Source organism: Hyla sarda, chromosome 4, assembly GCF_029499605.1.
Source record: "Hyla sarda isolate aHylSar1 chromosome 4, aHylSar1.hap1, whole genome shotgun sequence".
Taxonomy (NCBI): domain Eukaryota; kingdom Metazoa; phylum Chordata; class Amphibia; order Anura; family Hylidae; genus Hyla; species Hyla sarda.
Window position 1 is genome coordinate 81,203,213 of NC_079192.1, and position 144,179 is coordinate 81,347,391.

At 43.1% G+C, this 144,179-nt stretch overlaps 1 protein-coding gene, 1 long non-coding RNA gene and 1 other non-coding gene across 9 annotated transcripts; 2 read left to right on the forward strand and 1 right to left on the reverse strand.

Annotated features, from left to right (window-relative positions):
• Positions 1-5,541: 5,541 nt before the first annotated feature.
• TET3 (tet methylcytosine dioxygenase 3) lies at positions 5,542-103,436 on the reverse strand. Of its 7 annotated transcripts, none has more exons than XM_056571501.1 (12): positions 93,864-94,561; positions 92,058-92,777; positions 75,735-75,785; positions 55,576-58,039; positions 32,637-32,727; positions 31,169-31,262; positions 22,331-22,539; positions 22,008-22,158; positions 21,191-21,280; positions 14,274-14,411; positions 12,462-12,798; positions 5,542-10,510 (listed from the first exon to the last, which is right to left on the reverse strand). In XM_056571501.1, exons 2-12 carry the CDS (start codon positions 92,391-92,393, stop codon positions 8,850-8,852), a joined length of 5,622 nt encoding a protein of 1,873 aa, XP_056427476.1. In that variant the 5' UTR covers positions 92,394-92,777; positions 93,864-94,561; the 3' UTR covers positions 5,542-8,849. The 7 variants fall into 7 exon arrangements, with proteins under 7 accessions (XP_056427476.1, XP_056427475.1, XP_056427478.1 ...); XM_056571500.1 differs by having other exon boundaries at positions 93,178-94,561; XM_056571503.1 differs by lacking the exons at positions 75,735-75,785; positions 92,058-92,777; positions 93,864-94,561 and adding exons at positions 98,025-98,091; positions 103,391-103,436.
• Positions 54,101-60,718, forward strand: LOC130368149 (uncharacterized). The gene is made up of 3 exons (XR_008892298.1): positions 54,101-54,249; positions 58,419-58,602; positions 60,615-60,718. It is a non-coding gene; the product is annotated as an uncharacterized LOC130368149 (long non-coding RNA).
• Positions 91,772-91,843, forward strand: TRNAE-UUC (transfer RNA glutamic acid (anticodon UUC)). The gene has a single exon. It is a non-coding gene; the product is annotated as a tRNA-Glu (tRNA).
• Positions 103,437-144,179: the final 40,743 nt, after the last annotated feature.

The window sequence follows — 144,179 nt, forward strand, 5'->3', positions numbered from 1 at the left end:
CAAAAATCTCTGTTCAAACTATCCCTGATAAGGTCATTGGAAGTAAAAAAAAATAAAAAATAAAATGCACTCTGCATGCTACCAAGTAATACCCCAGTGTATGGTTTTGCATCCCACCAACTAAAACATATTGGAAAGTAGACTTTCCAATTCTTATTAAAGCACCATGAGCACGCCAAAAAGACTTTCAAAGTGTTCGTCTAAAAATTACAGAAACAGGATCATCTTTTTTCCCCAAAAAAACAGCGCCACCATAATCCATGGCTATGACTGGAATTGCAGCTCAGCTTCATTCAGATAAACAGTGATACATACACTGCATGGTCAGACACAGCCCATAGACAAGAGTAGAGTAGATTAAAGGAACCAATAGTGGAACCTTTTTTCTGATATTGAACAACCCCCTTTAAAAACTTTGTGACCATATCTGTTATATAACATATATAAAACCTGTTTATCATCTTAGTTTATGGTTGAATACGTAAAAAGCAGTTGTAGGGAATTAAGTAAAGAGACAAGGGACGAAAAACCAGGAAACCTTCTCAGATTGCAAATTTCAGACTAAAAGTTTGTAGGTCTATTGCAGGCAACTATGGTGTGGAAACTGACATTGTACATGCAGCTATCGAAGCCCTACTTGTATCTGCTCACGAACAAATTGCAGTGATGTATTCTTGAGGTATATTTCGGAAAAGAAAGGTGTGTTATAGTAATGGAAGTGAAAAGATGTGGGGAAAATGGTTCTAACAAATAAATTATGTGCACCATTTTTTCCCCTCCCAAAAATAAACAAAATAGCACCATATATATATATATATATATATATATATATATATATATATATATATATATATATATATATATATAAAGTTTAACACGAGGTACAAAGCTTATATATTTGTTTAGTATAATATCTAAATAAAGAAACGTCAGAAAGAAGAACATTATATGGTAAAGACATAAAAACAGAAAATGTATGATATTCAGATCACAACAGTAAAAAATAATACAATAAAAAAATGAATCAATGTCACTGTGTGTGTACTGTACCTGAAATTACTGACCTAGCTTATTCACCAGTATAAATCTATGGAGATGCGATACACAGACTGCATCACTGTCATCTACACTTCAAACTAAAGAAGGACTGAGTATGTTGTATTTTAACCTGCCTAATCCTCTCTTCCAACATGAGATAAGCCACTGCCAAGGTGTCAGGCATCAGCTTCTTTCCTTCTCTCTATAGAAAGAAACATGTATCAGCCAAGCATGCGTCTCCTTCAAGGGAATCTGTCAGCTGTATTTGCTGTTAAGAGCTGAAGACATGATTAGATAGCTTTTAGGATATAAAAGCAAACAGCATCTTTCCTTGAGCTGATGATGGTGGCTAAACTTATAAAGTTGCAATTTGTTTTCTCAGCGAAGTGTCAAGGAGGTGGAGAAAACAGCTCAAGTGTCACAGCCTGGCACAGCATTTTGCTCCTTCTCACTTCTCAGCCCCTCCTTGACGGACATACAGAGCCCTGTACATTAAGCAAGGAGGGGCTGGAAGGTGATGATGAATGAGGAGGCGTGCCAGACTGTGACACTTGAGCAGTTCAGCTTCACCTGCTTAACACTTGGCTGTGAGAGAAGTTTGGAAACCACCATAATCTCCAGGAAAGGTACAGTTTGCTCTTATACCCTGACAACTATCTAATGGTGTCTACAACTCTTAACAACAAATACAGATTCCTTTTAAAAACACTCCTTAAAATCTGAGCATTTCAGTTTTTTAAAAGATTGAATGGCGAATGCAAACATCTGCCACCATATGTCTATGGCCATCTTTAGATAGTAACTAAACCATCTGATATCACTGGTAACTTTTTGGGTGAAGAACAATCTTACTACATCTAGAATCCCAAAGACTCTTGACAAAAGACCTAAGGCGTTGTTCACTCATTACTTAAACAGAGTAAAACTCTATACAAAAGACTTTTAATGGATCAAACTCCCTTTTGGATTAAAACAAGGCCTAAATCTGTTATTATATTTGGCTTATAGTGGTTTTTCCATCTTGTAAAATGATGGCCTATTGCTAGGATATGCCAATGCTTTCTGGTCGCTCATGGTATGATCTTTAGGATGCCCCAAATTCTTAAGAATGAAGAAATTGCAGCGCTGTTGAAGGGCAATGTGTGCATTCTTTCCCCACCAATCAAACACTGTATGAGATGGGAATACACCCTAGTCTATTACTGTCATTAACATAGTCCCTGCAATACTGATGTCCATCATGAGAGTTACAAACCTAGAACTTCAAACGACTGTTCTAAAATATGGAACTTGACAAGTCTCTCCAGTGGTTGGTTGCATTAGACCTTTGAGATTACATTGTTTCAGTCATCAAAGGGGCTAGTGTGGTATATGTGGGATTAACATATACTGCCTGATAATTGTATGATTTTATTCTGAATACAGAAGAAAGCTAAAACCTAAACATATTTGCGAAAAAATGGCCTGATGATAAATATATTGGATACACTTACTAAGGAAAGCTATTACCAGAGGCGTAACTTGAAGCTTTTGGACCTTGATGCAAAACCTGGTAAGGACAGCCAAATATCAATTATATATAGTACAGGTCGTCTCATATTGGTGAGAGAGACCTTTTGGGATTCCCTTTGGCACCAAGGTCTGGGTGCGTCTGCATCCCCTGTAGTTACACCCCTGGCTTTAACCAGAAGTAATGTTCTAAAAGGAACACTGACAGATGGATCAACCCCACTTAACTGAATATACAGTTGGTTAGTGTGGGTCATCCTGAGTAAAACGATGTATTCCTTACCTCAATCTGTTCAGCCATTTCCAATATATAGCACAATATTGCAATATGTAAATTAACCCTTAACTGCACCAAAGGGTGAGTTGAAGACTCTCGTCCCCTCTGATGCCATATCTGGGTCCTGTTCCTGTAGCACTGCTCGTAAATAATCATCTCCTATATGAGCAGCACAAAAAGGACCCAGGGATGGCCTCAGAGGTGCAGATAGTCTTCAACCCTACGTTTGGTGCAGTTAAGGGTTAATTTACATACTGCAATATTGTACTATATCTTAAAGAATATGTTGTTTTACTCAGAGTCATCCACACTAACCGCCTGTATATTCAGGTTAGTGGGGTTGATTCATCTGTCAGTTTCCCTTTAAGTGTGTATAACAGAGAAAGTTTCCCTTCTAAGTTCTGTTGGGTCCTACATAAATGGAGAACACCAATGGATACCATTCCTTACCCAATTGAGACATATATATATTACCATATCACCTGCATTAGTAGATGTATACTTACTGTTTTATTCAGATTAATTTGAGGGTTTCAAACATTTCTATACCGAGGGCAACACGCAACTAGAGGCTTGACCAAGGAATAATAGCAACCAGATCAGTGCAACCACCACCAACAATTGAATGCACAGCTTCAGAAAGAATACAGACACAAACCATGTCTAAATAGGTAAAGATTTAATACCATGACACCAGTGAAAGCAAAACTTCCAGCAGTTTCTCTCCAGACATATTATTACAGTTACAGAAACCAACCTTAAATCATTACACTCATACAAAATGGATATCTATATTCAACACAATAAGGGGTAATTCATGTATATATCATATACATTGTTGCATGCAAACAGTAGTTTGCCAGTGCCTTGAATTGGTATTGGGTGGGGATTGGGTGACATACATTATACTCAGAAGTGATAACACTATAGAAGTCCATCAAAAGTTTTTGAAGAATAGGGAAAATGGTGATTATTAAAGAGTATTCAAAAAAGTTGAGCTGCCAAGTTATGCATAGCACAGAGTATGATGCAGGCAGAATCAACCCCCAACCATGTCCAGAACTATGGTCCTTCACTGGTAGGAGAGGGTTAAAGCAAGGAGTCTGAGGTAGGACAGATGTAGTGTAAAACACAGCCACAATATCTTTATATTTTTGATCCAAAAATACGCACAATCTCAGTTTGTTCAAGTCTCTTGTGTCACTATGCATTAAAATCATCAATGTTTGCTAGTAACAAAAATCACAAATTTAAATCCTATGATATTTTTTCAGGTTTTGACTCGACTCACTTAAGCACCACTGGAAATTAGGGGGGAAAAATACAGAGCTATATTTAGTAAAATAGGGCAAAAATACATCATAGACATATACAAGTGCATTACAGCACTAATCCGGCATCTTCCAACACAGAAGGTTGAAGCCTACATCTGTCAAGACCCATAGCTAGCCACTTCATCGACCCGTTATGATCAAGTCATATACATATACTTAAGGCTGATCACACAGATGAGGTGTACAGTAGTACGGTTGGGTATTTATATATATAAATTTCTAATCCTTACATTAGGTGGTCATAAATTCTTTTCATCCTAGAATAGTACTAAGCAGTCCTAGAAGAACAGAGGCAAACCAGTTTCTTCTATTTTGTCAATTTCATCAGGGGAAATATATATGTGCTTGAAAAAAACATGAGCTTTGGTGTAATGTTTTGCTATTATATATTTAAGATACAGTTAACCTATATACAGTTTATTGTCTCCTCTAAGATAGACTGCATTCAAATAACAGATTGGTCATTGCACAGCCGGAGCAAAAATAATAATAATTTTATTTTTTACAAAATGTCCATTTCATGGATAAATATGTTTACATTCCAGATGAAAAAGCCCAGTAGTTTAAAAAAACAAACAAACAAAAAAAAAATATTTTGGCTACTTTCATTCGCACTATTTTAGTCAGTATTTTACATCTGTTTTTGTAATCCAGATTATGGAGTGGAACCTATTCAGAAAAAAACACATCTTCTGTGTTTTGGACCCACTTCTGGTTTAGTTTACCAGTTCTGGTTATAAATACTGACCTAAATAGTGCTATGTGACATTGGCCTTAAAGTGGATTTGTTAAGTCCCTATGTTGAGACCAGCATTGGAAAAAGGGGGAAATGCTTAATTCGTAGATATATAGTTTTATATTATTTTAATCAGTATTTTAGGTTTAAAAAAACTTACATTCTGTCTGGATAGAAATAGCCTGTAAGTCCTGCTGACCCCACCCACACACTGATTGCTCTGCCTGCCCACCATGGGGGCGGAGAAAACAAGACTCACAGGCTTTTTCTATGAGTCCTGACAGCTTTTTACCTAAAAATAATGAATCATCTCATAGAAAACTATATATCACCAAGCTCCTTTGCTGCTTTCAAATAGTTGACTTGACAGATCCCCTTTAAGGCAAGCCTTATGGAGATTTTTTTGATTAATAGTAGCTCTTTCACAATTGTTGGTAAAACTAGTGCACAAGCAGATGAGCAAAGTTACAGTAATTCGATTCGTCACGAACTTCTTGGCTCTGCGTTTGCTGACTTTAGCTTGCATAAATTAGTTCAGCCTTCAGGTGCTCCGGTGGGCTGGAAAATGTGGATACAGTCCTAGGAGAGAGTCTTTTAGGACTGTATCCACCTTTTCCAGCCCACCGGAGCACCTGAAAGCTGAACTCATTTATACAGGCTAAAGTCAGCAAACGCTGAGCCGCGAGGTTCGTGATGAATCGAATCACTGTAAGTTCGCTCATCTCTACTCAGCCTCATTTCTAGGTCCACATTTGATGTGGACACATTTTGGTATAAAATATTTAGTACTACATTGGACAATTGTGCACACTGTGGGTTTAGACTTGGGTCTTTCCATATAACTCTCAGTATATGGTTTCCCTATTTATCTCAACATGGTCATTGCCTCCTGCCATGTCAGCATGTCCATTCAAAAATCACAATGCAATTTCCCATGCAAAAAGAGTGACTGCCAATATGTTATAATCAAGATTCAAGGGGCCTCCAAGTCAAGAGAGGAGATATAGCGATGGTCACTTATTATTGGTAGGTGGTAACCTGAAAAAGGTCTATTCTTTTTTTTCTCCCCATAAACAGTGCCACTTATATGCATGTATTGAGTTTTGAAATTGCAGCTCATTTCCATTTTAAATAAATAGGGCTAAGCTGCAATAATAGGCACAAACTGTCATCAAAATATAGCGCCATTTTACTAATACGCAACAAATGGTACCCAACAAATGGCCAATCTAACAAAACATTGTGTTAATGTATAGGAATGACTAGACATTGGCAAAAAAATATTTCAACTACTGAACTCATCTTAAATGTCCTATTTTATTCTGTAACAATCTGTATTAACTATTCCAAAAATGAAAACTCAATTATAATTTTATATGTTTATTCTATCAGGTGAAGATGTTGTCAATTTCTGTCCTTGCAAGGGGTCTAAGCCCAATTTCTGGTTACCATTTTTCCATATATATATATATATATATATATATATATATATATATATATATAGTTACTGATTTTTTTTTTTTTTTTTTGTAAGGAACTAACTTTTTTTTCATCAAAAAACACGAATGAATGATTTATCTATTCAGATGAAGGGTGAAGAGTTTATTTTATACTGCAGATGTCAAAGGCAATTTTTATACAAGGTAAAAATTCTATGTAAATTTCACGGAGCCGATAGGTTGCTTTTTTTTTTTTTTTTTTTGGTCTTCCTTAGCAAAAACGCCACACAAAAGTCTTATGACGTCAACTTGTGCCAATGGTCTTGACCTATGTTCCCAGCCTGTGAGAAATGTACAATTACTCAATAACATTTATACAGAGCCGCACGGTATATTGTGGGGGTGGAGTGGCATTATATTATTCTTCTAATGGTTGCTCTAGACTGTACAATAGCAACAATTCTGTAGCTTACAAATTACAACTAAAAAAATTATATATATATTTTTTATATATATATATAAAAGCAGATATAGTAGTTGGTAGGACGGCCACATTGCGTTAAATATTCTACCTCTATATACATTTCTCCCATTATCTATGTATTTGCAGCAGGATAAAAAGTGCTTTAAATTCAAATTATGGAAACAGGCAAAAAAAGAAAAGAAAAAAGAAATGGAAAAAATAAAGCTATTTACAGACTGATGGTTCCAAATGCGTTATAAACCTAAATGCAACAAAAACAATTTATAATATTAAAAATTGAGTTAGAATTGGATTTACATTCGGTATTAAACAAACCACCCAATAGTTGGGACAGTCAATTATTATAGGTGCAATGTTTTTTTTTCTTAATTTTTTCACACGCTTGCAACCTTTACCCAATCTAAAGACTGATACATTTACCTGCTAAAAATCTAAATAGTCTTAATTCCACTACTTTCATAAAAATACTTTTATTTAATTCTTCTTTGTAGCACCTGCAATCTTTAGGCCAAAAAAATAGGTCTTGCTGTCATAGATATTTTATGTTGCAATAATTGTCTGGTTTCTAAGGAGATTAAGCACCAAACTCCTTTTACTCACCCCCTCCCACCAGAAAAAAAACAAAACACAAATATATATAAACAAAACCATAAAAATTAAATTACAAAAACGGGTTCAACACATTTACAGTAAAAAATAAAATAAAAATTGGTGGAAATTTTTCTAAAACATAATTAAAGGATACTGTGGTCCGCATGGCAGTGTTAATGATATAAATCAAACAGAGAATGCCCCAGTGCCTACCAGCCCCACGTATGCTATCCATCAGATACAGACAACAATGGCATAATATTCACAGTTTTCATTGGATGCAAGATACAGCAGCCCTTTTGTCTACAATTTAAAAAATAAAATATATTCCACTACTGCAGTAGTAGTTAAGTTGTTTTTAATATGTATAAGAAGCTCTAAAAAGGAGAACAAAAACAGATGTGCATTGAAAATGACAAAAAAAATTCCAATCATTAATTTCACTTAGGTGCAAAAAGTAGCAGCAAAAAGATTGTTAAAAGGATACTTTACAAACACAGGCTTTGTCTCCCACATGGTAAAAATAATTATATTAAATTATTACTTTTAATATTTCATTAAATACAGTTTTACATACATCACGACTGGAGGGTGGAGCCTGTGTTTTAGGTGATGAATAAAATGATTAGATTTTTTTTATAAATATATTTTAAATGTTTAAAAAATGCCACTTTAAATAATATATGGATTTCATCTATAGATTTTAGGCAGTCATATTCTCAAAGACATCTATCTCACAGGATGGTCATGATCGTTATGACAAATCCATTTTTAGATCCGTCAAAAATAGCGGAAAGCCCAAATGGACCCCCATTAATACTAGTGTAAACAAAAAATTCTGGTGGTCCAGCATAAGTTATGTTTGGGTGCCAATAATTTACAAGATCCAAATTGTTTATAAAAGGGCTACTGTATCTGTGGTATAGCCCGCTGCCATAGATCCATCATTACAATCGTCTACGAGAGTACTAGACCGACAAATAATGTACTTGCGAGCATACTTTTTGGTGGCAAAACAGCTATGATTTTGAGTAGCTTAGAAAACCTTTGCAGATGTGATTCAGCTATAAATTTTGCACCATTATTGTTCTATAAAATCCAATAAATATATGTTTGAATGTGATTAAAAATCTTTTTTTTTCTTTTTTTAATGTGTGTGTGTCTTGTAAAAGGACGCCAAGATATTCCTGTCATTGGTTGTACAACAGTAGGTTTAAAAAAAATGCAGATATAAATCTTCTTTTTGTTTTTTTTTAGATTAATTGAAAAAAAAAATATACAGTAATAGTTCTCTTGTGGATCATGTCCTGGGAGATGTGTACAGATACAGGATCCCCCTGTGGTACACAGGAGAAAAGAAAAGCACCAAAAATAGCACCATATTTTACAGTGCCGTCAAATAGCTTGAGGTACAATGGCCACAACGGTAGCTGTTTTAATCTCATATCCAGCGACTGTATGGTCCCGTAACCTTGGTATAGGCATAGGAAGATGAAGTGGTAAAAGAGTTTGTCAACATAGGAGCTGCTTGTCGAGTTGGAATACTGTCCTTCTTTTCGACAGGTGGGGTCTCTGTAGTAGCAGCACCACCCCACTTTCTCTTTTTGCCTTTAACTTCCTGTTTGATCCCCAATCTAGCAGCTTCCTCCTGCCTTAATCGTGCTCTTTCTGCCAATTGCTTCATTTTGGCTTCCCAAAGTGCCAGTCCATGGTTAGGCTGATTCAAGTTTTTGTGTTGATAGAACACCAAGGAAATGCGGGTTGGATGACAGCGATTGGGCTTCTTTAGAGGTGTGGTGGCATGAAGTTCTCTACGTGCACACTCTATAAGGATGGAGCCATGGGCCGGCGCTACAGCAACTCCTCCAATATTTTCATCAAGGAAATTGTGCTCACTGTCAGACCAGACTTCTTCATCCTCCTCCTCCTCTTTCTTGACCGGTGTCTCGTTCATGTTATCATCTAAACTAAATGGATCCCAAGTATCTGCTTTTAAAGGGGTTGATGGAGTGGCTGGAGAAGCAAACATATTCCATGACCTATCCTGCATACTGGCACTAGGTGTCACACTGCACCTATCATTACCAGCAACTGAATTCCAGAGCTTTTCTTGAAACATTTGGGTCTCCTTCATCGCACGCCCACTATTCCAGTTCTCTTGAGCATTTGCAGAATTTTCACTGAGCTTGCACGAACTCCAGACCTTTCCTGGAGTGTTCGAATCACGCTGACCAGTCTGGGTATCCATCCCATATATACCCCATTGCTTATTTGGTCCATGTATGTTCTTCAAACCCATGCCATTTGATTGGACACCATAATAATCTCTCTTATCCAGACCATTTGTTAAACTGGTTTTATCAGTGTTCATAACCATATTCTGGGGACCTGATGAATTTGGCCTTTCAGAAGAGGACAATGCCCCATTTGCTTTATAGGGAATGGCCTGATCATTTTTCGGTAATGAAAGATTCAAAGCAGGACTTTGAGAAAGAGAATGGACACTTGGGGATCTCTGGAATGCATCATGCAAGAATTCATTCATAGGTTCCTTCTTGATTACTTTGTTGAAACAGGATGAATAAGGAGTGTTATCCATTGGAGCCGGTGTAGTCCGGTGGGGGGTACTTGCAGATTTTTGTCTGTTTGCATCATGGAGGTTGTACTGCTGCATTATGTCTCCAGACCGCCCATAATTTTGCTCAGAGGACTCATTGCCATAACCATGGTTTAAACTTTCTGCTGCTGGTTGCATTTCAGACTTTTTGTCAAATGCGTTGCTCATCCATCCACCAGTCCTTGTGTCATTGGAACCATAATTCATAAACTGAGAAGGGACCACAGGATTGTTGGATAAGCCATAATATCCAAAGGGAGGAAGAGCAAATTTTGTGTGATAGCCATTTATAGAAGGCAGGTTAGGTGCTTGTGCATAGAAAGAATGGTAGGAGTAGACACTATTCATGCTGTATGGATCAGAAGGTCTGCAGCTGCCCAACACAGAGTAACTCTCAACAACTCCGTTTGCATTATACTTGTAGGTATTGTAGTGATTTGTAGGCTCCACTTTTATACAAGGCTTTACCTGTTGTGGCTGGGCACCTGTGGATAAACAGAGTACATTGGAGTTAGCAGATTTAAAACAGACAGTACTGTTCCTGAATGACTACGACTATACAGTATAGTTTACCAACAAGTCTACAGCCTTAAAAATCATGTACAAAGCAGTATTATAGTTCAGTACAAACTATGAAATGTTGGGGGCCATGCTGTTCCTCTGTGTGTTTCAGAGTATTCTTCTATTGGAACTATTGTATTTTGAATACACTAAAAGAATTGTCCTACTTTGTTTTGAGACAATCATTTAAAGGACATCTGCAGCGTTACAAACACTTATCCCCTATCCTCAAGATAGGGGATAAGTGTTTGATCGCGGGGGGTCCGAACGCTGGGGCCCCCGGCGATCTCCTGTACGGGGCCGCGGCTCTCCCGTGCAGGGGGGGCGTGCCAGCCGCAGCATGACGTTGCTGCCGGCACGCCTCCTCCATACATCTCTATGGGAGAGGCGGGGAGGCAGCATTCGTGCCTCCCCGCATCCTCCATAGAACTGTATGGGGACGGGGAGGAGACGGGGCGTCACCGTCGACCTCTAGGTCAATGCTACGCGCCTTAGCACTCACCATGAGCGCTTATGGCGGCGCCCCGTTAGGGAGATCGGGGGAGATAGGGGATAAGTGTAATGCCGCTGCAGTTGTCCTTTAAGACATTGCCATCTTATAAAGCAGGTTGAATCTGAGAAGAGATAAACAGCTTTAACCCAATCCATGAGCCCATAATGACATACTTAAAGGGGTATTCCAGGCAAAACCTTTTTTTATATATATCAACTGGCTCTGGAAAGTTAAACAGATTTGTAAGTTACTTCTATTAAAAAATCTTAATCCTTCCAATAGTTATTAGCTTCTGAAGTTTTCTGTCTAACTGCTCAATGATGATGATGTCACGTCCCGGGAGCTGTGCATGATGGGAGAATATCCCCATAGGAACTGCACAGCTCCCGGGACGTGAGTCATCAAGGAGCAGTTAGACAGAAAACAACAACTCAACTTAAGAAGCTAATAACTATTGGAAGGATTAAGATTTTTTAATAGAAGTAATTTACAAATCTGTTTAACTTTCCGGAGCCAGTTGAGATATAAAAAAAAGTTTTGGCCTGGAATACCCCCTTTAAAGTAGAAGGGATAATAGCCCATAGATAGGTGGACTGTTGTTTCACCCAGTGTTGGACTGGGGTGACCATGGTCCACCCCACAATTACTGTACATATTAATCGATCACTATTAGGTCATACATATAATGGCATGCTCTTACCACTGTTGATCAAATGGTAGGCCATTGTAGTACTGTTATGTCAAAGTGTAGTAAGAGATTTTTCCCATAAAGGATTAATCCAGGGAAAGTTTTTTTTTCCTGCACAGTCTGTCTATCTATTAAAAAAAAAAATATATATATATATTTACCCCCAGCTAGCTCTGCTATTGCTGCTCCTGATCCCCACTGTGCTCCACTTCCTGGTGCTGGGGGTCAATGCATAATATTACCACTCAACCAATCATTAACTGAGAAGGGACACCGCTGTGGCTCGTGATTGACTGAGTGCCAATATGATGTATTGGCCCCTCGCACCAGGAAGTAACGTGCAGCAGGGCTCGAGAGCAGCGATACTGAAGGAAGCAGGGAGAGTGCAAGAACTAAGTGTTTTTATTTTTTTATTTTATTTAGGCAGGCAGGCTGGATTAATTGATATTTGCCACTTGTACAGCCAATCAGCCACATAGACACAGTCAGTCACTGCGTCTATGTTAAATTTGGACACAAGAGGGGGCCTACTCTAGGTCAGAGGCCCACAAGAGGATTTACTTGCTTCCCTGTGTGCCAGTCCAACCCTTCCACCTAAGGAGCATATCTATCCCACATATACACTGATAATTAACAACATTGCCAATTTTTAAAAACATGGAGTCCTTTTTGAACAAGCTAAGTCATGACAAACCTTGGTTCTGCTGGTCTGTTGGCATCTCTGCTGGCTCCAGCTTGGTTTTATCCGGGGTGGTAAGTTTCTCTTTTAGAAGCTTTTTCTTCTCAGCTGCTAACCTCTTGGCTTCTAGCTGTCTCTGCCTACAAGACTTGGCGGGTTCAGAAAGCTTTCGGACTTCACGGGGGAAAGACGATAGCACCTGTAGTCCCCCTTTCCTCATCTTTTCTTGCTGACCTTCCTCACTCCCAAACTCATCTGTGTTGGAGACCTTGTAAAGCGGCAGCACATGGAGTTGCTCATCTTCAGCAATCTTACCAACCATCCTGTTGTCCTCCTTTGTCAGCGTGCATACCTTAAAAATACCCAAAATGTTAGTTTTTTTCTTTAAAACTGTAAAATTTTGTTTCGAACATTATATATCGCTGATCGGCTTCTCTACTGGTTCAGTATTTGACCAACACTAGCCTACTATGCAATGCATGTCCATTTCCTAAAAAAGTGCAAGTGCAAAGTTATATGGAAGCCACCACTAGGGGGAGCTAACTATATACCATTTTATTATTGAGTTTAAAGGGTTACTCCGCTCCCCAGGGTTCAAGAACTCCTGAACGCTGTGTGTGGGCTTCCGTGTTCACCCCCGCCCCCTCGATGAAAGTCTATGGGAAGGGGGCACAACAGCCGTCACGTCCCCTCCCGTAGACTTGCATTGAGGGGGCGGGACGTGACGTCACATGATGGGGCGTGACATCACGAGGGGGCGGGCGTGAACACGAAAGCCCGCACACAGCGTTCGGGAACTTAATGTTCCGGATGCTGGTGAGCGGAGTAACCCTTTAAGGTATAAAGCAGAGGTCTCCAACCTTTGGCTGTCCAGCTGTTGCAAAACTACAACTCCCAGCATGCCCGGACAGCCGTTTGCTGTCAGGGCATGCTGGGAGTTGTAGTTTTTCAACAGCTGGACAGCTAATAGTTGGAGATTACTCTTATATATAGCATATATATATATAAAGCAGCCAGCCAGAACTTTGTAACTAAATTCCATGACTGAGAGTTTTTGCGCTCTTTATTTTATTGGAAAAAGTAAGATTCAACCCCTATTAAATATGTTATCACCAAAGTTTTGTCTTATTTAGAAAATATTTGAATAACAAGAAAAGGTACTTGGGTAAACTTTAAAGGGGTTTTCCAGGAATCGAAAAACAGACCTATTTTCTTTCAAAGACGGCTCCATGTCGGTCTCCACTTTGGGTGTGGTATTACAACTTGGCTCCATTCACTTCAATGGAACTGAGCTGCAGAACCACACCCAACCTGGAGACAGACAGGGAGCAGTCTTTGAAAGAAATTATCTCTGTTTTTCAATTCCTGGATAACCCCTTTGAAGAGGTACGCAGAGGAACTGAACTTATAAGACACTTATCCACAATCCACAGGATAGGGGATATGTGTCTGATCATGGGGGGGGGGGGGGGAACCCCGAAATCTCCTGTATGAGGCCCAGTCTACTTACTTGTCCTCCGACCTCACCTTCCTGGCTAAGCGTAAGCGATAGCCCACTCAACCAATCACTGGCTGCAGTGATATCCTTGCTTAGCCTGTGATTGGCTGGCCTGTGATCCAGGAAGGTGGCGGCTGGAGCGCGCCAACGATGGGTAAGTAGACAAGCCCCATACAGGAGGGGGGGGGGGGTCCCAGTGGTTGCATGCCCACAATCAGATAAGTGTCTGATAAGTTCCTTTCCCCAGAGTACTCCCTTAAGTTTTTTTTTATTGTAAATTTTCCACTGTCCTTTTTTAGCTGATCTTATTTTGTAAATAGTGAACTTACCACAGTGCAGCCATTATAGAGATTGTGCTGGTCTTTGTGTGCATGGGCACAGAAATCCATACAGGCTGTAACACCGGAGAATGGACGCCCCTCTTCCAACCCAAGCCTGCAATCAATTGCTACTTCCTCATTGTTAACCTAAAGAAATAAGGACGAAGAAAATCAGTTCTAAGTGAATTCACCAAAATATTTTTTTAATACACATTCCATTGCAAATAATATACCAAACTATATAGACAAATGTGGTACTCCATAAAGGTAACAATCTGTGCAAACATATATATAGATCCTATGGAGAATTTGGTGTTCCATTTATACAAATATAAATTAAAAGAGGTATTCTGGCCATAGACATCTTATCCCCTATCTTATCTCCTATCTTATGACATCAAGTCTCCAGTCCCAGAAACACAGAGGTTTCCGAGACTGGAGCAGCAGCCCGGCAAAGAATGCGGGTGCTACACAGAGAACGCGCAGGGGGTCCCCCCACGATCAGATATCTTATCCGTTATCCTTTGGATAGGGGATAAGATGTCTATGGCCGGAATACCCCTTTAAATACACACACACACACACACACACACACATATATATATATATATATCAGTGCTGACAGATACAATTGTATCAAAAAATATGTGGAGGTTTCCCAAAATTAATAGAAAATTGTAGAAAACAAGGGAACCTTTAAAACTCGATTTTATTTCTATTCCTTAAAATTCCAACACCCTTCGTGTGATAAAAGTCCATATGACAGCCAGTGTTGAGTAGATGCAACTAGTCCGTCTATGTAGTTTCAGGCCACTTGTGTTGCACCCGGTGACTTGATTCCGCTCACTATAGATGCTCTGCTAGTGGTGCATATGGTTTTCTTTTTGTCACAGTGTATATGCTGTTGCTGTTTGCGCATAGATACAAATGCCGTCTTGCTGGTATTTATTGTTTTCTATTGTGTGCAAAAAGTAGCTATTTTCAAGATGCATACAAATAGCATTATATGATAAGCACATGCAGTCTCTTTTTTTTGTCTCAGTATGTGTATTAATGCTGGTATCATGTCCTGTCCCAGATCGCAGCTACAATATTGCACATATGCTCCCGCATGTATATTGCACAGTCCACTTAGATTAATATTATGAATCCCAAACAGCATATATATTAATGTCTTTCAAACAGAATATCTGTTCGCAAGTCGGCAATATTAATTCTGCTGTGACATATATTGTTCCATAACAGTTGCACTTAGCTTTATGATGTGTGGCCATGAGCTTGCATTTTGCATGTTGCAGGGACTCGTTCACATAGTGAGCTTGGCGATCTTGTCGATCCTTCTGCTGATCCTACGCGTTTCATCAAATATGATTCCTCAGGGATCTTTTGGCGTCCTTTGGCGTATCGTTACTGTTGTATCTGCAGCTTTGATGCCGGCTGTACATATTATGCTCGTTCGCGGTTGTTTGTCTATCTGTGACTCCTCCCTATGCTGCTTCATGTGACCCGCTTAGGCCAATCAGTAACCTTGCTGTCACTTACATCGCAAGGTATCTATCCTGATCAGGTCATCAATTTCAGATGAGCAGAGGTGAGACGTCTACCTGCGTCACTCAGGTGCACTTATTCCAAGTCTCGTTCTGAGCTCCGTAAGTCAAGTTGTTTTGTATCCGGCTTGCATTCCATCAAGGTGTGATGCCGTGGGAGGTAAAGTTAACTCTTGCAGTACTGATATCCATGTTTTCTCATAGGTAATGTATTTGTTGTTCCTGTTTCAAATTTAATTTGCAGTTTAGAATACTTTCATGATTTATCGGATGTTGCTGTTCTTATTCAACCTTATAAATATATTGTTACACATCAGTCAGCATACATTGTTTCATTTGCATCTTCTGGACTTACAAGTTTTGACTTTTTGCATAAAACAATAGATGTTATTGTATATTTTTCTGAGTTTATTATTTATATCTATTGAGATATTTATGTATTTAGTTTTTTCTTTTCTTTTTTCCTTTTTCTAGATCTTCTTCTCAGAGTGATTTTGTGTTTCCCACCTTTTATTCGGGGGTATTACACATATTTGAATTTTTTCTCATTTTTCTATGAAGCATGCATAGGAAATAAAAAGAACGCTTCTCTCTGGAGGAGCCGTTTGTCCCAGGCTCCTCCTCTATTAGACGGGGCAATGACCTCAATGATCTGAGCTTGAAGATCTTTTATGTCACTTTTATGATATGTTGAAAAATGAATTGCTACTGGCGTGTCTCTTCCGTGTACTATATCACTCACATGTTCCTGTAAACGTTTCTTGAAAGGTCTGTAGGTTTTACCTACATAATTGCAGGGACATGAGCAGGTTAGTAGATATACTGCACCTCGTGTATCACAGTTTGCAAATTGACGTATCCCATATTGTTTTTTAGTGATGGCACTTGTGAAATATTGTCCTTTCTTTATGTAACGACACATGGTGCATTTACTACATGGGAACATTCCTTTTGGTTTATCTGCAAGCCAATTGTGCTGTTTCAGTGGAGGAAAATAGCTATTGACAAGCTTGTCACGAAGGTTTCCACCACGTTTATATGTGATTTGAGGCATTTCAGGGATGACATCTTTTAATGTAGAGTCCATACTTAGTATGCTCCAATATTTTTGGATGATGCTACATATTTCTACTGCCTTATTGTCGTACGTTCCAATAATTTGTGACACATTCTTTGTTTGTTGTTCCTCATTTTTAGGAGCTAAGAGTTTCGACCTTGGTGTTGTCAGTGCCCTATGGTACGCTCACTTTAGTATTTTATTCGGGTACCCTCTATTTCTCAGCCTTGTTCTAAGTTCCCCAGCTTTAATTTGGAACTCCTCTACTGAGGAACAGTACTCGGAGGTATTGACCCATGGGTATTCCCTGCTTGAGTGGGTGCGGATGGCAGCTATCACATCAAAGCAGGGAATTGGTGGCAGTGTCCTTCCGGTGGACTGTTGTATGTACATTTCTGTCCTCTCCTATCCAAATCTTTAAATCCAAGAATTCCAACATATTAGAACTGATAGTGTTTGTGAACCTAAGTCCCAGGTCATTGTGGTTCAGTGCCCCAACAAACTCCTCAAACAATGCTTTAGTGGACCCCCAAATAATCAAGAAGTCGTCTATGAACCTAAGCCACATAATTATGTGGCTGATCCAAGACGACATCTCTGGATTGAAAGATTTGGAGAGGAGAGGACAGAAATGTACATACAACAGTCCACCAGAAGGACACTGCCACCAATTCCCTGCTTTGATGGGATAGCTGCCATCCGCGCCCACTCAAGCAGGGAATACCCACGGGTCAATTCCCCCCCGAGTATGGAGGAACTGTTCCTCAGTAGAGGAGTTCCAAATTAAAGCTGGGGAACTTAGAACAAGGCTGAGAAATAGAGGGTACCCGAATACAATACTAAAGTGAGCGTACCATAGAGCACTGACAACACCAAAGTCTAAACTCTTAGCCCCTAAAAATGAGGAACAACAAACAAAGAATGTGTCACAAATTATTGGAACGTACGACAATAAGGCAGTAGAAATATGTAGCATCATCCAAAAATATTGGAGCATACTAAGTATGGACTCTCCCCTTAAGGACCCGGCGTTTTTCGGTTTTTGCTCTTTCGTTTTTTCCTCCTTACCTTTAAAAAATCATAACTCTTTAAATTTTGCACCTACAAATCTGTATTAAGGCTTATTATTTGCGCCACCAATTCTACTTTGTAATGATGTCAGTCAATTTACCCAAAAATATTGGGGGCTTCCGTTTCTACGTAGTAAATTTTTCGGTAAAAATTACACCTTGTCTTTATTCTCTAGGTCCATACGGTTAAAATGATACCCTACTTATATAGGTTTGGTTTTGTATTACTTCAGAAAAAAATCATAACTACATGCAGGAAAATGTATACGTTTAAAATTGTCATCTTCTGACCCCTATAACTTTTTTATTTTTCCGTGTTCAGGGCGCTATGTGGGTTCATTTTTTGCGCCATGATCTGAAGTTTTTGTCGGTACCATTTTTGCATTGATCTGACTTTTTGATCGCTTTTTATTCATCTTTTCATGATATAAAAAGTGACCAAAAATACGCTATTTTGGACTTTGGAATTTTTTGGCGCGTACGCCATTGACCGTGCGGTTTAATTAGCGGTATATTTTTTTAATTCAGACATTTCCACACACGGCGATACCACATATGTTTATTTACACAGTTTTTTTTATTTATTATTATTGTAAATGCCGGGTGATTCAAACTTTTATTAGGGGAAGGGATAATTCAAAGGGTTAATGACTTTTTTTACACTTTTCTTTTGCAATATTATAGCCCCCATAGGAGGCTATAACATTGCATTTACTGATCTTTAACAGCGTTCAATGCATCTCCATAGGGATGCAATGATCAGTGTTTTCGGCGATTGATTGCTCAAGCCTGGATCTCAGGCTTAAAGCATTCGATCGGCGATCGGACTGCAGGAAGGAAGGTAAGAGACCTTCCTCCTGTAGTACAGCTGTTCGGGATGCCGCGATTTCACCGCGGCGATCCCGAACAGCTCCCTGAGCTAACCGGCACTTTTTGCTTTCACTTTTAGCCGCATGGCTCAGCTTTGAGCGCGCGGCTAAAGGGTTAATAGCGCGCGGCACTGCGATCAGTGCCGCACGCTATTAGCGTTGGGTCCCGGCTTCACTATGACACCGGGCCCGCCGTGATATGATGCGGGGTCACCGTGGGACCCCACGTTATATCACGGGAGCAGGACCAAGGACGTACTCATACGTCCTTGGTCCTTAAGGAGTTAAAAGATGTCATCCCTGAAATGCCTCAAATCATGTATAAACATGGTGGAAACCTTCGTGACAAGCTTGTCAATAGCTATTTTCCTCCACTGAAACAGCACAATTGGCTTGCAGATAAACCAAAAGGAATGTTCCCATGTAGTAAATGCACCATGTGTCGTTACATAAAGAAAGGACAATATTTCACAAGTGCCATCACTAAAAAACAATATGGGATACGTCAATTTGCAAACTGTGATACACGAGGTGCAGTATATCTACTAACCTGCTCATGTCCCTGCAATTATGTAGGTAAAACCTACAGACCTTTCAAGAAACGTTTACAGGAACATGTGAGTGATATAGTACACGGAAGAGACACGCCAGTAGCAATTCATTTTTCAACATATCATAAAAGTGACATAAAAGATCTTCAAGCTCAGATCATTGAGGTCATTGCCCCGTCTAATAGAGGAGGAGCCTGGGACAAACGGCTCCTCCAGAGAGAAGCGTTCTTGACTTAAACATTGCAAACAGTAAAACCATCTGGCATTAATGATTTTATCTCCTATGCATGCTTCATAGAAAAATGAGAATAAATTAAAATATGTGTAATACCCCTGAATAAAAGGTGGGAAACACAAAACCACTCTAAGTGAGAAGAAGATATAGAAAAAGGAAAAAAGAAAAGAAAAAATAGCTAAATATATAAATATGTCAATAGATATAAATAATAAACTCAGAAAAATATAAAATAACATCTATTGTTTTATGCAAAAAGTCAAAACTTGTAAGTCCAGAAGATGCAAATGAAACAATGTATGCTGACTGATGTGTAACAATATATTTATAAGGTTGAATAAGAACAGCAACATCCAATAAATCATGAAAGTATTCTAAACTGCAAATTAAATTTGAAACAGGAACAACAAATACATTACCTATGAGAAAACATGGAAATCAGTACTGCAAGAGTTAACTTTACCTCCCACGGCATCACACCTTGATGGAATGCAAGCCGGATACAAAACAACTTGACTTACGGAGCTCAGAACGAGACTTGGAATAAGCGCACCTGAGTGACTCAGGTAGACGTCTCACCTCTGCTCACCTGAAATTGATGACCTGATCAGGATAGATACCTTGCGATGTAGGTGACAGCAAGGTTACTGATTGGCCTAAGCGGGTCACATGAAGCAGCAGAGGGAGGAGTCACAGATAGAAAAACAACCGCGAACGAGCATAATATGTACAGCCGGCATCAAAGCTGCAAATGCAACAGTAACGATACGCCAAAGGATGCCAAGAGATCCCTGAGGAATCATATTTGATGAAACGCGTAGGATCGGCAGGAGGATCGACAAGATTGACAAGCTCACTATGTGAACGAGTCCCTACAACATGCAAAATGCAAGCTCACGGCCACACATCATTAAGCTAAGTGCAACTCTTATGGAACAATATATGTCACAGCAGAATTAATATTGCCGACTTACGAACAGATATTGTGTTTGAAAGACATTAATATATATGCTGTTTGGGATTCATAATATTAATCTAAGTGGACTGTGCAATATACATGCGGGAGCAGATGTGCAATATTGTAGCTGCGATCTGGGACAGGACATGATACCAGCATTAATACACATACTGAGACAAAAAAGAGACTGCATGTGCTTATCATATAATGCTATTTGTATGCATCTTGAAAATAGCTACTTTTTGCACATAATTTTCCATATATATATATATATATATATATATATATATATATATCTCAAACAGAACAGATGAACAAGCATTTGGCCAACAGATATCTAAAGTGCATAGCCAGCTGTAGAGCCCATGAACATAGAGCAGTACCACAGTCATATCTCATCTGAGACATTCACTTTTTTGCAGGGAGCCCACTATCTCTATAGTAAAATATAAAATGTGTGTTTGACGAGATACTACAAGGACACATGTTGTGGAAGCACTGTGGATGCTATGTAATAGGGGGACATTTATGGACAGTTTAACGAGGGCACTGTCATGTGGGCACCGTGGTTGGCTCTGTTATAGGGGTACTTGGTCATGGCAAACTATAGCTTAATTTGGGACTTCCCAATGGACCTACCTGATTTTCATAAGCCTGTGGGGCAAGCATCTTGTAAACTGGAGCAACCCTAGTAGCCAGATCTTGAAAGTTATCCTTAAGACAGTCCTCCTACAAAATATAAAATCAAAAACCATTTATGCAATACCTTATAAAAATAGCAAATGCTCCCTATACTCCATACATATAAGATGTCCAAATATTCATTATTCCTATTGTTACACAAGACACATGTAATTTTTACTAGAACACAGAACTATTGGGAAAATGTATCAGAAGAAGGACCTTCTTAAGACAACACTCAAGTTTGGTTTATTTTCTATGTACAATACTTTTATATAACACTGGGAAAAAGTAGTGCATAAGGTTTCAAGAGTATTCTTATCAGGTTCTGAATATATACACCTTCCACATACAGATCTAATTGTGTCCCATCATAGGAATGAAGGAGAATATATTCCAATATTTTTTATTTTTTTGGGGGGGAGGGGGGGTGGTTTTACTTTATTCTCAAGTAATAATTACTAATTACTATTCTTGCATTCAGATGAATGACCCATATCTAAGGCAAGTTTCATAAGTGTGTTTGGCATCCATTCAGAATAAATCTGTTCATGTAGATGAACGGATTCTGGTAAAAACTCCTCATAGACTTCAATGCAAACAATTTGGAACAGACATTTCAGTTCTGTTTATTGTCTATTTTTCGGAACAGAAAAAAATAGCTCATGCTATTCACAAAAATGGACTAAAGATAGGTAGGACGAAAACTGACATAAACTGATACTATAACTATAGTAAGGGAATGAAAACATGCCTATAGATGTTGACTACCTACCTCCTTGGGATTATCGCCAATTAGTCTAAATTTCCTTGGAGTTTTGCTTCGAGCATACTTGCAACCATTAAAGTACATGCTCCATGAACACCCAAAAGAGAAAGAAGCACCACAGGTGTTGGGGTCTTTGCCTTGGCACGCACAAGTCCGACTGAAAAGAGATGATACACGGTAATTCATATGAGACTTTCCACTAGTGTCATGTATAATTTACAATATACTATTACAGTTTTCATATGTAAAATGCTATAGGGATTATTCTAGATTTACTTAGGTGTCCTAAAATTGTTAGGGCCAGGCCTAGCTATGTATCAAAAACTCACTCATCATTCAGGCCACATCTTCTTGACGTTGGGTTTCCATATTTGGTGATGGTTTCAGAGATAGTATCATACAACTTATCACCAAAGGAACGAGGGATTCCCTCCCAAGCCATGATCAATATGATAATGACAGCATTCTCGCAATGGTGGCCAGCTCGGCGCCGGACCAAACACAACAGCTTCTCTTCCTCACTCTGACGGCGGATGACCTGAAAGGCAAAAGAAAAACTAGTCAATTTTTGAACTTTTCTGCTCATGAATGTTTGGTTTATTTTCAAACGTGGAAATTTACTGAAACCAATACATGTAAAGAGGTGTCTGACCTTGGTAAGCCCTTTCCATATACATTATTAACCCCTTAAGGACCCAGACCATTTTCACCTTAAATGGGCACTGTCACCAACTTTATTTTTTGATATGTTGTAGTACTTATGTACTACAACATATCTCTAATATACTTTTATTATTTTTTTTTTCATTAAAAAGGTTTAATTTACATTTAAAAACCGGAGTGGCAATCAGTCCTTTTTCAATTAGGCTGCACTCGCTCCCTGCCTGTCAATCAGACAGGCGGGAGCGAGCGCATTGGCTCCCCGGCCACTGGCTGGGAGGCCACTCCTCCTGCACATCACCGCCGCCGCCGCTGCCCCTGCACGCCCGCTGCCGGACTCTGCAGTAACTGCAAGTGTAATGAGGTATGCGGGGCGGGGGGGGGGGGGGGGGGGGATCAGGCTAGCAAAAAAAAAAAAAATAGGATGGTGGGAACTACCCTTTAAGGACCTGAGCATTTTTTGCACATCTGACCACTATCACATATACAATATGTCTACTTTATGTTTGCATCCTAAGTTGACATGTTTTACTTTTGGAAGACACCAGAGGGCTCCTGTCTATATAATATTTTCTTGAGCATTCACAGGAACCATTTTACCTGATTGCATTTTTTGATATACATGTATATCACCGTTCATAGATCTTAGCAGGTGGCTCCTTTGTTCTGACATAAGAGAGAAAATATTTTTCCATCTATAAACAGTGGTTGAGTTTTTTGAACTTTCCTCTATCTGTAGGTCATCCATCTATATATCCATATATATTTCTTGATTTTGAGTCATGGCATGTTGAATGTTTAATGGTTTTATATCATTGTGGTAAATCTATCTGAAGTCATTGATTCATTTCATTGCCTCAGGATAACGGCATTTGTTATAGATATATACTGGTAACTGTCAGGCATTGCATTAATACTCTCAGGTAGAATCAGACCTATAAAGAGTCATTACTCAGGATATCGTCGAGTCTTATTCAGACAACAAGAAATTATTGTGACCTTAGGTCAATTATTTTTTCCTTCTCTTATCCTTTATCAAGACAGCAACATTTAGTGAGACAGTCAGCCTCCTCTGTGTGTATATCTAGGGTGAGTGTAGGCGATTAGGGGTAGGTTCCTGTGCGGGGCCGTCCTTATCAGGACGTTCACTCCGCCTAGGGTTAGGGATAGCATCAGAGCCTCGAGCTATAGGGTCATCAGGTAGTGGCCGCACATCCATAGGCCAAGTGACCCCTAGGCCCATCCCCCCCCCGTCCCATCCCCTGTTCCCCCACCTTTCCCTTAGCTTTTGTATCTATATGATCCAAGACCTGGCAAGTCTCTATATCGGTTGGAGCAACTCTAAGCAAGTACAAGTTACTGCTTATAATTGAGTAAATATTTTATATCACGTTTGTTATATATTATTGGTTGTGGACAAACACACGTAACTTTTTGGGTGGGTTTCTTTGAGTTTGTTGTTTTAGTGAAAACAATAAAAGTAATATTTTAGTGTGATTCCTTTTACATTTGACACTTTGGCTTATAGTTTCTAGTTCTGTGATACTACTTTTGGCTTCAAAGTTTAGCAGCAATTTTCCAATTTTTCACAAAATTTTCAAAATCTGAATTTTTCAGGGGCCAGTTCAGTTTTGAAGTGGATTTGAGGGGCCTTCATATTAGAAATACCCCACAAATGACCCCATTATAAAAACTGCACCCCTCAAAGTATACAAAATGACATTCAAAAAGTTTGTTAACCCTTTAGGTGTTTCACAGGAATAGCATTTTTTCAATTTTTTACACTAACATGTTCTTGTAGACCCAGTTTTAGAATTTTTACAAGGGGTAAAAGAAGAAAAATCCCCCCCAAAATGTGTAACCCAATTTCTCTCAAGTAAGGAAATAACTCATATGTGAACGTAAAGTGCTCAGTGGGTGCACTAGAAGGCTCAGAAGGGAATGAGCGGCAATGGCATTTTGGAGTGAATTTTGCTGAAATGGTTTTTGGGAGGCATGTAGCATTTAGGAAGACCCGTATGATCATAACAGCAAAAAAAAAGAAAAACCATATGGCATACTATATTGGAAACTACACCCCCTCATGGCACGTAACAAGGGGTACAATGAGCCTTAACACCCCACAGGTGTTTGACGACTTTTCGGTAAAGTCAGATGTGTAAATTAATTTTTAAATTTTTTTCACAAAAATGCTGATTTTTCCCCAAATTTACAATTTTTACAAGAGATAATAGGAGAAAATGCCCCCCAAAAGCTGTAACCCCATTTCTTCTGAGTATGGAAGTATCCCATGTGTGGACATCAAGTGCTCTGCTGGTGCACTACAATGCCCAGAAGAGAAGGAGACACATTTGGCTTTTTGGAAGCAAATTTTGGGGTCATGTCGCATTTTGGAGGCCCCTATGGTGCCATAATAGCAAAAAAAAAAAAAAAAACACATGGCATACTATTTTGGAAACTACACCCCTCAAGGCACGTAACTAGGGGTACAGTGAGCCTTAATACCCCACAGGTGTTTAAAGACTTTTTGTTAAAATCGTATGTGTAAATGAACATTTTTTTTCACTAAAATGCTGGTGTTACCCCAACTTTTTCATTTTCACAAGGGGTAATAGGAGAAAAAGCCTTCCAAAATTTTTAACCCCATTTCTGAGTATGGAAATACCCCATATGAAGAAGGAGCGCCATTGGGCTTTTGGAGAGAGAATTTGTTTGGAATGGAAGTCGGGGGCCATGTGGGTTTACAAAGCCCCCATGGTGCCAGAACAATGGGGCCCCCACATGTGACCCTCTTTCAGAAAATACACCCCTCATGGAGTGTAATAAGGGGTGCAGTGAGCATTTAAACCCCACTGCCCTTTGACGGATCTTTGGAACAGTGGGCTGTGCAAATGAAAAATAAAATTTTTCATTTTCATGGACCACTGTTAAAAAAATCTGTCAGACACCTGTGGTGTGTAAATGCTCACTGTACCCCATATAACATTCCATGAGGGGTGTAGTTTCCAAAATGGGGTCACATGGGGGGGGGGGGGGGCACTGTTCTGGCACCATGGGGGCTTTGTAAACACACATAGCCTTCAATTCCAGACACAGTCTCTCTCCAAAAGCCCAATGGTGCTTCTTCTATTCTGAGCATTGTAGTGCGCCGCAGAGCACTTTACATCCACACATGGGGTATTTATATACTCAGAAGAAATGGGGTTACAGATTTTGTGGGGCTTTTTTCCTATTACCCCTTGTGAAAATAAAAAATTTGGGATAACACCAGAATTTTAGTGAAAAAATAAAAAAATGTCATTTTCACGTCCAACTTTAACAAAAATTCTTCAAACACCTGTGGTGTGTTAAGGTTCACTATACCCCTTGTTACGTTCCGTAAGGGGTGTCGTTTCCAAAATGGGGTCACATGTAGGTGTTTTTTTTGTTTAGTTTTTTTGGGTTTATGTCAGAACCGCTTTAACGATCAGCCATCCCGGTGCAAATCACCTCAAATGTACATGGTGCTCTCACTCCTGAACCTTGTTGTGCGCCAACAGAGCATTTTACATCTACATATGGGGTATTTCCATACTCAGGAGAAATTGCGTTACAAATTTTGGGGGTCTTTTTTCCTTTTACCTCTTGTGAAAATGAAAAATATGGGGAAACACCAGCATGTTAGTGTTAGAAAATAAAAAGTTTTACAATAACTTGCTGGAGTAGACCCCAACTTTACCTTTTCATAAGGAGTGAAAGGAGAAAAAGCCCCCCAAAATTTGTTAGGTAATTTCTCCCAAAAAAAACAGAAATACCCCATATGTGGCCCTAAACCGTTGCCTTGAAATACGACAGTGCTCCAAAGTGAGAGAGCGCCATGTGAGAGAGCGCCAATACAATTGGGATTTGCATAGGGACAGACGCAGATGCAAGAATTAGACTTGCCTCCGATATTAAAATTACCCTACGGCAGTGTTTCCCAAGCAGGGCGCCTCCAGCTGTTGCAAAACTCCCAGCATGCCTGGACAGTCAATAGCTGTCCGGCAATACTGGGAGTTGTTGTTTTGCAACAACTGGAAGCTTTGTTTTGGAAACTGTGCCGCACAAGACGTTTTTCATTTTTATTGGGGCAGGGGGTTAACTGTGTAGGGGTATATGTAGTGTTTTACCCTTTATTTTGTGTAGGTGTAGTGTAGTGTTTTTAGGATACATTCATACAGGTGGGGGGTTTACAACGAGTTTCCCGCTGGGAGTTTGAGCTGCAGCGGAAAATTTGCTGCATCTTAAACCTGCGGCGAGAAACTCACTGTAAACCCCTCCCCGTGTGAATGTACCCTGTACATTCACATAGGGGGGGGGACCTCCAGCTGTTGCAAAACTACAACTCCCAGCATGCTCTTTGGCTGTCTGTGCGGGGGTTGTAGTTATGCAACAGCTGGAGGCACACTGGTTGTAAAACACAGAGTTTGTTACTTAACTCAGTGTTTCGCAACCAGTGTGCCTCCAGCTGTTGCAAAACTACAACTCCCAGCATGTACGGTCTATCAATGCATGCTGGGAGTTGTAGTTTGAAACAGCTGGAGGTTGTGAAACACTAAGTTAGGTAACAAACTGTGTTTCACAACCAGTGTGCCTTCAGCTGTTGCAAAACTACAACTCTCAGCATGCACTTACAGCCGAAGGGCATGATGGGACTTGTAGTTATGCAACAGCTGGAGGCATACTACTACAACTACCAGCATGCCTGAAGAAAGGAAGGAAGTCCGGCATACGAAAATCCAACTTTATTAGGCAATATAAGTAGATACAAACACGAAGAAAGCATCAGCAGGATATCTGGATGCGTTTTGGATGGGCACACCACCCTTTATCACACACAGCATGCCCTCTGGTAGTTTGTGCATGCTGGGGGTTGTAGTTATGCAATTGCTGGAGGCACACTTTTTCATTTTAAAATGTGCCTCCAGCTGTTGCAGAACCACAACTCCCAGCATGCACAAACAGCCAAAGGGCATGCTGGGAGTTGTAGTTGTGCCTTCTGCTGTTGCATAACAACAACTCCCAGCATGCCCTTTTGTGCATGCTGGGAGTTTTTGCTAGGCAACAGCAGGAGGCACGGCCTTACCTCCTGCTGCTGTACAGGTCCTGCCTGTCATCCTGCCACCGCCGCTGTCTCTGCTCCGGGGGCCCCGATCCCGCTGCCGATGCCGGGGATCAGGGTACACACTCCCAACACCCGCTCTCGCCCTCCGGAGTAGGGGTGGAGCGGGTGTCGTTAGGGACACCCCCACAGCAGGCGTCCTGATTCGTTGGCCGGTAACGGACGATGAATCAGGGCGATTGTGAGGTGGCACCAGTGCCACCTCACTCCTGCTGCTAAAGGGTGATAGGTGCCAGTGTCGGACAGCACCTATCACCCTTTTTTACCGGGTCACCGAGAACCCTATTGACCCGGAATCACCACAAATCGCCGATCTGAATTGATTGCCGACATGGGGGGGGGGACCCCCATGGGTTTGCACGGCATGCCTGCTGAATGATTTCAGCAGGCATCCCATTCCGTTCCCTGCCCGGCGCGCGGCAGTGACCAGAATTCCCACGGGCGTTCAGGTACGCCCTGGGTCCTTAAAGGGGTACTCCCACCTTAGACATCTTATCCCCTATCCAAAGGATAGGGGATAAGATGTCTGATCGCGGGGGTCCCGCCGCTGGGGACCCCCGCATTATTGCATGCGGCACCCACCTGGTTTTTCACCGGAACCGCTGGAGGGTCTGAGTCGCGACTCTGGGAACGGAAGTCCGGGACGTCAGGACTCCGCCCCCGTGTGACATCACACCCGTCCCCTCAATGCAAGTCTATGGGAGGGGGAAGTGAAGGCCGCCTCCCATAGACTTGCATTGAGGGGACGGGTGTGACGTAAAGGGGGTATCCAGGAAAAAACTTTTTTTTATACATCAAAGTTAAACAGATTTGTAAATGACTTCAATTAAAAAATCTTAATCCTTTCAGTACTTATGAGCTTCTGAAGTTAAGGTTGTTCTTTTCTGTCTAAGTGCTCTCTGATGAGACGTGTCTCGGGAACCGCCCAGTTTAGAAGAGGTTTGCTATGGGGATTTGCTTCTAAACTGGGCGGTTCCCGAGACACGTGTCATCAGAGAGCACTTAGACAGAAAAGAACAACCTTAACTTCAGAAGTTCATAAGTACTGAAAGGATTAAGATTTTTTAATAGAAGTAATTTACAAATCTGTTTAACTTTCTGGAGCCAGTTGATATATATATAAAAAAAGATTATTTCCTGGATAACCCCTTTAACTCCCAGGACGTCAGGGCGTACCTGTATGCCCTGGGTCCTTAAGGGGTTGAAGGGGTACTCCGGTGGGAAAAAAAATGTTTTTCAAATCAACTGGTGCCAGAAAGTTAAATAGATTTATAAATTAGGTGATAAGATAAAAATAAACTGTCTGCGCGTATAGGGACTTTGCTAGAGAATTATCACACTTTAAACAATAGAGTTATTATTATGATACCTGGATGATCTGACTGTAATGGAGAAGTAGAGATGTCACTAGTTATTTGAGGCTTGATGGTTGATAATGTGTTGAATTCCACAAACTCCCCTGAAGGGTTTTCTAAAGATGGATATTGAGCAGCAGAGGTCCGGTGTCCAGGTCGATAAATGTCCTGGTGAGGTTTTTCAGGAGAACACCCCGGCCGGCGGCGTCTCAACCGTAATCACCTCAGTTCCCAACTCTTTCGATGGTGGTAAGTTCCGGTTTGTGACGTCACTATGGAACTAGCTACGGATGCAGCAGAGGACCAAATTTCCCCATTGCAACGCGCTTTTTTACTCTAATATATTATAAAGATTTATAAATTACTTCGATTTAAAAATCTTAATCCTTCCAGTACTTTTCAGCTGCTGTATGTTCCACAGGAAGTTGAGTTGTTATTTTCAGTCTGACCACAGTGCTCTCTGCAAACACCTCTGTCCCTGTCAGGAACTGTCCAGAGCAGGAGCAAATCCCTGTAGCAAACCTATGCTGCTCTGGACAGTTCCTGACATGAACAGGGGTGTCAGCAGAGAGCACTGTGGTTAGACTGAAAAGAACAACAACAAATAATTCAACTTTCTCTGGAGCACACAGCAGCTGAAAAGTACGGGAAGGATTAAGATTTTTTAACAGAAGTAGCTTACAAATCTGATTATCTTTCTGGAACCAGTTGATGACTTGTGGCGGCAACATGGATACATAAATGCATCAGTATGATGCTAGCACGAACCCAGAATGCAGAATACAGAATGCAGAATACATCTGTGGATATTTCTCATACATGTAAACTATGTGAAGAGTGCGGTTATCTGCAATATTCAGGTTACAGATCATGAGTATATGTGCTGACACCAGCCACCAGAGCCCTTTCTACAAATAACAGGCTTGTCCTCGGTTCACCTCTATCCGACATACGATTGTCTGCTTCCTGCCAATGAGGAACAGCATCCTCTATCAGAAAGCAACAACACAAGGATGAAGGTGGTGCCCAAAGTCATTACATACACAAGGGAGGAAGCACATATAAACATGCAGAAATATATCCCATACGCACAGCAATAACTGCTGGCTAATGACCTCCAACTCCTTACATCCAGACTGTAACAATTCACTAACTTCCATGTACTCCAAAAAGGAAATGTATATCTATATGCTTGATGTTGGGAAGAAGGGGCAGAGGGCAGCAAACAAACTTTGCACCAAGTTACAGAACACCAAGTTACAGCTCTGCCATCTATATACCTGATAGATGTACCTCTATCAGGTATATAGATGGCAGAGCTATTTGTCCCATCAACACAAAAATGGTACCAATAAAAACTACAGATGACGGTGCAAAAAATGAGCCCTCATACCACCCTGTGCACAGAAAAATAAAAAAGTTATAGAGGTCATAAGATGCCAATTTTAAACATACTAATTTTGGTGCATGTAGTTTATAATTTTATTAAGTATTAAAATAAAATAAAATCTATATAAATTGGGTATCCTTGTAAATTTATGGACCTACAGAATAAAGATAAGGTATGATTTTTACCAAAAAGTGCACTGCGTAGAAACCAAGTTACAAAATGGCGTTTCTTTTTTTATTTCACCCCACAAATATATATTTTTTTGGTTTCGCGGCAGGTTATGTTATAAAATAAGTGATGTTATTGCAAAGAACAATTGGTGACGCAAAAAACAAGTCCTTATACGGGTCTGTAGGTAAAAAAATTTAAGTGTTTTTAGAAGGGAAGGAGGAAAAAACGAAAATGCAAAAACGAAAATTTGCTGAGTCCTTAAGGTGAAAATAGGCTGAGTCCCTAAGGGTTTAAGAACCATTTGGTTGTTACTTTGTGCATGTTCAGCCCTAAAACCAGACTTATACCAAATATATTAAAATCAGGATCTTCGTTAAGAATTGAGGATTTAAAAAGAAAAAAAAAAAAGACTTTAGGTCAAGTACAAAAGAGGATTTTAGCAATCACCTACCCATTTAGCAATGGGGCAACCCCTGGAGCTCTTCCCTTCTCTTCCCGTGTAAATGACTTTTTCAATGCGGATTGCTTTCCCTTTCTCTCCATACCTGCAAATAATAATAACTGCATCCATAAACAAAAATCAGATAGAGTTTTTATATTTAATCCCATGAACTCACACGAGTATGGGAGGAAACTCATGAAAACATTCGAACACCGGAACTCTATGCAGATCGTGCTCTTCTACATACTATGGCCCCTGTTCTGCAAGCCAATAGTTATGACCTATGAATAACATAGGATTATCCCATGAATCATTCCCATTTCCAGACCATAAGGTCTTCTAATACCTGCTTTATAGTAATTTACAATGTATCTGGCATAACATTAAATTTTTCATTATATTTTGCTTCCATGTTACCTCTTGGGGTTTCTTCTAATCTGTACTACCAGGGGTGGGCTCTTTATAGAATCAGCCTCCTTCCCCCTCTGGCAGGTGACAATAGAATCCTTTCTAATTTCCTCTGCTATACTGCCATCCTACTGCAGAGGTTCTGTGGCCTGCCTTACAGGCATATCAGAAAGTTATTTCTCCTTTCCACACTGCACTGAACAGGTTTCAATTATGCGGAGACCTGGTTGAGAGTGGTTAAGCATGTTTGTCCTTCTGCATTCGGCTCATTAAAGGAGTTATCCAGGAATAGAATAGAGCTAATTTCTTCCAAAAACAACACCAGACCGGTTTTCAGGTTGTTTGGGGTATTACAAGTTGACTCCATTCACTTCAATGGAACGGATTTGCAATACCAGACACAACCTGTTTTTGGAAAAAAATCAGCTCTACATTTGTTCCTGGATCCCTTTACTATGTTATCTGGTAGAAGGTGATTTTTTTTTTTTCAGGAAGATGCCCACACTTCCAATATAAAAATAAAGCTATATATACCTTCCACACTCCACCTCTAATACTGCTCCCGTTCTCCGGTGCTGGGGCCCAATACATCAACTATTGTTCAGCCAATCACTGGCCGCAGCAGTGTCCTATCTCTGTCATTGATTGGTTGAGTGGCAATTGACCTCATCACCCCAGGCCTGGACTCCTTTTCTTGGTTCTCGGGCCCAATATGTTAGAGTGCTGCTCAGCCAAACACTAGATGAGGCTGGACACCAATGTGGCTTGTGACTGGCTAAGTGGCAATTTAAGCACCCGGAAGAGGAGGGCAGTGGAGACTAGGAGAATTTCTTCTTCTTTTTATTTATTGCAGGCAGCATGGGCATCATTATGGGAAAGAAAAATGAACATAAATAAGATGTACACCTTGCTATACACTTCAAACACCAGGTGGTGCCATAAATGTCATTCTTTTCTACTCTTTTCTGCATAATTTTAGCAAACGTTGCTAATTTCTGTGATCTATACTATAAATATGATATGTAATGGGGGGAAAAGCCCTTTATACATTATTGTTTGGCCTACTCACCTTTCCTCCATTAATTCTCTAATCGATTCTACAGTTGGTCCAGATCCAAGATGAGTGTAATATGGTCCTTCGTCCTTCTCATTAATTTGTTCTGCAAAAGAAATAGCACACAGATCACAAATAAGTTCTTTAAGAGTATCAAAAGAGATAGGCACCAGTGTGTTTACTGCATTTGCAATTGTGGATATACCATATCGGTAAACTCAAAGAAAGGCATTTTATAGAGAATAACCTTAAACTGGCACTGTCAGAATCAAGAACTTTTTATATGTTGCTCATTAATCTTTCTAATTTACTTAATAAAAAATGTTATCCCCATTTTATCATGGCTTATAAAAGAGACCACTAGGGGTCCCCATACCATTCAGAACACAATCCTGTCCGGCTGCAGCACCATCTTTGTCCCAGCTGAAGAACAGCCTAGGACAAAGGCCAAGAAGGGAGGATGGGACTAGCACTCCTCTGTGCTCACTCCTGTTCTATCAGACTCCAGCATGAAAAGGAGAGTTGCAGAGCAGCCTGCAGTGATTGGAAGAAGAGACCCAGCACAGTACAGCAGACTCAGGGAGGAAGTGAATGCACAGTGAGTAAGGGCGGGCTCTGCTCCATCCTGAGCAGCGGATGTCAGAATGTGTAAGCAGCAGAATGGGATGCCTTTTTGTTTATATATTGCTTTAAGTCCAGATAGGTATATGTGGTCCATATTGGAGAGAAGCCCATATACTTACCATTGGAACTGTGTTTGAGATATTTACATGCATATGTTGGTAGTGGTTCTCATTTATATCTATACTAACTGCGATTTATTGAAGATTATAAACAGGCATATGTCGGCATATCTTGACTTCATTCATGAGAAGTCTGTAATACCTACCTATGTAGGGATACTATTTTTATGATGACTTCTATTTTTACCTAAACTCTCCCTAGGCTCACCTTAGGGTGCCACGCTTATCTACAGTATAAGACCATAGGTCTGCCTTCCCTTCTCCCATCCACACATAGGTAGGCAGTATCTTGTAGTGAGACAGTGAGCCTCCTATCTGTGTTATAGCAAGGGAGAGCATAGTAGAGTGAGGGGTAGGTTCCAGAGCAGGGCCGTCCTTTTAAGGGAGTTCAACTCCGCCTAGGCATAGGGGTAGAATCCGGGACCTCATGACTAGGGACAGCAGATAGTGGCTACACATCCATAGGCCCATTGCTTCCCTAGGTCCCCCCCTCCTCCATTACCTAACCCCCTACCTATCCTTTAGTGATCATTTTCTGGACTCTATCGACCTGAGAGTCTCTGGATTGTTGGAGCATATCTGTTAAGCATATATTGCTGATATAAGCACTTTGCATCAGATCAGTGCTAGAATTGATCATTTTAAAGGGGTTCTCCACTGCCCTGCCTTCCGGAGCTCCGCTAGCAGCATACGGAAGTTTATTACTCCGAACGCTGTGTGCGGGCTTCCGTGTTCGAGGCCGCCCCCTCGTGACGTCACGCCCCACCCCCTCGACAACGGTCGCGCCCACTTCCCATAGACTTTCGTTGAGGGGGCGGGCGTGACGTCATGAGGGGGTGGCCTCGAACACGGAAGCCCGCACACAGCGTTCGGAGTAATAAACTTCCGTACGCTGCGAGCGGAGCTCCGGAAGGCAGGGCAGCCGAGAACCCCTTTAAGATATTTTGGTGGTGGTTAACCACACAATTTGGTTAGTGAATTTGTTTTTGCTTAAGGATTTTAGTGGAACTCGATAAAAGTTATTTTTTAGTGTCTCGCTGTGATACCCATCATCATATAGAGAGATTTAGGTACTTTTCTGTATTTTTTTATGAGCTCAGGAAAACCCCTTTAAACCCAGTTACACCTCTTCATAAAACAAGACAGATTTTTCACCTTTAACAGCTTTTATCACCAAGATGACCTACTTGGTGGTCCACTGTCTTACAGCAGGATCTGTAATATAAATATACATATCCCATGATGCTCTTACAGCCAAAATGCTGCCAAAGCATCATGCGAGCTGTAGTCCAAAACATCTGCAGTGCCGAAGGTTGCCTATGCCCGGCCTTGGACAACCTAATAGTCTCCATTTAGCAATGACCAGTGTTTCCCAAAGTGTCTCCAGCTGTTGCAAAACTGCAACTCCCAGCATGCCCGGACAGCCGAGGGCTGTCCAGGTATGCTGTGAATTGTAGTTTTGCAACAGCTGGAAAGGCTGTTGGCCATGCTGGAAGTTGAGTGGGAAACACTGAGATAGACCATCACTTTTCCCAATCCATTGTCTTCTATAGCAGTGGTCCTCAACCCAGTCCTTAAAGTGGTACTCTGCCCCTAGACATCTTATTTGCTATTCAGAGCATAGGGGATAAGATGTCTGATCGCTGGGGACCCCCGTGATCTCCCTGCTGCACCCAGCATTGGTTTAGAGTGTCAGGTGCAGCGCCGGTGGCTCCTAACGTCACAGCTTTGCCCCACTCGTGATGTTAGAGCCACGCCCCCTTAATGCAAGTCTATGGGAGGGGACAGCCATCACGCCCCCTCCCATATACTTGCATTGAAGGGGCATGGCCGTAATGTCACTAGCGGGGCATGGCTGTGACGTCATGTGCCTCCACCCTGCATCGCCAGTCATTTGATACGGAGTGTAGTTCCCTCTGTGCACCAGATGTCTTGGGTGTCACAGCCAAGATCGGGGGGTGGTCCCCAGAAGCGGGACCCCCACGACCAGACATCCATTCCAAAAGATAGGGGATAAGATGTCGAAGGGCGGAGTACCTCTTTAAGGCTCACAGATGGTCCAAGATTTGAGTTTTTCTCTGTTCTATAACAATGGAGTAACAGGAAAAAACACGGAATGTTCGTGGGCCTTGAGGTCTGGGTTGGGGACCACTGCTCTATAGTATATATATTATATCCTAGACTTGAACTGCCCAGTATATATATAGCTCCCGCCCCAGTATGTTAGTTCCTGGCAGAACTCATTACTATCTGAAGAATCCGCTGAACTTTCTTGATGAGTTATTGATCACAGGTTTAACGAGCATGTAATAATACTCATTGGCGCGGGTCACCTTGAAGTAGATGGACACATCTCAGATCATATTACATTTTGAAGAAGAGGTAAAACGTGGCTGCTTTACTGCAGCATCAATGTTTTAGTGAGATACCTGGGATTGGTTACATGAACTGATATTGCTTACTTTGGCAATTCGCGAAGATATTTTTTAATGCATGAATAAATGGATATGGATTTGCATTGATCAGTACACAAACAGAACCTTTTAAACATAATGGGGTTTTTAGTGAAGCAGCACTTCTTAGTGCTAGTTATATAACATAGCGGGGGAGACAGGGCACTGTCCGCAACAGCTTTATACCATCTGCTAAAGGCACAATCTAGGCAGAAATGATGCACTGTGTCATTCCTGGTCCAGGGCCTGAGGAGAAACACATGTCTTCTATCTATAGTGTTCTTTGGATCCCTGTGTCATCCACTGCCTTGCACTAGCTACAACACTATGGGGGGTATTTATCAAAGGATTTATGTGTTTTTTTTCACGTAACTTTGGCGCAATACTTTGGCGCAGTGTCTTTTTGAGCCAAAGTTTGGCGCATCTTCTCCACTGTCATTTTTACAACTTTCTCAAAATCACACGGTCCTGTGTGTGATTTTAACTTTAGTCAGTAATTCATAATTTGCGCATTTGGCGCAAATCATGTTTTTTGGGGGGCACAAATCCCCGCCAAGACATTTTGCACATGGAAAACACACTTAGCAATGTCAGAAAATGTAAAGGTGTAAAAATACATTAAACATTTTTTTTGTGAAAGCAGCGACGCCTCCAGGGCTGCTCAATACTATCCTGCGACATAGTAGACTCCAAAATGGCCGCTCTACAGGGTAAAATACGCGTCCTCTGTGGCGGTAAGTTCTGTGTAAAAGGCGCTGTGAACAGCTGATTTCAACATTTGAGCCAAAATTAATAACAACTTGCACCAAATGATAAATTTGGTGCATGTCCACGAAAACCAAAGTGAAAAAAAAAAAGGGTAAAAAGAAACTGTCAACAGGTAAAATTGATAAATACCCCCCTATGAGTTTGCCTGGAGTGTTCCTTTAAAGGGGTACTGCGGTGCTTACACATCTTATCCCCTATCCAAAGGATAGGGGATAAGATGCCTGATCGCGGAAGTCCCGCCGCTGGGGACCCCCGGGATCATGCATGCAGCACCCCATTTGTAATCAGTGCCCGGAGCGTGTTCGCTCCGGGACTGATTACCGGCGACTGCAGGGCCGGCGGCATGTGACGTCACACCTCCACCCCTGTGTGACGTCACGCTCCGCCCCTCAATGCAAGCCGACGGGAGGGGGCGTGATAGCTATCACGCCCCCTCCCGTAGGCTTGCATTGAGGGGCAGAGCGTGACGTCACACGGGGGCGGAGGTGTAACGTCACACGCCGCCCGCCCTGCGGTCGACCATAATCAGACCCGGAGTGAACACGCTCCGGGCACTGATTACAAATGGGGTGCCGCATGCATGATCCCGGGGGTCCCCAGCGGCGGGACTCCCGCGATCAGGCATCTTATCCCCTATCCTTTGGATAGGGGATAAGATGTGTAAGCACCGGAGTACCCTTTTAAAGGGAATGTGTAATCATAGAATGGCCTATTGTGTAAAGGAGATTAAAAAAAAAAAAGAAAAAAAAATATCAGGGGGTGATTAAAACAAACAAACAAACAAACAAAAAAAAAACAACCCACACTTACCTTCCTCCCTCCTGCACCACCACCGGTATCACAAAGCTGCGGTTCCTGCTGGGCACAGCTTCTGAGTATGAGAACATGAGGTCACACACCCGCTTATTCAATCAGCAGCCACAGAAATGTCCTGCCTCAACCTTTGATTGGCTGACCAGGTTGTGACATCACGTCCCTTAACCCAGGAGCAACAGACAATAGAAAGCAGAGCTTGGTTAAACCAACGTTGGTGTATGAGCGAGGAAGGTAAGAGTTTGTTCTTTTTTTTCACTTAACCCACTCCCTGACTTGTTTTTAAAACTAAATTAATTGCCAGACTAACCCTTCACATCAACTTTTTATGTTAAACCTATTTTTAAGAATTTTTGGTGATTCTATTTTACTATCTATATAATACAATTATCCTGAAATCTTGCAGAGATTTTTACCAGTGACCTACTAAGACAGGCAAAGGTCACAGAGCATGCCTAGAAAGCTCCCCTATAAAAGACATCTTGCTGTTAACAAAGCAGGCTCAGACAAAAATGGGGATCTGATCAGCACAAAAAATAACATGACTATGACTATTCCTCTTTTCCTGTAACCTGTATCTTATTCTTTGAAGACCCTACACTTTAGAAGACCTTTATGTATGGTCAGTGAAGTAATTGGGTGCATTTCAATGGGCAAGACCAAGGACATCCTGTCTTCCTACATCAAAGGGTTACTGGGGATCTCTGAGAAGTCACTTAGTCTAGTTACAGATGGCTAAATTTAAATAGTCCTGACACTATTCTACTGAACCTACTTTATACAGTGGTCCCTAAACATACGATGGTAATTCGTTCCAAACGAGCCATCGTTTGTCAAATCCATCGTATGTTGAGGGATTCGTGCAATCTAAAGTATAGGAAGCTGTACTCACCTGTCCCCGCCGTTCGAGATGGTGACCCCGGGCCTCCGCTGTCTTCTCCGGTCCTCCGCTGTCTTCTCCGGTCCTCTGCTTTCTTCCGCAAGGCCTTACTGGGCCTGCTTGCCGAGGTCATTACGCCGCTGCGTACGCCATTCCTATTGGATGACGTGCGCAGCAGCGTATTGACGTCATCGGAGAGGGCCGAGAAGACACCGGAAGACCAGCGCTGGACCCGGAGGGCACCCCGGAGCATCGTGGAGGGGTAAGTAATACTTACTGCACCACACGGGGAACATTAAGCTGCTATCCGGCAGCAGCTTAAGCATTTGGCGCTGCCGGATAGCACTTAATGCGATGGCCCCGACATAAAAAAGCATCGCATGTCGATGCTGACATCGACATGCGATGGCCTCTGAGAGGCCATCGTATGTCGATTTCATCATATGTTGGGGCCATCGTAGGTCGGGGGGTCACTGTATTCCTGTAGAACTGTGTGTTGCTCAAGTTATACGGAGAAAGGTAATGAGCAAGTATTACAGGCATATGAAAATGGCTTGGGGTATCTTAGGGCTTTTCTCATTTCTAACTTTTTTTTTTTTGTGGCAGTAGAAGTCACTTAGTCATTGGCATCAGCAATAGGGACAACTTTGCTTGTATACATCCGGTACAATCATGAAGAAATTAGACTCATCGCAATGCTTCTTGCAGCATCTGCGGGAAGTTTACAACGGGAAAAATTCCATGAAGTATAACTCTGATGGATGAGACTGAGTGACCCCTGTCATACATACATGTTATGCCTATTTGCCTGACGAAGGGGATCCCATGCCCCGAAACTCGTTGCACCCTGGCTAAATAAATATTTACTTTACTGATCACCCCCATATGACTGACTTTGTGGATCGTGCCGTGGAACCGGGTTTTCCTTCTACCTATACACCCTGTTATACATAGGCTCCCTATAACGAAACATATTAGGTGGTGTCCATTATCACTGGAGGTCTGTGTAGACAATCACAGAGGCTGCTATGCCATTAGAACTGCTATATATAAAGGCTATAGTGACAATCTCGGACTCATGGTGAATGGGGGTTTACAAATCCATTTAAACTATAACCGCTGAGCTTTCCTGGTGCATACAGTAAATAGTTTCAAAAAGAAGTGTGAAGTAATGCTTACACAAAACTTTATTTACAACTTCACCTATGGATGTGATGGATAAGAAGAAGTCATGAAGTGCTTATAGGTCTTGATCGGATCACAGGGTTCCTTGTGGTTACCAATAGAACTAAACCTAGATCTAATCTTTTCTTTTTGTTGCTATGTTGTTTCATTTTTGATGTATAGTTTTGAATGTACCCAAAAGTATAAATATGAGATCAACCGCTTTATGTTTGGATGAGATATCTTTTCCATGGTTCTATTCATAGACTATATTGTTTAGCCAAAAAAAGTACCGTATTTTTCGTCCTATAGGACGCACCGGTGTATAAGACGCACCCAATTTATAGGTGCAAAATCTAAAAAAAGAAAGATTTTGAACCCAATAGTGGTCTTCAACCTGCGGACCTCCAGATGTTGCAAAACTACAACTCCCAGCATGCCCGGACAGCCGTTGGCTGCCTGGGCATGCTGGGAGTTGTAGTTTTGCAACATCTGGAGGTCCGCAGATTGAAGACCACTGCATAGGAGGTAATACTCACGTGTCCCCGCCACTCCGGACCCGTCACTGCTGCCCTGGATGTCGCTCCATCACGGTCGCCGTCGCTCCGGAACGTCTCTGCTGCCGGCCGGGTATCCTCGCTCTCCGTCGCCGCCATCACGTCGTTACGCACGCCGACGCACTTACGCGACGACGTGATGACGAGGAAGGAGAGCGCCGGCCATACAGGGAATCCCTGAACGGAGAAGACACCGAGGAGGCAGGTAAGGTCCCTCCCGGTGTCCTGTAAGCACTAACCCGGCTATTCAGTCGGGCTGTTCAGGACCGCCGCGGTGAAATCGCGGCGGTCCCGAACAGCCCGACTGAACAGCCGGGTTAGTGTCACTTTCCCTTCAGACACGGCGGTCAGCTTTGATCGCCGCGTCTGAAGGGTTAATACAGGGCATCACCACGATCGGTGATGTCCTGTATTAGCCGCGGGTCCCGGCCGTTGATGGCCGCAGGGACCGCCGCGATAGGGGAGTATTCGCCGTATAAGACGCACCAACTTTTTCCCCCCAGTTTTGGGGAACAAAAAGTGCGTCTTATACGGCGAAAAATATGGTAATTTCTTTTTCGGTTGGATACAATTGTATTAATAAAAGAAAAAAAAGGCATGGAATATGAAATAAATTTGGCGCTGTGAATTAGAGCAACGCGTGTAGCCTCGTTTCCAAGCCCTTCCATAACTCTTGTGAATCCTTTTATTATTTGTGTAATGGTTGCAGAATGGTGCTGATAATCCAACTCTGCATGCAGATCTAAGCAGGAGCCCATTTTCTCTTCTACCCTTTGCGATTTGTAAACTATTTCCAGAAATGCAACCGTATTCCCTGACCTTAGGTGCAACACAACGCAGTCAATGCAGTGTGACATGGTGATTTTTTTGGTCACACGACCCCTGCCATGTAGCCCCCCTCAGCGTTCTATCTTTCTTTCAAGGTGATCCAGACCAATACCATGGTCAACACTTGTATAGATCTCGTTCCTTTGGACGTTGTATAATATTTCTAATGTAAGTTTGCACATGCAAAACATATAATACAAAAGAAATCCACATAAATCCCCCCAAAAAAACAAACAAAAACCAAGCACACAACCTTTTTTATTATATGTAGCCATGTTACATGAGGTATTAGTGATAAACAGAACTCCGATACCATCCACCACATCAGCTAGAAGGTATTCTGTGTTTTCCCTTGACAAGGCTAATAACAGTGATAAATGGTACTGTAGAGCAGAAAGCAGCAATGCAGATATATTACGTGCTGGCCCCCCTTGGCTGCTGGGAGAATGTCTTACACATAGAGCAGATGTCTTTGCTGCAGCATTCCTGGGAAGAAATCTGGTCACGGATGGTTTTACACACAGTCACACCCTTCATGCAGACATTTATAGAAACATAGGCTCAAGTTCAAGGTTAAAGTACAAGGGGGATGAATAGTAGGGGAGCTAATGTCCCCGGTCTAAATTGCTTCCTGATCTCTGTTCCATGACAAATCACTACATTACTTGTAGAGATGAGCGAACTTACAGTAAATTCGATTCGTCACGAACTTCTCGGCTCGGCAGTTGATTACTTTTCCTGCATAAATTAGTTCAGCTTTCCGGTGCTTCGGTGGGCTGGAAAAGGTGGATACAGTCCTAGGAGACTCTTTCCTAGGACTGTATCCACCTTTTCCAGCCCACCGGAGCACCTGAAGGCTGAACTCATTTACGCAGGATAAGTCATCAACTGCCGAGCCGAGAAGTTCGTGACGAATCGAATTTACAGTAAGTTCGCTCATCTCTAATTACTTGCACTTACTCATATGAATCTTTACTTTATAAAGCTTAATGCTCATACACATTCGTCCACAGTAACATGAGCCCATAGACTTCAGGCAGGAATGGTCTCTAAGGCTGGGTTCACATCACATTTTTGCTATACTGTTTTCAATCAGTTTTTCTAAAGAAAACTGTATGGCAAAAAAAACAAAAACGGATGTGCTTTTCCCATTGACGTCCATGTTAAAAAAAAAAACGTATGCAGTTGCAGTACGGTTTTCAAACCGGAGACAAAACGGTGGTCAACTACGGTTTTGGGTACGGGAGAAAACCGTATTGCAAGCAAACCGTACGCAACCGGATGCATACGTTTTCAATACGGGAAACGTACTTGAAAAACGTGGTGTGAACCCACCCTTAATTCTACCCTGACAGATGATGCCGGGGAAGAATAGGGTACAGCATGTTTGTTTTAAACTGCCTGACCCTACTGCTCTCCAAGAAACAATGATGCCAAGAGCGTAGCAGCAACTTAGCCCTCCTCTCTCCAAGCCAAAAGTTTACAGCGCAATTCCCAAGTTTTAGGCCCACACAATCGTTATGTCCAGCATGGAGAGACACAGGTCATGCTGGGCGGTACACATGCTGAGGCAGCAATATCACGCTTAGCGAAGTTCGATGCACGAGTCCAGTTCATCAGAGAAAGGATTGTGCACAGAACTTCGTTGAGCATAGTACTATTGCCTTGGCAACCGGACCACCCAGCATGGCCTGTGTCTTTCCACGCTGGAGATGAAGACAGCGTTGGCCCGAAACTTGGGGCTTGCCCTCTAAGCAAATGAAGGGATCCAAAGTTACATGTTTAGGGCCACCTTATAAGTGAATGTCCACTTTTCATGTGTTTAGATTACAAATAGGTTAAAATGATGTGCTTACTTTTATATATCTGTTATAATGCCTTAATGATGTGATGAATCACATTTCTTTGTACATTATGTAAATGGCTGGGTGTGTGTTCATTACATACCTGGGGAAGAGTTGACACCCGTAAACACTATGGGGAGAATGCATTGCTCTGGGTAATGTTCTGCTGGGAAACCTTAGGTCCTTGCAGTCAACTTTGACACGTACCACCTACCTAAATATTGTTACAGACCAAGTGCCTTGCCTACTTTATGGCAGCAGTATTCCTTAATGGCAGTAACTTATTTCATCATGATAATAATGCTTATTGCCACATGCTTGTCCAGGAACATGACAAAGAGATCAGGATGTTGACTTGGCCTCCAAATTCACCAGATCTCAATCTGATTGAGGATTTGTTGGAAAAGCAAGTCTGATCGATGGAGGCTGCACCGCACAACTTACGGAACTTAAAGAATTTGTTGCTAAAGTCTTGGTACCAGATACCACATGACCCGGTCAGAGATTTCGTGGAGTGCACACCTCAATGAGACAGAGCTGCTTTGGTGTAACAAGGGAAGCTCACAATATGAGGCTTGTGGTTTTAAAGGGAACCAATCATCAGATTTTACCTTATATAACGCTTGGCAAAGCGTTATATAGGGTAAAATCTTTATTTTCACCATTCCCGGGGGACGCTCCTGCCCCCAGGGATGGTGAAGATATGAAGTTATAAACTAGTCACTGCCGCCGCCGTAAGTAGTCACCTGGGCGGGGAGCTCTTCTTACCTACTCCCGTTCTTCGGCCGGGAGCGACGCCCCTCTCCGCTTGATTGATGGGCAGCGTCATCGCTCTGCTCCGTCTGTTCAGTGAGCGGAACAATGACGCGGCCCATCAATCAAGCGGAGGGGGAGTCTCTCCCGGCCGAAGAACGGGAGTAGGTGAGAAGAGCTCCCCGCCCAGGTGACTACTTACGGCGGCGGCGGTGACTAGTTTATAACTTCATATCTTCACCATCCCTGGGGGCAGGAGCATCCCCCGGGGATGGTGGGGACAACAATTTTACCCTATATAACGCTTTGCCAAGCATTATATATGGTAAAATCTGATGAATGGTTCCCTTTAATGTTATGGTTGATTAGAAACAATCATGTATTTTTTTGATACATAAAAACATGGACATTTACTGTACAAAAGGTTTTACATACCCATAATATGGCTACATTTTAGCATACAAATTATAGACATATCTGGTTTTCTCATCCTTCAAATTCTTACTGACCCAAACTTGGTACATGGCTCTATGCCTTACCGTAGACCTATGTTGGGGACGTGTGAATCCGTTCATGATCTGAAGACCACACTAACAGAAATGAGTTTAAAGGGGTTAAACAGATTTGTAAATTACTTCTATTAAAAAATCTTAATCCTTCCAATAGTTATTAGCTTCTGAAATTTTCTGTCTAACTGCTCAATGATGATGTCACGTCCCGGGAGCTGTGCATGATGGGAGAATATCCCCATAGGAGCTGGACAGCTCCCGGGACGTGAGTCATCAGAGAGCAGTTAGACAGAAAACAACAACTCAACTTCAGAAGCTAATAACTATTGGAAGGATTAAGATTTTTTAATAGAAGTAATTTACAAATCTTTTTAACTTTCCGGAGCCAGTTGATATGTAAAAAAAAGTTTTGGCCTGGAATACCCCTTTAACATCAATATAGTTCTAATCTATAGGACTAGTCTAAAAACAACATAATAGTACAAAAAAAAATTCAGCGGCATTGCTAGGTCCACTGCCATGTTGTGCCTGTCCACAAATATCAAACCTTTAAACACTGATGTTTCCATGTACCCATCTTAGACACCCTCTAAATGTTATTAAGTATTGCCAATACATTAGTGCTATGTGCAGTACTGGGACCTGTGTGTCTAGAAATTGAAGCACCCAGATGTACAGTATAGGCCATGAATAGTCATCGTATTATAGAACCCTATCACATCTATCTGTAATACAGTCTGGTACATAAACCCTTATAAAGTGATCCCTCAACTTACAATGGCCTCAACATACAATAGTTTCAACATACAATGGTCTGTTCTGGACCATTGTAAGTTGAAACCAGACTCAACATACAATGCTATGGAATTTTCAAAACCTGTCAATGGATGGAAGAACCGACCAATCAGAATGGACATTTCACTGGTAAAACCCCTGTATTCCTAAAGTGCATGCACTGACTGGTGTCTAGTAGCGCCCCCTACAGTACAGGGCAGTATTACATGTTCTGTACTACTTTTAACCTATGCCATGGTTAGCTGCTCCTTTGGACACCAAGTAAGAGCGGCTCCATTTTAATTTTTGTTAGGGCATTATGTGTACTATAGAGGACCCTAAAGAAGCTCCTGTCCTCTACATAGACCAGTGTTTCCCAACGAGGGTTCCTCCAGCTGTTGCAAAACTACAACTCCCAGCATGCCCGGACAGCCTTTGGCTGTCCGGGCATGCTGGGAGTTGTAGTTTTGCAACAGCTGGAGGCACCCTCGTTGGAAAACACTGAAATAGATAATGATTTACAGCTCCCAGCAGATTTTTATTACTTTTATATGTAAGGATTTGCTTTATCTATATTAGTAATCTACTTATTTTTCTTTAATCCTCACTTTTTCCTATTTTTGGATGACATTTTGGTGGCTTCAGAACCAATTACCAGGTTTCCATAGAGTTCTGGTCTCAACATACAATGGTTTCAACATACAATGGTCGTCCTGGAACCGATTAATATTGTAACTTGAGGGACCACTGTATTCAGTTCTCCCACTCAAAAGCCATCAGAAATTGGGTGGGGACTGGGGTCATCTGGCATTATCTTCATGGGTAAAGGTTGAATGGCTATGTTATGTTTACAGAAATACAATGATGCTGGTCACTGGGAGACTAATGCCGGGGCAACCTGTGATTTATGTCATTACACTAGGGGGATATTGTACTATAAATACAGATTACTCATATGACGCATCACCACACATTTCAGTTTTCCTTCTACTCGAACCTTTATTTTTAACAAATTTTCCAGATTACCGAGTATATATGAACAGATAGATATCAGCTAATGTTATTTTAATTATGTAAAATATACCAGTGCGTGTGGCCCAACTAAGTAAACTGTCACATAAAGTAAAAGTTTTGAGACCAGCAGTATAAGGGTACGTTCCCACACGACGTATTTTGCTGCGTATTTGCTGCGTATTTGGTGCTGCGTATTTTCCTACCCATTGACTTCAACAGGGAAAATAAAATACGCAGCAGCAAATACGCAGCAAATACGCCGTGTGGGAACGTACCCTAAATCCTTACAGTAAGTCCTCCATCTACCTTACTATAGAGAGGTGTATAATAACTGGGCACTACTAACATGGAAGAAGCAGGGGCTGCCAGCGATCCTTCTAGGTCACGGTGTGTGGGCTCCACACAGGTTGATACTGAAATGTTTTCCTACTTAGAAACAGCCCCATATTTGTTGTAAATCTCATGTCTGGTGGCCACCTAGGACTACCCGGACCTCTCATCTTACTACTACACCAGAAGGAAAACTGTGGGATTTAATGTTGCCACACAAAACGTTCCTCCCATTCAACCTTGGATCACTTACCACCTAGAGTGTGTTGGTACGTTCACCCCAGTTCAGACCTGCTGACAAATCCTTATCAGTCTTTGACTGATAGCATGGCCCTTGTCTTGACTGGTAATAAAACTCTAGACTCCTCCAGGAGTGACAACTTCCTTATTGCTCATTATTTGTAGCCTGACCTACCTCCGGCCAGCTACTGCAGGCACCACACACAGGAGTATGGACACTGGCCCAGATATTTGGATAAGTAAAGTAAGGCTGGGTTCACACCACGTTTTGTTAAATACGGCTCCCGTATACGGCTGGGAGGAGGGGGCGGGGCTTAATCGCGGCGCCCGCACTCAGCCGTATTCGGGAACCGTATTTAATGTATGTCTATGAGCCAACCGGATTGAACCGCAGCCTCCGGTCGGCTGCTTTTTCGGTCGTATGCGGTTTCCCGACCGGAGGCAAAAACGTGGTCGACCGCGTTTTTGCCTGCGGTCGGGAAACCGCATACGGCCGAAAACAAAGCCGACCGGAGGCTGCGGTTCACTCCGGTCGGCTCATAGACATGCATTAAATACGGTTCCCGAATACGGCTGAGTGCGGGCGCCACGATTAAGCCCCGCCCCCCTCCTCCCAGCCGTATATGGGAGCCGTGTTTAACAAAACGTGGTGTGAACCCAGCCTAACAATGTCTTTGTTTGTTGAAGGAAAAAATATTTCAAAATATAGTCAGCAGGAACATAGGAGTTGAAAAACCTTAGTCTAAGAGCCCTAGTACATGACCTGACCCCACACAGTAAACAGGCAGCGATCTCATAGATTGGCGCTTGTCTACTGAACTTTACAAGGTTCAAGTGTAAAGGCTGGCGGGCTGCATGAAGCACAGCCGGATCATTTGTGTAGCTGCAATCAACTTGAGGCAGCACATTCCCTATTACTCGGGGAGATGTGCAAATGACAGCCGATGATAAAGCTGAACGCCGGCCCTATTGCCGGCCATATTACAAAGGTCAATATGAGCCTGTTCATTCGATAATCACCCCCTGTAATGAGGCCCTAAGAAAGGAAGCTGAAAAGAATATTTTTAAGGGTGGTTTTAGACACAGCAGGGGAGACTTATCAAAACCTGTGCTGATTAAAAGTGGAGCAGTTGCCCCTAGCAAGCAGACTGTTATTTAAAAAAAAAAAAGGCCTCTGAACAATAAGGCTAGGTTCAGACTACGGAATTTCCGCCTGCAATTCCACTTTGAAATTGCAGGCGGAAATTCCGCTTGCTAAAATGTATAGTGTAGTGAATGGGTTTCCGTTCACAAATTCAACCTTCGGAATTTGTGAAGCGGAATTTGTGAACGGAAAATCCGCTTGTAAATTTCCGCCTGAAGAATGGCGTTGCTCATTCTTCAGGCGGAAATACTCGCAGAACACATCGCAGTCTATTGGAGACTGCAGTATCCGCACGTTCCTGAGTGATTCAGTCGGTGCTGGACGCACTTGGAATCTCCGGGTGGAAATTTTCTGCCCGGAGGTTCCGTAGTCTGAACCTAGCCTAATGGGCAACTAGTCTCCAATTTTCCTCCACAGTGGTTGTGATAAATCTCACTCAACGATTATTTGGAAAACAGCCACTACAGTTTTTGATGCAGTTATTTTGAGCAAAAGGCAGAAATGGATCCAGCAGGAAGGTGTAGGTATATCAAATTTGAAGCCCTGCATTTATAGTTTTAATTAGGGACCGACCCATTATCGGTATGGCCGATATTATCGGCTGATAATCACGATTTTAGGCATTATCGGTATCGGCAATTACCTTGCCGATATGCCGATAATGCCCCGTCCCCCGCACCACCCCCACCGCACCGCATCCGCCCCCCCCACCCGCCGCACCGCATCGCACCCCCCACCGTAGTGCTGGGCGGTATACAGGTATGGATTTTTGCCCATACCGCTATACCGGTCAGGCCCCTCCCCCACCCTCCGAGTCAATAAAAAAAATTAAACTTACCCGTAATGGGGGTGGTCCGGGCCATCCATCCTTCCTGTAGTGTCCGCCGGCATTCCGGGTGGAGGGATTCCGGGTGGAGGGTGAACCGGTCCAGGCCGTCCTTTTCCGGGGGTCATCTTCTCCACTCCGGGCAGGCTCCGGCCTAGTACGCTGCATAGACGCCGCTATGCCGTGACGTCAGGCCGTTACTAGGCCGGAGCCTGCCCGGAGTGGAGAAGATGACCCCCGGAGAATGACAGCCAGGACCGGTTCACCCTCCACCCTGAATGCCGCCGGACACTACAGGAAGGAAGGATGGCCCGGACCACCCTGACAGGTAGGGGGAGAGAAGCGGGTGGTGGCGGCGGTGGCCTATGGCACCGCAAAAGCCACTGCAGTGCATTGATATAAAGCGCCCGCTTTAAATCAATGATCTGTATCGGTGTCGCGGGGGGATAAATAGCCAATAACTTATACTGGAATATCGGTACAAGTTATCGGGTATCGTCCCTAACCGCGATTATCGGTATCGGCCCTAAAAAAACAATATCGGTCGATCCCTAGTTTTAATTCCTTAAAAACTGTGTGAAACCACCCTTAAGCTGGCCAAACAATTATTTAGCTTGGTGCCCCCACACACATGGACACCAGGCCTGCATTTTGAATATAAGGAGTCAGGAGCCACTTTCAAACTCCACAATAAATGGTCGGTCAATGATGCAGAAACCATCATATTTGTCTAATACAATGCTAATGTGTATGGTCTGTCAGAGAAAGGTTATGGGAGAGTGGGACAATCATTACATCATTACAGAGGTCAAAACTTATTAGTGACCTATAGTATCCCCACAACAGGTCAATAAATATTGGATTGGTGGGGATACTATTAGTGGCACCCCACTGACCATCTATTTGTCTGAGCCACAGATCTGGTATACACAGAAATATGGCCGGAAGCAGACAACTCCGTTCTTTGTATAGTGGCCATGCTGGGTTATTACATATCAGCTCCCATTCACTTAAATGAGAGTTGAGTAGCAGTAAACCAGAATGGCCACTACACAATGTATGATGCCTTTTACTTCCGGCTCTGCTCACTTCGAATTGTAGATGTCACAGGTCGGATGTCTATTAAAGCATGACAGACACTCCCCATTTCCAATGGGCTCCACAGACTCACAATGGGGTCAATCAAGTTCCCTCAAGGTGCCCAATGCAATTTTCCTGACAAATATGGGAGGAATCATGTTTCTTATGTAGATATGATCATGGCCTTAAGATATCAATGTAAAGGTTTCCTTGAAGGCCAATGAGAAAAGCTAATCCTGAAGAATGTATAAATATGCAAACCCCTGTGCGTGTGCTACCAATATCTTCCATAATACTCCACAAGGGAGTGCATGGGATTCTGTATAGGTGCCATGTTTGTCAACCTGATTGGTAGACATGTCTAAGTAAAATGTAGTAAAGCACAAGGGTATAATAAGCACTGCCAGCTATTTATTAGTTATCAATTGGCCCAAATGTATCCATCGGAGACAAAATTGTGTCTGATTTTTGTCTCAGAGATATAGTAGTCAATCACAGCTCTGCTTTCATTTCTCAGATTGCGCTATTAAAATGAGAGCTGGGTTGTGATTGGTTGCTGTCTGAGACAAAAGATAAATCTGTAACACTATTTGCAACATAATGAAAACTGAGATGGAAAGTAGCACATAATTCATAAAGGCGGTAACTTTAAAGGGGTACTCCGCCCCCAGACATCTTATCCCCTATCCAAAGGATAAGATGTCAGATCGCCGGGGTCCCGCTGCTGGGGACCCCCGCAATATAGCAAGCAGCACCCACCTGTAACTGCTTCCGAAAGCAATGGAGGATCTCAGGCTAATGCCTCCCGACCACGGGGACGGAAGATCGTAAACGAGATCCTCCAGCGCTTCCGAAGGCAGTAACAGGTGGGTGCTGCTTGCTATATTGCGGAGGTCCCCAGCGGCGGGACCCCGGCGACCTGACATCTTATCCCCTAACCTTTGGATAGGGGATAAGATGTCTAGGGGCGGAGTACCCTTTAAGTCTAAAACCTATGCCCATGTAGAAACATGTTAGAGTAATATGAAATATAGGTATTGTCTCCAGTCTCCTAAAATAAAATGTAAAAATAAATGGTGATAAATGGTGAAAACAATGCAAATATTGGATGATTTAGGTAGGCGAAGCGTCATAGCTCTTCAGTGGAGGCCTTTGTGTCTGCCTTCATCCAAACGCCTTGGCGGGTTGTTTTCAGTGTCCTAATACATCATCTTCGCAGGCTGCTATTTTGGTCAGTATTTTTAGGTAAAACCAGGAGTGGATCCAAAGCACCGGAAAAGCTGCAAATCTTTCCATTTTTTCTCTGTCTATTCCATACTTTCCTAGTTTTGGGTAAAAATACAGACCAAAATACTGTGTATACACCCACTGACACTGAGGAGAAGGGCTGTCATGCACACACACTATGGGGGAGATTTATTAAAACCTGTCCAGAAGAAATGTTGCTGAATTGCGCATAGCAACCAATCAGCTCTCTCTTTTTATTTTTTTATTTTTTAAGAGGGGGGAAAAAAATGAAAGCAGCAATATGATTGGTTGCTATAGGCGACTCAGCAACTTCCCTTTAGACAGGTTTTGTACTGGGAAGGCTGTAACGGTTTTAAGAAAAATAAACTTCATGACTTTAGTTTTAGACTTTATTTAGGCTATACTGCAGCATTTTAGATATATGCCACAAAGATTTAAAATATTTGCCTCCCCCTGTATCATGAAAAGAAGATTAAGAGCTCATTCACATGTTTTGGGGACCGTCTCTGGTTTTGTTGCCAGACTGAAAATCGTGGTCTTCCATGGTTTTTAGTCCGGCAATAAAGTGCATACAGTCTAAAAACCAGCCAAGCGGAGTTACTATCTGGCTCCGTCCAGCTCATTCAAATGAATGGGACGTGGGACGGGTCCAGGGGGGAAACTTAAGCGGACTGTTTTCAAACTGTCCCGCCTTATCCACAAAACATGATGTGAATGAACTCTAAGCCTTTTGGGTTTTCATTTTTTGTTTGGGATCTAAGCGATGGTATAAAAAGACAGGAGACATCACAGCTTTGGGAATGTAAGCAATCTAAAGAATGCATTTATCGGCAATCTGACAAAAACATCTGGAGAAATGTATTGAAGTGTGCAATAGGCTTCAGTAGAAATCAGTAGAAATAAAGAGATGATGGCTGAATCTTGTAAATAGTGCCCATCAGAAAACGCCCAAAACACAGGTCAACACTATGCGATTCATTCTGAGCAGCTTGGAATAAACCTGCTACTATAACCGCTGCTAGTTCATTTCTAGTGATTTCGAGGAACACATCCATAATTCTGAAGAAACCTTGATGTCTCATTTGTACATCGCGCGTACATAGTAAAGTACGGAAGGAAAATATTCAGAGCATTACAGTTGGCTGTTGGTGCGGAGTCGCCTCCCAGCTGTTCAACCTTGGAGAATAGTTGACAAATACATGTGGTAAAGAGACGGTGGAGGTTACTAAGCAATCAGGACGCCAGAACTTATACGCAAGAGTAGCTAGCGGGTGATTAACCCCTTGGACGGTTTCCTCGGTACGGTTACACGCGAGGACAGCCTGAATTGTTTATCTTACAATTCAGGAATGTGGTCATTTAACCCTTCATGAAAACTATACTGTAATCTAACATTACTAAATCAATTCACGCCCTTCTCGTCTACTTAAGTTATCTCAGCACAATAACCCTACAGCTGTAGGTTTTCTCCCACACTTACGGCCATGGCTGACATTCCAGAATATCCGTATAACGTGGCATTGTTGTGGAATATTGCACATTAAGTATGGGTGGGGATATCCTGTGGTTTAAAGACAATTCAAGTGGAGAGGGGGATATCAGGCGCTACAAAATCCCATAAGTGTTCCTTAAATAGAACAAAAAAATGGTCTGTATACAGAAGTTAATTCTGGAGCAAGGTTTCTCTTTTTTTTTAAATTGCCCATTGTATTCACAGTTTAATACTCTTATCAAATGTTCTTACTTGGATGGGAAGGCATACTGGCTAACAGAAATATACAATGGGATTTTATGCAATCTTATTCTGTTTGTTTACAAAAAAAAGGACTACTGTTGTGTTATACAGGGATTTTGGTCACGGTTGTTTAACCAAAAATCACTGCTGCATTGCAGTGATCTTGCCATGTCAGGGCAACTGAATGGGATAGCGTTGCAATGAGCAGTTGCAAGAAATCTATTTGGGGTGGATTTCTTCAGTGTGTCAGGTCATGGTCGCAGCCACTTGTAGGTCACAACTCAATGACATTCAGTCAAACCTAAGCTCCGACACAACATGATCACTGCAGTATGACACAGAAATTCCGGTTGCATGCCAACATTGCCATGTAGCATCAGTGTTAAGGGATTGACTTAAGTGGACAAGTACACTGCTCAAAAAAATAAAGGGAACACTAAGATAACACATCCTAGATCTGAATAAATGAACTAATCGTATGAAATACTTTAGTCTTTACGTAGTTGAATTGTAAGGGGGTACTCTGAGGAACTAAACTTATCAGACACTTGTTCACAGGACAGGGGATAAGTTTCTGTCTGGGGTCCAAGTATTGCACCCACATCTCCTGTATGTAATCTGTCCAACATACCCATCTTGGACGTTGGCATGTGACGTCTGGCTCAACCAATCACCATTGCAGGAAGTGATTGGCTAAGCAGGCCCTCACTTACCCACATTAAGGAAGGTGGAGGCCAGACCGTGCAGAGGACATGAGCCACACAGGAGATGGTGGAGGGACCCAGCAGTTGGACCCCCCTTAATCAGACACTTATCTTCTATCCTGTGGATAGGGGGATAAGTTCTGTTCCCCAGAGTACCCCTTTAAGACTGGAGCTATACAAAAATTGTTATATCCAAGCAACATAAGTGTTTAAAGAGGAAGTAGCTTTAAAAAAAAAATAAAAAAAAAATAAAAGGTTGGGGTGGGAGGATGAGATGGCCATTTCACAATATCTTCCCTCTTAACACTTACGAAATGCCTGCTAAGTCAACCACTGGTTAAAATGGGGAACTAATGCACCCAGTAATGACTGTATGGGTTTGCGATATTGTGTGTTGAGATGAGACCACGAAGTTGTGATCAGTATGGACCTGGTAAGTATTAGAATGATGTTGGTGGGTTAGGGTGTTAGATCTATACTTTAAGCTTTTTTTTTAATATTTAATGCACTTAACCTTATTAAACAAAAAAGGTCTTCTAAAAGCGTAATACTCCTAAAGCAGATGCATAATACATAAAAGAATATTTGTCAATTGAAATCTGGTATCGAAAAGGGGTGGTCTAATCTATAACGTGATGAAGTTTGAAGTAAAAATCTCCAATCTTGGCGCTTCACCAAACGGTGTTAGATTTATTAATAGTCCAATAAAATTACATGCAGCATTCAACATGTTTCGGGCTCATACTGAGCCCTTTCTCAAGACGTGTATAGATGTTCACAGGACAGGGGATAAGGGGATTAATAAACCTAATACTGTTTGGTGAAGCGCCAAGACTGGAGATTTTTTCTTAACTCAAACTTTATTACCTACGGCCAGAATCCCGACTAGACCGGGAGCTGCAGGGCCGCTAACCTATATACGTGCGAACAGAGATTTTGTGCTCTTAGCATAACCAAATTTGGTGAGTGGAACTGATTTCATCTCACTTCATTTGAATACTATAAAGGGTGTCACACTAGGATTGTGCCCTTATCTTTTTTTCAGTTTTTTAGTTTAATCTATAATGTGGACTTTTGGCGAGGTTATACTGTATGAGCAAGCAAGATCATGCATGTTTAAATCCAGCATGAATAATCCTTTCCTGAGGGGAATGTTGGCTTGCCCCAATGCAAGATCATCTGCTGAGCCCAATGAAATGGGTTGGTGCAAGCAATGGTGTTGTAAGTATATGACCAGCTTATAGCTTTTGGATTTTTTAAGTGCAATTTTTTATTTTAATAATTGAATGACAGAAAACACTATCTACATTTGCTATGAGGAAATTAATTTAGAGTTGCATTTGCAACTCAAAATTAATTCCTCATAGCAAATGTAGATAGTGTTTTCTACAACGCCTTATGTAATGATAACTTGTCCAAAAAGCTGTGTTGAGACATTGATTCAGCAACACACTAAGATTACAATGTTATGCAAGTGCTTCCAAGCTATACGCCATTGCAGGTGGTGGTGTTAAACTATCAAGAAGCCTAAACCAAATTCTTATAAATTTCCTTGGTTTCATTCATAGCTACCATTATTTTTTATTACAAGTAATGCCTGTTTGTGTTGATGCTTACCGTATTTTTTGTCCTATAGGACGCACCGGCGTATAAGACGCACCCAATTTTTAGGGGCAAAATCTTAAAAAATAAAGATTTTGAACCCAATAGTGGTCTTCAACCTGCGGTCCTCCAGATGTTGCAAAACTTCAACTCCCAGCATGCCCGGACAGCCGTTGGCTGTCCGGGCATGCTGGGAGTTGTAGTTTTACAACATCTGGAGGTCCGCAGATTGAAGACCACTGCAGGAGGAGACCGCTGCTCCGGACCCGTCACCGCTGCCCTGGATGTCGCTCCATCGCTGTCACCGTGTCCCCGTCGTTCCGGAACGTCTCTGCTGCCGGCCGGGTATCCTCGCTCTCCGTCGCCGCCATCACGTCGTTACGCACGCCGACGTACGTACGCGACGACGAGGAAGGAGAGCGCCGGCCATACAGGGGATCCCGGCACGGAGCAGACACCAAGGAGGCAGGTAAGGTCCCTCCCGGTGTCCTGTAAGCACTAACCCGGCTATTCAGTCGGGCTGTTCGGGACCGCCGCGGTGAAATCGCGGCGGTCCCGAACAGCCCGACTGAACAGCCAGGTTAGTGTCACTTTCCCTTCAGACGCGGCGGTCAGCTTTGATCGCCGCGTCTGAAGGGTTAATACAGGGCATCACCGCGATCGGTGATGTCCTGTATTAGCCGCGGGTCCCGGCCGTTGATGGCCACAGGGACCGCCGCGATAGGGGTGTATTCGCCGTATAAGACGCACCGACTTTTTCCCCCCAGTTTTGGGGGAAGAAAAAGTGTGTCTTATACGGCGAAAAATACGGTACATTTCATTTTCCCCATCCTGCAATGTGACCTTTTGGATAGTCTGAAGAAATAATGCATCGATTTTGTGGAATATTCATCTTGCCCAATAGAGAATTTTATACTTCGTACATAAGTAAATGTTTGTACTTACCCACACAGTCACATGTTGGGAATTCAGCTTGAGCCCTTTTAGCTGGAGTGTCCAATAAACTCTTGGTTGGTGAAGTTAAATAGCTTAATGGAGATTCCAAAAACCCACTTAGAGAAGGATTAAAAGGCAGTTCGCTTTTTGTAGGTGTTCCATCAAGTTGTTTATTTTCCTCTGAGAAGCACGTGGTAGATACCACTGTAATAGCACCAGAAGACTCAATTTTGACCTGTCTTGGAGACTTGGATGAGAAAAGACTTTCAAAATTCTGAGACATTTCTTGGCTCACCGACATGGTAGAGTTTTTGACCGGTGGTGGTTGAGGAGGTAACAGGTGTCTGGCCTGTGGCTCTATAGGCATTGCTGGCTTTGCAGGACTTGCACCATTTTGAGAGGCCATCTCTGTACTTGGGAGTGGGAAGTCGTCACCAAACTCTGCTTCAAACTGTCTGATCAAATCTTCAAATTTGTCATCAATGAGATCATTTTGGACAGAAACATGACCCGTATTGGCCTGCTGACTAACAGAGTCACTCTGTGCAGAGCTAGAGCTGGTGTCATCAATAGAAGAGGAAGTATTGGTACTTTTCGGACCAAAACGGTTTGTTTGATGAATACCAAGCGATAAGCTACGGCCCTGCCTATCATTTGACTGATTTACAGAGCACGTTTCCTGAGTGTTTAATGTAAATCTGTTGTCAACACTAGCCTGTGACCCAGGCTGGGATGTAAGCACCATTGATTTGTCATTGGGAAGGGACTGGTCAACCTTTTCACTGGGTTGACTATCTTCATGCAGAGGCGGGTGAAATTCTTCTATTTTAATTTGACTCATTGGCAAGAAGAGAGCCTGGCCTTCTTTTTGCTTAGGCTTTTTGATCTGTACTTGTTTACGGGGGACTTTTATCTTCGGCTCAGCTTGTTTTTGCGATGGGGATTGCCCTCTCTTTTTCCTTTCCTTTACTGGCTTATCTGCGGTCTTTGCGGCCTTTGGAGAGTTTGGCACCCACCAATTTTGTTGTTCTTGTGATCCTTGCTGTGCAGCCTGAGAGTCTACGAAGAGGTTGCGTTTATGGTGAAGATGTTGCTGTAATGCAGCCTGTGTACTCCTATGGAATTCAGATTCTTGGAACAGCTGAGATAACTGCTGATCTGGTGACATTTTGTAGAAGTCAGATGTTGGGGTTTCTTTCTTCACAGAGCCTTGTTTTGACTTTTTGACTTTGGGCGTTATGGACTCAGGTCCCTTGAACACAGACTTAATGTAATCGTCTGCATTACCCAGCAACTGTTTCAACCCGGACATGGGATCTGAAGGTGTTCTTGGTTGCTCTGGACCTTGAGCCCATTGCTGCATAAATTCAGATTTTTGTGGAGTGGATACTTCATTTTGCAGCATAGGAGTGCCATGAGATAGTTTTTCTGGAATGTACTGTCCTTCATGGTAACTAGGTGCTTTGTTTTGATCCCAAGATGTTTGTCTGGAGGGTTGAGACATAGGAAGTGCATTACCACCAGTGTATATTTGGGATTGCTGATTCTGGAACATTTCATTGCATGACATTGGTAATAACTGACCCTGGTCAACCTTTGCAGGTGAAAAATGTGTTAGGCGTTCGTGGGAAGGTAAAGGTGTTTGTGAAGGGCCATTGGGACAATCCTTGTTTGTTTGTGGAAGTGCAGAAGATAACTGTGTAAGCGCTTCAATGGCAATTGCAGTTTGCAGACTTATATTTTTCTCTTTTGCAATGCTCCATGCATTCTGAGAGAAGGGTAGGGGGCCTGAGGGGCATTTTGCTATCTTATTTTCTAGTGCTAGCACATGTTCTTTAGAGTAGTTCTTTTCCACCAACTCCCTGCTGACCTGATTCAGGGGGTTGTGGGAGCCATCTTGACGGTCCTTAACAGATTTTATTTTGTTCTCAAGCCATTCCAAGTAATCGGGACATTCGGGTCCATCACAGTTACAGTTAGGAGGTTTCATGCCATGTTTTGCAAGTTCCAAAGCAGTTTTTAGAGTATTAATATCTTCGGGGCAAGATGGAGGTTTATTTTCGGGAAGGCTAGAGCCTTCTCTATTCATCTCATAATGGAACTTTTCATATAACTGCGTCGACACCATAGAAGGAGGCCCTGATGCTTGTAACCCATAGGACATCGCCTCGGCCACAGCAGAGAACGCTACTAGGTTTTTGGCATCTTCTAAATTAGAATTGTTAGCAGCAGCGTGATTGTGGATGTGAGCGTTATCCCAATTGATTTTTTTGCCAGAATCCTGTGGAATAGGAGGATTGCTTAACCAAGGGTTTGCTTCCATTAATAGCCTATTTCCCAAATCTTCACATCCCTTATTCAGCAGGACTTGGTCACATGCCTGCGTCACCCTTCCTTCTTCAACAGGATTGACTGGCCCCGTTTCCATTTGGTCTGTTTTGGGTCCATCAACTAAAAAATCTTCCGAGCAATTCTGGGGAAAGACAAACATAAAAAAAAATTAATTATATATTTTGGGATTTTCTAAAAGTATTTTTAGATAAGAATAAGACAAAATAAATGGTAAACATGTTTATCCAAAAATTATACAAACATGACTATTTTTGAATAACACTTTCCCTTTAAATATATTTGCGAAGTTTCATGTGACACAATGAAAGGAACTGGCAGGCTCATGTATTGCAATTGAATGATGCAAATATTTAGTAAGTTTATTAGTCATGAAACTGAAGTTGCTCAGTCATAAAATTAATGATCTCTAAGGAAAATGTTAATGATAAAAACCTTTGACCCATTCAGCTTGTGGGTCTTTAAGTAGCGCTACTCTTCATTCAGATCTTCTGTTCCCACAGCCAGCCCCCCTACGCATAGTCATAATATCTATGCTGTACAAAGTGATGGAAAAAAAATAATACTAATCTACTATTAGAGATGTGTTATTACTCAGCATCTGTTCTAGTCATGAAGTACTTTTGGAGGCGTCAACAGCCATCTTGTAATGACTACATATAAGCGTAGGCCTCCCCCTACACACAGGTGAGTTATTCCAAAATGTAAATTTAATAGTTGCCAGTGAAGTAGTGACTAATAGTCATAAGGTCTGTCATATATAAAAGTACAATTTCATAGACATTGGTTAAACCCACACTATGTATGACTAAGACCGTGTTTCCCAAACAAGGTGCCTCAGGCTGTTGCAAAACTACAACTCCCAGCATGCTGGGAGTTGTAGTTTTGCAACAACAGGAGGCACATTGGTTGGGAATTACTGACCTAGGGGGTATGTGCGCCATATACCTCCTATGTCTTTCAACTGTGGACCTCCAGCTGCTGGCTGTCCAGGCATTTAAGGAGTTGTAGTTTTGCAACAGCTGGAGACACCCAGATTGAGAAACACTGGTCTAAGGCCTAGTTCAAGCTACCATAATGTGGCAGTACTGGTGCAAGTTCCGGCCCAACTGTGGGTATAGTGGCAGATTCCTATAGGTCTAGGATGTATTAAAGGAGAACTATAATGCTGGGAAACCTCTCCTCCCCATCCCGTGATCTCCTGTACGAGCCTTGGCCCCCCCCCCCCCCCCCCCGGGAACAGAGCGTGTTGACCCCGCCACTAAGCGGTGGCCCCCCTCCATATATCTCCATGGGAGAGCCAAACATAGGCGAACATAGAGGGGGAGTGTTGGCCTTTGTGCGGGAGTCGACATGCCGCGTTCCCGGAGAGAGCCGGGGCCCCATACAGGAGATAGCAGGGGGTCCCAGTGGTCGGACCCCATGCGATCTAAAACCTATTGCCTATTCTACGGAAAGGGTATACATTTTTTTTTAACATGATCTCTCTCCTTTAGTAGCATTATAGGCATATAGGAATATGCCACTATACCCACAGTTGGGCCAGAACTTGCACCAGTACTATGGACCAAGTTACAGTTCTCAGAATAGGCTTAAGGATTGTATAAGGGCATCTCATTCAATTTGCAACACTTTATTAATGGACAGTGATGACTTTTCATGTTGACTCGTAATTCATTGTGTGGTGTATGTATGGTGAAAGTACAACCATCTTTCATAGCTAGATCTCTAGGGGGATTTGAAGCCTACAGACAGCTGCTTATATGGATAGAAGATAGCTGTAGCAATCCACTGTGATCTTGACAAGCAAAGGATTGTCTAAAAAACGACAGATGTAATTTTGCTTGTGGGTGTAACCATTGAAAACCTCTAAAAATGTCAATGCTGACATCAATGGGCTTTACATTGTGATCAAGCATTACGCAAGAGGAGCAGAAATCAAATTTATGCCCCAGACTTGTGCAGCTGTATGGCAAATTGTTGTATGGTATATTTATTGGTACACGGTGGTATTAGAAAGTGCACTACAGTTGACGCAAAAGGTATACAATGTATATCCACCAACTATACACCCAAAGGGCCCTTATGGCATAGGTTTGGCTAATGATAGCATACGGACACAATAGACATAATTTAAGTAGAAGTACCGAATTTTTGGTTTTACTTCTATTTTTAAACCATTACCCAAATCTTGTTCCAAAGACCTCTATGCATGGGTCGCTAAAGCCAAGAAGCAGAAGGTCTGTCAACTACGGCCATACACATACATTCATGATCACATGGGTCAATGTCAAGGCCAAGTATACTATACACATTGTGACCCTCTTAATGCATATGTTGTTGTGACCTTGTTGACAGACACCAGATGCAGTTCTTACAATAGATTACACAATTGTGAAAAGAACCTCCTACCCCAAAACTGCACTACAAGCATGAATTACAAAAGGTAAAAATGTGTATTTTTTGTGAAATCCAGTTACATTTTTACAAAATCTTTTGATACAACTAAAAACTAAATTTATTGCATAAACTCTGTACTACATAACCTTGCTTAATCAAAGATTACCAAAACATAAAATATTTCTATACCAAAATTACTACTGGAATTCTATTCAATACGGTAACAGAATTAGACGGTTGTCCATTTCTGAAACTGCACAGGGTTAAGTAGGATGTCTTTTTTTTTTCTTCCGCTACAGAGCCTGGCTTTGTGAACCAATAAAATCCCACACCAGCCATCACACTCCATCATTTGCTACCTCTTTGTCTGCTGCAGAAGGACACACTGAAATAAAGACTTACACCGATGCCGAATCTCCTCAAACATCCTCCAAGAAAGCTTCTCCGGTAGCAGAACATACAATAAACAGTCTTGTATTGTGTCCCCAAGAATCAGTCTCTTGGAAGCGAAAATACTTACTATACAAATATAGCTTATGACAATACAGCATGCAAACAATATATCCTATAAAACATCCTATCCTTTCATGGAGCGGCACTGCATACAAGTACTCTAGATGTAAAACAGAGAAATAATATTTGCAGAAAGTGCAGAAGGAGGGAAAATATGGGAGAAGGGGGGGGGGGGGTATAATGAAAATCAAATGCAATTCACATTGTAACGCCATAAGCACTGAGGTGTAACCTATGGTGACACATAGATGACATTTTTCATAGAATCTGAGATTACAGACCTGTTTCCAACACAACAGTATGCATACAAGCCTAGAATGCCTATGTTATGGCCACTACTTAAAACCTTGACAAAGGAGCCGAAGAAACCCTAAGGATCCACTGCAATTAAATATATCATAATGTAACATATCCCAAGCACATGATCACCGGCGTCATCAAACCTTTAACCCTTTCACAGAATAACCTCAATTTTCTAAGCTGAAGATATAAAATATAAAGCAGATCAATAAAAGGCCCGGCTCCCAGCATTCTAATAAGAACTATAGAAAAATGAACAAGGAGAGGCACTTACGTTGAAAGGATCCAACAGAAAAAAAACAAACAAAAAAACTGAATCCGTAAAAATGAGGAAGCATAAGAAGGAAGAGAAGTCCTGGGGCTTTAAAGGACGCGAGAGTAGAAGTGGTGAGCAGGAAGCGGCTTAGAGATTCAGCCTACACACACCTCACCCTCCCCCCTCCTAACAGCTGTAGGGGCCATTAGCCCTGTCAAACAGCACACGTACATTCTGCATACAGCACAGAGGCTCGCTCTGCTGCAAACTACAGAGAGAATGGTCGCTAAAACACAGACAGGCGGTTCCTCTCTCCATGGACAACAGATATATGGCAGCAGAATCCAATGCAGCATTCTGTGTCGCCCTGGTGGCCTTGTCTGTTGACTCTGCTCATTTATAGATACACAGTAAGGCTGCAATTACTTTATCTCTCGCTTTTTTTTCCTCTTTAAGACTATGCTCGCTAGCGGGAAAAGAAAAGCTGTCTTTTTTCGCTCTCCGAATACGGATGGCTTTCGGTATTGAGTTTCACTTCTCCCTGGCACAGGGCATGCGGAAAGGCAGAGAGAGCTCCCATTCTTTTCCTGCTCTTAGTCCCAATCTCCCCGTATGATGTAATCTGGAAAGCACAGACAGATAAAGCGGAGTCCACCCTTCCACGGCTGCGTAAGACGGTCTGCCAATCAGAAGCTGGGCACAGCTTACGTAGCGCAAAGTGCCATACTTTCTACTATAATACTGGCATAATTAGATGGCTTCTCTACAGCGGTAGAATTACGTACTCTTATGCCACGCTGTTTTGGCGGGACTACTTATTTAGAAACACTAGAAGTACTACAGGGTAAGGATAACAGGTATACAGTACGGAGAGTTTAACGCTGTATGACAGGTCCAAATATCTCTCTTAACCCCTTAAGGACTCAGCCCATTTGGGCCTTGAGGACTTGGACAATTTTATTTTTACATTTTCCTTTTTTCCTCTTCGCCTTTTCTTTATCATCCACTGACTAGTATGAGGGCTTGTTTTTTGCGCAACCAGTTGTCCGTTGTAATGCCATCACTCACTTTACCATAAAATGGATGGCGCAACAAAAAAAATACTATTTGTGTGAGGAAATTAAAAAGAAAACCGCAATTTTGCAAATTGTGGAAGGTTTCGTTTTCACGCCGTACAATTTACGGTAAAAATGATATGTGCTCTTTATTCTTTGGGTCAATACGATTAAAATGATACCCATGATAACATACTTTTCTATTACTGTTGCGCTTAAAAAAAAATCGCAAACTGTTTAACCATATTAGTATGTTTAAAGCAGCAGTATGAGGGCTCAATTTTTGCGCCGTGATCTGTAATTATTGATACCATATTTTCTTATATAAAACTTTTAATACATTTTAAATAAATTTTTTTTGGGGGAATAAAATGCTATAAAAAAAAGCAGCTATTTTGGCCTTTTTTTTACATTCACGCCGTTCACCGTACGGTATCATTAACATTTTATTTTAATATTTGGGATATTTACGCATGCGGTGATACCAAATATGTATATAAAATATATTTTTTTTACACTTTTTGGGGGTGAAATAGGGAAAATGGGACAATTTACGTTTTTATTGGGGGAGGGGGGGTTTCAAATTTTTTTTTACTTTTATTTTTACACTTTAATAGTCCCCATAGGGGACTATTTATAGCAATCATTCGATTGCTAATACTGTTCAGTGCCATACATAGGAGACCAGACCAGAGCAGAAGACCCGTGGAAGGCAGCAGAGGCAGGGGAGGGGACCTCTGGCTGCCATGCTGGATGATCAGATTGCCGCCGCAGCGATGCGAGCGATCCGATTATCCATTTTAGTGTCCGCAATGATGCAGATGCCGTGATCTGCAGTTATCACAGCATCTGAGCGGTTAATGGCGGACATCCGCGCTAGTGCAGCCGGGACCTGCCGCGAATGACACGAGCATCGCTCCAATGCTCGCGGTTATGCATAGGACGTAAATGTACATCCTGATGCGTTAAGTACCAGCTCACCAGGACGTACATTTACGTCCTGCGTCGTTAAGGGGTTAAAGGGGTACTCCGGTGGAAAACATTTTTTTTTTTCATATCAACTGACTCCAGAAAGTTGAACAGATTTGTAGATTGCTTCTATTAAAAAAATCTTAATCCTTCCAGTACTTATCAGCTGCTGTATGCTCCAGAGGAAGTTGTATGGTTCTTTTTTGTCTAACCACAGTGCTCTCTGCTGACACCTCTGCCTGTGTCAGGAACTGTCCAGAGTAGCAGCAAATCCCAATAGAAAACCTATCCTGCCCCAGACAGTTCCTGACATGGACAGAGGTGTCAGCAGAGAGCACTGTGGTCAGACAGAAAAGAACTGAAAAAGAACTTTCTAGCACCAGTTGATTTGAAAAAAAACAAAGCAGTACCCCTTTAAACAGATTACATAACACACTTAGCAAAGAGTAAACGGCTAATGTGTTAAAGCTATAGAGTTGACATATGACCGTTCATCTATTGGTCTACCTTACAGAGATATCGCCAACCTTTAATCCTTTTATAGCTTCATTTATAGGCAAATAAATCTACCACCTTTAGTGAGATTTTGAGGTCTTCATCAGGATCCATAAAACACAACGTCAACAAAAAAACAAGGTGTCAATTTTATAATGCTTTCTGTGGTCTGAATGAAAAGCCTTACAAAGTGGAGTTCATGGTGCACCACTGGGTGGAAAACATGTGACGAATCAAGAAAATGTAAAAGAATATATAGTAAACAGCTAAACAAAAACCTTATCTATCATAACACACTACACCCATGGCCATGAGGTTTAACCTCAAAACTGTGGACTATTGTTTTAAAAATATACATATACACAGTTTGGTGTCAGTGAAGAACCAAACATGTTGTCATCCAGACAAACTACAAATGACCAAAATAGGATGAGTTTAACTGGACATGACAATACTTGGAAAACCTTAGTAGGTTGTAGGTAAAGCATATCACCTAACCTACAACAAAAAATTATGGACATACCATTGAAAACCCTGAAGACCAAAACACAAGGGCCCAGATTCATCAAACTATGTGAGAGTAAAAATAGAGCGATTTTCCCACAGCAACCAATCACAGCTCAGCTTTCACTTTACCAGAACTCATTAGCTGAGCTGTGATTGGTTGCTGGCGAAAAATCCCACTTTTTTTTTCCCCTCACACAGATAACTCTGGGCCAATGTTATACTGAAGAAACTGGTGTAATAACGGGCACAGAGGATCCCATTCACTTGAATGAGATTTCTTGAATGTCCGTTAGAACTCCCGTTATTGTGGCCGAAGACAGCGGGAGTAAAAGACATGTCATGCACACATTTTTCTCCCGCTATCTTCCTAACGGAGGTCACCTAACGGGTGAAGACTGTAGTGTGAAAGGAGCCTTAGAATGACAACCACTGTCCATATGAGTTATTAGAGAATATCGACATAGTACAGGAGGCCAACTCATTTGGGATCCCCATTATGACCCAGGATAGAGAGCTGGTCTAAAAAGGGGTGCTGCTCTGGATGACTGTGTCCATCCATGCATTTGAATGGCCATCATGTAATGCTACATTTTATGCAGAGAAATATAGAAAGTCCAGCTCACCTACTAGTTCCCGCGCTCAGATCTCCACCCAGACTCCGTGTGTCCAACAATGAAAGAAGAAGAAATCATCCAGCACTTAGGAAAACCAGCAGCTTTAATTTCAAATCCTCTTTAAAATAACATGGAGCTGTTACACTTCACATCATCTGAGGGATTTTGACGCGTTTCGAGCGCATGCGCTCGAAACGCGTCAAGATCCCTCAGATGATGTGAAGTGTAACAGCTCCATGCTATTTTAAAGGAGTAGTCCAGTGGTGACCCAGTGGTGAACAACTTATCCCCTATCCTAAGGATAGGGGATAAGTTTGAGATCGCGGGGGGTCCGACCGCAGGGGCCCCCTGCGATCTCCTGTACGGAGCCCCGACAGCCCGCGGGAAGGGGGCGTGTTGACCTCCGCACGAAGCGGCGGCCGACACGCCCCCTCAATACAACTCTATGGCAGAGCCGAAGCGCTGCCTTCGGCAATCTCCGACTCTGCCATAGAGATGTATTGAGGGGGCGTGTCGGCCGCCGCTTCGTGCGGAGGTTGACACCCGCTATCTGGCCGGAGAGCCTGGTCCCCGTACAGAGAGATCGCAGGGGGCCCCAGCGGTCGGACCCCCCGCGATCTCAAACTTATCCCCTATCCTTAGGATAGGGGATATGTTTTTCACCACTGGACTACCCCTTTAAAGAGGATTTGAAATTAAAGCTGCTGGTTTTCCTAAGTGCTGGATCATTTCTTCTTCTTTCAATGCTACATTTTACCCTACATGAAGAAAGGGGCTGGAATAAAGGTAAGGTTCAATGTTTGTTTTCAATGTAAGGAGACAACTACTCAAAACTGCACTAAAGTTGTCTTCTTTGAAGAGGCCATCTGCCTAGAAGATGGCCGGTATGCATATTATATGATGGAATTGAAAATTTATCACAGGAAAACTGGTCGGGATAAGGTGGTGGTCTTCTCATAGGTGTTCTTTTTGAGATGTTTTACTGTATATCACAAAAAATAGATATTAACATTTCAATCATGAAAACTGGTTATGCACATCACTGTATCTTTAAATGGAAGGATGGCTGGACAAGTCTTTCCTGTTTTTATCAGGACAGCTCTGAACAAAGTCAACATGTGCCTGAAATGTGACATTCCATCGCTCCATAGTATGAAACAGAAGAAAACTCCCTAGCCTTTAGGGCCTCTCTTGTCACTGTAACCAGATTATAGCTATGATTTTGGATCTATATCATGACCAGACTCCCTATTTTATGTAACAATCTTATTAAAGGTTATTTATACAGAGTGCATCGATGGGGATTTGTTGTATCCCACTGGAAAAATATAACCCTCGGCTGATGACACCAGCATGAAATCAATTAACCTGGGTGAAATAGTCTTATTCCAAATGGTATAACATGATCTTGTTCTGTTCAACATAAATCATATGAATCATGTACTGCCCACATTGATGAACAAATACAACACCACCAAAAAAAAAAAACATGTTATCACTATAAAGGACAAGCAAGAGTTAAAACATTCAGACGCGGCTTTTAGGTGCATATTTTGCCCTGCTTTTAGACAAGAGGCCTCGCACATGCTGTAAATGAACTATTTGCTGTCAGTTGTACCGGTTTACGCATCGTGGGAGGGGGCGGGAAGAAATAAGATGTCATACAACTACACGTGCTTCTGTATCACACATGGGAGGAATTCAACAGCCCAGAATAAAAGAAAACGAATAACAGATAAATTCAACCAGATCGATTCAACCACTTCTTATAGACTGCAGCACTGAAATGGAGGAGGAGGAAGAAAAAATAAATTAAAAAAAGCATGCACAAGGCAGGGCGGTGTAGAATAAGACCCTGAGCTCTAACAGATAATGAAGATACTACTAGACACAAGCAAATCCATGGGATGATACTAGTTCCTTGCAGGTTCCTTCATATACATTTTTTTTTTATTTTAGAGAGAGAATTTCAGTCAACATTCATGGCCTGTATTGGGATTTTTATGGGTTACACTTTAACAGCCTCAGCATTCCAAGAGTCAAACAGTAACTTCCCAAGTTTATTTTGTATCTGCCCCCCTGCAGCAACCTTTAGAGGGTAATACAAGCCGGGTGAATGATTTATTCTTCTTCTCTAGGTCTTGCACCCTTTCATTATCTGCAGGTTTGAAGCGAAGTAAAACAAGGTGATGATTGGAAAATCTTTAACCAGTATACAAACAGACCGAAGCTTGGAGCTCTACATTAAGTTGTTCTCGCTTTGTGTCAGACTGAAAGTAGAAAGTTGCTTAGACTTGAAGAAATTCATTTTCTGGCAGGATGTCATGTGTGGTAACCATTATATCACATTCTCCATCTCTACCCTTAAATTCAAAGGCAGTAAAATATATGAAAAGAATAAGGCCAACTGGGGAAGTTCTATTTTATGGGTTCAATAGGTTGGCAGAAGTCTATATTGAGTCTACATCTGATAAAACAGATCCATAGCAATGCCTGTATGACAGTGATGGTGGTGTGTGGGGGGTCTCTCTATGAACATAGCAGTCTATTAGCACTCTGACAATCATGTATAGTTTTTATGTACAGCAAGAAAGCTCCGATTTTCCTTTATTCTGGATGTAACGGTAACTACAACGCCTCACATTTCCTATCTGTTAATAACATGGACCTATATTGACTGTGTGACGCTAGCCTATTACCTGGGAAAACCGATGCGACCACAGATTAAGAAGATTGGTGCTGTCTAAAAAGGAGCCTATGACATGGCTTAACTATCATGCACGCAGGACTGTACAAATGATCACTGAACTTTTTACATAGGGAAATCTGCTGCTGACAAACCAGGATTTTTTTTAACCTGCCAAAATTATGGAATTGGCCGAAAAAGAAGTGTTTGCTGGATGATCGCTGAACCTATCACGTGGGGCAATATCTGTCTGTCAACCTGCTCCCCATCCCCTATACACACGCAAGCTTGGTGTGCATGTACTGAATTAGGTCATAGCCACTGACAAACACATTTGGTGGCTGCTTAGCACCCCAGTGGCAATAGGATCGGGCAGGTGAAATTCAATACCCCTGATTATTCTCTCGCCTCACCTCTGTCAAAGGAGCATCAAGAGGCCACCATACACATTATATGGTCAGCTGATCCTGCCAAAATCAGTGCGCTCAGGCGACAGGTCTAATGTGTATGGTCACATTAACTTTATGGGTTTACATATGTGCCTTTGCAATGTACATGAGGCCTTAACACCTCAGTATCAATGCAACTGGAGATTCTATTATGGAGTCTTCTGCTTTTTTGCAAAACAGGTGCAAGTCAAATGCCTAACTTCTACCATGTTTGCTTAAAATGCTTTGTATTCTGGAATCCCAACCTGTACTAGTCCAGAGCTGCATTCACAATTCTTCTGGCTGCAAAGCTGAAATACTGATGCTGGCTCCACATCTGCATGGTGCATGCTTTGGTGATTTGCCCTTTCAGAAGGATCTTCTTTCTACCAGACCAGCCCATCTGCATCATGGGAACATAGCTATTAGGAATGGGTTTGACAACTAGGTGTCCATTGTATCCCATGGCAACCAAAACTTTTCATGATAATTACTTATATGTCTATTCATCCTTGTGTGTTTCTATGGGTCAGTAACTGAAGCACGATGCACTGCATTTTATGAATATTTGTTCTACCACAGCAAGGACTCCTAAACACTAAATCATTGTTCATATAAGCACGTGAACAGTACAAGTCTATCAGACTAGCTGCCGTCTTAACAGCCGTTATCCCAATTATTTGGAACATAATAGTAGTCAAGACAGGCTTACTGGTGCGGAAACTGGTGACATAGTGACAGAGCACGAGAAAAGCTAAGTGCTGGGGCAAAGCTTTGGATTCCAAAATGGGTTGAAAATTTCTGTGTGTACAAGTATACTTATTTGCTATAACATTAAAGCCATGAAAGGTGAAATTAATAATGTTGTTTACATGGTGACAATGGTGCCTGTCCAGGGTGGTAAGATAACATGTCAGAAATAGGAATAATGGACAAGTATAAGGATCTGGACAACTGCAAAGTTGACAAGAAGACCGGATCAAAAGTATCTCCATAATGGCAGGTCTTGTGGAGGTGGTGGTCCTGGTTTGCAGTGGGCACCCAAGGCTCTTTAATGCATGTACAAAATGCTAGCCTGTCTGTTCCGGTCCCACAGTGGGTTGGTTTTATAAAAAAAATATAAAAAACTGGGGTCATGAGCAACAAGCAAAGTTGCAACCCACCAACTTTGCTGTAAATAAGAAATGTCAGCAAAAGCAGTGTTATTCACTGGCATTCATGTGTTCCACCTGCCTATTGTTTGCAGAATAAGTGCACCCCATGGCACTGGAAACACGCCCCCTGGCACACTGCAAACGCTCTTCAGAAATGGTTGAGGAACCTTCAAAAAAAAAAAAAAAATCCTGTCCTCTTTTCCAAATGTCTAGGTTCCAGATACCACAAGACCCCTTTGGATAGGTCATATCAGTTATAATGTTACAGTTGATTCGTATAGACGTTTATATCATGTCTTATCTCAGAGTACACCATTCTTTTCATTCTTCACAATAAAGTGAAATTAAAATTAACAGATTAATGTTATCTGTTAAAATAACTTACATTCACAAAATTATAAAAAAAGGGACAGAGATACACAAATCAATGTATGTACCCGCCCACCAAAGATCATAAAAAAAAACATGCACAAAAGCCACCAGTCTACGATGAGCGCAAACACCAGCAACCTTTGCTCTACTAGAGATATAGTTAGTCAGCAGATATCTTTTAGGACATACGATCATGTCAGCCTTCAGCCAGAAAGTTCTTCACCTTCACAGAAAACTCCATACCTGGTCATCCTGACATGGCTTCTCTGCTCATGCTTTATTTTGCCTTAGAGAACACTGAAGCTGAAGGTGTGACAGCTTATAAATCTTCTTTGTCTCTTTAAATGAACTAGCTCTCCTTCTCCAGAACCACACCTGGTCATACCGACCGGTTGGGCAGGTCTCCCAGTCCTGCAAGCACCTGCACGATCTGTTCTGTTAAGCTACTGTGTGTCTTCCCTTTAAAAACCAGCTGATCGACAAGAATATTTAAAGGGCTTATAGTGGATTTGAACAATTACGCTGCTTTCTTCCAGAGGCCATGCCATATCTGTACACAAGTTACGTGTTGTATTGCAAGCCAAATCAATAAATGTGACTAGGGCTGAGCTGCAATACCATACACAACCTGTGAGCTAGTGTGGCACTGTTTTTGGAAGTAGTCATGTTTTCCTCACGCTGGAAAACCCCAGTTACCTTTGTAACTAAAGAAACCTTGGCATCTTGATAGTTAGCACATGGCTTTGCCCAGTATTTGCCCAGGTTATAGATAGATACATATCAATTACCGACTGTGAATGGCGAGTCTTTGAGACTACAGAAGAGTATTTGAGCTCCGTATTACCATTTTTCAGAAAAAAATAGAAAGTACATGATTCTTTAAGGATTCAAGATGGAAGAGGTGAGGAAGCGTGAAGAACAAAAAGAAAACCATCACAAATACCCAATGTAATTTAGGGGGTTAAGCGGTTATGCAGCTTTATAAAAGGCATGGCCTTTCCTTATAAAAAAATAAAATAAAATAAATAAACATTCAAAGGAAATCGGTCACCAGTGTCACCTACACTAACCTGTCGTGCAGCTGACACTGATGATGTAGAAACATTGAATGTGTCGGCAGATAAGAACCATTTGGTCCATCTATTCTGACCAATAAACCACGGTACTCACCTTGTCCCATTCCTTGGCGGGGATCACCGGTAATCTTGTCGTTAGCTCCAGCTCCGGGCACCTGGCTTGGGGCACGGGCGGAGCTTAGTGACATCACCGCTGCTACTCCCTCCTGGGTCCCGCTGCTAGAGAACAGCAGCGGTGACATCACTAAGCTCCGCCTGTGTCCCAATCCGGGTGCCGGAGCTGGAGCTAACGGACAAGATTACCAGAGATTCCCGCCACGGACCGGGACAAGGTAGGACAACAGGTTAGTGCAGGTGACACTGGTGACAATTTTCCTTTAATATTAGACTCAAGAAAGTGCCACAGCCTCCTCAATGTTTACCAGCACTTGTCCTTGCACCTGCCATAAAGTAGTGACAATGCAAGGAACTAAAACATTGTCCCTTTCGAGTGAATACAGAAATGCTGCACCACTGCTCTTAAAAGTATGGAAAGTGCAAGTACAAATGCTGGAAAAGACTGGATAATGTCTTTACCTAAACACAACATATAAAAGGAGTTCTCCAGTCTTGCCATCTGACAGGAAGACTTTCCTATCAAATGACATTTTACACAGTAGATCATATGGAGAAGATGTGCTTGTTTGTAACAAAATGTCCTGGATCTTTGGGTTCTTCTAAAGCCATTCGCAACTCTTTTCTGTGGTCAAGAGGATATACTGTATCTACATTGTCCTAAAATGATCCAATATTTAAGACCATCTTGGTTTTAAAAGTGTGAGGCCTGTTTCATATGGCAATGATGTGGCTGCATTTTAGTGTCCAAATTGTTACTGCAAAACCCAGGAACCCTGTGGGGATCTGCAGAACCAATCTTCAGGCTCATGCATAGTTGGATTTATAATGCAACTTTCATAAAGTCCATATTACTGTAACCGGCATGACTTTGATTCTGAAAGATATGTTTTATTTGCAGGTACCACTGTGGAGGATTTCTGCACAGCTCGTGGTTTAACTCATGGTACTAGAGTAGAATATCTTCATATTAGATTATTCAATACATTTTCACAACTGGAGTCATACAGTGGTACAGTTATCACCATTCGTCCTTCATCCGCAGTTCTGCCTGTACAATCTTTGCACAGTTTCAGTAAATACTGTATCTAATGTTCGTGAATGTTCTGTTTTTTCCCATTAGAATTAGCTGCACATTGAATCAATGGACATCCATGCATTCAGATTTTCATTGGCATTGCTGGAACCCTCCAGTGCTGTCTTACATTTATAGGTTATGTTATTACCTAAACAATTATTCTGGAGCAGAGAACCTCATTACCTAAACATGCTCTAATAGGACATTTTCTTTTAATACATAATGCAGTTTACCTAATCTCAGGAACGTAAAAATTATCAGTCTAAAAATGCAGTGAATCTACAATCTATATCGGACCACAGATTTTATATTCTGTCTCTAGGAGAAGTTTGAAGGGCAGTTTGAAGGGCAAGAGGTAATGAAGAATTTTACAGATTTATAGGACAAGTATCATGTAAAAAATCTCTTCCCCTATCTGAAGGATAGGGGATAAGTTTTAGATGGCAAGGGGTCCGAGCACTGGGGACCCCCACGATCTGTATAGAGCCCCGGCTCTCCTTCACAGCCACGCGTCACGACCCCCGCCCGAAGCGGGGGCCACCACGCCCCCGCTATATAGTTCTATGGGGAGAGCCGAAGATTGCTGAACGGCTCTCCCATATAGCTATATGGAGGGGGCGGGGGTCGTGACGCGCCACTGTAAAGGAGAGTCAGAGCTCTAAACAGGAGACAACTGGGAGCCCCAGCACTTGGACCCCCCGCAATCTAAAACTTATCCCCTTATCATTCGGATAGGGGGATATGTTTTTTTTACATAATATTTGTCCCTTAAGGACCCACAGCTACTGATATTAGTAAGTTTAACACCATTTTGGCCATTGACCTTGCTATGTTGATATTTAACAATCCAATCCTTGAAGAACATTCTCAGGTAGTACAACAATGCAAAGGCTCCCAATGGAGATAGGAAGTTACCACCAAAACAGAAGCTGCACTAATTGTTAAGATTGGCAGGGCCAAAGCATATATTAAAGGGGAACCTGCCATCACTTTCATGATGCCTGAAACACAAACTATCGCAGGAGATCCCTGGCAGCTTCACCCCACCCCACCTTCTTTCCCTATACCCAAACAGTGAAAGATCTATAAATCAAGGATGGAGAGGCAGGCAGAAGCTACTTGGGACCACCCAAATGACTTGTGGTTTAGGTAGCATAGGAGCTATTACAGATTCCTTTGAAGAATGCAGTTAAGATACTTGAGTAGATCAATGCTCCATTTGGCAAGAGCTTTGTAAGCAAAAAGATGGCAACAAAATAGGGCATCTACTGCATTTCATGACATGATACTCCACGGGAAACAACAGCTCCTTTCTCAATATTACACTGAGAAAAAAAAATTATTCAATGAATGCATAAATATTATGTAAGGGATTCTATACACACAAACACACACACTTCAATAGGACTTACCTTCACAGATCAGTACTCTGTGGTAGAAGACTGAGCTGGTGTAAATGTTTAAGTGCTGTATGTATCGCTGCGGCTCAGGGGGTGGAATCAAATGGATCCTTTATTTTGCTATTGGGACTATCTGCATAAAGGTGTAGACACCTCAGTGCTGTTCAGACTAGTCCTGCACTACAGACAGCATCAATGTTGCCGTGTTTTCCCAGCCCTAGAGACACAACAACTGCTGCACCTTACTAGTGAAGGGTGTGGGGAGGAAGTCATTTCGAATAAATATAAAATGATCCAAGAAATGCAGAAGACAATCTCTATTTGGAACAAACTTTGGAGCCAAACTAGATCAATTTCTTATAGGTTGATTGACAAAAATTGTTGAGGTTTCCTTTTTGGGATATGGTATATTTACTTTAAGAGTGGATGAACACATTCTGTATAGTTGAATGGTGGACCTACATAGGTTCTTTTGGTAATCCCGATTTGACACTGATTCACAGTATTCCATTAAAAAAGTAAAATGCAAAAATAAAAAGGAATGTTATTGTGCCATTCTTTTACATAAGGGGACGACCATACATTTATGAAACCATCTTTAGATATGTAACGTAAACTCCTGTACTTGCACCATCCTGCAATTTCTGAGCTTAAATGGTTAAAGCCGAGAGCCCACGTTCAAACGAAACCAAGACAAAAAGTTTTAGTAGAGCAACATATTAAAGAAAAATATAGTATTCATATTCAGCTAACATTAGGCATTTTCCACCCGTACGGTACGAAGGACGGATAGGAGCTGGCATGTTGGCGTGTCGCTCCCCTGACCTGCAGCGAGGACTATTGATTATACTCCGTTACGTTGCATCCTGGAGTGTATGTGGCAGCATAGAACTTTTTTTTCTCAGCTTATTCTATTTCGATAAGCGGCGGAACCCAGTCTACTGGCTATCGCAGTTTCGTCTCTCCCGTAAGTGTTTGCAAGCGGGAACTGCGTGTTCTCTGATGTGACGTGTGAGGGATGCAATGTTTGTAAACTAAAGAGACACGTGACTTAGGGATCTGTGACTCCGCCAGACACGAGGAAAGCAAGATCTGCCTGCCAGGAGAGGGGCGGTGAGGAAAGGTTTCCTAGAAAGAAGATGAGGCCCTGTGGTTTTCACACGGAACGGAAAAAGCAGCAAACAGGTACGCGGAAAAGCTATTTTTAAATGCTGTCTTTTTCTGGCGCAACCTGTTGAGTACATTAACCCCTTAGACACATAAGCTAACCAGCAAGCTGCGTATTTTAATCTCATCCACGGGGCTCCGTGTGCCACAAAACAAGCCAAGTACGCAACTAGTCCTCGAGTCCTGAAGTCTCGCTAAGAGCTGACGGAAGGTTTGCCTTGGTAATGCTTTCAGGCTTGTGATGCTTTCTTTTACACCTTACTCTTCCTGTCGCATATATACACTATATATAAACCACAAACACTCTGTCTCTCCTACACGGCTGTAGGAGTGTTGCAGACTCCCCAGTGTCAATGTGACATGCACTGCTCCAACCCATATAGATTTATAGTGCAGTGAAAGGTCCTGGCTTTATAACATTCACATATCATGTACTGGGTTACTGCCGCGCCCACTGGTCATACACTAGTTAACTTCTAAGTTACCTTTTGAAGACGTGTATTCTGTGCTGTCCACAAAGCAAAAGTAGAAACCTAAATAGCTTACAGGGTCCCGCAATGTGACAAAGTAAAGAGCTGCATGTATGGATAAACACTAGAATAATATCACTGAAATAAATCAGTTTCTTCATTGCGCTATTCTATACAGTCAAGCTCCACCTGTAATGCAAATACAGAAGCAGAAAACTAGGATTCTGCAAACACACGGTACCGGCACGATCAGCGACAATATGCACAATGTCCAGTCAACATTACGCAGCACAATATTCTAATAGCAGAAGATATAGAAGACCCCTATAAGCCACCAACGTGGTGAAATTATGTTTTAAAAAGGCAGTTCCTCCAACAGAGCCGCCGTTTTGCCCTTTTATTAAAAATTCCGCACTAGCGGATACGGAGCGCCATTCACCACGCACACAAACACGTGTTCTCCATCGGCACTAAAGTTCACGTCACAGTTAAAGGGACGCATTCCATTCTACTTGGCACAAACACAACACATACTTCCTTTTCTGCAGCGAGCTACAAAATAAACCACTATATGCAAACAGCACAATATATTAGATGCTAAATGCAAAGAACTAGACCGCCCCTTCCCCCATTTCCCTTTACTTGTAAGTATCTATACTTAGCTATTATTTTAGAATACATAGCATATGATAGTATATATGATTTATTTATTTTTTCAAACATACTTTGGCATGTGAAAAAGCAAGGGGGTTAATCTGTACCTACCGTCACCAGTTGCCCATTCGGCAGAATTTGGGAGCTGTCCTTATTTACAACCTAGTGGAGGAAAAGGCAGAAAAAGAAAAAAAAAAAAGAACTATTAAATAAACATATAAGGTCCAACATGGTCTTACGGGTGAGATGTCCTATCTCTCACACACTGTGCCTGGCAGAAGGGATCCTTGGCAGGATACCGGCTGCAATGTAATTTAAATCCTCCCCCGGCTCCCCCTAGGCTGCAATCTCTAGGTGTCCCCGGCTAATGTGAACGCTGACCGATCAAAAAAACTAAAACAAAAAACAATAACCTTTTGTGTAAAAGGATCTGGCGTCAAAATTGAAAACACAGTTGATTACCAGCAGCCATTTTAGGTCTGCTCCTATAAAGACACTGGTGCATTGGCTTTTTTTTATGAACTCCCTCCCTCTTTCTCTCTTCTGCCAGACGCTGGGATCATTATCATAAGACAGAGTTCTTAGTACCTCTCCTACCCCCAACACATGATATGTGACATGCCCCCTCCCCTTCTCACTTGCAGTAGTAGGGAGACTGAGGCACATAGAGGGTGGGGAGGGGGTGGGGGCTGGGTGCTGTAATGCCGGATTTTTTTTTCAGATCTTAACAGGGAGAGCAGACCATGTGGTTTCTCTCCCAGCAATTCAAGGCTGCCGGAATCTGCGGACTGGACTACCAGGAATGAGTGACGAAGCTGTCAAATGGGGTTTTTTTTACACTCAGAAATCAATTATGACTCCTGAGTGTGTACGTGTGACCAGAACATGTACTGCCCTCAATGGCAAGATCTTCCTTTTCCTCCCTTCGGTTAGAGGTTTTACATTTACTCCAGGAGATCATATCATTGACATGGGATCTACTCCATAATGGCGTTATGCAAAGTCTGTGACAGTACACAGATGTGGAGAGAACACACGATTGTCTGACTATGAACAAGCAGGGGGATATGGTCATAGAACGTAGATATGGTCACCTAACATAAAACCGTAATCTCTTGCACATTATTTACATCACTGATTGGAATTGGAATTGAAATGAAAAATGTTATTTTTAGGGGACACAATAAAAAAAGAAGAAAAGCTATTTGTAGAGCTGCATTGCAGAATTGAGGCTGTCCTCCCTAGAGTTATTACCTGGCAGTGGGAGATGCCAATTCGCTACTAAGAAGGGTTAACTTTAGTGGGTGGCGCGACCAAACCTTAAACTCTCAGCCAAAGCAAGCTCTTTAAACTGCTGAAATATGTAACCTGTGGACTACAAGTGCTGACGGCATGGCATTGACAGGGTTAAACCATACATTAAGCAAAAAAAAAAAAAAAGACAGGAAACCTTTCTACAAAGGATGTTCTGGGTGTGTTAGACAAGAAGCACCATATTCTCCAGGAAGCCAACAGATAGACTTGTGGCCATGTGTTCTCTGGCACGCGTTCTGCGTTACAAACTAATATTCCTTAGAAGATTGACCACATATACTCAAGACGTGAGATAGCTCCGAAACTAAATAACTAAGCTGGGATGACCTAAAATGAACCAACTCTAAAATGGAAACTGCTCGTAGCGTTTCATGCATCTGAACTGTGCGCGCCGATTTCTTAAAGGCACAGCACAAGAGCGTGGGCAGCACACTTACTAACCTTGATATACGCAAGAGAACTACTGCTTTAAGATTAGATTCTGTAGTAAGAGATCACCATGAAGCCAAGGGATAGCATAAATAGGGATTATTACTCCAATACAACACTACTGCGTGTAAGAAAAATAAATAAATATAACACACATTTTTCTGCAAGGGCTTGCCTTTGAAAACATTCGCCTGGTATGACCTCTGTCAATGAATACGTAGTGTGTAGCGGCAGCTACAGCCCCAAACATGTAAGCTTTCATGGAAGTGAAATGGCAACACGTGAATAACCCTACATGATTGACTTGAGAACATACTTGGGGGTCCAGTTAACTCATGGAGCTAACTGACTCCCCAACCAAACATAGTTAGGTGAACGCACTTTATCTAGTAGGGGCTCTTTCATAGGAGCAATCTGGCAAAATGTACCACCTTTGTAAAGGGGATCTTCACTTGCCTGCTCCCACAAACATGATCCATAGTAAAACAAACTGTTTTATATGGTGAGACCCCCCAGCTGAAAAGTAGAAACAAAATCTTACTTGAATATAGGAGTGTATGTAGTACAAAAGGTAAGCAACTGCTATAGTAGATATGCAGGATTTCTGAGAACGTTTCCTTTGCATATAGATGAGCATTTCATGACCTGTGCATTACTTGTTAACACTTGCCCCATAAAGGTCTGTGTAATTTCACATAAAGCCTCCTCCTAAGTGTGCAATTGTCTAAAGCCAGCCATGTACAAGGTAACTCATTCGGTTGACAAGACCTCTTAAAGCAGTTTCCGAGAGCAGGAGCAATATTACCTGCAATCACGAAAGGATAACTTCGGAAATTTGGGGGGAAACATCACAAACCTCACATGAAGGATACACCGATGCCTGCAGTCAGCGGCCAATGGCTGCACAATGTTGGCTACCACATGCAGGCTTGGTTTGACCAACATGTGATTATCATGATATTGTACCCACCCCCCTTGTCTCAGAACATATCCTTCTAAGACATCAGATAGGTAGAAGTGGAATACCATGGAACAAGAAAAGACAATAATGTTCCTGCTCCCAGATAACCCCTTTTATGTTGCCATACACCCGACTAACCCACCTTTCCTTAATAAATATGGGGGAAAATATGGAGGAAAAGAAATTAATAAATCTGTTGGAAAATGGGAAAAGACCCTAATATACATTAGCTGATACATTATACCTAGAGATGAGCGAAGTTACAGTGATTCGATTCGTCACAAACTTCTCCTAGGACTTGTGAAGAGCAAGAGAATAAGGAGGCACTCAGGTTTTTGTCGGGGTGACAACAAACTTCTTTATTTCAGGTGCGGCGCGCGATCATCGGAGTGGGACGCCAGACCAGAAAAAGGGGGCGTGGTCATAGAAAAGGGGCGTGTTCCCAACATTTTCACAAAAAAACAACATATTTACTAAGGTTTCCACAGAAAATGTGGTGGATTTGAGCTGAGGACAACCCTACAGATCAGAGCAGGTTTAAATGTAGGGAAAAGTGCAAAATGTAGGGAAAGCTTAGTAAATATGGGGGAAAAGAAATTAATAAATCTGTTGGAAAATGGGAAAAGACCCTAATATACATTAGCTGATACATTATACCTAGAGATGAGCGAAGTTACAGTGATTCGATTCGCCACGAACTTCTCCTAGGACTGTAAAGCGCAAGAGAATAAGGAGGCACTCACGTTTTTGTCGGGGTGACAACAAACTTCTTTATTTCAGGTGCGGCGTGCGATCATCGGCGTGGGACGCCAGACCAGTGCAGACAGTCCTAGGACTGTATCCACCTTTTCCAGCCCACCAGAGCACCTGAAAGCTGAACTAATTTATGCAGGCTATAGTCAGCAAACGCCGAGCCGAGAAGTTTGTGACAAATTGAATTACTGTAACTTCCCTCATCTCTAATTATAACTCTTGTTCTGAGGGATAAATACCCACCAAAAGAAGGGATAGGTTTAAAACCCTTCTGCCTATTCTCTGCTCCTTCGATTTGATCCATTGTGAGAGAGAGATGGGAAGGCGCAATACACATTAGATGGTTGGCCGGTCCTTCCAACAATCTAATGTGTTAGGCCAGTTGAAAGTTCACCTGTCATTTAAGAAAACAAAAATAAGCAGGGTCTGTGGTCTGATAAGGGTCTGACATCTCATACCATGACCAATCACTAGAATGTGCGGGGAGAGAAGCACACAGCAGCGTGCCTCTTTTCTCTCTGTAATTATGTACCAGACTGTTCTATAGATTTAAATGATGTAACCCATCATGTGACGCAGAGCCAGGAGAAAATGCCTTATGCGCCCACTGGACACGAAGACTTTGGCCGATCAAAACCTTTGATTTGTTCCTATGACATATTATACATTTTATGACCATGCCCATTTAAGGGTCAGTTCACACCACGATTTACTGTACTGTTCGACACTGACTGATGCCCAGAACAAAGGATTCCAGAATTTTACCTCTCTGAGCAACATAAGACATTGCAACATTTATGGAAACCCAATGCTGTCAATGGCAATATCAGGCTGATCCAACATAATGGCCCTGATTTACTATTGTAAACCCAACATGTTTTGTCGGATTGTGCACCAGAAAATTCTGTCCGTGGCAAAATTTGCGGCAGAAATCTGTCTGAAATGAAAAACCCGACCAACTCTTTATTTTACTGAGAAAACCTGAAAAAGGGGCATGTCTGGCAGAAAAGGGGGCATGGTCACAGAAAAGGGGCGTGTTCCCAACATTTTCACAAAAACCCAACCCAGGTTTCCACAGAAAATTTGGTGGATTTGAGCTGAAGAAAACTATACAGATCAGAGCAGCTGTAAATGTAGGGAAAAGTGCAAAATGTAGGGAAAGCTTAGTAAATATGGGGGAAAAGAAATTGTGGGGAATTAAAACCCACAAAGAAACCTACACAACACTCTTAGTAAATAAGGGCCAATGAGTACTAGCTTCATTAAGAGGCTAAAATACCGTATTTATCGGGGTATACCACGCACCGGCCTATAACACGCACCCTCATTTTACCAAGGATATTTGGGTAAAAAAAGTTTTTTACCCAAATATCCATTGTAAAATGAGGTTGGTAAAAAAAAGTTTTTTACCCAAATATCCATGGTAAAACGCAGGGGACGCACACCGGAGGCCTGAAGCAGCGCGGACCCGACCCCGGCAACAGGTAATTATGCCACCGGGGATGGGGGAGGCAACGGGGCAGCGGCCGCTGCCCCTACTCTCCCCCTGGCTGTCAGCACCGCTTCTCTCCCCCTGGCTATCGGCGCCGGCAATGGGGCGCCGGCAACGATAGTCAGGGGGACAGAATGGGCAGCGGCGCCGATAGCCAGGGGGAGAGAAGGGCCGGCAGCAGGGCTCTAGACCCCAGGAAAGGCAGGGGGAGAGAAGCGGGCAGCGACGGCCTCTCTCCCCCTGCCTTTCCTGGGGGTGTATCGGCGTATAACACGCACATAGACTTTAGGCTAAAAATTTTAGCCTAAAAAGTGCGTGTTATACGCCGATAAATACGGTATGTAAATGTCCAAAACTGCATGGAGGAGGATCTCTTATCCACATCTCCCTTCCATGTGTTGCACTTGATGGATATATGTCTATTTATGCTAGAAATAAATATTCAAGTCTTCTCTTATATTCCAATTTGAAGGTTCTAAAGCTTAAAACATGGTTTAAATATGCAAACACCCAAAACCCATTGAACCTCAATAACTTTTAAAGGGTAAACAATACAGCAGGTGGGAATCTAACAGCAGGGAGAAGAGAAATACAAGAAATACCCAGCAACACAAACAGGCAACCTATCCTGTTCAAAGTCCGGCAGACTATAATTTGGGTGCAATAAAATGTTGTTGACAAGCAGCAAACAGAGGAGTACACCACGGGCAGTTGTAAAATACTGCACAAACCTTTAGAGCAGATTCTTATAGGGTTCACATCACGTTTTTGCCATACTGTTTTCAATCAGTTTTTCTAAAGAAAACCGTAAGGCAAAAAAAAAACTGTATGGGAAAAAGTAAACTGTATGCGTTTTTAAACCGTATACTGTTTTAAAAGTGCATACGGTTTTGTCCGTTTTTATTTAAAAAAAATGTTGTCCATTTTTAATGGGAACGGTGTTGGGTGGGGACTTTAGGATGCAAATGCGCATGTGTAAAGTAAAAACCATATACGGTTTCCTGTATGGAACCGTATACACGTGTCTCCCATCGACATCCCTGTTAAAAAAAGTATGTGGTTGCAGTATGGTTTTTAAACCGGAGACATAACCGTGGTCAACCATGTTTTTGAGTACAGGGGAAAAAAAACGTATTTCAAGCAAACCCTACGCAACCGGATACATCCGGTTTTCAATTATTTCTCTATGTATACGGTTTTCAATATAGTTCCATTCATTTTCAATAATGAAAATGTATATGGGAAACGTACTTGAATATACTTGGTGTGAACCCAGCCTAAGAAATAAAATTATCTAAAACTATTGGTGGATACAATGACATTACAAAATACATCCTTAAAGGGGTACTCCAGTGCTTAAACATCTTATCCCTTATGCAAAGGATAGGGGATAAGATGCCTGATCGCGGGAGTCTCGCCATTGGGGACCCCCGGGATCATGCACGCGGCACCCCATTTGTAATCAGTGCCCGGAGCGTATTCGCTCCGGGACTGATTACCGGCGACCGCAGGGCCGGCGGCGTGTGACGTCACGCCTCCACCCCCGTGTGATGTCACGCTCCGCCCCTCAATGCAAGCCTACGGGAGGGGGCGTGATAGCTATCACGCCCCCTCCCGTAGGCTTGCATTGAGGAGCGGAGCGTGACGTCACACGGGGGGCGGAGGCGTGACGTCACACGCCGCCCGCCCTGCGGTCGACCATAATCAGACCCGGAGCGAACACGCTCCGGGTCTGATTACAAACGGGGTGCCACTTGCATGATCTCGGGGGTCCCCAGCTGCGGGACTCCCGCGATCAGGCATCTTATCCCCTATCCTTTGGATAGGGGATAAGATGTTTAAGCACCGGAGTACCCCTTTAATAACCTGAGTTTGACCACAAAAAGTGCTGGTTATGCACATAGTCCTTCCCCACCCAGTAAAACAAACATTCTTTCTGAAATTTATGTTAATCACAGTGTTGGAGAGAAACCACAATAAAAAATAAAAAAAACCTCTAGTTGCTCTCTGCTATGATGTAACCTGAATGGGCCGTCATTTGATGGAGACGCACAATCATCTTTTCAAGCGTTTACAACGGCACCTAACAACGACTGCAAAATTTGATCTCTTTCCAGTAGGTGAGCTGGAATTCAATTTTATTTGTCTTTCTGGTGATTATAAAGTGTCAAAGTGAATCTGGTCTTCAACTTCAACAATATACCAAAGAAATATAGTTGTGTTAAGAACACATCAACAACCTTTTCCTTTATATTATAAAGACAACCAAGTCATGATTCTTTCTATACATCCATAAAACTCAAAGGAGAAAAATCCATTAACTCCAAATAGTTTCTAAGTCTCCAAAGAAAAATTACCAAGGATCAATAGGTCCTGGCCTTGTAAAAAGTTTTTTTTAACAAGATCATTTATCTTAATTCTCAGCTCGTCATGAAAAATGGCCATACTGTATTCATTATTTCATAGGTTCTACTACAGGAATTACATTATTGTTCACATAGTATTGAAACATTTTTCCTTAACACATATTTAGGCAACACAATTCCGGCAAACATCTCCTAAGCCAGCCCAACGTGTGGCTACATCTACAAGAGCTGGCAATATCCTATAGTGTTTCTTTGACAGACATTTGCATATTGCGTGCTTCCATTGGTTATACTGTTCAGCTTGGATGCAATTGTTAACTTTTCTTAAAAAGACTCATTACCTCCTTTTCGAGTAACACGAGACAATGACACATTGATAAATGGTTCCATTGTTAGGAAACTCCCAAGGGCATTAGCCTCCATAATACAATGAGGCTAAAATATCTAATTTTATGTTACACGGCTGCTTTCTTAGAACTGACAGGAATTGGAAAAATATCTCTAGGTGAAAGTTTTATCTCCTTTTAGGATTCATCCCTCGTTCTCATGAGCTTGATGTTGGTCACCTTCGGAATATGAAGCCCATGTTAATTTTAAAATAAATGTTCAAGATTAGATAGAAATGTCGCAAGCCCACTAGACAGGTTGTTTAACCATTTAATTTCCAAACGCCTGCTGCGTGCTTCATTTGTGCTGATGTCAGAGGATGAAGTTTCCCAGTGGAATCCACGAGGAGAAGCGGCTGCTTTATTCTCTACGCTAATTAGCCATGTGCTCAAAATCTTTGTCGGCCATCCTCTACTGGAACACGTCCCATTGCATGCCACTCTGACACCAGCACGGAGCAGCACAGTGACGTGGTTACTTACAGAGACTGAAAACATGTAGAGAACACAGAAAAAAATTCAATTATAACTTCCAAAAACATCCTACGCTATGTTGAACGTAGTACTGAAGACAGCTGATTCCATCGGAGAATCAGTCCAAATCCAAATCATAACTGTTTGCCAGTTTTCTTTCAATACACACTTAATGGAATACATTTTTAACAGCACATGTAGAAGATGTAACAAATATCCCAAAAACCTTACAGTAAACTCAAAAAGGGGCTCCACTTCATTACCGCAGTCAGCTTCTGAACACGACATGAAAAGCATACAATAATTCTGTTCACCACGCTGTTTTATTTTGCTCCTATCTCCTTGGTTTTCCAATTATCAACTCGCAAAATGTTTACTGTCATCCATTGTGATCACCAACTACAACTCACCAATGAGTGGACATTGGTAGCCTAGGATGTCGGACCATACAAAACAGCAATACTTGGTACCCTTGCAGGGATACTCTTGCATCCATGCACAGCCAATACCAATTTGCAGTTTCAAAATTGACCAAAAGTCATCATATCCAGCGTTGTCACATCCCAGCTTGGTGGCATGAGCCATATGTAGCTTAGGAAGAGGGTAGATCTTTACTTCCACATACTCAACCCTATTTTTCAATGCTGGTCCTGAGACATGAATTGATTAGGTTTTTCTCACACTGCACACGGGAAGATGCAGTTTGAATAGAGCCTTAATGGGCCCAAACCACGGACAGCATGAAACATCTGCAGGGAGCGGGGTCCCAAAACACTATGATTTACTCTGAAATGCCCAGGCGTTTCAGAGAAGTCATAGTGTAAAACAGCCACTGGGACATGGGAAATTAGTCACATTAGGCAGTCCCATGGCTGATCTCTGCCCTGCCAGTCTTGAATGATGTGTCTCTCCCTATCTGTATATAGAGAGAGAAGTCATTAAAGGCTGGCAGGACCGATAGCAGCCACCAGGAACAGCCCCAGTGACTAGTGACCTAGATCCAGGCAGGTTAATTAAACTAGGATTTCTTTGAAACACCAATTCCTGCACCTGTTTCATCCAGCTCGTGGTGACCAGTTATCTCTAAGCTGACAACACATTAGATCAAGGTTGTCTAAACCTACCAATTTCATTGGGATCAACTAACTAACATGTACTTGATCAGCCAAACACCAAAACACCCCACCTACTGATGGCGGATGTCATAGGAGATGGATTGGGAGTGTTGGTTTTTAACTGCCTGAGCCAGAAGTTTCGGGTAGCAGCTTTTGTCTCTTTCCCCATTTTAAATATATGTGAAAGTGTTTGGCCATCAATTTCATGCTGCTTGAACCATGATCAATGAGGTGTCTATGGCAGTTCCTCTCTGCTTCACCAGCCATAATTGATCTCTTTCTGTTTGGATATAGGGGCAGAAAGGAGCCACCATAACCCACTGTAATGACTCAGTTCAGGCAGCACGAAAATGATTACAGGTTAAAGCCTGAGTAGGAGAGCATGCATATATTTGTCAAAATTAGATTTTTTAACTCACTCCCTTCATCACCAGAAAAGTTCAATAGCATTTATGTGTAGCATTTCCAAAATGTTGAATACATGCAAAACAAAGGAATCGGATGAACCTTTGCCAAATATCACTTCACAGCTTTAGGAGGTAATTCCGCACATTCACTCTCAACTACGCCCAAGTCCAAACTACACCGAGACACTTTCAAAACACTGAGGCTGTGGCAGAAAGTTTATATTACGTAAAGGGAAACAGATGTTCGTGTATGGGATGTTCGCGATCCCTTCTGATCTTCAGAGGTAAAAGTCAGAAAAATACAAAGACCTAAAAAGGAGTAAAGAGTAGTTTTGCAATTTATTGGCATAAAATTCTCATCTTATAAAGTAACAGCATATTGTTAGAAAATGCCATTTTATAGTAGTGGTAGTAGTGCAGTAGTAGAGAAGTGGTGGTTCGAGGTCTGACCCCAACAGACCTTGAGAATTAAGCTGATGAAGAATTGGTTAAGCCATGTTTGCCCCTCTTTTTCATGCAGTGTGGAAATCCTGGACACCCGGCTCTATGGGGAAGTGCAGTCAGTCCCATTCACTTGGACACAGTCATGTTACAGTACCTTGCGCAGCCAGTAGTACCACCATCAAAAATGTCAGGGCACCATGGATGCCCTGGGTACTACTATGCAGGGGAAAACAATTGGAGAGGTGCCTTTTCACATCATATTTTACCCAAACATTGCCGGTATATGTTGGCAACCTGTCACAAACACATGCCGAGATACACCATAGTGAACTCTTAGGGAGCCCATTTAGTTTTTCTGTGAAGGACTGAAAAATGCAGCAGACCACACTTTTGGGTCCCACACAGGCAAAGTGTAGTCCAAAAATGATCTGAACAGAGTCAATAGTAGACTATAATCGTACCATTAAGGTCCCCTGAGGAGTACATCAGAATAGTTTGACAGGTTGCTGATGTATACCTGTGTGTGGGCAAAACAAAATGCCAATTGGCTCTTAGGTTCTTAAACATATACATAAGGACACTTAAAATGGCCCATGAAGAAACAAATGGTAGGTCACTGCATACTTTTTATCCTCTTTCCAAGCATATCTGGTGTAGCCCATCAATATAGTGTAAAAGGAATTTTATGGTCATGATTTTATCACACAAACCTGCCTAGCTGCAATTTCGCAAGTCTAATCTGTTATATAACTAGTAGTGGGGCACAAAGAGGACAACTGGAGAACAATCTATGGATTAGCTTCCAGTCAGTCCCTTTCTGATAATGTGATTTGGAACAAGTAAAACCATCAAAGTTAGTTATTCTTGTTTTCCCCTCAACAGAGAATCAGGCTGTGTATGAAATATGTACTAAAAGGGTTGTTTCATAAACCAAATATCCTGGAAGGAAATGTAACATTACATGGCGGTCATAATGGTTGTGTATATAATGCAACATGCTGGATCATAGAGAGTTCTAAATGATGTATTTATACCTTAAAGAACATATGAATAGGTTTTCCATCAATGTTATTGAAAATGGAAGCACTTCACATTGGCGATTTTCTTACACTTGACAAAACTCTGAGGTAAAATATTCATCATACAAATAGAGTTGCCATGGTATCCGCTGGTTTATAACCATTACATAGATAACCATGTGTGGTTCAGTGTTCTGGATCTATGTAATGACCTGGTTAACAACAAGACCATGCACTTCCAGTACTGATAAAGATTAGAGATTTATCATCATTATGGACATACCCCTCTAGGTTATGCAATCTGGTGTTGGCCGTCTTAAGACTGTTTGCCAACTGGTGAAATTTTAATCCAGATTTGCATTGAAATATAACCTCATCCTAAAGAACATGAACTGAGGTTCCAGCATGCGCACAACTGTGGACCATTACATGGGTAATAGTATTCAATTTCCTCTTTGTATACAGAATAAAAACAGACAATGACATTGCTCACATAAAGAGAAGGAGATTAGAGGAACCTTCCCTTCTGCAGCGTCTTCTTCTCAATCCCACCACGTGCATCACACAGCTAGTCATCTGCTTGCCCCTCCACCAGCAGAGAACACAATGAGGCCATTGTCCTGATTGTTAAAGTACTCTGTAGGTAACGCTATGCAGCACAAGAAGTGTCCTACAATCTGTAAGGATACCAAAAACTTCCTTCATTACCATTATTAAAGGTGAAAAACAAGGGCCTATTTGTCCTTTAACTAAGCATTTAGGAGGGAAACCATGGAGTGCACATACAAAGCAGTTCGTGAAAATGGGGATTCTCTGACCTACTGACATTTTGTAGGCTATGTTCACATGTCATTTTAATATATATTGGGAGTATTCCGCCACATATACCTATGGCGTATCCAAAAGTCCTCTGGCATACACTGGGCCAGTATGTACCCATATACCTTTTCCATCACCACTGTACAGAAAAGCATAGTCTACCATGCTTTCCAATGCAGAGGAACATAGTAAAAATCAATGTATTTCATACAATTTTAGCATTTAAATCAATGGAGCAACAGATGGCAAGATGACTTTTCCATTCAATGGGGGAGATTTATCAAAACCTGTGCAGAGGAAGAGTGGTGCAGTTGCCCATAGCAACCAATCAGATTGCTTCTCTCATTTTCCACAGGCCTCTTTAGAGGCCTGTGGTAAATGAAAGAAGCAATCTGATTGGTTGCTATGGGCAACTGCACCACTCTTCCTCTGCACAGGTTTTGATAAATCTCCCCCAATGAGTTCAATGTGGAACCAAAAGCTTATGTTGTCCAAAAGGACCTCAATGGTGGTAAAGCTGAAGAAAATGGTGACAATATTCATGGTAAATCACATTACGTTTTAATAACTGGCTAGCCTTTATTTTATGGAACAGATACTATGCACAGAAATGGAAACTCATTTTCCTGGTCAGAGTTTTCCCTTTGAAATTTTGCTACTAGTTCACTGGCCATACACATTCAATAGCTGTTGATTGAATGAGAGTTCTCTCTATAATGAGCACACACTCTCACCTGATTCCTATCAGAACGTGTGAACGCTTGAGCGTATGGCTATGTTCACATGGCAGAATGCCAGTGTTGAATTTGACAGAAAAATTCTGCCCAAATTTTGGGAAAATTCAACTGTGAATGAATGCAATTCCACAGTCCACAGTCCAGTGGAAATTCTGCATTCCAGAGTCCGCAAAATTATACAACGTCTTTAAATTTTGCGAAATTACGCTCAGAGCCCCATTAAAGTTGATAAGACTCTGGATTTGAGTGGAATTTCCACTCAAATTTGGCTCAAATTCCGTAAAAGAGCAAAAAATCTGCAGCCTTTGAGGGGAGTAGCAGAAATGTTGCCATGTAAACATATGTGTACGAGGGAAAGTGGTGAGAAATCTGATGCCAGACATCTCTCTAGGCAGCTTGTCTCCCCTAAGAACAAAAGGATGATAGGGGAAAGTTGGGATGTTCCATACACACTAGATGGTTGGCCAATCCTGCCCAAATCTGTGTGTTCGGCCAACACATGTCTAACGTGTATGACCAACTTGAGCTTTACTCAAACTGGATCTAGGTTATCCAGTTTTGTGGTCAACTAAAAACCAAAAACAAACATTAATGGAGAATGCCATCAGTTGGCTATACTTAGTTTCCATTCTGGTAAATTTGTATTGTTTTTGGCTTGCAGATAAAAGCATCCTGCTCTATTGTATTATGTTTGTGTTGGATTTAGTTACAAAGAGATTCAGCAGGCCTTAGTACAAAAATTTGGCCTGTTAACTTCTGCACCATTTTCTATGGTGGTCTAAACTAAAACAACTATTTGGAAAATACATAATCTGCAATAGATCCCCCCCTACCTATCGTATCTATAATACTGGTGTCTGACAGGCCCCAGGGCCTGGGGCCCAGGTGCAGCAGTTACTTTAGCTATGGGCCTGGTTGATTATATAAAACAGTGGCCTGGATAAACCGAATAGACAATAAAGTCATATTAACACCAGATACGCAGTTTGAGAGCCGCAGAAACGGAGACATTTCTTTGTTGAACTTTTATTAAAATGTTCCCGTAAGCCATCTCAGAAAAAGTAGGTATACAGTGGGGGCAGATCGTTGGCACAATTGACTACGAAGAGAAAACTACTTCCTTATTCCCAAAGTAGCGTGTTTCCCACAGCGTAACCTAGTGGGCCGAGGCAGAAAACGGCCCTGGAAGGTAACTCGAGGACACTGCTACTAGAAGGCTTATGAGTCATAGCTGCTGGTTCAGTTATGCAGCAGCGAATGGTCGAATGATGGGAAAGCGGGGAACGTCACAGTTAAAAACATACTCCATTCATGGGAAACGCAGAAGAAGAAGATTTGAAGACGCTGACATTCATATGGAGGTGGAAGTACAATCGCTGACGAAATACAAGAAAGCGACGGAATTTCAGACCACGGAGGGCAGCGCCGCTAACCCTGTGATGGATCTGGATGAGCAATACGTATGATCCACGCATCTTTTTGCACGCAATAATGGAAAGTTGGGAAACATATTGATGCACAAAGAAGAAACCCGCCTTGATTTCAGGGTTAGTGTCTCCTCCACTTATTTTGAAGACTCAATAGGCACAAGAACAAAGGACTGCGGAAACTGTACTTCCCTGGAAACAAAGCTATATGGGATTAATAGGAACCTTATTCACAAGGCATATACGGCCGATGTCCTGAACCAAACTCTACCTCCTTGGCAGTGGGCACAGGTATATATTACGATCAACCTATAGGGTCGTGTTGGTGGTGGGGGGGTTGGGTGCAAAAGGGAAAGCAGCTGCAGTCAGCCATTACAGAAAACCAGAACCCTGTGCAGACTGGGATGGTTTCAGTGAATTTAGTGATCCAGCCAGATCCTGATCATAATGCTGCAGAAGGAAAGAAGTCTAAACAGACTACACAATAGGAGCAGTATGTGGCTTGCAGTGGGGGTAGGGAGTTTAAAAACCCAGCTGGCAGCCATAGGATACGTTTGCCTATACCACACGTCAAGAATCATTCCCTGTGAGGCGGGGGAAGAAGGAGGAGGAGGAGGAGAAGGAAGGGGGAAGGAGCGGGGGAGGGTGACGCACACTCTCTTACAACCCCAAACACAAAAGGGAGGCCTGGCATGTAATTCCTTGGAAGGATATTCAGCTTGCCCGAGAAGGGACAAGACCAGGTACTAATAGGTACCATAAACATATTAAAACGGTTGAGTGACTGTCACACTATGAGAGGGAAAAGCCTATTTCGCATGCCGGTATACCACCCGTGTGAGAGAATTTATGACCCTGCTGACAGTAAATAGCTGGAGGAAGCTGATCGGTAGCAAGTAGGGCCATGTCAGGGTGATATAAACTATGAATTACACGAGAACTATTTTACTCTGATGTACAATGCAACCCATGGTATGTGCCTGGCACAATGGCAATTGGAGTATCCCTAAACCTAGAGGGTATTTGTTACCTACTGATATAGCTCTGGCATATTCCACAGCGCTGTACCAATGAGCTAGCATCATACACGGATTATGAATGTCAAAAATTACAATAGCTGGAGATTGTTTCTTATCCTTTCTGGTTTAATACATTACGGCCACCATCAGAGTACAAAAAAACTAAGCCCGGTCTGAGGTATAACATTATGGACATATTAAAGAACGTATTGTCAGAACTGAAATTCGAGGATCTAGAGGAGTGGTCTCCAAATTGCGGCACTCCAGATGTTACAAAACAACAACTCCCAGCATGCTGGGAGTTGTATTTTTGCAACATCTGGAGGGACGCAGTTGGGAGACCACTGATCTAGAGAATGAAAACCCCCATTAGGTAGATCAGCAGGTCTACAAAATATTTCCTGTTTCCATCCGAGACATTGGATATATCTCAAAACTCAGACATAGCAATAACTAATCATGACAGCTGTCTGATTTAGGGGTGAGGGGGAGGGGAGACGCTGTGTAAACCAAACCTAAAAGAGACCGCAATCCGTACCATCACAACCTGGCAAAATGCATCTGTCAAAACAATTTCCAAAGCAATAAAACACACGCATTACGGAATCCATAATTTTACTATATATATATATACGCAACAAATCACGTCTCGAAACGCGCATCACTGCACATATAGGAGGCCAAATTACTACGCAGATTTGTACATATGAGAAAACATTCAAAAGCTGTAGGTGTCAAGGAGAACTTCTCTGAACTTTTAACACGAACCCCGGTGATGTTAAACCCCTCCCACTAAAGCCCGACAAACCAATGAGAAGCAAGCGCTATCAGCTGGAAATCGTGTATCAGTAGCGAGCGTGACAGGATATCTGCCGTTCCTCTGTAAGAGTGACATTTAACCCCAAAAATGTAACTTTGGACACTCTCTAGAGCACAGCGCACAGCAGCGTGTATCGTAGGCTGAAACAGCAGAAACAGTAACGGTCTCCCATATGGTCTAGCGGTTAGGATTCCTGGTTTTCACCCAGGCGGCCCGGGTTCGACTCCCGGTATGGGAACTACATCTTTTTTTGTAAGGAATAGGTGACTTTAATGTTTTACCAATGTTGCTGACAATACGCCTTTAACTAGAAACCTTTAGAAAATCAGGGACAGCTCTACGGTTTACTGAAACTTAGCGGGATCCTGAACTGCATCACCCATACTAAACGAACCACTACACAGCAACCAATGACCTTCAGTGAAGAATAAGATAGCGCTGAAACTGCTCACCTCTGCTACTTTTAGCGGTACCACTCGCTTCTTCTTCAGCTGTTCACATTTTCTCATCTTGCATATCTGGTGACTGGTACTCCGGTTCACACAGTTGGTGCAGGCTCCGCAAGGTTCTTTTCTCAGACACGGTACACAGACCCCACAACGCTTCCTCTTCTTGAGGGGCTGCTCTGCAAGTTCCATATTACTATCGCCACCAACAGGGCCACCAACCGCCATCTCCACTGGCAGTTCCACTGGCTTCAGTCTCCCGAGGGATTCCCCGTCGTCGCAAAAATCATACACATCTTGAGCCCCCATGCGAGGCAATGGGGCATGCTCGGTCTCCATCATCACGCAGCCAATTTTTTCCCCCGCCAAAAAAAGCCTTAGAACCTTCAAGACACCGATTTGGTCAAAGGCATGGGGCTACGCTGTGTGGGGTCTGCGGTAAATGTTATCTAGTCCTGTGAACCAACGTTAACCAACTTCTAAAAGTGATCCACAGTTTATGTCCCTTCATTTGGATGTGAACCTCTGTTTAGATGGCGAATACCTTCCTAGCATCCCAAATTCTTCTTTTCCCAGCCCAGCAGACATATTAAATGTAAGCGCAAGCGTGTCTTCTGGAGATTCCCCTTTCCCCCCTGACAGCTCATCGTGACTCAAGCAGTTGGAAACACTACGCTCTAGTGATCCGCCGGGATGAGGTTGGACCAGGACTTCCTGAAACTTTTCCTACAAAAAGGAGGGATATATGTCAAACATTAGAAACAGAAAGAAAAAAATATATATAAAAAGGTGCTAAAAGCTGACAGGGCTATCCTGAAAACTTTATGAACACGCTTGGGCGTACTGTACGCTTGGTGGTACTGTACGCGTGCCTACGTAACAAGTTAGGAATTCCGTTATTGCTGCTGGACCTTTAACAGCCCTTTACTACACAAGGTTACATTGTCAGCACAACACTGCAGCATTGTAGTCACTATGTATACAACTGAAAATATAAGCAATGGTGAGAGATGGAATAAACACTTAGCAAATCCACAACATAAACAAAAGTTCCCAGGCGCACTATACACAACTTTGTCTATATATAAACACATAGCATGTAGATTTCTCTTCTGTATAAACATACCCCACATCCAGCACACACAGGGAGGGTTAATGGCCCATTATCAGTGACAGGACACAGCTCCCTGCGATTCTTTGTTCTGAGCCTGGAGCTGGGACTGTACCGGCAGGTCGGCCCTCCCCCACCCCCTGCAACAAAGAGACCCCCTCCCACTAGTGGTGTGCAGGGAAAAAGGACACCCCCTAGATTCCCCCTCTTGTTCCATGCTGCTCCCCAGTTACTTCACCCTGCAGTGCATATAGGGGGAGACCCCAAGATACACAGCAATGTGCATGCCCCCAAAATAACGCAGGGTGCATTACCAGGGCTTCCTTCCTGCACGTTATACCAGGTGACAAGGTGGGAAACCCACGTGCTGGGCACATAAATAGGGCACAAGTCTGTAGTAAACCCTAAAGATCAGGAAGGTGACCGGGTCCTTGCATTGGGCACAGGTCAGTAACGCACACATACCGCAGCTGGTCAGTACAGTGCAATGCGTTTCCACTGTGTGTGCACTGCTGAGCCTGGGGACAACTATTACTATGTCACCAAGTGCAGCACTGAGGGGATCACTTGTCATTCTGCAACTATGTATCAAAAATATACACAAAATATAAAGAAATAGGAGCAAAGCCATACACGGATCATGTGCTAGGTCCCAGTCCACACATGACATCCACAGCCGGTGCTTGGCAGCCTACACTCACCTTGTATATGCCTCTCTCTGAGCCTTCAGCAAGCCGGGAGGAGGACGAGGAGGAGGAGGAGGAGGGGGAAGGGAGAAGCTCAGGGGCACAGATGTGGAGCAAACAAAAGGGAAGTGACTGAGAAACACAAAGATACGAAGTGGAGCAGGAGAGGATCAGGAGCACAGACAAGAGGAGGAGGGAAGGAGGGGGTCAGGCACAGAGGGAGGGAGCAGGTGCTGAGCACAGACAAGAATATGGGGGAAACACGACTGATTCCTGACAGGATAACTGCACTACTCAATGTATACACTCATGGTGGACAGGGGGAGGAGGTATGGCCACAGGCAGCCCAATGGCCAGGTATGGGGCATCTCTTGTCCCCATTAATGCTGAAAAGTTTGTGACCTTTAGGATTTCTCCATTGAGAAATATTAACTATTTAAGGTTTACTACACTACAACTTGTGCAATTCATGAGGAATAAATGAAAAGGAAAATGATTTTCACCATTCAGGTCCTAATAATAATAATAAATTATTATTATTAATATTATTATGTTTATACTTAATATTGCTCCCACTTTTTCTTATGTGGGTGGTCAAGGTAGGAGGGTGCCTTTACCTTTTGAAACTGGAGAATCCATATGTATACATAGAAATGGGGAATTATGAAGCACAATCTATAATATTTACTGTTAAAATGTATCACTGCAGATTGTCTATGGTAGAAGAGAACCAAGGACTGATCTCATCCTGTTCAGCTGTATAGGGATCCACAAGCAAAATCCGAGCAAGAAATGTTTGTGCTTGTCTGATTATCTGTTTGAATATATTTATTTTGTTTTTATATATATACATTTATAACCCAATGGGCAATGTTCTGCATTTATAACCCTATGGGCAATGCCCCCCCCCCCCCCTTGTAAAATGTAAAAGACCTCAAAATACAATAAACAATAAATAAAAAAAAAAGGGTTGTCCATGCTTTCTGGGTTGGGGGACTTGGGGTTCAGGAGCAGGACCTTCATTTGGGTGAATCCTATCACTTGACTATGTAACAAATGTAAAAGCCAGCTGAAATTCCAAATCGTGGGCCAGGCACAGGCCAGAGTCACATCCCACAAAGGCTATGCTCACGCAGAGGAATTTTCTGTATATTTATTTCGATGACATTCCGCTGTCCCATTCACACAGTGGAATTTCTGCGGCAGTGTTATATTTCGCAAATTTCCACGGCGGAATCCCATTGATATCAATGGGGCTTGAATTTTGGCGGAATTCGGTTATCTTAGAACGCAGAAATTCTGCCAAAATTCTGGGAAAATTCCGCAATTCTGTTCAGCAAGCTTTGCGGAAATTCTGCGTGGAAGATAGCCTAAGAAGAATAGATCCCATAGATTAAATTTAGCTTCCAGTAATGGACATGTAGACATCAAAATACAGGAAACATACCTGATGCGTTTCGAACGGTCGCTTACCTCGACTAAGAGCTACGTGAGGAATTTAAATGCTTGGTGTTTATAGGTCCACATGTCCATTTAAACTTGGATTTTTAAAAATCATGCAAATAAAAGCTAGTTTTTATTCAACACATTGCTTGACCAGTTTATTTTTCTCTTCCACGCATAATTTTGGACGGCTATAATATGAATGAAAAATGCAAGAGGATTTAGTATAAGTGTGTATATATATATATATTTAGTAACTCATTCACGTGAACAATGCCGAGCTGCAATACCGGACATCCCATTGACAGCAGGTTTAAAAAAATGTTTTTAAAAGTTAGATGTTACTTTGTGTTGGTCCTGTAAAGCTTCCTAAAAAATGCCCCATAAATTGCTTAAAGGAATACTCCACCGCAAACATCTTATCCCTTATCTAAAGGATAGGGGATAAGATGTTAGTCCCCAGTGGCGGGACCCCCGCAATCTCCGGCGCGGCACCTCGTCATTCAGCGCGCGGAGCAAACTCAGCTCCATGCCTGATGACTGGCGATGCGGCCGACACGCTCCCTCCATTCACTTCTATGGGAGTGTGGTGTCGGGGTGTGAGGTGCAGGGTCAATGCGGGGCAGATAGTATTAACCCCTTTTTGTCGTGACACCAGGGCGTGGTTTAGCCTTAATCACCCGAAGGTAATACCATTGATCCTGGGTTAGGCAGGGGCAATGAAGACACCAACGCCAAATTAAGGATAACGGCAGCTTTACTGAGGCAAGACAGGGGATATAGTCTTTGCAGTACAGCCAAATATCCCAGGGAGGTGACCAGTGACACAGGGGGACCTAGCAGGCTTGCTGGGACTTACAGTAGTTAGACTGACTTTAGCGAAGGCCATGGTGACTACAGATGGACTTGACAGAGATGGTGACTGACAATAAGATGACTTGACTTGCTGATGACAGACTTGTGGCTGTAGGACTTTAGGCTTGAGGCCTCCAATGCTCTGGACACAGATACTGGAACAACTTAACTGGACTTGGCCTTAGCAGAAGTAGCAATGTGCTAAGAGAGAGATTGCAGCCCCTCCCCTGGTTATATGGGGGGCTGTCCAAGGAGCCCATAGGTCACTTGGGGGGGGGGGTCTCCTGGTCACTAGTGCCCCCTGGGTAACAACCATGTGGTACAAACATTAAAGAAACAGTACAGTTTTATAATACAAATATATATATATATATATATATATATATATATATATATACATACAACAGAAATATATAGAAAAAGACAGAGGAGACACAATGCGCATCTAAGCGTAGTAAAAAAAAAAAATATATATATATATATATATATATATATATATATATCTATAGATAATCTGAGTGTAAAAGAAAATAATTAAATTAAATAAAAAATGGATGTCGGCTCCAAGGAAGGGGGGGAGCAGCCGTTTCCAGATTCGTGTTTTCAGTTGTTATGTTAGGTTTGCTCACCTTTCTGTGTTGTACCGTGGGCACAACACCAGTAGACGCTTGTTTCCCACTATTCTGGGGGACACAGATTGGAGGAGTGCAGCCGGCACTAGACCCGTTCTCACCGGCGGAGGACGGTCACTGGAATGGAAGAATATCGGTCCCGTGGTCCCGAGAAAAAAGAGAAGTGCTTCTGTGGGCGCTCACCTCCGTCACAGATGTAGTCCGTCACAGGTATGTGGAAGTTTCCGAGAACTTGGTAAAATAAAACCGCTTGGACACGGATGTATTTTGGAAAATAAAAAGAAGGTTTATTCCTTCAGCATGCAATACAGCAACGCGTTTCGAGGGGCAGGGACCCCCTCTTCATCAGGCTGATGAAGAGGGGGTCCCTGCCCCTCGAAACGCGTTGCTGTATTGCATGCTGAAGGAATAAACCTTCTTTTTATTTTCCAAAATACATCCGTGTCCAAGCGGTTTTATTTTACCAAGTTCTCGGAAACTTCCACATACCTGTGACGGACTACATCTGTGACGGAGGTGAGCGCCCACAGAAGCACTTCTCTTTTTTCTCGGGACCACGGGACCGATATTCTTCTATATATATATACATACATATACACACACACACACATTAAGGTGATATTGTAAGGGGGACCCTGGAGACATGTAGGGACTCCTGCCTGACAGGACAGGAGGACAGTATGGGGCCACACCATCCTGTATTGGGACACTGCAAACTCTCCCACTTTAACAAAGTCGCCCCCGGCCTGGAGGGCGGAGGAGCGAAATGAACACGGGCCACATACAGTCCTGGGGCATTCCAATTAACTTCCATAACTTGCTTGAACTGGTAGATGTAAAGAGTCCTTGTCTATGAAATGTCCATACATGCTCTGAACTTATAAAGACTACTGAAGAATGTGACTGACATTATATGTGACTATGACAATATACATATGACTATGACATTATGTTTAACTGTTAGACATTTCTAGACATCAATTGACACTTGTTACCTTTTTTTTTTGTTGATACGTGCATAGTGGGTACAGAAATACCTTCTGGCCACCAAAGTGTTCTGAGCTTGTGGACACAAGAAGACATTATACATTAGACGTATGACAACTTAAAGACATTTGAATGGACTGTTATGTAGTTGGTGCTACAGCCCTATTGGAGTGATGGATATGTGAACATGACTACAGATGTACTGAGTAACTATGTGTAGTACTAGACTTTACTTGATACTTTAATCTTAGTAGGATACCTGAACTGTACACGGTACTGGTGGTGAGGTGGCAATGTCATCTCTCCCGAATAGATCAGGATACCTCCTATAAAAATTGCCAGATACAAAGAAAACACTGTACATTTGACTTTTATGTACAAGTTATAGACATTTTATTATATGACCACTATAATACACTTAAAAATTGTCCTCCATACTGCCGTCAGCAAAAAAAATAAAGTTGTACATACCTTCCTTCGCTCCCCCGGGGCCTCCGGTAAACGTCTCCAGTCTCCTCCGCGATCCTCTTCCTGGTTGCGGGGGGGGGGGGGGGGGGAGCGAAGGAAGGTATGTACATCTTAATTTTTTTTTTACTGCCAACAGTATGGAGGACAATTTTATATTCTGGAGTTCTCCTTTAACATAAGTACCAGTTAGTGCCAGGTGGCAAATAAAATATTTTACTTTTAACAAAATGTGTGTCCGTTGTACTGCTCGACAGTCCAGATACATTATAGAGTTCACTTTAGAGAATCCCGGCTAAAAGCCCGGCACAACACTTACGAGATTGGTTACCACTTTAACTGTCTTGACAAGTTAGTCAGGCTCTGTACTTAAACGTTGCTTGTAACCTGTAGCAATAAGAGTGTTTTCGCACACAAAAGTTATTCTTGTCGACCATTTTGATAAAGTTAATGAACATACACAAGATGCTCCTCAAATTGGCATTTTTCCATCTCAACCTCACCAGTCGGTTTGCTTTCTAGGTTGGGACATAAACCTAGGACCACAAGACTGGGCTTACTCCATGGCGTTAACCTGAGTGTACAAAGAGACTTCAGACAAACTTTGTGATTGTCGGGGTCACAGTGACCACCACTTGTACCGCAGCTGTTTGCGCCACTGGGGGATGAACTGTCAGTGCCTGTTGGGCCGGCCAAACCTCCGCAACAGCTGGAGTAGGCCGAGGCACTTGCGTTGGTGCCTGCTGGTTAAGCCAAACCTCCTTGCCCATAGGAATAGGCCTGGGCACATCCTCAGATAACTTGGGCATGTACTTTAGAGCCATAGCAGGTGCCTCGCGCAGATAGACTTCCACCTCTTGGACAGGTCTCTGACTTGTGATGATAGTAATCCAAAGGGATCTGCGTCCCAGTGGTCCATTGGGAAGTAGGCAAATGGAATTTGGGTTGGATTCTTTGGACTGGTCACCGCAGCTGCCCACTCTCCCTTCATGCTCTGCACAGGCATGTACTCCATGATCTCCCCGCTCTCAAGAGAATGCATGGCTGGGGGGAGTCTCTCTCTGTACTGCCCTCCGGTTCACTAAGATGGTACCCCCCCATGTCGGAAGTCCATAAGGGTGCCAAACCCCATGACCTTCTCAAATTTTATCACAGTTGCGCGGCAGCGCTCCAGGGGTGGCTTGGGGGTGTTCTAATTTTTGGTTGTACAGGGCCTCTAATTTTTTAGTGTCCTGCTGCTGCTCCTGTCACACCTCAAACGGCAGCTGCTTTGGCCCATTCCGCTCCATCCTCTGAACCCTCAGTTCCTCTACAATTACGGCCACATCAGCGTCTCTCTTGGCCCTTTTGGACTGGGCCGGAGGAACTGGAGGATGGGACTTCCCTGGCAGGTGCTCCCTCATGTAATGAATTAAGTTGGGCTCATCGACGAACAACCACCTGGGTAAGGGTGGGGACTGTGGATGTGCAGTAGACTCAACAGACTTTGGGGCCTGGGGGGTTTGCTCTGGGCTAGGGGTGGAAGGAGGGGTAGAAAAAGCTGCCTCAGCCGGGGTACTCACTTCCGATTCCTCCATTTGGATTTCGTCCCAGGACCTCCAGGTCCAGTGGTGAGGAGACAGCCTCACCGGCGATGATGCATCTGATGCTTCTGATGACTTGGAAGTTTCCCCTTCCAGGGTTGCTGGCCAGATGTGGTCCTCTGGTAGCAGGATCAGGTAGCAGGCCTCATTGGCGCTGGGACAACCGCTGTAACCGGTCAGTGAGGTCTTGAAAAAGTTGCGCTGCGGCAACTTGCCTCCGGTTCCATCTTCGTACTCACCACACGTGCACTTGCCTGGTCCGCGATCTTACTGCACTCAGACTTCTGGCAAACTGAGGAGTGCTGACAGCGTGGTCTCTTTTATAACGGGCTCCAATAAAATGGCCGGAAGGACATCAGTACAGCGCTGACTTCTGGTCCCCTGGCAACAAGAGGCAGATCTTCATAGTTCCACTTCGGCATGGAAACAGCGACATGATTTCCACGCCCAGGGGCGGGACGTTGACCAGCGCGGGACATTTTCACGGTGCCATCTTAACCCTTTCAGGTACCTGCACAGTGGAACAGCGTAGCATGGCTTCAGTTCTAATTTTGCACATTGTACTTATAACTTTTACAGACTTCCAAACAGCAGGCAGCAAAGTTTTCTTCACCTCCCCCTCTATTTCACAGGTGCCACGGTGAAAACACATAACAATAACAACAGTTCCATACACTTTTTCTGGTGCGAATTCTGTCGCATCGGCATGCGATTTTTACAGACTGTCTCCGACACAGTTCATACTAGGGGGAGGACTTGTGGCAAATGGAGCACACTCGTATCCTGTTCTGCACCAAAAAGTTGTGGTGTTGAGGTGTAAGGTGCAGGGTAGATGCAGGGCAGATGTTATGGCCAAAGGGGCAGATGGTATTAACCCCTTCTTGTTGTGACGCCAGGGCGTGGTTTAGCCTTAACCACGCAAAGGTAATACCGCTGATCCTGGGTTAGGCAGGGGCAATGAAGATACCAACGCCAGATTAAGGATAACGGCAGCTTTACTGAGGAAAGACAGGTTATCTAGTCTTTGCAGTACAGCCAAATATCCCAGGAAGGTGACCAGTGAGACAGGGGGACCTCGCAGGCTTGCTGGAAATTGCAGTAGTTAGACTTTAGTGCAGGCCACGGTGACTACAGATGGACTTGACTTGACAGAGATGGTGATTGACAATGAGATGACCTGACTTACTAATGACCGACTTGTGGCTGCGGGACTTTAGGGTTGAGGCCTCCAATGCTCTGGACACAGACACTGGAACAACTTGACTGGACTTGACCGCAGCAGAAGTAGCAATATGCTAAGAGAGAGATTGCAGCACCTCCCCTGGTTATATAGGGGGGCTGCGCAAGGAGCTCACAGGTCACTTGGGGGGTTACCTGGTCACTAGTGCCTCCTGGGTAACAACCATGTGGTACAAACATTAAAGAAACAGTACACTTTTGTGTCAAATGTGGTATTGCATACCGTACCTAGTGTAGAGGTCCCCAAAGTCAGAGCAACTACGCTCAGGTAGGATCCCTAGTCGCCTCTCCTCTACTTAAATTCTGTACTGTTTATACATGTATATATTTAGTAATAATGTATATTCAATATAATGTATAGTACTTTGTTTAGCGTTGCAGGACCTTCGGTCATGTGACCATGTTAAAATCCTCTATGGTATGTTAGAGGACCTTTGGAGGTCCTTGGGTAACATGTTACCCACAACCCTTTGTAATGGTGATTGACATCAGTATTGGACCAATTAGCTCTAGTCCAGCCCCTGCCCACAAAAGGGAGCTGTAGACAATTATCGCTCTCTTGGTTTGCTGCTCTGGTGGATGCCGGACTAGCAGGATGGATCTGCACAACTTGCAAAGACATGCTAGGCCTGAAAACCTACCGGCCTCAACTGAACTAAAACCGCGAATTCTAAACTACCCCCGCTAAAGCTAGCGTGACTACTGGACCGCAACTAAATCCCCTAAATCCAGTGGAACAGCGCATATTACCTTTAAGATTCTAAGTCCCAACCTTTGTCAATCTCCAAGAAAGCAGTTGTATGTCTAGAGACTATTCCGGTTATAAAGCTTCCAGAAAATCTTCAGTAAAAGTTATACCTGTTTCAGAAAACTATGCGTTATTATTCCTTTATTATCTACCTCCTTATCGCTCTTGAGAAGGGTAGCAGTAGGACAAACATTACCCTGGCGTCACAAATAGCAAGGGTTAACAAACATCCTTTAGCCACCGCACAGCTACACTCCCCATACCCTACTCCCCCAGGCTATCACATAGCCAAATATACATTATGGTGATACTATAAGGGGGATCCTGGGGACATGCAGGGAATCTGCCCGACAGGGCAGGAGGACAGTATGGGGCCACACCATCCCATACTGGGACACCACAGGAGGAGACGTGACTGCTACATCATAGCCGTCACGCTTCTTCCCATTGACATGAATGTAGGGGGTGTGATGTCACGAATGCGGAAGCTGCAAGCTTCTGCATCCCAGACGGCGCTGCTGCCGGCACGGAGATTGCAGGGGTCCCCAGCGACGGGATAGGGGATAAGATGGTTGTGGTGGAGTACCCCTTTAAATGGATAGAAAAAAACTGCTAATTTTCTTCACAAACCGCTCCCCGTCTGTCTCCAGGTTGGGTATGGTCCTTCCGCTCAGTTCCATTGAAGTGAATGGAGCCAAGTTGTAGTACCACACACAACCTGGGGACAGACATGGAGCTGTTTTTGAAAAAAAAATTAGCTCTGTTTTCTATTCCTGAATAACCCCTTTTATATAATACTAGAATGCCATGGCTAAAAAAAAAAAAAAAAAAAAGTAATGTCATATAAATATAGTAGAATTATTAAAATTCTTCTACACCAGTATTCCCCAACCAGTGGTTTTCCAGCTGTTGCAAAACTACAACTCCAAGCATTCCCAGACAGCAGAATGGTGGGAGTCATAGTTTTGCAGTGGCTAGAAAGCCACAGGTTGGGAAGACTACTCTACATAAATGCGCTTGGAGATAAAAGCTGTAATACCACATTTTCCTACAGCCTTCATTAAGAGGTGAGGAAAACACAAGTGCCCTTTAAACCATATAACCACACAGTGGAGAAAGCCAGCAATATAGTGTGTTCATAGCATGCCAGGAATTGTAGTTTTGCAACAGCTGGACGGTCCGAGGCAGGGACACTCTACTCTAAAAGGTGTAGGACAGTGTTTCCAAACCGGGGTGCCTCCAGCTGCTGCAAAACTACAACTCCTTACACGCCAGCTGGGACAATCAGGTTGGGAAATTCTACTCTAAAATATGTAGGGCAGAGTTTCCCATCCAGGGATCCTCCAGCTGTTGCAAAACTACAACTCCCAGCATGCCCGGACAGCCGAAGGCTGTCCGGGCATGCTGAGAATTGTAGTTTCGCAACAGCTGGAGGCACCCTGGTTGGGAAACACTGACTGGGAATTTACAACTGATCCTAAGGCGACACATTATAAAAAGGTAGAATATACCTAAACAGGATATTAAACACGGATGTCTTGACATTTAAAATACGCGTTTTTTTGTAACTTGTGATGTCACATGTCATACATCATCATGATATAGGGGGAGATTTATCAAAACCTGTGCAGAGGAAAACTTGCCCAGTTGCCCATAGCAACCAATCAGCTTGCTGCTTTCATTTTTATGAAGGCCTGTGAAAAATGAAAGAAGCGATCTGATTGGTTGCTATGGGCAACTGGGCACGTTTTCCTCTGCACAGGTTTTGATAAATCTCCCCCATAGAGCACAGAAGACTAGTGGAAAACACTGTCCACTGGGAATTGGGGAAATGCCAAAAGGGATTTGGGATTTACTATGGAATCTGCTAATAGCAGCTGGATAGTCGACTTTCCTAAACATCATTAAAAAGAGCATTTCTACCCTTTGTGAAAAGAAACTCTCCAGTGAATAGACTTCTATAAATGTTACTTATATATATATATATATATATATATATATATATATATATACTGTATATATTTATTTTTATTTTTTTTAAGTGTCTATTCAACCGTTTCTCAGTTTTCGCCTATCATAGGAAATTGCCAACACTAAACCGTTCTCGAAGGAGGTGACACTTTACTTTCCCAGACACCTGAATGACGAGTCGGCCTAGCTTTAATGCAACTCATTACCTGGCCCATAGACAGTGTCTAAAAGTGTCCAGAAAAGCTGGGTGATCCCCTCAAAGAGTAATAAACATTGGTTGATACATTGACAAGGACCTTTACTTTCTGACCATCCTTTTTACATGGGAATTCTCTTAAAATAGACACAGCCATTTGAACAATCTATAGATCAATAGTACAAGAGAATATAAGAAATGTTATAATATTATATCTTATTAGACAAAAAATGCATCTTATGTTATCAAACCCCCTTCTCCCATGCTGCACAAATCTTCTCTAAATCAGCTCAGCTTTGTCCTGTGTCTGCAAGACAAGCAATACAAGTCTATGGGGGAGGGAGCTCTGCCCACCAGCTCTGGGAGAACTACAAATTGTAGATGAAGCCTGCAGAGCAGAAATCTGCTGAAAAATACTATATACAAGTTCTACAATGGTCAGAAATAATGCCGCTTCACATGTACACACACAGCAGCTTCTTCTGAAATGTCCCCTGAAATAATCACCCTACACCTAGTCTTTAACCCCTTAATGACCAAGCCCATTTTCACCTTAAGGACCGGGCCAATTTTATTTTAGCGTTTTCGTTTTTTCCTCCTCGCCTTCTAAAATCCATAACTCTTTTATATTTCCATCTACAGACCCATATAAGGGCTTGTTTTTTGCGTGACCAATTGTACTTTGTAGTGAAACCTCTCGTTTTACCATAAAATGTACGGCGAACCCCCCCCAAAAAATTTTTAGGGGGGAAATTTAAATGAAAACCAAAATTTTGCACATTTTGGAGGGTTTTGTTTTCACACTGTACACTTTACGGTAAAAATTACATGTGTTCTTTATTGTGTGGGTCAATACGATTAAAATGATAACCATGGCTAGATACTTTTATATTAACTAGTGCGAAACGGCTACCGTTGCCTGCTGTACCCCCCCCCCCCCCCCCCCCGTTCGTCATCCCTCTCCTGTAACCATTGATGTGAGTGCGGTACTCAATAAAGAAGTTTAGAAGACCGGTGAGTTGCCGACTTTCATCCCTTTTCTGGATTGTACTCTAAAGATGTTAAACACCTTGCATCGTTTTCTGGACCGGTTCAGCATTACGACTTACACATGCCAAGAACATCGCAATGGACAGCAGCAGAATCCGTTCTAGCATTAGTTTCTCAATGGGCGAGAAGGAAACAGACCCAGACACTATCCTGAATGTGAACAAGCCCTAAAAGATCTTTTTCTCAGGTATGTTAAGATTATTATAGCAAGAATGTGTTTATTGGGTTAGACTCTGTTGACAGATTCCCTTTAAGAAGGTTTTCCTACTGACCCCACTTCTCACCTATTCACAGGATAGATAATAAGTATCTAAATCATGGGAGGCAGCCCACCAGGACCCCCACCAATAACAAGAATAGTGGGCCCATGTCATGCTGCTTTTAATCTAAACATCTCTCCTTACTATAGAAAGCCTACTGAACCCAATGACACAAGGATCACCACTTGTGAACATAAAAAAGAAGCATTAAAAGGAATTGTCTCATCATGAAATCCTTTTCACTACAGGTCCTGATACTGAGACCATGGGCAATCCATTGTTGTTCCCAGCCATTTTCCCTGTAGTGGCCTCTGTAGGGGAAAAGTGGTATTACATAACAGTCCGCTCTATTTGGGCCAAGTTTGCCAGTGCAGCTTGTATTTTCAACTCTCCTAAAAGGACGTACAGAAAAATCCATCTCTAGCGCAGACAAAAAAAATAAAATAAAATAAAATAAAAACAACTGCATACACCTATGCCCTATAGTCATTTTATCATGGATGCTTTATTATTGACTTTTGTTTTCATTTTGGTGTATATTCTTATTATATGTATGTTATATTATTCTGCATGTGCACAAGTGTGTACATTTTTTAGATCACCGTATTTTGGCATAAATGACTTGGTAGCCATTTTCCGCTGGTTGTACATGCAGCGGCTAGAAATTTATGTAGTGCAAATTTCACGCATGTACAATGCAAAAGCACAGAAATAATCCCAAATCTACACCACAGCAGAGCTCTACAAAAAGGCTTTCTTACACATTTTTATCGTGCAAGCGTTAAATACATTTCCCTCAACTCTGAAATTCAACGTTTCTGCACCATCAAAGCAAGGTAAGAGTGGTAGTCTTAAAATATAACAAAATGTTTTACATTCATTTTTATGTATCAATGCCTTTAACATAAATAAAAATAATCGTAAAGGATCTCAATGTGCAGAGTCCTTAATGGGTTAATGAACTCGTTCCTTATCATATGTAAAACACTCTCTTTCTCCAATTACTTATAATCATCATAACAATAGGATTGCAAGTCGGATCTTAGCAGGATCTTAGCGTGAGAGCCAAAGAGGGCGATTGCCCAGCTACCACAGCAACGTAAAAAAATAAGATAACACAAAGCAAAAAACGTGTTAATTCTTCAGACATCTCGCGTCTTAGCTCAAGCATCTCATCCCAGGAACCTCAGAGCCATATAAAGCAGCATCGGTTTCAGTAACAAGGCTGAATATTACCATGAGAACCCAGGAAGACTCCATTCACAGACAGGTCTGGTGTGACCCATTTTTACTGCATTATTGTGAACCATGCCTATAAAACCGCTACACAAACAATTACAGGCCTGGAAAATCAACAGTGGCATCAAGACAACAGCGACAGCGCAATTCAGACTGCTACATTTACTACGGTGAATACGTATCGAAGTCAGCATGAGGCAATTTTAGGGATGCCAATTCCTGCCATCACAGTGTCCTCAGATGCCCTTTCTCGTTCAGTACGTCATCCATGCCCTGCCTGTTCCTCAAATGCTATTGAGGCGGAAATTGCGTGTCTAGTAGGGGGAATCCCACCAACTATTGTACAGCACTTAAAAAGTTAAAGGCCCTAAAAATACTCCTGCAAAACCTGACTTCTATTCTTGTCCATGGAGGCAATATTACATACCGTATTTTTCGCCGTATAATACACACTTTTTCTTCCCCCCAAAACTGGGGGGGAAAAGTTGGTACGTCTTATATGGCGAATACCTGCGGCCATCAACGGCCGGGACCCGTGGCTAATACAGGACATCACCGATCGCGGTGATGCACTGTATTAACCCTTCAGACGCGGCAATCAAAGCTGACCGCCGCGTCTGAAGCGAAAATAACACTGACCCGGCTGTTCAGTCGGACTGTTCGGGACCACCGCGGTGAAATCGCGGCGTCCCAAACAGCTTACAGGACACCGGGAGGGACCTTAACTGCCTCCTCGAGGTCTGCTCCGTGCCGGGATCCCCTGCATGGCCGGCGCTCTCCTTTGACGCCATCACGTCGTCGCGCACGCCCCCCCCATCATCCAATAGGAGCGGCGTGCGTAGCGACGTGATGACGGCGACGGAGAGCGAGGATCCCGGGGAAGAAGACGTCCGGAGCGTCGGGGACACCATGGGGATGCGGCTACAGCAATGGAACGACATCCAGGGCAGCGGTGACGGGTCCGGAGCAGCGGGGACAGGTGAGTACTACCTCCTATCCAGTGTTCTTCAACCTGCGGACCTCCAGATGTTGCAAAACTACAACTCCCAGCATGCCCGGACAGCCAACGGCTGTCCGGGCATGCTGGGAGTTGTAGTTTTGCAACATCTGGAGGTCCGCAGGTTGAAGATCACTGTTGGGTGCAGAATCTTTTTTTTCTAGATTTTGCACCTTTAAAATAGGGTGCGTCTTATATGCCGGTGCGTCCTATAGGGCGAAAAATACGGTAACTTAAAAAAATTAAAAAACACAAAAATAGAAACCTCGGACCTACAAGGAGAATTTTTATTTTTCTAAGAATTCTGTGTGCTTAGCTTCCCCCACTTGGCAGATCTTACAAAGCGCATTACTTTAACAGGTTTCCAATCCGTCTCTCTCAACATCTGCAGTCCGAGAGATCCGTTGACCATAATCTAACCCATATGGCCAATTATCCCATTAAGGGTATGTTCACACTAGGTGGATAAACTGCAGGCTTACAGCAGCAGAAAACCTCAGAGTTTCTGCAGTCAAATAGATTTTTGTTGCGGATTTGCCGACACAGATTTTGGTGCATATTAGGTTTATCTTCCTGAAGAAAAAAGAAAAATAATGCAGATCTGAACTTTTGTGTGCGTTCATAGCAAAATCCGTAACCACTGTTTGTTCCGACTTTCCTCACTGAAGACTTTCTACAAATCTCATCCACTTTGATGACATCTTGGAAAACACACAGCATATACCACCCTGTGTGACCTAAGGGTCTATTCACACGGGTGGAATTTCCGCACCAATTCCGCTTCTGCTTCCTTTGCTGGTTTCTGGCTTGTGCGTATTTTGTGTGGAATTGGTGCGGAATTCGTGCGGAAATTCCGCATGCAGAAACTCAGAAGTGTGGAATCCCATAGAAGTCTATTGTGCTTTCATTTGAGGTGGAATTCCACAAGCAGAAATTCTGCTGTGTGAATAGACCCTAAGGGTACGTTCACACGTACAGGATCTGCTGCATGTTATGTGCAGCTGACTTTGCTACATTTATGTCAATGGGAGTTTTTGAGCGTCCGTCATCACCATTATGATCCGAGAGCGTGCTCAGTAAAGCTTCTCATCCAGGAAGGCAAAAAGGGGTTAAAATTAGCGGACAATAACGGATCATAACAGATAAAATAAGGGATTATTACGGATGGCCAATGTCCGTTATTTTAATAGAATGTCCGTTAAAATAATGGACATTTTCTATCAGTTATGATCAGTTATTTGATCTGTTAATTCACGATCCGTCATTGATTAATAATGGGTCAAGAACAGGCAGGATCATGACGGCGGTGTTAAAAGTAGCCTAGTTGTTGATTTGCTGTGGGTTGTAGTGGCAGTCATCGTTGTCACCCAGCTCTCCCAGACACAGATTAAAAAAAAACAAAAAAAAAACAGGCGTTTGCTGTGCCGTGCCCCAGACATCTGTTTCCCACAGAGGTCATTGACCTCCTGGATGTGAACATGTCCTCCCCAATGCTTGTCTGCATAGAAGAAAGCTCTGTTTACTACGGTTACTGAACAACACATAAGCGCATAGCCAGAACTGCATATTAAGTGAATAAGAGGTATGGCTATGCTCCTCTATTCCATAACTTTTCCTTCTTGTTGTTGCAATTTTCATGTATAGTGTGAAAAAAAAAAATATATATATATATATATATATATATATATATATATATATATATACACACACATTCATTTTATACACTTTTTTTTTGCAATTCTACAATGGGTGCCTACCAGTCTCGAGTGGATTGACAGCAAGTTTGGATCCATATGGACTTTACTGATCAGCATTTATTTGGTGTAATTTTTTGGCACTATTTTTTATTAAGACAAAATAAAACAAAATAAGTTAAGCAAATTAATTCAGATATATATTTTATGTTCAGTCATCTCTGGAGCCTACAGGTGGTGGATGACAGATTACTCTGTGCACATTTGTTGTATGGAATTGCCAGGGATTACCCAGATTATTACATCCAGTGAACACTGCGAGACACTACATGAAAAGGGAAAAAGTTTAAGGGCGGACTAGATGGACCATGTGGTCTTTTCTGCAGTCAGTCTTCTAGGTTTCCAATTTTGTTCATAGATTTCTCTGTAATGAAAAACATGCGACAAATTTGTTAGGTACTGTAGGAGTTAACCAAGGAAATGGTGGGAGCAAAAAAGACCTGCAGGCCAAGGATAGGGACACTGCTGAATCCCACCTTCCCCCTGGAGGCTACACAACTGCTTTGACCTGAAGATTGGTTTAACCAGTTAATGGGTTCCCATGATTGACTTGATAAAGAGGAGAATAGAATTGTTCCAGTGTGATGGTAATCTCACTGTAAGTCACTGGCCATTCATGGCTGTATGATAACAGGAAAGAGGAACCCAGCGAATAACAATGCACTAATAATCCCTAAACTAAGAGGTCATTGTAGTCACAGCTGTCCCCCTGCTAGAATGGGAGACCTCTGCACAGAGCAGCACATTTACTAGGCAAAAGGGGATCTGTGAATTGGTAGCAGGCAACTTGTTAAGATCTGCAAATCTGCAGCTATAAGGAGGAAGAATTTAGCTCTTATTAACAGGCAGCTGTGCTGTTCAGCTCCCTTGGAAAGCTGGGTAACTAGCAAGTTTGCTCATGATTGACCAATTCCAAGGTTTCCTGTCCATATTGTGGTGGCCAAGTATGGGAGTTGTACCCCCGTACCCCTGCTGCCCTGTCCGGCAGCCTCCTTACAGTGACCCCTGGGCCCCCTCTACCCCTGTCCCCTCATGTATATATTTACTGCCATGTGCTGTACTGTAAAGTGTATACAAGAGTGTTATTACTTTAAGAAATGTTAAGAAGTGATCACCAGTTGTAATGTGAGTGTAACCCCGTGAAGTATCAGTGACCATGTGACCTAAGGGTGACCTATGGGACCCCTCCAGAGTCTTCCCCATATAAGCCCTGGGTGGAGCCTCTGCTCTCTCTCAGTCAAGTCCTAGTGTGTGTCTGGAATCCATAGGAGGCCTCAAGTCCATCCTGCAGCCACAATTCTTCAAGTCTACAAGTAAGCTACATTCACAGCATTGTCAGTCTCAAGTCAAGTCAGTCACAGTCATCTATTGTCATGTCAGAGTGGTCTGCACTAAAATTGTCCCAAATCTACTGCAAGTGCCAGCAAGCCCTTAAGGTCTCTGCGTCACTGGTCACCTCTGAACTGTATAGACTCTTCCACCTGTCTAACCTCAGCAAAGCTACCGTTGTCTGTAACTTGGCATCTGAGTCATTATTGTCCCCGTATCTAGCCCAGGATCCAGCAGTATACTTTCGGTTGGTATTGAGGATAAACCACGCCCTGGCATCACAAATACAAGAGGTTAATGCCATCTGCTCTGCATCACACCCTCTAACACAACTTTTGGCATCCTATGAACAGGATACAGGTGTGGGCACCTTATGCCTAAAGTACCCCCCCAGTCTGAACTGTGTCCAGTATTGTCAGAAAATCGCATGCCGTTGCGAATAAAATTTGCGCTAGAAAGTGTACGGGACTTTGTCTGTGAAAAGTTTATGTCAAGAGGCGCTTGTGAAATAGAGGGAGAGGTGAAGAAAAGTTTATTGCCTGCCAGTGTGAACTGTAGAGAGTCGGTACCTGAAAGGGTTAACTTGGTCCCGTCAGTCCCCAGCGGTGATGCCTCTTCAGTACAGCGAGGAGGAACCAAAAAGCCACCCTTTGTTGCACAGGGGAAGATTTTGCTGATAGGACCAAAACCGGACATTCCCTGGGCGCAGCCATATTGGAAGCTTCGGCTGCTGTGCTCGTCTCTACTGTTACCTGTCAAGCACCCAGAACTGGATCATAATTGGCACTCAGGGGGCCCCCCGTCACATTCAGGGGCCTTCGGCATGTAGCGCACGCAGGGACATCACTGACGTCCCTGTGTGCGCCCATAGGAGAAAAGCAGAGAGGAGCGGAGCATCGAGGAGGACGCGCACGCATGGTAAGTGACCAGTGGCACGTCATCTTCAGGGTTCCGACCTCCGCTCCTCCGGTCCCGGGAGCTACTGCTATGGCCCATAGGCCATAGCAGTAGATCGTGACCCCGGTCCCCGGACCGGAGGAGCGGTGGTCATAACACTGAGGCAAACAGACATACAGCCTCCAGCCATACACTATATATGGCTGAAGGCTGTATGTCTGTGGGGAACTATACGGCACCTAATGTGGGGGAGCTATAATGCACCTAATGTTGGGGGAGCTATACTGCACCTAATGTGGGGGAACTGTCGGGGGGCCCAACATAATGAAGTGATCCGTCTTCCAGGCAGCCTTAATATGGCCCTGAAAGCACCCGCTGCATTGCAGACTCTGCAAACACCAATGATTGTCAGTATTAGGTCTCCAGTGCCAGTAGATGTCAGTATTAACCCGGTGGTGCCCGCAAGTCTGGTTACAAGACTATTCACAACCGGGTACCTGCAAAAGAGAGGGGGGAACATCCCTTATAGTACCCCCATCGGTCAAATCAAAGCCGCTGCAGCACTTCAGTAAGCATCTTAAAAGGGAAACGCACCGTATTTCTCTTAAAGCAACAGCGCACTCAAAAATCAACAGAATGTCAGAACCCAGCACCACAGATCAACCGGGTGCAGCGTCCCCTCATCTCCAGCAGCAAGGTCATCACCTGCTCCAGTAGCTGGGGTCCTGCCCCCCTTGCCTGCAGTCAACATCAACAGTTCTGGTGTTCCAGCATCTGCACCAGTATTCATGGAGAACCCTGTCCTCCCTATCTACAATGGAGACCCCTTTACCTTGAGGGATTTGAAGGAGAGGATCCAGAGTTTGTTTGTCTTTTACGCTTTCCCTCCTGACCAACAGGTGCAATTGATCACAGGACAACTCCAGAGATCAGCGCAGAGATAGTCCAGGACTGAGTTAGAGGAAGGTTGTACACCCTTTACACCTGTTCAAGAGCCACTAAGGGCGGAAGTCAGACCTATACCACCATCGTCCCCAGCCCCCGCCCCAGTGTCATCTACTTTGCCAGCCACCGCAGCCTCAGATTTACAGAGTGTTAGGCAGGACATTGAACGACTAAGGCTGTGAAGGAGCTTGCCACCAGGGCCACTCCACCTGACAGTGAACCACCCCTGCCTAGAAAACCTGCCCCTGCTCCCAGCAATTTCAATTACCGTAATCCTCTGCCCAATAAATACTCGGGGACTCAAATACCTTTTTGCACCTGCTGTAATAAGCCAGGACATTAGAAAATGCAGTGATGAGATTTAAACGGATTTCCCCTGAGGTCGAGGACCGGCCCTCAGGAAAACAGTGACCAGGTCCAATCCCTCAATGACCTAAGTCAGGACTCTAGCTTTATGTTGCCTCCTTCCCCTATGTAAAAGTTATTGTAGAAGGTCTACCTTTAGAGGCGTTGATAGATACTGGGTCACAAGTGTCTACCATACCTAAAAGTGTTTTTTTTTATCAGCATTGGGATGCTAGTTTATTGTGTGAGCCTTATTATGTAAATTTCAGGGTAGTAGCAGGTAATGGGCAACCAGTCCCCAGATATGGATACTGGGAGCCAACTATTCAGTTGGGAAAGCATGTACTTTCCGGGCAGGGAGTGATTGTAACTGATGTGACAAATAAGGAGTCTGCTGAGTTTATATTGGGGATGAAGATTATGAAAAATTGTATTGCTGAAACATTAGATGCCTTGCATGCCTCTCCTCACCATCTGTCCCCTTCAGGCCAGTGGGCTGCGCAGCACCAATTGAAAGTCCTACAGGCAGAACAGAAGTTTGCCAACAACAAGGTGAAATCTGCATAGTACGAGTTCAAGACATCAGGTCGGTGACCTTCCAACCCAACACGGAGACCATCATCTGGTGTACTGCATGTCCCGGCGTCAAGAATAGGGACTATCAGGCCCTGCTGGAACCTATGTAATTGGAAGATCATCCTCTTGTTCGAGCTGCGAGAAGCCTTGTCACTGTCACCAACGGGAGAGTCCCGATGCGGTTAGTAAACCTGTCTGATTCTGCTACTGTCTTACCTAAATACACTCCAGTAGCCCAGCTGTACCTCCTAGAGTCGAGGGATATTGTGACATAATGTCTGGTGGCTCGACAGCGTGCAGCTCAAGTTTCCGAAGGATCCGGTGTGAGCCCTCCAGAGCCCTGGTGGGCGCAACTCCAGGTTGGAGATGAAACTACCCCCAAGGGACCAAGTCAATGGAATCATCAATGTCGTACCATGAGGCTTTAAGCAAGCACCAACAGACTTCGGGTAGACTTCAATGATCCAGCATCGAATCTTCACAGGTGACAGCCCACCTTTCAAGGAAAGACACTGTCTGGTCGCGCCAGGCACATATCAGACTGTCAAGAAGATGCTGGCCGACATGAAAGGGGCAGACATGAGCAAAGAAAGTCAGGGCCCCTGGGCAGTGCCACTTGTCCTGATTTAGAAGAAAGACGGAACCATCTGCTTCTGTGTCGACTACAGGAAACTGAACAATGTCACACATAAGGATGCCTACCCGTTGCCAAGGATCGAGGAGTCAGTCACTCACGGCCCTCTATTGTATATAGATACAATAGAAGGCAACTGCAGCACACCAACTTAAAGTGCAGGAGAGTGGTTTATTCCAGAAAATACAGACAACGTTTCTGTGGCCTCACACCACCATTTTCAAGCTTGAAAATGGTGGTGTGAGGCCACAGAAACGTTGCCTGTATTTTCTGGAATAAACCACTCTCCTGCACTTTAAGTTGGTGTGCTGCAGTTGCCTTCTATTGTATGTATGTATATATATATATATATATATATATATATATATATATTACACACATACATACATACACACACACACGTTTTAAAATTGCCCCCCCACTTTTGTCACTGGCCCCCTATGTGCCCCCCCTAAATATGAATGCTGGAGACGCCACTGGGGGCGATACGGGCAGCTGCCTAAAGACCGGACATATGGGCTTCAGGCCCCGTTCAACAACTCTCCGCAAGCCTCCCTGAAATGGGTCTCTGACCACCAGAGAAGGATCCAAGAAGCCAAAGAAATTGTCAGCAAGAAGATGGACGAGGCTCAACAGAGACAACAAGAGGACTATAGCAGTCATGCCTCCATAAAACCCCTCCACTTGGCTATAAAGTCTGGCTACGAAAGTTTCCAAGAACAAAGAAGTTAGACTTTCTGGGAGACAGAACCATACACAGTGACGGCCATACCCTATCCAGAGTCTGATGTATACGAAGTGCAAAAACTTGGGTTTGAGCCACAATTCATTCACCAGAATCAAATCAAGTTATGTCTCAAAGAAGATCTACCAGTGCTCCCAGCACAGCCTCCTCCAGCTGTCAGACCTGTGAGAGAGTACGTACCGGGCGAGGGAATCCACCCATCTATGGATTTCCCCATGTTTTCTCCAAATCAGCCTGCAATCTCCTGTGTTTCACCTATCCCAAGGCTGGTTCAACCCACACTAGTCTTCACGCCAGTCCCAGTGTTGTCGCCTTTGGCTCTGGCCTATACACCAGTCACCAGAGTGCCAACCCTGTCACCAGCCTCTCCAGCACAGATGCCAATGTACATTTTCACAAAGTGCTACATGGACTCGTCCCCAGTTCTTTGTCATTATCTCTACAGACCTGTGAAGGACATTCGTAAACAATGCCCCAGCAACTGTTGTCAGCTTGCCCCAGTGGCCACTTAGGGTCGTCCGCCCTCCAGGACTGGGCGCCAAGGTAGGCTGTGTTTAAGAGGGAGAGTTTGTGGTGGTCCAGTATGGGAGTTGTATCCCCGTACCCCTGCTGCCTTGTCCGACAGCCTTGCTACAGTGACCCCTGGGCCCCCTCTACACCTGTCCCCTCATGTATATATTTTCTGCCATGTGCTGTACTGTAAAGTGTAAATAAGAGTGTTATTGCTTTGAGAAATGTTAAGAAGTGATCACCAGTTGTCATGTGAGTGTAACCCTGTGAGGTATCAGTGACCATGTGACCTAAGGGTGACTTATGGGACCCCTCCAGAGTCTTCCCCATATAAGCCCTGGGTGGAGCCTCTGCTCTCTCTCTCTCAGTCTTTGCTGAGGTCCAGTACAGTCAAGTCCTAGAGTGTATCTGGAGTCCATAGGAGGCCTCAAGTCCGTACTGCAGCCACAAGCCTTCAAGTCTACAAGTAAGCTACAGTTACAGCTTAGTCAGTCAAGTCAAGTCAGTCACAGTCATTTTTTGTGAAGTCAGAGTGGTCTGCACTAAAATTGTTCAAATCTATTGCAAGTCCCAGCAAGCCCTTAAAGGGGTACTGCGGTGAAAACCTTTTTTCTTTTAAATCAACAGGTGGCACAAAGATAACCATATTTGTAAATTACTTCTATTAAAAAATCTTAATCCTTCCTGTACTTATTAGCTGCTGAATACTACAGAGTAAATTCTTTTCTTTTTGGAATGCTCTATGATGACGTTATTATAATAATAAAAACGCTTTATTTATTGTTGTCCTTAGTGGGATTTGAACCCAAGTCCCTAGCCCTGCAAGGCAGCAGTGCTAACCACTGAGCCACCATGCTGCCCTTAGCATACATCTGCTTTGCATGGTTGGTAAAATGGACAGAGATGTCAGCAGAGAGCACTGTGCTCGTGATGTCATCAGTGTTCCAAAAAGAAAGGAATTTCCTCTGTAGCATTCAGCAGCTAATAAGTACTGGAAGGATTAAGATTTTTTAATAGAAGTAATTTACAAATATTGAAGCAAAGAGGAATAGTAGAAAAAGTCGGCAGACTCACCATAAACTTCTTTTCCAGGGTAATTTCTTTATTGCATACTCACATTTAAAAAAGTTGATACAAAAGGTGGGAGAGAGGGATCACAGTGGGGGGTATTCACTGTCTGGCGACAGACTCTGTTTCGCTCGGTGCTCGAGCTTCTTCTGGCCAGAAGAAGCTCGAGCACCGAGCGAAACAGTCTGTCGCCAGACAGTGAATACCCCCCACTGTGATCCCTCTCTCCCACCTTTTGTATCAACTTTTTTAAATGTGAGTATGCAATAAAGAAATTACCCTGGAAAAGAAGTCTTTGGTGAGTCTGCCGACTTTTTCTACTATTCCTCTTTGCTTCAAGATTTGTGATTCACTACCAACAGTCAGAGCACCACCAACACTTCGGGGAACACTCCTACACGTCCCATTGTCCAGTAACGTAAGAATATCAGCAGCAGTGCCGGACATTACACTCTTCTTTTGAACAATAATTTACAAATATGTTTAACTTTCTGCCACCAGTTGATTTAAAAGAAAAAAGGTTTTCACCGGAGTACCCCTTTAAGACTGTTCTATTTGTCACTCAGTAAAGCTACCGTTGTCCGTAAATTGGCATCAGAGTCATTATTGCCCCCGTACCTAGCCCAGGATCCAGCGATATACCTTCGGATGGTATTGAGGATAAACCACGCCCCTGCATCACAAATACAAGGGGTTAATGCCATCTGCCCCTAGGGTAATTCCACCTGCCCTGCATCACACCCTCTACCACAACTTGCTTCTATTTTTAAAGGATTATTAGCCTACAATATAAATTAGTAGAGAATAATTTGATGGCTTGTACATGCAAGGGGGCCATTCTTTGACTGTTAGGCCATGTTCACATGGCCGAAAATTTGCAGAATGTCCACTCAGAAAACACAGGCAAACATTTAACAAATTTGAATGTTCAGGAGGGTGCTAGGACCACGTGAAAATGCGATGTCTCATAAGCTGCAGTGCATTTTCAAGCGAAATCCGGAGAATAAATAGACATGTCTATTCTTTCCTTGGACGCCAGAATAGGGATTTCTGCAGCAGAAACATTTGCCGTGAAAATTCAGCCTTATGCACAGTGCAGCAGAATCTCATTGAAATCAATGGCACTCTGCTGCAGTGGAATCTCCAAGAGGAATATTCCTGCGGAATTCTGCCGTGTGAACATAGCTTTGGCTACATTCACACTGCCGGCTGTCTCCGGCAGTGTGAAGTCCATTATTTTAGGATTGAGAAAAGCCGTTTTTTTCTCTCCAAAAATAACGGCTGCTATTGAATATATTGAGGTCCATTGGGACAGTAATTTGCCGATATGCTCCTGCAAAATTACAGCCGGCAAAATGCAAAAAAAATTAAAAGAGGGAGTTTGACGGCCGAATTTGCCGGAGCATACAGGCAGTGTGAAAGGGGCCTTAAGGGTGAATTTACACAAGATGATTTGCTGCAGTTTTTATGGCCATTCAAATGAACGCCCAACCATGTAATGCATGGACAAGCTCAGTCAAGCAGCACGGGAACAGTTTTTAACAAAGTGGCTCTGCCTTTTGGCTTACAAAGGGGATCCCGAAATGAAGGACAACCCTCTAAGCTTCTAATTGGATATATGGACAGTGAATATCTGTATGGAACATCTCCTTTCATGGACCTTCAGAAAATCATTGCAGCACTGCATTCTACTTAGTCCCGATGCCCAGGCTGCATAATATGTCGACACTAGGACCGCATGGAAATGTGCAGTCGCAGACGGCTATGCATTCCGTGTGGTGTTTGCAGAAAAAATTGTGGTAGGCCTTTGGGGTAGTGGTAGTGTAGTCAGGGTTTTGCTTTAGTATATCAGGGATTAAGGTTAACCCTATCACTCGTGACGCCAGACTGAGGGCTAGTATGCTGAGGTAATTCTCCGGCCTATCGCCGCCCTTCCCTGTAACGATAGGTGCATGCAAATAATGACTGAAGGTCCACAAGGTAGCTGAACTTGAACTTGGATAAACTTTACTTAAAGACTTGCGGTACATCCAATGAACAGTAACAGTCTCATCAATACAGTCTCTATACACTTCAGTGACTGGCAGTTGTTGCGGACCTTGACTTGTTTTATAAGTCTCTGAATTTAGGGTTAATTGCGAAGATCCGTCCGGATTTAGGGGATAGATAAGGTCCGGTGATCTTGCACAGTGCTTAGGGATTGATACACTCACGGTTTGATAATGATCAGCCGTTGCCGCAATGCTCAGGCCTAAATTCACTGATGACAGCAGCGCAGATCCTTCTCTCATCAAAGACCGGGAACAAGAGCTGCTTACTGCTTGGCAGCACAGGAACAAGAGAGCGAGCTATGGCCGCCGCTCCCTTATATGGGCAGGGGCAGGGCCGTTTTAATTGGTCCGAATATCTGTCACTCACTGGTACAAGGAATTGTGGGCAAATGGCAAAAAACCATAGAGTTTACCTGATCACGTGACCCGCAGGTCCTGCTACGCTCCGTACAAGTAATTAACCACTTATATACATATGTACAATTACATTTTATAGAAATTCTGAGTAATCTGTAAGATAACTAATATCCAGATGAGAGGTGACAAGGGGTGGACTAAATAAGAAGGACCCCGACGTCCTAGGGACTTTGGCTATGGGGACCTATATACAGGTACCGTATAGGATGCGGTACCGGGACACCACAAAATGAACACGTTCATGTAATATTTTTGCACATTCCGCGCGGAAATGCATTGCTGTCTACGAGACGGCACATTTCCAAGTGGTTCTATCGGTCCTCCGTGGAATTTTCTGTGCGGACATTTCACCGTGCTAACATAGCCTTACACTACCGATGATGTGGCTGAAGGCTGGTGATTTTTTGACAGGTTAAATAGGAATGTAAGAACAAAAGTCCAGCGAGGTGAAATTTAAATGGGAAATTTATTTGGACATAAAGATACAAACAGCACAACGGAACTGCATAGTGTGAACTGAACCCAACCAGTCCCAATTGCGACACAAGGTCTTAATCATGGCTGATTAACCCCTTAAAGGGTTACTCCGCTCCCCATTGTCCGGAACATTGAGTTCCTGAATGCTGTGTGCGGGCTTCAGTGTTCACGCCCCCACCCTCGTTACGTCACGCCTCGTCCCCTCAAATTGTGCGACAAAATTGGAAAAAAAAAACACCATTTTGTAACTTTTGGGGGCTTCCCTTTCTACGCAGTATATTTTTCGGTAAAAAATGACACCTTCTCTTTATTCTGTAGGTCCATATGATTAAAATGATACCCTACTTATATAGGTTTGATTTTGTTTTACTTCTGGAAAAAATTATCACTATATTCACGAAAATGAATACGTTTAAAGTTGTCATCTTCTGACCCCTATAACTTTTTAATTTTCTGCGTATGGGGCGGTATGAGGGCTCATTTTTTGCATTGTGATCTGTAGTTTTTAGCGGTATAATTGTTGCATTGATAATATTTTTGATCGTTTTTTATTCATCTTTTCATTATATAAAAAGTGACCAAAAATTGGCTATTTTGGACTTTGGAATGTTTTTGCGTGTACGCCATTGACCGAGCGGTTTAATTAACCATATATTTTTATAATTCGGACATTTCTGCACGTGGCGATACCACATATGTTTATTTACACAGTTTTTTTTTAAATGGAAAAAGGGGGGGGGGGTGATTCAAACTTTTATTAGGGTAGGGGTTAAATGATCTTTATGAACTTTTTTTTTTCACTTGTTTTTTGTAATGTTATAGCTCCCATAGGGGGCTATAACACTGCACACACTGATCTTTTACATTGATCATTGTATAACATAGGATAACATTGATCAATGATTCTGCCACTTGACTACTCATGCCTGGATCTCAGGCACGGAGCAGTCATTCGTCGATCGGACACACAGAAGGAAGGTAGGGACCCTCCTTGTGTGCTCCAGCTGTTCGGTACGCCGCAATATCGCCGCAGCGGTCCAGAACAGCTCACTGAGCTAGCCGGGAGTAGTTTACTTTCACTTTAGACGCAGCGATCAACTTTGAACGCAGAGTCTAAAGGGTTAATAGCTCGCAGCACCGCGATCAGTGCCGCGCGCTATTAGCCACGGATCCCGCCCGTTGTTAGAGGCCAGCCCAACCCGCTATGACGCAGGGCCACGCCGTGGCTCGCGTTATAGAAAGGGAGCCGACTCAGTGCGCACAGGCACGCCCTGAGTCCTTAAGAGGTTAATGATGGCTGATTCATGGCATGATTAAGACCGCATGTTACGGTTGAAATGTGTTGGTTCCTGATCCCACTTTGCAGTGCCGTTGTGCTGTTTGTATTTTCATGTCCAAATAAATTTCCCATTTTAATTGCACCTCATTGGACTTAGTTTGGTTCTTGCAGTTACAAGGTTTGAAGCCCAAGGTACGTGCTGGAGGTAAATTGGGGGCTTCAGTATTCGTGACCTCACGCCACACCGCCTCAATTCATGTCTATGGGAGGGGACGTGATGGCTAGTACCCAATTGTCACTCCCCCTCCCATAGACATCAATAGAGGGGGTGTGGTGTGATGTCACGAACACTATCCCCAGGCTTTAATATGCTGCTTTGGTTGCATATATAGCTCCATGTCATAGTATGGTAGCCCTTGGGGGGTGTATGGTAGTGGGGGTGTTGTTTAGGTAGATGAGGGGTTAAGGTTAACCCGATAGTTCATGATGCCAGGCTGAGGGCTAGTATGCTGAGGTAATTCTCCGGCCTATCGCCGCCCTTCCCAGTAACGATAGATGCATACACAAAATGACTGAAGGTCCACAAGGTATCTGTAGGCGCTATATAAATAAATAAAATAAAAAATAAAATAAGGTACTTGAACTTGGATAAACTTTACTGAAAGGCTTGCGGTACATCCAATGCACAATAACAGTCTCATGCAAACAGTCTCTATATAGTTCAGTGACTGACAGTTGTTGCGGACCTTGAATAGTAATACAAGTCTCTGAATTTAGGGTAATTTGTGAAGATCCGTCCACATTTAGGGGATAGATAAGGTCCGGTGATCTTGCAGAGTGCTTAGGGATTGATACACTCACGATTCTGAATAGATCAGCCGTTGCCGCAAGGCTCAGGCCTAACTCACTGCGGAAAATAGCTGCGCAGATCCTGCTCGTTTGACAGCCCGGGAACAAGAGAGAGAAATCATGGCTGCCGCTCCCTTATATGGGCAGGGGCGGGGTTGCTTCTATTGGTCCGAATATCTGTCACTCACTGTCACAAAGCATGGTGGGTGCAATACGTCACAGGGACCTCATAAGGTCCTTAAGCAAAAATCATAGAGTTTACCTGATCACGTGACCCGCAGGTCCTGCTACGCTCCGGACAGGTAATTAACTATTTATATACATTTTTACAATCCTTTAAATCCTAAATAATTACTAGATAACTAATACCTAGATAAGAGGTGACTAGGGGTGGACTAGACAATAAGGACCCGACGTCCTAGGGACTCTTGCTATGGGGACCTATATACACAGGTACCGGATAGGATGCGGTATCGGGACACCACAATAGTATAGCCCTATACACAGGGTAATATATGCCTGTCAGCCCGTTATAAACCTGCAAACTGATTGTACAGTAAGGATCATGCTTTACTATGGCAGCCGGTGGAATGGAAAAGGTCTCCAGGTCTGCCATAAGCATCTGCCCATTACTGTCTAACACTGACCAGCGGTAATGCATGCAAATCAAAAAAGGATTTATTAAAGAAGTTTAATAAAAATAAAAATAAATCCTTTACAAAAAAAACAAAAACACATTTTTGAATAATTCCCCTTAAAAAAAAAAAAATTTGTATTTGGTACCAACACAATTGCTATGATCTGTAAAATCTTCATTTTATCACACAGTAAACAGCGAAAAAAAACAAAAAAAAAAACAAATACCACAACTTCAAAAGACAATGGTGGAGTTTTTTCTTCTTCAAACAAATAGCATTAATAGCTAATCAATTAAACATATGAACAGCAAAATGATCAATGGACATACTTGTGTATAGTAGCCTATATATACACACCCATATATAAGCTGTGATCACAACTCAATGGTAGAATCACCTACATCAGTGGTATCAGGACCCACCCAGTATTGTGTAAAAATATGCTCTGGCAGTGCCAAAGATCTTTACCTTTTAAAAATTGCAAGTGACTGTAGAAAAGTAAAAAAAAAATATATAAAAAATAAATTGTGGGTGAAGGCTGCTGAGGGTGGTGGGGTGTGATTGATGTTTTTGGAGGAGAGCAGATAATCACAAGAGATAAACTTAGTAAAGTGCAGAGGTCAGAGGGGATCCATCACATGGCTTAACAGACTAAGACAGGTCTCAGGTAACAGTGATATTCCCTCCTATAGTGTCGGTAAACAGAGTCACAAACACCAGATGAACCAAAAATGTTAAGTCTCAGACTTTGCAGTATTGTTGCAGAATTTCTCCAATTGGAAAACAAAAAAAAACATATCTACCTACCTATCTATTTATGCAAAAAAGGTCATGCAGCACTACTTATCCAATTCCATAACAGATGCAGGGGCCCTAGACTCTATTACAGGGCACAAGATACAAAAATAGTAATAAAGCGCAGCACTCCTCCAGATATTGTAGAAAAAAAATGTAAATTCTACATTATCTGCAGGAGTGCTGCGCTCTTTTTTTTATATACTATATATATATATATATATATATATATATATATATATATATATATATATTTTTTTTTTTTTTTTTTTTAACTAATGAAATTCACACTTAAAATTGTGTTGTAGGTTTCATTGCAGATTTGTTGTGTTTTACAGTGTTTCCTCCCTACCACACATCTCTGCACTACAAAATGCAAAGAAAAACCTGTAAAATTATCCACATCTCTTAAAAAGGTTATCAAGTAATAGAAAAACAGAGCTAATGTCTTTCAAAAACAGTGACGCTACTGTCTTCAGGTTGTGTGTGGTATTACAACTTTGCTCCATTTGCTTCCATTGAACTGAGCTGCAAAACCACACCCAACCTTCAGACAAAAGTAATGCATTTTTTATTTATTTAAGAAATCGGCTCTGTTTTTGTAATGTAGGATAACCCCTTTAACCCCTTAAGGATGCAGCCCTCTTTCACCTTAAGGACTGGGCCCTTTTTCGCAATTATGACCACCGTCACTTTACAAATTAATAACGCCAAAACGCTTTTACCGAATATTCTTATTCTGAAATAGTTTTTTCGTGACATATTCTTCTTTATTTTGGTGGTAAATTTTCGGCGTTACTTGCATCCTTTTTTGGTGAAAAATCCCCAAATTTCATGAAAATTTTGAAAATTTTGCATTTTTCTAACTTTGAAGCTCTCTAATTGTAAGGAAATGGATATTGCAAATAAATTTTATTTTTCTTCACAAATACAATATGTCCACTTTATGTTGGCATCATAAAATGGACATACTTTTGCTTTTTGAAAAAATTAGAGGGTTTAAAAGTAGAGCAGCAATTTTCAAAAATGTCATGAAAATTGCTAGGAGGGGAAGCTGAAGGGACAGATGTTACAGAACTACAACTCCCAGCATGCCTGGGCAGTCGAGGCATGCTGAGAGTTGTAGTTTGGCAACATCTGGAGGGCTACTGTTTGGCCACCACTGTAACAGTGGTCTCCAAACTGTGACCCTCCAGATGTTGCAAAACTACAACTCCCAGCATGCCCAGACAGCCTTTGGCTGTCTGGGCATGCTGGGAGTTGCAGTTTGGCCCCCCTAGTGGTTGCCACAGTAAAGATCGATTTACTGTCCTGCGCTGCCATTGGTCAGAACTCCGTTCTGACTAATGCCAGGGGATAGGAGGAGATCGCAGCTTTGTGACCTCACTCCTATCCTTTAGGCTGATCGGGGCTGTTGCTGACAGCTCCGATCAGCCCTATTTTCCGGGTGATCGGGTCACCAGAGACCCGATCAGCCCGGAATTGGAGAAAATCGCATGTCTGAATTGACATGCGATTTTCTCCGATCGCCGACGTGGGGGGGTCTCAGGACCCCCCTGGGCGATGTGCCAGGGTGCCTGCTGAATGATTTCAGCAGGCATCCGGCTCCGGTCCCCAAACGGCTAGCGGTGGGGACCGGATTTCCCACGGGCGTATGGATACGCCCTCGGTCCTTAAGGACTCGGAATGCAGGGCGTATCCATACGCCCTGTGTCCTGAAGAGGTTAAATGGAGTCTGCCAGCTCTGCTTCATGCTCACAACTCATGTGTCAAGGAGGAGGTGCCAAGCCACCACATGCACACCTCCTTCATGCCTCCCTGCCCTGCATGATTGATGTACAGGACTCTGCTTCTAGCACAGAATACTGTATGTCAATTAGTCAAGGTAGAGAGGGACGGGGGAAGGAGGCGGCTTGCATGGCACTGCTAGGCACAGAGTAGCTTTGTTAGGGGATTGCGGACTACACCAGGTGACACCTGAGTGGGGTGACACCATCAAGCGGGAAGTAATCCTGCAATGGTTTCACCCCAGTAACCATTCAGTGCCTCTGCAGCAGAAAATGCAGTACACAAGAATGGAGAGGCGGTAGCTGTCAGCTTTTACTCTTACATGCTGCTGACTTCATGCAATATGTGAGCCAATGGAACTCGATCCTTCGGCAAGCCGACACGACGATGATGTGATGTCATCACGCCTGCCTAGATATCCCGTTCCCACAGCTCACATGCTGCAAGCATGAAGAAAGGGAATGAGCTGCTTGTTGGTACATGGATTAGGGAAGTATTATTGCTTTTATTTTTATGATTTTTGGGGCACGATTACCATTTTTGTGGCACAGGGGGCATTACTACTACTTGGGGGGACAGGAATGGGGTCATTATATGTGAGGAGGAAGGACAGGAGGCATTAATATATAGGGGGCAGTACCGTGATCCCTCAACTTACAATGGTCTTTTCTGGACCTTTGTAATTTGAAACCAGACTCAACATCCAATACTACTGACAGTCCAGATCTGTGAAACATGTCAATGGCTGGAAGAACCAACCAATCAGAATGGGCATTCACTGGTAAAACATCTGTATTACTGAAGTGCATGCACTGACTGGCTGTCTGGTAGAGCCCCCTACAGCACAGGGAGATATTACATATTCTGTACTACTCTACCTGTGCCAGGGTTTAGCTGCTCCTTTGGAAACGAGGAGAGAGCAGCTCCATTTTACTTTTTTAGGACATTTCGTGTACTGTACAGGACCCTGAAGAAGATTCTGTCCTCTACATAGACAGTGATTACAGCTCCCAGCAGCTCTTTCTTACTTTTATATGTAAGGACTTTGCTTTATCTATATAAGATATCTACTTATATTTCTTTAATCCTCACTTTTTCCTATTTTTGGATGATATTTTGGTGGCTTTAGAACCAATTACCAGGTTTCCATAGAGTTATGGTCTCAACATACAATGGTCGTCCTGGAACCAATTAATATTGTAACTTGAGGGCCACTGTATTACAACTGAGGAGCAAAGGACAGGGGCCATTATTATATGTGGAGGGGTATAACTACTGTTTGGGGAAGAGGACAGGGGGGACATTATTACTAGGTGTGGAAAGCACAGGACAGGGGGCATTACTACAACTTGGGGCACAGGACAGGGGGTATTATATGTGGGGGGCAGCATTATGATTTGGGGTACAGGGGGTAGGACGGGGCAATGTTACTATATGTGGGGGCACAGGACAGGGCATTTTTACCACTTGGAGTACAGGAGAGGGTGCATTACTACAACTTGTGGGCAAAGGACGGGGCATTGTTACAATGTGTTTGGGGGAGGCACAAAACAGGGGGCATTTTTACCACTTGGGGGCACAGGAGAGGGCACATTACCACTTGGCACTGGGGTGTCTACTACACCAGGTGGCACCAACCCTAGTGACCCCACTGTCGGGCACCTCCTTCTTTGCACATAAAGCACTAAGCATGATATCAAGCTGACAAATTCCTTTTAAGCAAGTTAGCTTTTATAATCTGTATTATAAATAGCAAAACTGGGACTGATAGAGATCGGCTAATACAGCGATTGATTCTTTTTTAGGGTACAAGTATCCTAATGTAGCAACATCTTATTTCCAGCAAGACTTGCACATATGACAGTGCTGACTAATCACAGTTACAGGCTATGCTGGGCCGGAGCCCCACGCTTTTTGCCCATCATTAGAACCCCTACTTTACTGCAGAGAGTCAGCCAAACCTGGACATATGTCAGGGAAGAGAAAGGTCGGGCAGATTGGATTTTAACTTCCTGACTGTATTGTTCTAGGAAAGATAAACAGCCACCAGAATGATTTGTCTGCTGCCCCTCCCCTTTCTATAGGGGACACAGGAATGTTTGATTGGGCTAAACATCTATTTGTATGGGGAGGTCAGGAGACATTGTCTACCGAATGAACGCTCAACTGACAGATTCAAAGGCCCTGATTTACTAAGTGTTGTGTAGGTTTCTTTGTGGGTTTTAATTCCCCATAATTTTCCCCACAGTATTTACTAAGGTTTCCCTACATTCTGCATTTTTCCCTAAATTTTTCTTTTTTCTTTTACACATTCTCTGATCTGTAGGGATTTCCTCAGCTCAAATCTACCACATTTTATGTGTAAACCTTAGTAAATATGTTGGGTTTTTGTGGAAATGTCGGGAACATGCACCGTGTGACCACACCCTCTTTCCCAACAAACGCAACCCTTTTTTCGGGTTTTCTCAGTAAAATGGAGAGTTGGTCAGGTTTTTCATTTCTGGTGCAGGCAGAATTCTGGCACAATGAGATAGAATTCTGGCGCAGACAGAATTTCTGCCGCAATGCGCCTGATTCTGGCGCACAACCCGACAAAATATGTCGGGTTTACAATAGTAAATCAGGGTCAAAGTGTATGGCAACCTTAACTATTCCCACCTAGCCCAGCAGGCCATTTGGAGCCAACTTAAAAAGATGAAGTTACATTTCAGCCTCATCACGTCCGCCTACACAGTACAACCATAGACCTAAACAATGAGAGCCAAACCCTCTCAGTCTGACACCATGAATTGTCACTTGTTAGCTCCCCGTCCACTGCGATATGCAATAAGGCCATGTTCTGGCAGGACAGTCATACTGGCCTTCACTTTTAAGGATTGACCTTCTTTTATCTGCAGGCCTAGTCATGATGTTCTCCAACCTCCAGTCATACACCTCCTCCACACATTTTGCAGGTTCTCTTGAGTCTCCCTGGAAAAAGAACCAGCTTTTACCTAAATGTCTATTACACAGACCTCCAGCAGACAGGTTTAACGCAATGTGACTTACCTCTAAGATAAATGGCGCCACCCTACTGGTCAGATGAATGTCGTCAGATACATGGTGACTTTTGAGCCCACAGCAGGTTCCCTTTTGGCTTTGTTTCACCACCATGCCTCTTGCATTAGCAGTCAGAAGAGTCTCATTACTTCGTCCAGCAACTGATTTTAGTTTGTGTCGCAGGACAACATGACCAGCACCATTCAATCTGTAACAGAGCAGAACATTTGTATGTGTAACACTACATATATGCATGCTATTGCTAATAAACATTGGCAGTATTTTAACCCATAGCTGTTTAAATAAAGAAACAAGCATCAATAAAAGAATACAAATGCAGTTCATAGGCTGTAAGAGAAACATCTATCTTTCACCCCTCTCAGGCTATGTTCGAAAAATGTGCGGATTGTCTGCACCTTTTTTTGTGCAGACATTCCGCACATTGTTTACTAGTGCGAACATAGCCTGAGAGGGGTGAAAGAGACTCTGCAGAAAGAATAGACTTATATGTTCTTTCTGTGGATGCCAGAATAGGAATCTGACATGTTTCTGGCGTGGAAATTCTGCCGTATGAACAGTGCAGCAGAATCTCTTTCAAATCAATGGGACTTTGCTGCTGCGGAATGTCTGTGCGGAATACTCAACGGACATTCTGCCATGTGAACATACCTTCACATGTGGACTTATCTATTAAAGGGGTACTCCGCCCCTAGACATCTTATTCCCTATCCAAAAGATAGGGGATAAGATGTCAGATCGCCACGGTCCCGTTGCTGGGGAGCCCTGGGATCTCCGCTCTGGCACCGCGCTCTCATTACAGCACAGAGCGAGTTCGCTCTGCACGTAATGACGGGCAGTACAGGGGCCGGAGCATCGTTATGTCACGGCTCCGCCCCTCGTGACATCACGGCCCGCCCCTTTCAATACAAGTCTATGGGAGGGGGCGCGGCAGTCATCACGCCCCCTCCCATAGACTTGCATTAAGGGGACGGGCCATGATGTCACGAGGGGCGGAGCCATGACGTCACGCTGCTCCGTCCCCCGTATCGCCCGTCATTACGCACAGAGCGAACTCGCTCTGTGCTGTAATGAGAGCGCGGTGCCGCAGCGGGGATCCCAGGGACCGCAGCGATCTGACATCTTATCCCCTATCCTTTGGATGGGGATAAGATATCTAGGGGCGGAGTACCTCTTTAATTAGTATGGACAGTCAAACTGGGGGCGGGTAATGCTTCTCCTTGATGTGAGCGCTTAAGAGTGTAGAGTCTTATTGGCCATGCAATGCTTTTCTCTGAGAAGATAGGAAAGGAGAGCTACTGCTTGAGATAACCTGCTCTCATTTACCACCCATTGGAGAGAACATAAATACAAGGCAATATTTGGCTCCTTTAAAAGCTTATGGACATGATTGGGGATTATTAAGCAACCAAGAATCTCCTCCAAAAGGAAGAGTTGCCCAGCTGTAGGAAGCTCTTTTGGGATTTTTGCCTCTCATCAGTACAAAGCAACTTCTGGATGGCTAGTAGAGAAGCCTTTGTTAGGGGAATGTGTCTCTTTGAGGAGACCGCTATATGGTGCATAGGCAATGCAGCACTCTACTGGGCAATAAAATAATTATTCAGAGTATCTCTCCTCCAGAAGCAAGAGAGCTTGCTTTCTGCTACCACCTATTGGACAGCTATTCATTTGAATAACCAGCAGGTAATGTTACATTCTGCGTTTGGCATCCCCTGGGCCAAAATGCCAGAACTCCAACCGCTGTGCATTATTTGTAGTATTCGCTCTTTTGTGAGACCTTTTGTGGGCCCCAAGCTCCAGGGCCTGGCAACCTCTGCAACCCCTATGGAGGAGTAACAAGACAAAGGTTTCCAGATAAACACATATAGGGGGACATTTATCATTGTTGGTTTGGTAAGCAAGTTCTGTAGGCTTTTTTTTTTTTTTTGCTTTTGGTTTTGCTTATGTGTGACATATTTTTCATACCATCACTGGGGGGTTAATAAATTTGGCTCACATAAGCAAAAAACAAATCACTTTTGGGAAAAAACAAATCACGTGTGTGTGTGTGTGTATGCAGTCATGGCCGTAAATGTTGGCACCCCTGAAATTTTTCTAGAAAATGAAGTATTTCTCACAGAACAGGATTGCAGTAACACATGTTTTCTATACACATCTTTATTTCCTTTGTGTGTATTGGAACTAAACCAAAGAAAGGAAAAAAAAAAAAAAAGAAGCAAATTAGACATAATATCACACCAAACTCAAAATTGTGGAAAAATAAGATTGTTTTAAGCTTGTGATGCTCCTTTAAACTCACCTGGGGCAAGTAACAACTTTGGACAATATAAAAATCAACTGTCTGAGGACCTGAGAACCAAAATTGTGGAAAAAATATCAAAAATCTCAAGGTTAGAAGTCCATCTCCAGGGATCTAGATTTGCCTTTGTCCACAGTGCACAACATTAATCATCAAGACATTTGCAACCCATGGCACTGTAGCTAATCTCCCTGGGAGTGGACGGAAGAGTAAAAATTGATGAAAGGCGACAACGCAGGATTGTCCGGATGGTGGATAAGCAGCCCCAAATAAGTTCCAAAGATATTCAAGCTTTCCTGCAGGCTCAGGGAGCAGTGTCAGTGCGAACTGTCGACATTTAAATTAAATGCTATGGCAGGAGACCCAGGAGGACCCCACTGCTGACACAGACAGAAAAAAGCAGACTAAACTTTGCCAAAATGAACTTGAGTAAGCCAAAATCCTTCTGGGAAAACATCTTGTGGACAGATGAGACCAAGATAGAGCTTTTTGGTAAAGAGCATCATTCTACAGTTTACCGAAAACAGAATGAGGCCAACAAAGAAAAGAACACAGTACCTACAGTGAAATATGGTGGAAGTTCAATTATGTTTTGGGGTCGTTTTGGTGCATCTGGCACTGAACACCTGTGGAAAGATCTTAAAATTGCTGTTGGGAAAAGGTGCCTTCCAATAAGAGAGACCTGGAGCAGTTTGCAAAGGAAGAGTGGTCAAACATTCCGGCTGAGAGGTGTAAGAAGCTTATTGATGTTTATAGGAAGCAACTGATTTCAGTTATTTTTTCCAAAGGGTGTGCAACCAAATATTAAGTTAAGGGTTAAAATAATTTTGTCCAGCCCATTTTTGGAGTTTGGTGTGACATTATGTCCTATTTGCTTTTTTCCTCCCTTTTTATTTTAGTTCCAATACATACAAAGGGAATAAACATGTGTATAGCAAAACATGTTACTGCAATCCTTTCCTGTGAGAAATACTTCATTTTCTAGAAAAATTTCAGGGGTGCCAACATTTATGGCCATGACTGTATGTGTATATATGTGATAGCCTGGGGGATGTAGGGTATGGAGAGTGTAGCTGTGCAGTGATTAAAGGGTGCTTGTTAACCCTTGCTATTCATGACGCCAGAGTGAGGGCTCCTCAGTAATGCTTGTCCTACTGCCACCCTTCCCAAGAGCGATAGGGAGGTAGATAATAATTGAATGTCCACAACAGGAGAGTTTTCTGAAACAGGTATAACTTTTACTGAAGGTTTTCTGCAAGCTTCATAAACTGAACAGTCTCTATGCTTACAACTGCTTCTTTGGAGATTGAAAAAGGTTGGGACATTAGCAATTTAGAGTCTTTAAGTATTAGGCGCTGTTCCACTGGATTCAGGGGATTTAGTTGCGGTCCAGTAGTCACGCTACCATTAGCAGGGGTAGTTTACAACTCACGGTTTAGTTCTGCCGAGTCCGGTAGGTTTTTCAGGCCTAGCGTGTCTTTGCAAGTCCGGCATCCACGAGAGCAGCAACCCAAGAGAGCAATAATTGGCTACAGCTCCCTTATATGGGCAGGGGCTGGACTAGAGCTAATTGGTCCATACTTGTGTCAATCACCATTACAAGGACTTGTGGGCAACAGCAACACGTGACCCAATGACCTCCAAAGGTCCTCCAACATACCCCAACATACCATAGAGGAGATTTAACATGGTCACATGACCAAAGGTCCTGCGACACTAAACAAGGTAAGTACTTTACACTATATTAGATATACATCACTATTAAATATATACACGTATTAACATTAGAAAATTAGACTTAAGGAGAAGCGACTAGGGGCTGTCCCACCTGAGGGACCCTACCTGAGCGTAGTTACTCTGACTTTGGGGACCTCTACACTAGGTATGGTATGTAATACGGTACCGGGACACCACATATATATATATCTCTATCTATCTATATATATATCTATATATTTCGTTATTTCCTCCTCACCTTCTAAAAATAATAACCCTTTCAATTTTGCTCCTACAGAACCATGATGGCTTTTTTTTGTGCCACCAATATCACTTTGTAATGACATCAATCATTTCACTACAAAATCTATGGTGGAAACCAGAAAAATATATTTGTGGGCAAAATAAAATAAATAAAATTAAAAAAAAAGCCATTTTGTAACTTTTGGAGGGTTTCCAATTCTACGCAGTTCATTTTTTTTCGTAAAAATGACACCTTATCTTTATTCTGTAGGTCCATACTGTTACAAGGATACCTAATTTATATAGCTTTTGTTTTATTTAACTACCTAAAAAGAATTATAACTACATGCACCAAAATTTGTATGTTGAAAATTGGCATATTCTGACCCCTATAACTTTTTTATTTTTCGGTATATGGGGGTGGGTGAGGGCTCATTCTTTGCGCCGTTATCTGAAGATTTTAGTGGTACCATATTTGTTTTGGTGAACTTCCAAAAGTGCTCGTGCAGAAGCAAAATGGGAACTTCTAATCCAGGCGCAGGAATCAGAGAGGACCGGTCCAATGATGAAATAGGAAGGGTACTTTATTGTAGAAACATGTAACGCATAAAATAAGCATTTCTAGCCCGAACCGGGCTCTTCATCAGGCATAATAACAAGCTTCCACGAGGTGTTACATATATACACACACAAGAGGACACCGATTGTAACAAAAGCTTCCGGGTTGGTGTCCGGCGACGTCAAACATACATTGTTAAATAAGTAGCAAAGTTAATGTGGTAAAAGCAATAAACACGCAGTGCAAACCATTAAACCATACTTCCTTAAAATACACAATTATTTTATTCAGAAAGCTTCAAGAAAAAACATAAGGCATAAGTGATAGCGATCAGGAAGATACGCTCACCGCTGGCAGTGCGGGGAGAAATGCAGCACATCGCGCTAGGAGAGGTACAGCCGTATCCGATAATACAAGAGGGAACTAGTCTGTGCGGAATAAAAGTGCTCTGTAAAGTATTGAACAAGTGCAAACCCTGCATGATATAGTATTAATTTAGTGTTATAATATGCGGGGAGATTAAATTATAACGTCCGCTGACAGAGTAGAGAAAGATGTAAAAGGTCTGACATGGCGTTAGAAAAGATAAAGCTGCCAATCACTGTGTGGGAGGGAATGCTCTCCCCCACACAGCGAGTCCGGTCCTCTCTCATTCCTGCAACTGGATTAGAAGTTCCCATTTTGCTCCTGCACGAGCACTTTTAGATGTTCATTTGATTACCAGTGACCTGACCGTGTACCAGAGGGGACTTTTTAATCGCTATTTATACATTTTTTACGGTATACAAAGTGACCAAAAATATGCAATTTTGGACTTTGGTATATATATTCTTTTACGTACATGCCATTGACCGTGCGGTTTAATTAACATTATATTGTTATAGTTCGGACATTTGCGCATGTGGTGATAACACATGTTTATTTTTTTTATGTTAACATATTTTTTATATGCAATTTGGAAAAAGGGGGTTATTCAAACTTAATATGGAAGGGTTAAATTCATAAAGAAAGGCGTCAAACAGGACATAAATATCACACAGTATACTTTATTAACATAAATCCAAAATGACAAGACATTTAAAATAATTTAAAAAACACATGTATAGTAACAATCATAAATCCAAAAATGCTGAGAGAGAAACGGGGGCTACGCTTGTCTGCCAGGAAAAGGGTTAAATAATTAGTGCATAATAAATATTGGCTCCCGTGGGTTAATGAAAAAGACTGCTGCTCATATATTGTGTATTAAGCATTAAGGTCGGATCCAGCAAGTATGCTCGGACCACAGGTAAGTACAGAAAATCATAGAGCAGACAAAAAACCCCCAGGGGATCAATAGAGCATTATAGGTAGGGCAAAACCAAAACTGGACAGAGATAGCAAAATACTTTACCAAGTGGAGCAAGGAGTACGGCGCTACAGCCACCCGCCACCCAACGTTTCACCAATGAAGGCTTCTTCCGGGGTGTGGTCAATAGAGTGTGGGGTATGTATATATATGTGTACATACCTAAATTGCGCACCTATTATGTATTTACCTAAATTGTGTACCTATTATGATTTATTGTATTTAGTTCCCGATATGTAATTTGCAGCATGGTTACTTGATATAAAAATGAATATATTTACATTTAAGTCTGAATCGATTGATAAACCATGCCTGTATATAACTATATTTAACATTCTAGCTCTATGAAGCCCCGCGATAGTCGGGATTCCCGTACCAGAGTTGCCTTCCAGGCCTCGCTTTGATGACGAGGCTTGGCCTTCTACCTGACAGTGGGACAGCCCTGGTATACGATTGGTCCTTACATCCATGCTAAGTAATGGCTTAGTAATGCCCCGGCTTAGTAATGGATTCTGTCTATAAAACAGCCTACACTACTAAGCCTGTAAAGCAAATTAAAATATTAAAAAACACACAACACTTAAAAAAAACACTCCCCAACAAGACTTGCTAACCATTTTATCAACATTAAAAGAACAAAAACAAATAAACACTGGTCATTGTAGTAGTCCACCGAATCCAAAGTAGTCCACAGGATCTGAAATGAGAAGAAAAAGAAACGGAAAATAGGTTAGTACATTTATTGTCACCCACCCGCACATCTCCCGGCCGCGCCGCATGACTACAACTCTCAGCATGTCCTTACTGTAAGAGCATGCGGGCGACAAGGAAGCCAGAGAAGCGGGTGGCATTGTGCTCCGCTCCCTAGCTTCCTTGCACTGAAGCTTCATATTTCCCTTTGGCAAGCTGTGATTGGCCAGGAGGTCTGGACCTATCACAGGTCTGCCCGAGGAATATGAAATTACAGTGCTGTAATTTCAGATTCCTGTCGGTCGGCTCTGCTCCCCGGCCACAAGCCTGTATCTACCACCCACCAGCAAGCTGTTGTTACTATAACTCCAAGCATGTCCTCACTGTAAGGGCATGCAGGGAGCTGTAGTTCTGCAACATCTAATGGGTGAGTGTTAGATACCGGAGAGTGGCCGGGGAGCTGAGCTGCACAAAAAGTTGCACAAAAGTCGCCGTTGTGCAGTTAAAAATTGCTGTCAACTACAAGTTCGTAAGCCAAGTCTGACCTTGTAACATTTGTGACTTTTTGAAGGGGGTTTGCGACTTTTTTTTTCTTATATGCGACTTGATAAATTCCCGACCACTGCAAAGTGGAAACTGAAAATTGCTTCGGTAGGGCTGATTGGTATTTTTTGCTTACCCACAAAAAATTGCTTAGGCGCACGTGTGACTTTAAAAATAAATAAATAAAAAATAAATCCCTTGATAAATTTCCCCCATAGGGATCAGATATGCAAATACAGTATATAACCTTGCTGTGTCCTATGATCAGAATAATGTGCCAAGATAGTATTTTAATATAAAATTGCATCAGCTATATTCTTCACTCTGTTTTTCGGTAAAGGCTACAATTGTGGGAATTCTTCGTAATATTTAAGCATTACCCGCATACTTTTGGATTAATGATTTACAGCGAGTCCACCCCTCAGATTGTTCTAAATACAGTATATAATTATACCTTCTTATGTGACAAAACTGAAGAAATGACACTCTGCTACAATGTAAAGTAGTGAGTGCACATCCTGTATAAAAGTGTATAATGTGTCCCCTCAAAATAACACACAGCCATTAAAGGGGTACTCCAATGGGGAAAAAAAAAAAAAAAGAAGTTTACAAATCTGTATAACTTTCTGGCACCAGATTTTAAATTTACTGTCAGGATCCGGATACTGTGAGGATACTGGTGGTGGATCCTCTGTATCAGTGGGGTGATGACGTGGGCTGTACCAGGGGAACGGAGTCTAAGGGGTTACTGGTTTTCACCAGAGCCCGCCGCAAAGCGGGATGGACTTGCAGCGGTAGGTAACCCCCAGGTCGTTCCACCCAATAGCGACTCAACCCCAACTGACGGCTGAGATAGGCGCGGTACAAGGGATTAGGCAAGAGCAAGGTCGGACGTAGCAGAAGATCAGGGCAGGCAGCAAGGATCGTAGTCAGGGGCAACGGCAGAGGGTCTGGAACACTGGCTTGGGACATACAAGGAACGCTTTCACTGGCACAAGGGCAACAAGATCCGGCAATGCTGGGAAGGGGAAGTGAGGTTTTATAATGAGGGCACAGGTGTGAGCACTGATTGAGCCAGGCGCCAATCAGTGGCGCAATGGCCCTTTAAATCGCAGAGAGCCGGCGCACGCGCGCCCTAGGGAGCGGGGCCGCGCGTGCCGGGACTGAGCCGACGGGGGACAGGACAGGTGAGGTGACTGGGATGCGAGCCGCGAGCGGGCACGTCCCGCTACGCGGGTCGCATCCCTGCCGGTAACACTGACGCAGCGCTCCCGGTCAGCGGGTCTGACCGGGGCGCTGCAAGAAAGTGAACGCGTAACAGTACCCCCCCTTGGGTCTCCCACTCTTTTTGGAACCCAAAAACTTGCGAACGAGCTCCTTGTCGAGGATGTTAACCTCGGGTTCCCAAGACCTCTCTTCAGGTCCACAATTCTCCCAATCTACGAGAATTTTTTTGTTACCTCTGACTGTTTTTGGATGCGAGAATTTCCTTAACAGCGAAGACATCGGAGGAGCCAGAGACAGGAGCTGGAGTGACAACCTTGGGAGAGAAGCGGTTAAGGACAAGAGGTTTGAGAAGAGAAACATGAAAAGAGTTAGGAATACGGAGAGAAGGAAGAAGAAGAAGTTTGTAGGGGACAGGATTGATTTGACTCTTGATTTTAAAAGGTCCAAGATAACGTGGTCCCAGCTTACAGCTGGGGACACGGAAGCGGATATACTTGGCAGAGAGCCACACTTTGTCCCCAGGAGCGAAGACAGGAGGAGTTCTTTTTTTATCGGCATGTCTCTTCATACGGGACGAGGCCAGTAGGAGCGACTTTTGAGTTTCCTTCCAGATGATAGAGAAGTCCCGGGTAACTTCATCAACGGCAGGCAATCCATAAGAAGTGGGAATGGGGAGGGGGGGCAGAGGGTGATGGCCGTACACCACAAAAAACAGGGATTTGGCGGAGGATTCAGAGTTTTTGAAATTGTACGAGACTTCAGCCCAGGGTAGAAGGTCGACCCAATCGTCTTGGCGGGAGGAAACAAAATGTCGCAAATAGTCATCAAGGATCTGGTTAACTCTTTCCACTTGCTCATTGGATTGGGGATGATAGGAGGACGAGAAATTAAATTAGATTTTTAATTGATTACAGAGAGCTCTCCAAAATTTCGATACAAATTGGACAACTCTATCCGAGACGATATGCGTGGGTAGCCCGTGAAGGCGAAAAATATGCATAAAAAATTGCTTCGCCAACTGTGGCGCAGAAGGAAGACCTGGAAGCGGAATGAAATGCGACATCTTGGAGAAACGATCAACGACCACCCAGATGACTGTGTTGCCATGGGATAAAGGCAGATCCGTAATAAAATCCATGGCAATTTGAGACCATGGTTTCTCAGGGACAGGTAAAGGAAGGAGGAGTCCAGCAGGCTTCTGGCGAGGAGTCTTGTCCCGGGCACAAACTGTACAGGCCCGAATGAAATCAGCGACATCACCCTCCAGCGTAGGCCACCAATATAAACTAGAAATTAGTTGGATGGACTTCTTGACGTCAGCGTGGCCAGCGAGGTGTGAGGAGTGTCCCCACTTGAGGATCTTGAGGCGCTGGCGTGGAGGGACAAAGGTCTTTCCAGGAGGAGTTTGTCTAATAGAAGCTGGAGCAGAGGAGACCAGGCATTCAGGAGGTACAATGTGTTGTAGAGGGGCTTCAGATTCAGAAGCATCAGAGGAATGTGAAAGGGCGTCAGCCCTGACGTTTTTGTCAGCAGGACGAAAGTGAATCTCGAAGTTAAAGCGGGCAAAAAACAACGACCACCTAGCCTGGCGAGGGTTCAGACGTTGGGCAGACTGGAGATACGAGATGTTCTTTTGATCTGTGTAGATGACAATGGGGTGTTTAGAACCTTCCAGTAGATGCCTCCATTCTTCGAGAGCTAGCTTGATGGCCAGAAGTTCACGATCACCAATGGAGTAATTTTTTTCCGCCGGAGAGAAGGTTTTAGAAAAGAAGCCACAAGTAATATTATGTCCGGTAGAGTTTTTTTTGAACGAGTACGTCTCCGGCTTCGACTGAGGAGGCGTCCACTTCCAGCAGGAAGGGTTTCGATGGATCAGGTCGGGACAGTACTGGAGCAGAAGCGAAGGCAGTTTTGAGGCGATTGAAAGCCTCATCCGCTTGGGGAGGCCAGGACTTAGGGTTGGCATTCTTCCTGGTTAGGGCCACAATCGGAGCCACAATGGTGGAAAAATGAGGAATAAACTGTCAGTAGTAATTGGCAAATCCTTATAAGCGTTGGATAGCTCGGAGTCCAGAAGGGCGTGGCCAATCTAAAATCGCTGAGTTTGTCTGGGTCCATTTGAAGTCCCTGGCCAGAGACTAGGTAACCTAGGAAGGGAAGAGATTGGCATTCAAAAAGACATTTCTCCATTTTGGCATATAGTTGATTTTCGCAGAGTCTCTGAAGCACTAGGCGGACATGACGACGGTGTTCCTCTAGACTAGAGGAAAAAATCAAGATGTCATCCAGGTAAACCACAACACAGGTATATAACAAGTCCTGAAATATTTCATTAACGAAGTCCTGGAAGACTGCAGGGGCGTTGCAGAGCCCAAAGGGCATAACGAGGTATTCAAAATGTCCGTCTCTGGTATTAAATGCGGTTTTCCACTCATCCCCTTTCCTGATGCGAATGAGATTATATGCGCCTCTTAAGTCCAATTTAGTGAAGATGTTGGCGCCACAAAGGCGGTCAAAGGATTCCGAGATTAGAGGCAGGGGATAGCGGTTTTTGATAGTGATTTTATTTAAACCGCGGTAGTCAATACACGGCCGTAGGGTACCGTCTTTTTTTGAAACAAAGAAGAACCCTGCTCCAGCAGGGGATGAGGACTTGCGAATGAATCCCCTCTTTAAATTCTCCAGGATGTAGTCTGACATGGCTTGAGTCTCAGGGGCTGACAGAGGATAGATCCTGCCCCAGGGTGGAGTTGTACCAGGAAGGAGGTCAATAGGGCAGTCATAAGGCCTATGAGGTGGCAAAGTCTCTGCTTGTTTTTTTTTTACAAAAAAAACATCGGCATAGTCCTGGTAGGCCTAGGGAAGACCTGGCATAGGGGGAGCCACAGGGGTTTGACTGACGGGAGCAGACGTGAGGCATTTTTTGAGACAAGAAGAACCCCAGCTCTTGATCTCCCCGGTGGTCCAGTCAAGGGAAGGAGAATGACGTTGGAGCCATGGCAAGCCGAGGAGAATTTCCGAAGTGCAGTTGGGTAGGACAAGAAATTCTATTTTTTCGTGATGCAGTCCAATGCACATTAACAGGGGTTCTGTGCGGTAGCGCACAGTGCAGTCCAATTTTTCTCCATGTAGAGATGTAGAGTGGTCTGACGAGACTGGTTACTGGGATGTTGAACCTATTAACGAAAGAGGCCAAAATAACATTTCCTGCAGAACCGGAATCCACGAAGGCCACAGCTGAGAAGGAGGAGTTAGCAGAAAGAGAAATCCGCACAGGCACAGTAAGACGTGGAGAAGCAGAATTCACACCTAGAGCTGTCTCACCCTTGTGCGGAATCGGAGTGCATTTTTCCTGACGCGGAGGGCGGATAGGACAGTCCTTTAGGAAGTGTTCGGTACTAGCACAGTACAGGCATAGATTCTCGATATGGCGGCGAGTCCTCTCTTGTAGGGTCAGGCGGGACCAGTCCACTTGCATAGCCTCCACGGCAGAAGGCACTGGAACAGATTGCAGTGGATTTGAGAAGAGAGGAGCCGGGGAGAGAAATCGCCTGGTGCGAACAAAGTCCATATCTTGACGGAGCTCCTGTCGTCTTTCAGAAAAACGCATGTCAATGCGGGTGGCCAAATGGATAAGCTCATTCAGGTTAGCAGGAATTTCTCGTGCGGCCAGAACATCCTTGATGTTGCTGAATAGGCCTTTCTTAAAGGTCGCGCAGAGGGCCTCATTGTTCCAGGATAATTCAGAAGCGAGAGTACGAAATTGGATGGCGTATTCGCCCACAGAAGAATTTCCTTGGACAAGGTTCAACAAAGCAGTCTCGGCAGAAGAGGCCCGGGCTGGTTCCTTGAAGACACTACGAACCTCAGCGAAGAAGGACTGGACAGTGGCAGTGGCAGGATCATTGCGGTCCCAGAGCGATGTGGCCCATGAAAAGGCCTTTCCAGACAGGAGACTAACCACGAAAGCCACCTTAGACCGTTCTGTGGGAAATTGGTCCGACATCATCTCCAAGTGTAGGGAACATTGAGACAGGAAACCACGGCATTGTTTAGAGTCCCCATCAAATTTGTCCGGCAGGGACAAGCAGTGGCTGGAAGCGGCCACTCGCTGCGGAGGAGGTGCAGGAGCTGGCGGAGGAGATGGTTGCTGAAGCTGTGGCAGGAGTTGTTGCAGCAAGACAGACAGTTGGGTCAGCTGATGTCCTTGTTGCGCTATCTGTTGAGTTTGCTGGGGGACCACCGTGGTAAGGTCAGCGACAACTGGCAGTGGGACCTCAGCGGGATCCATGGCCGGATCTACTGTCAGGATCCGGATACTGTGAGGATACTGGTGGTGGATCCTCTGTGTCAGTGGGGTGAGGACGTGGGCCGTAACAGGGGAACGGAGTCTAAGGGGTTACAAGGTCGGGTGAGGTTTTATAATGAGGGCACAGGTGTGAGCACTGATTGAGCCAGGCACCAATCAGTGGCACACTGGCCCTTCAAATCGCAGAGAGCCGGCGCGCGCGCGCCCTAGGGAACGGGGCCGCGCGCCGGGACTGAGCCGACGGGGGACAGGACAGTTGAGGTGAGTGGGATGCGAGCCGCGAGCGGGCGCGTCCCGCTACACGGGTCACATCCCCGCCGGTAACATTGACGCAGCGCTGCAAGAAGGTGAACGCCGCGAGCGCTCCGTGGAGGAGCAGGGACCCGGAGCGCTCGGCGTAACATTTACTTTTATTTAAAAATCTTAATCATTCCAGTACTTATGAACTGCTGTATGCTCCAGAGAAAGATGAGTTCTTCTTTCCAGTCTGGCCACAGTGCTCTCTGCTGACACCTCTGTATCAGGAACTGTCCTGAGCAGAAAAGGTTTACTATGGGGATTTACTCTGGACAGTTCCTTATATGGACAGGGGTGTCAGCAGAGATCACTGTGGTCAGACTGGAAAGAACTAAACATCTTTCTCTGGAGCATACAGCAGCTGATAAGTACTGGAAGGATTACGATTTTAAAATAGAAGTAAATTACAAACCTGCTAAACTTTCTGGCACCAGCTGATTTGAAAAATTTGTTTCCACTGGAGTACCCCTTTAATGGCTGTGTTGAGTTATTTTGAGGGGACACAACATTAACCCCCTTAAGGACTCAGCATTTTTCAGTTTCTGCATTTTCGTTTTTTTCCTCCTTACCTTTTAAAAATCATAACCCTTTCAATTTTCCACCTAAAAATACATAAGAGAGCTTATTTTTTGCGCCACCAATTCTACTTTGTAATGACATCCGTCATTTTACCCAAAAATCTACTGTGAAACAAAAAAAATCATTGTGCGACAAAATGAAAAAAAAACGCCATTTTGTAAATTTTGGGGGATTCCGCTTCTACGCATTGCATTTTTCGGTAAAAATGAAACCTTATCTTTATATAGGTTTGATTTTGTCTTACTTCTGGAAAAAATTATAACTACATGCACGAAAATGAATACGTTTAAATATGTCCTCTTCTGACCCCTGTATCTTTTTTATTTTTCTGCATACAGGGATGTATGAGTGCTAATCTTTGCGCTGTGATCTGAAGTTTTTACCAGTACCATTTTAGTTTTGATCGGACTTTTTGATCGCTTTTTATTTATTTTTTGTGGTATAAAATGACCAATTTTGGACTTTGGAATTATTTTATGTGTACGCCATTGACCGTGCAACCGTTTAATTAATGATATATTTTTATAGTTCAGACATTTACACACACGGCGATACCACATATGTTTATATATATTTTTTTTATTTAAAATGGGAAAAGGGGGGAGATTCAAACTTTTATTAAGGAAGGGGTTAAAGCACATTTATTAACTTTTCACGCTTTTTTTTTTTTGCAATGTTATAGCCCCCATAGGGGACTATAACATGCATTACATTCATTGCAGGCACTGATCAATGCTATGCCATAGCATTGCATTGATCAGTGTTTTCAGCTGTCAATTGCTCAAGCCTGGATCTCAGGCTTGGAGCAATCAATTGCCAATCAGATGCGCAGAAGGCAGGTAATGGACCCTCCTGCTGCGTTCTAGCTGATTGGGACACTGGTCCCTATCAGCCCGACTGAGCTGTGGGGAAGCATATTTTTTTTACTTTAGACATGGCGATCAACTTTAAAGGGTTAAAGGGGTACTCCGGTGCTTACACATCTTATCCCCTATCCAAAAGATAGGGGATAAGATGCCTGATTGCGGGAGCCCCGCCGCTGGGGACCCCCCGGAATCTTGTACGCGGCACCCCGTTTATAATCAGTCCCCGGAGCGTGTTCGCTCTGGGTCTGATTACCAGCGACCACACGGCCGGCTGCGTGTGACGTCACTCCTCCGCCCCGTGTAACGTCACGCTCCGCCTCTCAATGGAAGCATACGGGAGGGGGCGTGATAGCTGCTCTGGACAGGTCCTGACACAGACATAGGTGTCAGCAGAGAGCGCTGTGGACAAGACAAAAAAGAAATTCAAAAATAAAATAATTTTCTCTGTAGCATACAGCTGCTAATAAGTACTGAAAGGATTGGGATTTTTAAATAGAAGTAATTACAATTTTGTCTACTGAAGAAGGGGTTGTTTTAAGCACCCTTAAACGCGTCTAGGCTCAGACTCTGTCTGAACAGAGCAATAAAGAGACACACTGCCTACATAGAAACCGGCACACTAATTGGAACAAGCTGTCCATACACCTGCTGCCCTAGCTGGGAGTCTCACCTACCTGCCGCATTTATCTGCTTTTGCATGCTGCCATCTCCATGAGTGCTCCGCTCTGACGAATCCAGCAGAGGTCCGATACCATCGCAGCCGCACACTGCTGCTTCGGACCTCCGACGTGGGAGTCTCATGCCAGAGCCCCGCTTTCAGACGGACTCCAACTAAACGCACAGCAGCCAAGCCTTCAGTTACAATATACCAACTGTAACCTATACTATCTTCGGCCCGTCGCAGTACGGGGACCAGCGGACATGGTGAGCAACATTTAACCCCTCAAATGACTATGAGCAGCTCAGTCTGATAATTTCAAAGACTGTGCCACTATTTCAGACATCCAATTGCCAGATTAATAGTCTATTCCGGATAGCCAGCCAACTATCCAACATCAGCAGTGCTATATCCATTCATATATACCATTAGGGCCCAATGGTAAAATATTACATATATTATTGCTCTGTCAGTTATGTTTTTTATCTGGTAAAATTACCTTTTTTATCTATTGTATTTTAATAAAAATATTGCATTTTTCAAACTAACTGTTTTTCAAACCATTCATTCACTGTGTACCCAGCTGGGTGGTATTCTTGAGGGGTGGTTGAAATTTTTCCTTTAAATATATTTCCTTGGTCGGTGGGGACCGATTTATAAACCGCACTTAACCTCGGGTACCGGTTGTGAGCTGCACACATACTTGTATTTGCAATTTACAAATCTGTTTAACTTTTTGTCCCCAGTTCATTAAAAACTGGAGTACCCCTGAGTTAAACACTTATACAGGCTGTGTACTCACTACTTTACATTGTAGCAGAGTGTCATTTATTCAGTGTTGTCACATGAAAAGGTATCATTAAATATTTAGAAAAATGTGAGGGGTGTAAATCATTAGTCCAAAAGTATGCGGCAATGCTTTATAGGGATAATCCACTGCCCCAGTGTCCAGAACATTTAGTTCAGAACACTGGGTGCAGGGGCCGTGACGTCACACCCCCTCAATGCAAGTCTATGGGAGGGGGCGTGGCATCTGTCACGCCCCCTCCCATAGACTTGCATTGAGGGGGCGTGGTGTGGACTTCACGACCCCCGCAGCCCGTACCCAGCATTTGGAACTAAATGGGGCAGTGGAGTACCCCTTTAAGACCAGTGAAGAGTTATCGGAGGAAGTG

Coding starts and splice junctions, on each gene's coding strand:
- TET3 (XM_056571501.1), bottom strand. CDS start 92,393: ATGATGGAGACCGAGCATGCCCCATTGCCTCGCATGGGGGCTCAAGAT. Junction 31,263..32,636: donor AGAGAATTAATGGAGGAAAG/GTGAGTAGGCCA, acceptor TATTATTTGCAG/GTATGGAGAGAAAGGGAAAG. Junction 21,281..22,007: donor TTGGCGATAATCCCAAGGAG/GTAGGTAGTCAA, acceptor TATATTTTGTAG/GAGGACTGTCTTAAGGATAA.